Here is a 121,896-nt window from a genome sequence, read left to right on the forward strand (position 1 = left end):
AAACTTCCAAAATTTGATGAAAAACATGAATCTACAAATGCAAGAACCTTAACAAATTTCAAGTAGGATAAATTCAAAAGAAATATCAAACTGTTGAAAGCCAAAGACAGAGGGAATCTTGAAAGCATCAAGATAGCAGCTATTCATTATGAACAGATAAAGGTTTCTTAGTGAAAATTAATAATGAATTTTCATCAGACATCATTAAAGCCAGAAAACAGTGAACGATATATTTAAAGTGCTGAAAGAAAAACATCTGTCAACCAGGAATTCCAAATCTAACAAAACTTGCCTCCAAAATAATGACAGAAAAAGTAGTCTTCTCTGTGCCGGGCGCTGATGCCCCGCTATTTCCCTCACCCTGCAGGCCTGCTAGTGCCGCTCCGGTCCCCAGGCTGGCCCCCACGTCACCTACCTGCCCGCCTGCTGTTCAGCACCCCTGGCCTGGTTTCCGTGGCCTCCTCCAGACCACTTGGTCTCAACCGGGGTTTCCACTACTAGAAGCAACACCCAATGAACTGAGGATTCTCAGAGAATCTTTCATTCAGTATGTTATGAGAAAGTGTGTTTTTGTGGAGTTGAAGAAAAGAAATCATTAGAAATTCTCCTAAAAGATGACTGTGTGGATATTGAGAAACTTTGTACTTTTAGTCAAAGGTTTCCTCTCCCCTCCATGTACCGTGCACTTGCATGGAAGGTGCTTCTAGGGATCCTGCCTCCACACCATGAGTCCCATGCCAGGGGATGATGTATCATAAGGGGCAGTACTCGGATCTCCTTCACGCCCTGAAAGCCGTTCGCTTTGTCAGCGATGCCACACCTCAGGTTGAAGTCTATCTCCGCATGTATCAGCTGGAGTCTGGAAAGTTGCCTCGAAGTCCCTCCTTCCCACTGAAGCCAGGAAATGAAGTGTTTCTTGCCATTGCTAAGGCCATGGGAGAGATGGTGGAAGATAGTGTGGACCAGGGGTGGGCAAACTTTTTGACTGGAGGGCCACAATGGGTTCTTAAATTGGACCAGAGGGCCAGAACAAAAGCATGGGTGGAGTCTTTGTGTGAACTAATATAAATTCAAAGTAAACATAATTACATAAAAGGGTACGGTCTTTTGTTTTTAGTTTTATTCATTTCAAATGGGCCGGATCCGGCCCGCGGGCCGTAGTTTGCCCACGGCTGGTGTGGACTGTTCCTGGCTCCCCCGATGCTTGGTGAACCAGTTAAACAACAAGACTCCTTACTCCAACTGCCAAAGGCTTTTGAACAGTACTTGAATCTGGAGGACAGCAGGCTGTGAGTCACCTGAAGGTGAGTTCTGCAGTGTCCAGACTGCCTTATAATCTCTGGTTCAAGAGGTGCTTCGCAGGGTGCTTGCCCGAATCCAGTGTACAGAGGGTTTGGGATAAACTTGTAAGTGGATCCTGTAAGATCTTAGTTTTTGTAGCAGTGGAAATTTTATTAACCATTGAACTAAAAGTAATGACACTGAACAATTCAGAGAAAATAACAAAGTTTCTGGAAAAAATTCCCCAGGACAGCTCAGATGCAATTGTGAGCAAGGCCATCGACTTGTGGCACAAACACCGTGGGACCCCAGTGCATTCAGCCCGAACACCGTGGACAGTCCGCCGGCCCGGGCTGATCTAAGCCGATGGAAACAGGATTCTTGCTTTGGTGCTCAGAGTAATTGCTTTTCCTAAATTATGTAATTGAGACGCCTGGGGTTGCTGTGCTGTGGAGCAGCAGCTTTTGCTTACAGAGATGTACAAAGTTCCACTTTGAATACAATTGAGAGGGTTGTTGGAGTTCCTAAAGCAGTTCACTGGAGGGGATGGCGTGGGGGGGAGAGGGGGAGGTGCTTTAACAAGCAGTGCATGACCACACCCTGCCCTGCTTCTCTCCAATTAGCACCAAGCCAGTGACTTGCTAAGGCAGGGGTGGGCAACCCCTGGCACGCGGGCCAAACATGGCACACCAGTAACTTTTGCTGGCACGCGAAACCCTCTCTTATAATCTTCCATTTACAATTTTTTTCTTAATATCGACTTTTTTATTTTTCAGATAAATTCAGTGTAGGTGCATCTTAGATAAATAAATAATTTTACATAACAAGTTACCTTAAAGACCATAGTCATGGATTGATGAGAGAGGGGACGAGCAATTTCTATGCCTCGGCCTTAACTCTTCCTGCCTTCCTAGATCCAACCAGTGTTTTGGTTTTAGCCTCAGATTCAATGGGTTTTCATTGACAAGACAACAAGACAACTGCCTCACCCACTTATTCAAAATTTCACTCTATAAAAATGAAACCTTCTCTCTCGCTTTGCCCACCTGTACTAATGAAAGGGAATAAATTTCTACGTTTCTCTCAGCAGCAAAAGTCCCACTGATAATATCAAACGGCGTCATAAAGTTTTCTGTTGGACTATCAGTGTACATGTATACATTAAAAATAAAAGTATTTTTCATCATCATATACTGTGTTTTTGTCGCACGAATGAACTTTATTATTTCTTCAAGGTTCTTCACATACGTACACCTTAAGAGATATCAAGTAGGCATAACATGTTCTCAAAAAATTAGGGTTGGCACGCAGAAGAACTTTGAGTCAGAGATTTTACTGGTTTTGGCAGGCACTCACAAAAAGGTTGCCCACCCCTGTGCTAAGGTCTATTTCTGGAATAAAGAATAACTTCCCTTTGTTCACACACACACAAAAAGTAGTCTCTGATAAACAGAAGCTGAAGGAGTTTGTTACCACTAGATTTTCCTATAAGAAATGCTAAAAGAAATCATTCACATTGAAATAAAAGGATACTACACAGTAACTCAAAGCTATATGAAGAAATAAAAATCTCTGGTAAAGGTATATACGCAAATATAAAAGTCAGTATTATTGTATTTTTGTTTGTAACTCTACTTGTTATTCCAGTAGGATTTGAAAAACAAATGCATACAAATAATTATGTCTCCATTATTGGGCACACACTGTAGAAGATGTAATGTGTGTCAATTATATAAAGAGGACAAAGACAAATAACATAGGAGCAAATTTTATATGCCATTAAAGTTTTTTTTTTTTTAAATTAAATCTTTATTGTTCAGATTATTACATTTGTTCCTCTTTTTTTCCCCCCCATAACTCCCCTCCTCCCAGTTCCCGCCCCACCCTCCGCCCTCACTCCCCACCCACTGTCCTCATCCATAGGTGCACGATTTTTGTCCAGTCTCTTCCCACATCTCCCACACCCCTTTCCCCCCCAAGAATAGTCAGTCCATTCCCTTTCTATGTCCCTGATTCTATTATAATCAACAGTTCATTCTGTTCATCAGATTATTTATTCACTTGATTCTTAGATTCACTTGTTGATAGATGCATATTTGTTGTTCATAATTTGTATCTTTACCTTTTTCTTCCTCTTCCTCTTCTTAAAGGATACCTTTCAGCATTTCATATAATCCTGGTTTGGTGGCGATGAACTCCTTTAGCTTTTCCTTATCTGTGAAGCTCTTTATCTGACCTTCAATTCTGAATGATAGCTTTGCTGGATAAAGTAATCTTGGTTGTAGGTTCTTGGCATTCATCACTTTGAATATTTCTTGCCACTCACTTCTGGCCTGCAAAGTTTCTGTTGAGAGTGAAAAGCTGACAGTCGTATGGGTATTCCCTTGTAGGTAACTGAGTTTCTTTCTCTTGCTGTTTTTAAGATTCTCTCTTTATCTTTTGCTCTTGGCATTTTAATTATGATGTGTCTTGGTGTGGTCCTCTTTGGATTCCTTTTGTTTGGGGTTCGCCGCGCTTCTTGGACCTGTAAGTCCATTTCTTTCACCAGGTGGGGGAAGTTTTCTGTCATTATTTCTTCAAATAGGTTTTCAATATCTTGCTCTCTCTCATCTTCTGGCACCCCTATAATTCTGATGTTGGTACGCTTGAAGCTGTCCCAGAGGCTCCTTACACTATCCTCGCATTTTTGGATTCTTTTTTCATTTTGCTTTTCCGGTTGGATGTTTTTTGCTTCCTCGCATTTCAAATCATTGACTTGATTCTTGCGCTCCTCTGGTCTGCTGTCGGGAGTCTGTATAATATTCATTATTTCAGTCCGTGTATGCTTAATTTCTGGTTGGTTCCCCAATATAAGATCGAGGGTCTTATTAGTTTTCGTGTAGATCTCATTAAGTTTATCGGCAGCTTCTAAACAGTTCTTGAGAGACCTTAAAAGTGTGGTTCTGAACTCTATATCTTCCTTTGACAATTTTGTCCTGTTTCTTTGTCTCCGCATTTTGTTATGCTTCCTTGGTGCACCCCCTAGTGGTCTTTGTTCGCAGTCTTATAGTTAAACCTTGATTGTTGTAGCTAATCCCAGGGAGAGTTTGACCTCCAGGCCAAGTGGCTCTGAGAATCAGCTGTGTCAGCAGTGAGAGAACTTCTGTCCTCTAGGGAGGTGCTAATCTAGCCTTTGCCTGAGGCTATCCGGCAAATGCCTCTGTGCAGGGCTTGGGCAGGGCGGGTCGCACAGGATCAACAGGGTGGGCCTGAGAGAGCAGTTATGGTGGCTCTCAGTCCGGTCCCCAGGGGCTCTGCCTCTCTGAGTCCCAGCACCCGCTGCAAAGCTCGGAGAGAAAGCTGCACTCGCTCTGACCGAAGCCAGACAGTCCCGATTCTCCCGTTTGAGTCTGGGTCCCTAAAGACTCGCCTGTATCTGGAGCTAAGAGTCTGCGACTCCCTCCCGACCGAAAACAACAACCGCGCCCTCCGCCGCCAGCCCGCTCTGCGCACTCCGCACCTCAGAATTTGACTTCAGCACTGCGCCTCCTCTGAGTGTCCTTATGCATTTCTCTTTCCTCCTAGTTGTAGGACTTCCACTCAGCCAGCGTTCCTGTGGTTCTGGGTGATGTCCCTTCCGTTTTTTGGTTTCACTTTTGAAGTAGTTGTTCAAAGCCGCAAACTCCGGCGTTAACCTATGCCGCCATCTTGGTTCTCCTATATGCCATTAAAGTTAAGTTAGAATTAAGTGAAACTAGGTTATTATAAACTTAGGATTTTAAATGTAATCCTTATGGTAACCAGAAAGAAAATATCTTTTAAAATATGCACAAAAGCCCTAGTGGTTTGGCTCAGTGGATGGAGCGTCGGCCTGCAGACTGAAAGGTCCCAGGTTCGATTCCGGTCAAGGGCATGTACCTTGGTTGCGGGCACAGCCCCAGTGGGAAGTGTGCAAGAGGCAGCTGATCAGTGTTTCTCTTTCATCGATGTTTCTAACTCTCTATCCCTCTCCCTTCCTCTCTGTAAAAAATCAATAAAATATATATTTAAAATATGCACAAAAGAAAATGAGAACAGAGTCAAAATTATTTATTACAAAAAAATCAACTGAACATAAAAGTAAGCAATAATAAAGGTGAAGTAGAAAAGTGGTATAAGACATATGGAAAACAAATAGCAAAATGGCAGAAGAAAGTCCTTCAATATCAGTAAGTACTTTAAATATAAACAGATTAAACTCTACAATCAAATGGCAGAAATTGACAATCAATAAAAGCATAATCCAACTACATGCTATATACAGGATACAAAGGCACAAATAGATTAAAAGTAAAAGAATGGGAAATGATAGTCCATGCAAAGAGTAGCAAGAAGACACAGAGAACTAAGAGGGCAGCATAGGCAAACACTGGCACACCACCTCTCCAAAACACATCAAAATTACAACTAAAACACAGAAAAACCATCGTTCAGAACTGCCTGAAATCTGACTTAATGGAAGTCCTACAACTAGAGAAGTAAAGAAGAAAGCACATGGAGAATGGTAGGAGGGGCAGAGGCACAGAATGAGCTGGTGTGACACCCACGTGTGGTTTTTGTTTTTGTTTTTATCAGGAGGGATATCTCCATTGTGGAGGCTTCCGATGAGAAGGAAGTGGTCCCAGCCCACATCATACCCCCTGCCCAGGGTTCCAGAGCTGTAAAAACCAATGGAAATTGTGCTGAGTGACACAGAGGCTGCTGGAGACCCAAGCAGTTCCTCTTAAAGTGCTGGCACACAAACTTATTTGAACTAACTCCCACTGGGCTCCAGTGCTGGGTGGCGGCTTTGGGGGATCCAGGGACATATGGGGAAATAGTTAATCATCTGACATTGCGGCAGGAACTTGTGGGAAGCTTTCTTCCAGATGAGGGTGCTCGAAGGGGTCATTGTTCCTGTGCTGGGACCTCCTCCATGGCAGAGCTGATTAGCAGCCATATCTGAGTTTTCATCAGAGTGCCTCACACTGTTCTCACTGCCCCAGTGATTTTCTGAGACCCTGCCCCATCCAATTTGCAGCCTCACCCAAGTTGTTTTCAGCAGCTTATCCATATAAATAGCCTGTACTGGCTCAGGCTTCAGACTTTCCTAAAATTTCTCAGACAAGCAGCAGTTGGCATCAGCATGCCCCATACCTATCAATAAGAGGCCCAAGCACCAGCCTGACTTGCTTCACAGCTGAACCTCACCTGTGCACTTCTAAGCCCAGTATAAGTAGCAGCCATCTGCAGATCACTCTGTAGTTGCTGCCAGGTGGCCCCAGGCAGTGGCTGACTTTGCACCCCCCAGGAGGCCCCAGAGCCAGTGCACCTGGTGGACAGTTTCAGACCCCACCAGATTACAACTCTCCTCATCCCCAAGCAGCACACTCAAGGGACAGATTCAGTGAGCACCAAAGTCCCACTGAAACAAGTCCTACTCCATAAGGTCATCTCCTGAACCACAGCTCTTCCACTATAGTCCTCACAGCCAATTGGCCTGGAGGTCAATTCCTCCCAATGATGCCATCAGCAACCAAGTCTCAACTACTGCAAGACTGTGCACACAACCCACACAGGAGCACACCGAGAGTGCCCAGCTCAGGTGACTGGGGAGGCTGAGCCACTGGGCCCTAAGGACACCTACTGCACAAGCCACTCTACCAACTCCAGGAGACATAGCAGCTCTACCTGATACATAGAAACAAACAGGGAAGCAGCCAAAATGCAGAGACAAAGAAATATGTCACAAATGAAAGGACAGAAGAAATCTCTAAAAAAATAACTAAATGAAAGAAAAGCAAGCTAACTACTAGATACAGAGTTCAAAACAATGGTTAAATGTTGCTCAAGTATCTTTTTTAAAATATATTTATTGATTTCAGAGAGGAAGGGAGAGGGAGATAGAATTATCAATGATGAGAGAGAATCAATGGTTGGCTGCCTCCTGCACACCCCTACTGGGGATTGAGCCCACAACCTGGGAATGTGCCCTGACTTGGAATTGAACCGTGACCTCCTCATTCATAGGTCAATGTTCAACCACTGGGCCACACTGGCTGGGCATGACTGGGCCTTTGCATCCTCACCTAGCTTAATCACAGGATGGGGGCTACTTGAAAAAGTTGTGATTCAGGAGAGGTAGTTATTTAATAGAATGGTTAAAAGGCTGTCTACTGACTTCCTTTCCCAGAGTTGGACAGCAAGTTCTTCACTGAAGTGGGAGATAAGCAGCTCATTTTTGTGTCTACCACACACTCAAGCACCTGTTAAGAGTATGTGTCAATAGTATTCCAGTTAGCCACTCAATGTCTAGACTCAGTGATGGCAATTAATAAGATCAAAACCTCAGAATTTGATCGGTTTTGCTCAGTGGTTAAGCATCGGCTCACTGACTGAAGGGTCGCAGGTTCAATTCTGGTCAAGGGCATGTAATTCAGTTGCAGGCTCAATCCCTGGCCCCAGTCAGGTGCATGAAGGAGGCAACCAACCAATGTATCTCTCTCACATCGATGTTTCTCTCTGTGTGACTTTCCCCCTCCCTTCTAAAAATCAATGGAAAAAATATTTTTGGGTGAGGATTAACAACAAGAACAAAAAAAAAAAAATCTCAGAATGCTCCATGTATTCCATACAGAAGAAAGATTGTAGAGTTAAGAAAATGGGTATGTCGCCGAGACCAGTTTGGCTCAGTGGATAGAGCGTCGGCCTGCGGACTGAAAGGTCCCGGGTTCGATTCCGGTCAAGGGCATGTACCTGGGTTGTGGGCATATCCCCAGTGGGAGATGTGCAGGAGGCAGCTGATCGATGTTTCTCTCTCATCGATGTTTCTAACTCTCTATCTCTCTCCCTTCCTCTCTGTAAAAAATCAATAAAATATATTTAAAAAAAAAAAGAAAATGGGTATGTCAAGATGGATAGATTATGTGTGATCTGCACACCTTCCTTTTCAGCACACTCCCTGGGAGGGTCTAAAGGACAGTCCCCTCACCAAGGCATTAGGGCAGTGATGGCGAACCTATGACATGCATGTCAGAGGTGACACGCGAACTCATTTTTTGGTTGATTTTTCCTTGTTAAATGGCATCCTATCTAATAAAAGAGAAACATGGTAATTAGCGTACGACTGCTACCCTTCCCAGGGCGATATGCAAATTAACTGCCAGCCAAGATGGCGGCCGGCAGCCAGGCAGCTTGAAGCTAACAGGAGGCTTGCTTGTTTCAGTGACAGAGGAAACCAACGTTCCCCGCCTGCCTTGCCGGCCTCTAAACCTACAGTTTGAAACATTGTAACAAATATAGAAGCTAAACAAAACCCCAGAAACCTGCTTTCAGTGAGCCGGGATCTCAGAGCTGGAGTTATACATTGTTTCGATTATAGAACCCAAACAAACCAGATACCTGCTTTCAGCAGCAGAGGCCTCAGAGCTGGAGCCAGAGCTAAAGCTGGCACAGAAGAAAAAAAGAAAAAAAGGATCAGTTGGGAGCTTCAGTCACCCTCCAGCCTAAAAACAGCCCTCAGCCCCTCACCCAGGCTGGCCAGGCACCCCAGTGGGGACCCCCACCCTGAAGAGTGTGTGACCAGCTGCAAACAGCCATCATCCCCTCACCCAGGCTGGCCAGGCACCCCAGTGGGGATCCCCACCCTGATCCAGGACACCCTTCAGGGCAAACCAGCCAGCCCCACCCATGCACCAGGCCTCTATCCTATATAGTAAAAGGGTAATATGCCTCCCGGCACCGGGATCAGCATGACAGGGGGCAGCGCCCAAACCCCCTGATTGCCCTGCGGTTCTGTGTGTGACAGGGGGCAGGGCCACAACCTCCCTATCCGCCCTGCTCTCTTCGTGACAAGGGAAGGTGCCCCAACCTCCTGATCAGCCCTGCTCTGTGCCTGATACGGGGGAGCTCCCCAACCCCCTGATCGCCCTGCAGCTCTGTGTGTGACAGGGTGCGGCGCCCCAACCCCCTGATCGGCCCTGCTCTGTGTGTGACAGGGTGCGGTGCCCTAACCCCCCCCCCCCCCCGCCACGGGCCCTTCTCTGTGTTTGACAGGGTAGAGCCATAACCTCCCCATCGGCCCTGCCCTGAGTGTGACAGTGGTGGCGCCCCAACCCCCTGATCGGCCCTGCTCTGTGGGTAATAGAGGGCGGCGCCCCAAACCCCTGATCCGCCCTGCTCTGTGTCTGACAGGGGGCGATGCCCCAACTCCCCTATTGGCCCTACTCTGTGAGTGACGGGGGAAGCTCCTCAACCCCCTGATGGGCCCTGTTCTGTGCATGACAGGGGGCAGCGCCCCAACCCCCTGATTGGCCCTGCTCTGTGCGTGACAGGGGGTGGCGCCGCAACCTCCCCATCGACCCTGCCTTGAGTGTAACAGGGGGCGGTGCCCCAACCCCCCAATCGACCCTACCCTGAGCGTGACTGAGGGTGGCATCACAACCTCCAGATCCGCCCTGCTCTGTGCATGACAGGGGGCGGCGCCCCAACTCCCCAATCGGCACTGCTCTGAGCCCGACCAGGGACTGTACCTAGGAATTGGGCCTGCCCTCTGCCACCCGGGAGCAGGCCTAAACCAGCAGGTCGTTATCTCCCGAGGGGTCCCAGACTGCGAGAGGGCACAGGCCAGGCTGAGGGACCCCCCCTTCCCCCCGAGTGCGCAAATTTTTGTGCACCAGGCCTCTAGTATATATATATTTTTAAAAAGAAAGAAATTGAGGAAGATACAAATAAGTGTAAGTATAAACCATATTCCTGGAAGGAAATAATTAACATAATTAAAATGTCCATAATACCCAAAACAATCTACAGAGTCAACATAATTCCTATCAAGATACCAATGATGTATTTCACAGAACTAGAACAAATATTTTAAGAATTTATATGGAACCACAAGAGATCCCAAATAGCAACAATGATCATGAGAAAGACTAACAAAGTTGGAGGAATCATACTACCTGATATCAGACTATACTACAAGGTCATAGTAATCAAAACAGCATGGTACTGGCATAAAAATAGACATAAATCAATGGAACAGAATGGAGAGCTGAGAAATAAACCCAGGCCTTTATAGACAATTTATATTTGACATAGGAGACAAAAACATACAATGGGAAAAGAGAGTCTAGTCAATAAATGTTGTTGAGAAAAATGGACAGATACATGCAAAAAAAAAAAAAAAAAAAAAGAAAGATCACCTCACACCTTACACAAGAATAAACTCAAATGGATTAAAGATTTAAATGTTAGACTTAAAACCATAAAAATCCTAGAAGAAAACATAGGCAGTAAAATCTCAGGCATTTCTCATAGCAATATTTTTTTCTGATATATCTCATCAGGCAAGGGAAACAAAAGAAAAAATAAACAAATGGGACTACATCAAACTAAAAAGGTTTTGCTAAGCAAAGGAAACCATCAACAAAATGAAAAGACAATCCAGTGAATGGGAGAACATATTCGCTTATACATCTTATAAAGGGTTAATATAAAAAAATGTATAAAGAATTTATAAAACTCAACACCAAAAAAAAAATCCAATAAAATTATGGTCAAAGACCTGCATAGGCACTTTCCAAAGAGGACATACAGTAGGCCAATAGACATATGAAAGGATGCTCAACATCACTGATCATCAGAGAAATGAAATTAAAACCACAATGAGATATCATCTCACACCTGCCAGAATGGCTATCATCAATAAATCAACACACAACAAGTGTTGACAAAGATGTGGAGAAAGGGAAACCCTAGTTCACTGCTGGTGGGAATACAGATTGGTGCAGCTACTATAGAAAACAGTATAGAGGTTCCTCAAAAATTAAAAATGGAACTGCTTAATGACCCAGCAAATCCACTTCTGAAAATTTATCCAAAGGTACTTACAACACTAATTTGAAAGAATATATGCACCCCTATGTTCATTGCAGCATTATTTACAATAGCCGAACTGTCCATCAGTAGATGAGTGGATGAAACAGCTTTGGCCCATTTACATAATGGAATACTATTCAGCCATAAAAAGGAAGAAAATTTTACCCTTTGCTACAGCATGGAGAATATTATGCTAAGTGAAATAAGCCAGTCAGAAAAAGACAAGCACCATGTGATTTCACTCATGTGGACTTTAATGAACAAACTGAACTAACGCGGACAATAGAGACAGACTCAGAGAGAGCAGGCAGACAGCTCTGTTGGGGTGGTGATGGGGAGGGGGAACGATTGAGCAAAAAAAGAAACAAAGAGAAAGAACTCATGGACACAAACAACAGTGTGGTGGTTTTGGAGGTGGGGGGGTAGAGGTAGAAGAGGGTGTGGGAGAATAAATAGTGATGGAAAAATATAAAATAAAATTGTAAAAAATTATATTGATGATGAATCAGTACCTACCATGAAAGAAAAACAAGTGAATTATTGCTATACAATGTGGTGAACCAAGTGATTCCTGGGGCTACAGTCTCTTAGTACTTCCTTTCCCACAGTTTTTACCCACAAAAAAACTGCAGTAAAATCAAGGCCACCGCGGACTCCAGCCTTCAGGAATGAAGGTTTGTGTCACCATCATAGAACAAAGAATTGCCTCACCCAGCAAAGCCCTGGCAGCAATGAAAGGGGACACAGCGTGGGAGGAGGAGAAATTGGCTGAGTAATGCCAGTTTATGCCTCATCACCAGCCACAGGGGAGAATGAGGAGCAGAAATGTTTATATAAATTGCTTTCTCCCTCCGTCTGTCCCACAGCCTACATTACAGTACATGAAGAGCACCGGTAGGGCTAAAATTTTATGTGGGCTGAACTGACGTCACCCATAATATCTGATGAGATTTTGATGTCCCCCAGGTGGAGATCATGAATTTTTTACTTGAACTAAAGACAAGAGGGGCTCGGCTGTGCTGGACGCTTTCTTTCGGCCACTCTCACCCACTCTCTAACCTTCTCCACCCTGGCCGGTGGGTGAGAGGCACCTGCTAGAGGTCCCTGTGCTCTGGTTTCTGGGTGGGATCAGTCAATGGGCGGCACCAGAAAGATGTTGGGGGCGGGGCTGTGTGTCCCCCCACTTCCCCCACTGCTGGGCCCTGCTTTTCACAGACCTGCTCCTCCGGAGCCTGTGACCGCCCTCTCCCACAGCTCCTTTAGCCCTGACAGTGGTAATGACTTCTGTCTACTGCTAGTCAGGGCACTGGACGAGCCTGTTTCTTTCTCTAACCCTTGGCATCACCTCTGTAATATCTGCTCCCTTACACTGCCCTCAATTACTCGGTTTGAGGTTGTCCTTTATTTCCTGCTAGATATTTTCAAATAAGAAAAGTCACTACAGCTACTGTTTAAATTGTGAAATATAACTTACATGAAGAAGAGTGCACATAGCATGCACCTGCCCTTGAACGTGTAGCTAGAAACTGAACACCCATGTTACCATCACCTACATCAAGACAAAACCTGCCCAGCACTCCCATTCACCTGATCACCTGTGTATTCCCCAGGACCAGCCCCTTCCTCCACTCAGAGATTAGGTTTTATTGCTGCCATAACAAATTGCCACAACTTAGTGGATTAAAACAACACAAATTTATTAGCTGACAGTTCTGGCGATCAAAAGTCTAAAAGTGAGCCCTGGCCAGGTAGCACAGTTGGTTGGAGCATCATCCCGATATGCCAAGGTTGTGGGTTTGATCCCTGGTCAGGGCACATACAAGAAGCAACCAATGAATGCATGAATAAGTGGAACAGCAAATCAATGTTGCTCTCTCTCCCTTCCTCTCTCTCTCTCTAAAATCAATAACATTTTTTAAGTCTATAAATGGATTCTACATGCTAGTATGGAGGTGTTGGCAGGGCTGCTTCTTTTCGGGGGGCCTCTGAGGAATATCACTTTTTTTACCGTTTCCAGCTACTGGAGGCTGCCTGCAGTCCTTGGCTCATGGCCCCGCATCACTCTCACCTCTGTTTTCTCAGATCTTCTTCTCTGAGTCTGACCCTCCTGCCTCCCTCCCTGTCATAAGAAGCCTAGTGGTTACAGGGGACCCACCCAGATAATACAGCATAATCTCCCCATATCAAGACCCTTCATTTAATTGCACCCACAAAGCCCTTTTTGCCAATGTAACATAACACATGAGCATATGCTGGGGATTTGGACATGGACACCTTTGGTTGCTATTATTCTAAGGTTTTGGGAGTTACCGTTTAAAAATAAAGCTATTTTTAAAAATTAAATTGGTTACCCATTCATCACTATCTCATGGCTTTCTAGTGGCCACAGCATGACTCCTGGCCAGCCTGTACCACGCTGCTTTTCACTTGGCCATCAGTTCTTGGCCTTTCCATTTTGGTCGGGAAGCCAGAATGCCATGGTACATGACATGCATCACTCACAGGAACAAGAACTGGCTTCTGACCACTCCATGCCGCGTGAACTTTTCTCTAGGACCATGCCCCTGAGAGACATATTATCCCCATTTTATAGATGAAGGAACTGAGGCTCAAAGAGCTAACACAAGGGGCCTCCAGTGGCTCAGTGGCTGAGTGGTGGAGCTGCCATTCAGCACTCTGGTCTGTGTGGCACCAGAGCCCACCTCTTTCTTCATCTTACCTTCTTGAGGGGAAGGTAATTTCCTTTATCTGTAGATAAAATGGAATTACGACAGGACACCCTGTGCACATACAATCACATGCTCTTGGTACAGCGGCCCAAGAGTTGACAAAAATGTTTTGCACTATGAGCCAAAGGCAGTGCCTCTGAAGGGTCAATAGCTCTAATTTGCATTTTTCTGAAATTACCACTTGCCTGTTTTATTGATTATCATCAGGTTCAGGTTCTGCAAAAGAAAAGGAAGAGAAAGGAAAAGAAAAGAAAAGGAAAGGAAAGGAAAGGAGAGGAGAGGAGAGGAGAGGAGAGGAGAGGAGAGGAGAGGAGAGGAGAGGAGAGGAGAGGAGAGGAGAGAAGAGAAGAGAAGAGAAGAGAAGAGAAGAGAAGAGAAGAGAAGAGAAGAGAAGAGAAGAGAAGAGAAGAGAAAAGAAAAGAAAAGAAAAGAAAAGAAAAGAAAAGAAAAGAAAAGAAAAGAAAAGAAAAGAAAAGGAGAGACAAGACAGAAAAAAACTATCCAGTGAAGTGTTTCGGTGAGCAGGACTGTGCTTGGCTAATGGCTCTGGTAACAAAGCGCATGCTAGGCTCGTTATTTATAACGGCATCAACAACAGGCAGCGCACATGTTAATTGTGAGGCTCTTGCTGGAGCCTGGTTTGAAACACCCTGTGGTTATGAAGTGAAAACAGCTTTCAAAACAGGCAGGCATTGTGAGCGGGTGAGGATGTAGAACTGCTGCAAGTGTGCTCAGGCTCCCAGAATGCAGAGGCGAGTCGAACCTCTCCCACCGGCACTCACATGGCATCGTTATCAATAACAACATCGCGCTATAAGTCATCTGAGGACTAAGTGCTTAGCACACATAAAACACGAGCAGAAAAACAGAGTCATTATCCTTGTTCTAAAATCAATGCAAACACCTCAGTCTGGCATCTGGCCAGTGCCAGCACAGCGCTGGACCTGTGGGGGCAGCAAGAGTGCACTCGAGGGGGAGTTAGACGAAAAAAGGAAAAAGCAGTAACAAGTGTAGGACAAGGAAATCATACAAAGATTATTATTTAAGCACAGATTTGGCCCATTTTGTAGGTTATGAAATCAACTTAGTGGGTTTTGAAAATTTAAATAGAACAAAAATAGAAATGATCAGAGTGCATTACACATAGTAAGGGCAAATACTGTTTCATTAAATGTTTTTTATCTTAGAGAGAGGAAGGGAGCGAGGGAGGGAGGAAAAAAGGAAGGGAGATAGAGAAAGAGAGAAACATCACTCTCAGCTGCCTCCCACATGTGCCCTGACCAGGACTGAACCCACAGCGGGATATGTGCCCTGACTGGGAATCAAACCCGCCACCCGCTTTGGTGTACGGGGCGATGCTCCAACCAGCTGAGCCACACCGGCCAGGGCTCATTAAACATTTAATGTGGCTTTATAGAGGTAGATGCTGTGTGTAGCAGGTCACAAGAAGGAAGGTGTTCCTTACTGTGGGTCATAGTCCAAAAGGATTGTAAAACTCTGATTCAAAGGAGGCTGTTGTGAACCAATTGTAAAACCGCAGAGCCTGCTAAGCACTCCATACCATGCATCCACAGCTCTTGAAACAGAAATCGCCGGTAACGTGAGGCGGCGAGGAGCCCTGTCTCCTGCGTGGTGGCCCCGGGCTGTCAGCTTACGCAGTCACGGCGAGCTGACCACGCTCAAAGCGCTGCACGCGTGTTCACTCTCTACAGCCGCCTACAAAGCAGGTATCTCATTATTCTCATTTGTAGATGAGGACACCAGGCGAGGGCCTTCCCGGGGCGACGCCGCGAGGAGGGGCAGAGGACAGCGTGGAGGTCAGCAAGCCCAGCCTCCTCGCTCACTGCATCCTGCTGACCCTCCTGAGGCTGCAGGGCAAACTGTGTCACTGCATCCGGGCAGCCACCTGCTTTGGCTCATTATTTGGTATTCCTGTTGTCTATTGCTTCACAATGACTCAGGCTTCGTGGCGTTAAGCAGCCATTGTATTATGCTCACCGATGATTTGGTCGGGGATTTGGACAGGGCACCAAGGGGACCACTAGTTTCTTCTCCATGATGTCTGCAGTCTCTGCTGGAGAGACTCCCAGCTGGAGGAAACCTCATTCACACACCTGGGGCCCGGGCTGAGGGGACTGGAAGGCTCACCTCCCACGACCTCTGCCTGAGCCGGGCCTGTGGATGGAGCCCTCCATGACCTCTGCCTGAGCCGGGCCTGTGGATGGAGCCCTCCATGACCTCTGCCTGAGGCCGGGCCTGTGGATGGAGCCCTCCATGACCTCTGCCTGAGCCGGGCCTGTGGATGGAGCCCTCCATGACCTTTGCCTGAGCCAGGCCTGTGGATGGAGCCCTCCATGACCTCTGCCTGAGCCGGGCCTGTGGATGGAGCCCTCCATGACCTCTGCCTGAGCCGGGCCTGTGGATGGAGCCCTCCATGACCTCTGTCTGAGCCAGGCCTGTGGATGGAGCCCTCCATGACCTCTGCCTGAGCCGGGACTGTGGATGGAGCCCTCCATGACCTCTGCCTGAGCCGGGCCTGTGGATGGAGCCCTCCACGACCTCTGCCTGAGCCAGGCCTGTGGATGGAGCCCTCCACGACCTCTGCCTGAGCCGGGCCTGTGGATGGAGCCCTCCATGACCTCTGCCTGAGCCGGGACTGTGGATGGAGCCCTCCATGACCTCTGTCTGAGCCAGGCCTGTGGATGGAGCCCTCCATGACCTCTGCCTGAGGCCAGGCCTATGGATGGAGCCCTCCATGACCTCTGCCTGAACCTGGCCTCTCCCAGCCTGGTGGCTAGGTTCTGGTGGGCTGACCCCAAGAAAGAGCACTGGGGTAAGCACTCCAGACAAGCCAGCTGGAAGCCGCAGACCTTTTCTGATGGAGCCCCGGGGGATGACTGCTGACACTCTCTGCTGCTTGAAGCAGCCACAAGCCCATCCAGACTTCGGGAAGGGATAGAGACCCACCTGTGATGTTGTAAAGCCATCCCAAAGGACATTCTCGATTTTCTTGGTTTCCAACTAGTGTGTGGAAGCATCCTTGTCAGGACAACTGGCTTTTCTTTGATGCGGAGAAGTGAATAGCTCAAATTTCTTTGATGCATAGGGCACTTTGTGGTTAATAATCTTCTGTTCATTACAATGATCTGTAGTCTCTATAATAGTAAATGGGCTGGAACCACAGATTTCTTTACTGCCTTAATTTAGTTGGGAGCATTAGGCTTATTTTAAAGTATTTTCTCTCCATTTGGACTGACTGCCTTTTATCTCAGCTTATCTTCAGTGTCAATAAGTTTAACGTTCTTCAACAGCTGGAAGCCCCGATATTATACATCTCCCCTTCTATCAATCTTCTGCAAGTTGATCTCTATAGCCTTTGAATCCATTCATCACCACAAGCTGTCCTTTCACATTTGTATGGATTTCTATTTAGCAAACCCAAACTTTATTTCTTTATCACAACTGAAGGTCTTTGTCATGCTAATAGTTTGAAGTTCTTTCTTAATTCAAGCATACTGGCCACAAAGAACAATGGATGCTAATTATGTTCTTTGTCTTTTTCCTCTTAACCCTGGGGCTCTTTGGTAAATTTATTCCCATGAAGACCCATAAGGTCAGAGTACTCTAGAATACTCTACATTCTGCAAGAAAACCTACAGCTTGGCAGTTCTCCCGAGTGGAGCTAGTCACTATATTGCATCTGTTCATCTCATTCTACAGAAGTGTTAGTCTTGATTTTATTCACCTACATCATCCCCAATTGATACAGGTAGAGTACATCAAATGGTCTTTTATAAATCAATAAAATTCATATTTTGAGATAGTAAAGGAAAAGGGTTGTGAGAGAGAAGGGAGCCAGAAAGAGGTGAGAGAGAAAGGGAAAGATGTAGAGGAAGAGAAAGGTTGATTCTCTTTAGAAGAATGTCTCTGAAATCCAGTCACCCAGGGGAAGGAACAAAGGAGGTGAAGACTCAGTGTCATAATCAGGGCGAAGAGTCTGGTTGCGGGGAGACAAAAGGAGGTGGTGTGTCTAAGCTTCCCTGGCTGGACAAAGGGGCACTGGGTACCACTTGAGGCACATATGCAGGTGGTGGCTTCCTCAGAGAGTTCCTGCAGAATAGGAGGCTTATTCTCCTTCTCCTTCTGAGGGGCCTGGCCTTTTTCCTCACATAAACAAAACCAGATCCAAAGTGGCTTACGCTCTGCTATTTCTAGCCACTGGTCAATATAAGGGAACTGGTCGGGATGACCTGGGTCTCCTGTGATAATTCTGTGAACATTCCTGATTGTGGGGACATCCAATAGGCCCTCTGGTGGCCATCCTTCTCCAAAAGATGTCCAGTCTGCTTCACGCATCCTTTTTAACTCCCAGGGGACTAGTGTTACCCTGTAGTCCCCAGTAAACCCTTTTTTGAAATTCCTTAACATACGTTCCAAGACATTCAGTAGAGTTTGTGGAGGAGCTGTTTCTCATGTTGCAGGGAGGGACCAGACTGCCTCCCTTCAAAACAAACAAACAAACAAACAAAAACTTGAATAAAAGAGCTAATCAAAATAAGGCTGTTTAACCTCTGTTTAGGGAGGCCAAATGCAAATCATTTATTCCTAAGTGTCATTGGTTTAGGGAAGATAAGATCTACATGATGAGTCCAATGTCCTTGATTTAGGGAAGACAGGATTTCCTTGATTTAGGGAAGACAGGATTTACCGTATTAAGACAGGATTTAAGACAGGATTAAATAATGAACATTCCTCAGACTAGCAATGCATTCGTATTTTTTTGTTTGTTTGTTTTGTGGGTTTTTTTATTGTCTAAAGTTTTACATATGTCTCCTTTTCTGCCAATTGACACCTCCCCCACCCCCAGCTATTCCCACCTGGGCAAGCCCCTTATCACCCCAGTGTCTGTGTCCATTGGTTATGCTAATATGCATGCATACAAGTCCTTTGGTTGCTCTCCAATGCCCCTCTCCCCTACCATTTGTCTCTGGATCTATTCTTGTTCATCAAGATACGTTGATCATTATATCCCACATATGAGTGAGATCATGTGATATTAATCTTTCTCCGACTGGCTTATTTCACTTAGCATAATGCTCTCCAGTTCCACCCATGCTGTTGCAAATGGTAAAAGTTCCTTCTTTTTTATAGCAGCATAGTATTCAATTGTGTAGATGTACCACAGTTTTTTAATCCACTCATCTGTTGATGGGCACTTAGGCAGTTTCCAAATCTTAGCTATGGTAAATTGTGCTGCTATGATCATAGGGATGCATATATCCTTTCTGATTGGTGTTTCTGGTTTCTTGGGGTATATTCCTAGAAGTGGGATCACTGGGTCAAATGGGAGTTCCATTTTTAACTTTTTGAGGAAGCTCCATACTGTTATCCACAGTGGCTGCACCAGTCTGCATTCCCACCAGCAGTGCAGGAGGGTTCCTTTTTCTCCACATCCTCGCCAGCACTTGTCATTTGTTGATCTGTTGATGATAGCCATTCTGACAGGTATGAGCTGGTACCTCGTTGTTTTGATTTGTACCTCTCAGATGATTAGTGATTTTGAGCACGTTTTCATATTGTCTCCGGGCCTTCTGTATGTCCTCTTTCAAAAAGTGTCTATTTAGGTCCTTTGCCCATTTTTTGATTGGTTCATTTATCTCCCTTTTGTTAAGTTGTACGAGTTCTCATTAAATTTTTTAGATTAAACCCTTACCGGAAATATCATTGGCAAATATGTTCTCCCGTTCATATTTTTTAAGAGACACAAACAGAAATTTCACTATCTAAACAATTTAAACAAACAACAAAGAGACATGTTTAAACAATAAAGACAGATAGCATTCCCCACTTTGAGTCACCACAGAAACACAGGAGATGTTTAGTAGGTTTTTTAAAAACAAACAAACAAACAAAAACAAAACAGAAACAAACAAACATAAAAACACTTCACACCAGTGCGCCACATTTACACCATAGAATACCCTGCATTCACAAAATCAGTTTCAATTGCTCAGAGATACAGAACAAGCCCCTGAACAAAGGCAGTAGAAAACTGCCTAGGAAAGCTTCTCTTCTACCTTTTTCAAAGGCAGGCCAAACTTGGACCCTTAGCCAGTCCGAGTTTTGCTTTCCTTCCCGGGAAGTCCCAGAGATGCTGAACACCATCTAGAACAGTGATGGCGAACCTATGACACGCGTGTCAGAGGTGACACGCGAACTCATTTTTTTGGTTGATTTTTCTTTGTTAAATGGCATTTAAATATATAAAATAAATATCAAAAATATAAGTCTTTGTTTTACTATGGTTGCAAATATCAAAAAATTTCTATATGTGACACGGCACCAGAGTTACGTTAGGGTTTTTCAAAATGCTGACACACTGAGCTCAAAAGGTTCACCATCACTGATCTAGAAGCTGTTCATCTGCAGCGGTTCTCAACCTGTGGGTCGCGACCTCTTTGCGGGTCGAACAACCCTTTCACAGGGGTCGCCTAAGACCATCGGAAAACACATGTATAATTACATATTGTTTTTGTGATTAATCACTATGCTTTAATTATGTTCAATTTGTAACAATGAAATTGGGGGTCACCACAACATGAGGAACTGTATTAAAGGGTCGCAGCATTAGGAAGGTTGAGAACCACTGCCTTAGGGGATGTCGGAGAGCCGGTTTCAGCCCGATCTCCACACGCCAGGCTGAGGGACCCCACTGGTGCACGAATCCATGTACGGGGCTTCTAGTATCCATATAAGTTTTTTGGTTGATCTCTTTCCACCCATTCCCACCCCCTTTCCCTCTGAGAATCATAAGTCTGTTCCATTTCCATGCCTGTTTCTATTTTGTTCAGCAGTTTATTCTGTTCATTAGATTTCTTATTTATTTTGAGTTTTAGATTCAATTGTTGATAGATATGTATTTATTGCCATTTTATTGTTTACTAGAGGCCCGGTGCACAAAATTTGTGCACAGGTGCAGTCCCTAGGCCTGGCCAGCAATTAACGTGTGAGCATCTGGTGTGAAAGGGCAGGCCACAGCTGACCCCTGGGCCCGGGGCAGCACCTGGGCCCCCGGGCCTCCGAGCACGCCCCTCTGCCTGAGTCACTGTGCCCGAGTCCCCATGTGGAGATGTAGTGAACACGGCCGGATGCCACAGGCCAGGGTGCAGCATGGGCCTCTGGGCCGCGCAGCGGAGCCGCATGGAAGCTGGGCAGAAAGCACACTCTATCCTGGCCAGCCTTGCAGACCAGCTCCTGCTCAAACCCACAGGAAGCCCAACCAGTCCCTGCAGTCCCAGTGGCTGTGGCCCAGCTCACCCAGAAGACTCTGCGTGGGTGCAGGGCAGGCTCCTCGTGGGCACCTGGCACCTGAGTGTGGGGGCTTCCCTGGTGTGAGAGCCCTAGTGTCCCAGGGAAAGTTAGCAGGGGGAGTGAGAGTGAGCTTGGTGGACACCCTGCATTCCCACCACACCTCTGTCCCCATCACCCCCACCCCCAGGTAGCTGGTGAGAGGTCGCAGCGTGTTGCTGACACCTGCCATATTCCGCACTGCCCCCCGATGGTCAGCGCATATCATAGCAAGCAGTCAAACTCCTGGTCAAACTCCGGGTTGAACAACTGCCCGAGGGGACAATTTGCATATTAGGCTTTTATTATATAGGATATTTTTACTTCTTCTTCTTCTTCTTCTTCTTCTTCTTCTTCTTCTTCTTCTTCTTCTCCTCCTCCTCCTCCTCCTCCTCCTCCTCCTCCTCCTTCTTCTTCTTCTCCTACTTCTTCCTCTCCTTAAAGAATACCCTTCCACATTTCATGTAACACTGGTTTGGTTGTGATGAACTCTTTTAGCTTTTTCTTATCTGACCTTCAATTCTAAATGATAGCTTTGCTGGGTAGAGTAATCTTGGTTGTAGGTTCTTGCTATTCATTACTTTCAATATTTCTTACAATCCCTTCTGGCCTGCATAGTTTCTATTGAGAAATCAGATAGCAGTCTTATGGGCATTCCCTTCCAGGTAACTAACTCCTTTTCTCTTGCTGCTTTTAAGATTCTCACTTTGTCTTTAACCTTTGGCATTTTAATTATGATGTGTCTTGGTGTGGTCCTCTTTGGGTTCCTCTTGTTTGGGACTCTCTGTGCTTCCTAGACTTGTAAGTTTATTTCTTTCACCAGGTAGAGAAAGTTTTCTGTCATTATTTCTTTTTTTATTTATTTTTATTTTTTTACAATTCTCATTAGAGGATATTTTTCCATTGATTTTTAGAGAGAGTGGAAGGGTGAGGGAGACACAGAGAAAAACATCGATGTGAGAGAGACACATCAATTGGTTTCCTCTCATATGCACCCCACCAGGGCCAGAAGCCTGCAACTGAGGTACATGCCCTTGACTGGAATCAAACCTGGGTCCCTTTAGTCCACAAGCTGATGCTCTATCCACTGAGCAAAACCAGCTAGGGCTGTCATGATTTCTTCAAATCAGTTTTCAATATTTTGCTCTCTCTCTTCTCTTTCTGACACCCCCATAATGAGAATGTTGTTACACTTGAAGTTGTCCCAGAGGGTCCTTACACTATCTTCATATTTTTGGATTCTTTTTTCTTTTTGCTCTTCTGATTGGGAGGGGTTTTTTTGTTTTTGTTTGTGTGTGTGTGTTGTTTTTTTTCTTCTCCATATTTCAAGTTGTTGGTTTGATTCTCGGAATCCTTTACTCTATTGTTGAATCCCTGTAAATTATTTTTTACTTCAGTGAGTGTATGTTTAATTTATGACTGATCCTTTTTCATGTATTTGGCATTCTCACTAAATTCCTTGAAAGTCTTACTAAGTCCCTTGAAGGTCTCATGAAGATCTTTGAGTAACCTTATAATAGTGGCTTTCAATTCTGTATCCAGTAGTTTGCTTTCTTCCATTTCTTTCATTTGTGATATGTTTCTTTGTCTCTGCATTTTGGCTGATTCCCTGAGTTTGTTTCGATGTATTAGGTAGGGCTGCTATGTCTCCTGGAGTTGGTAGAGTGGCCTTGTACAGTAGGTGTCCTATAGGGCCCAGTGGCTCAGCCTCCCCAGTCACCTGAGCTGGGCATTCTAGGTGTGTCCCTGTGTGGCCTGTGTGCACAGTCTTGTTGTAGTTGAGACTTGACTGCTGTTGGTGCCACTGGAAGGAATTGACATCTAGGCCAATTGGCTGTGAAGACCAACTGTGACTTCAATGAGAGAGCTGCTGTGCAGGAGACACTCCTATAGAGCAGGACTTACTTCAGTGGGGCTTTGGTGCTCACTGAGTCTGCCCCTTGTGGATGTATAGAGTTGTAATCTGGTATGGTCTGAAGCTTTCCACTGGGTACACCAGCTCTTGGGTTTCCAGGAGGTCCAAAGTCAGCCACTGCCTGAGGGCACCCATCAGGAACTACAGAGAGATCTTCAGATTCCTCCTATTTGTATTGGGTTTGAAGAGCCCAGGCAAGGCCCAGCTGTGAGTCAAAGCAGGCTGGTGCAGGTGCATTTCTGGTCCTGGGCCTTTTATTGATAGATTTGGGGCATGCTGATATCAGCTGCAGTTTGTTTGAGAGAGTTTAGCAAAGTCTGAAGCCTGAGCCAGGACAGGCTATTTGTATGGAAAAGCTGCTGAAAACTGCTTGGATGGGCTGAAAATTAGATGGGGCGGGGTGTCAGGGAATCACCAGAGTATAGCAAACAGTGTGATCCAGACTGATGGGTCCTCAGATATGGTTGCCAGTCAGCCCTGGGACAGGGGAGGTCTTGGCACAGGAACAATGACCCCTGCAAACACCTCTGTCTGTTATAAAGCCACCCTGAGTTCCTGCCCCAATGCCAGACAATCCAGTTCCTCCCCATATGTCTGGGTCCTCCAATGCCTTCTGGTGCTGGAGCTCAGAGGAAGCGAGTCCAAGTAAGTTCATTCCTGGCCCTTATAGAGGGACACCTGGATCTCCAGAAGCCTCCGTGTCCCTCAGCCACAATCCCTGCTTGTTTTTACAGGGACTTCTCTTCCCAGCTCTGGAACCCTGGGTAGGGGGTCTGGTATGGGACTGGGACACCTTGCTCCTCATGGCAGCCTCTGCAGGGACAATCTCCCTCTGGGTTAAAGAAACAGCCCACATGGGTGCTGGATGAGACCACTCCAAACCTCTGCCCCTCCTACCAGTCTCAATATAATTCTTATAATTATAACTGGTCCCCAATATTCTCTTTCTGCCCCTAACATAGCTATAGTTATAAGAAATATTAATCATGCTCTGTTAACTGTGAATGTTCTGTTCTGATTAAAGAAAGTACATTCTAACCTGGCTGAGAGTTACACGCAGGACCTGGGAGCTCACCTGGAAATGTGGCCCATCCTCCACATCAAGGAGCTGCCTATTATCATGGAAAGATTAACAACCTTGTTGCAGAAACCAGAGGCACCAGCCCTTTGAAAACCCAGCCCTTTGCAACCCCTCAGCCTGCATTACCTGTAAACTGCCCATTTTGCATTCCCATTCTTATCCCTTTTGCCTACTTTCCCATGTAATCTTCGTCCTCCTACCCAATATACTTAACTGGCTTATGGGGGCGGGGGTGGGGGGTGGAGGGGTGGGGGGGGTCTGAGCAATTTTTGTGGCTGATCTGCTGCTCTTCCATACTGCTGGCATTATTGGAATAAACACTCAACAAGATTCAACCCTGTCTCTGCTGAATTAGCTCAAGTAGTGACAGGCAGCCCAGACCCATTGATGGTTTAGTCTCTACAATTCTATTTCTGCCCCTAGCAAATGAAGTACAGACACTAAGGAAGACAGTCTGGAGTTTCCTTTTAATTCTCACCTGAGGATTTTTTCCCCCATTGATTATATTAGAGAGAGTGGAGGGGAGGGAAGAGAAGAGAGAGAAACATCAATGCGTGAGAGACACATGGATTATTTGCCTCCTGCACACGCTCTGACAGGGGCTGGGGATCAAGCCTGTAACTGAGGTTATATTCCCTTGACTGGGAATTGAACAGAAAACCCTTTGGTCCATGGTCTGATACTCTAACCACTGAGAAAAACTGGCTGGGGCTGGAGTTTCCTTTTAGAATTAATAATAGATATGGTTATTATGAGGAGACAGAAGGAAGCTAGGTAGATAAGGGTGGGGCCACTGGAAAAGAAGAACCTGGAACCCAACTAGGCAGAGTTACTGAGGCACCCCAACTAGGTGGGGAAGGAAGGGCACTCATGAGAGAGGCCTGAACTTTAAAATGTGTGGATATTGCTAGGACAGGTACCATGCAGTTAACCAATCACAAGGCACTAAGGCGTATAAATCAATCCAAAGGATATTGCTATGGCAGAATTATGTGACGAGATCAATTAGGAGATAGCAAGACTACCCCCACCCCTAAATTAGAAGTCACACACTTCCTTTCTCTCTCTCTCTTCTCCCTGACAGGCAATGGGTTCCTAACGTTTGTTCCCGTGGCGGGACCACGTCCCTGCGCCCGCGGGTCTCCACACAGGGGCAACTAGACTTTAATTAGCTTGGATACAAGCTACTCCCGACTGCAACATGGCAAGGAAACTCCGGACACTGGCCTGCTCTTGGAGCCCCATCGGCACCTGTTCCAGGACTGGCTTCTCCCAATAAACTTTGGCTCCATTAATCATTTTTGTCCGCAATTTTATTCTTCAACTTCGTGAGACACAATCCCGGGAAGAACTTCGGCTCGTCCTTGGGGTGTCAATATGACCCAGCAATTTCTCTTCATGTTTTACCTGAAAAAACATGGAAGCACTTATTTGTAAAGATATTCGCACCCCTATGTTCATTGCAGCATTCTTTACAATAGCCCAGATATAGAAACACCCCCTGTCCATTGATGGATGAATGGATAAGATGTGTGTGGGGTGTGTGTGTGTGTGTGTGTGTGTGTGTGTGTGTGTGTTTAATGGAATACCACACAGCTATAAAAGGATGAAATATTGCCACATGGGTGGATCTGGACAGTATTATGCTAAGTGAAATAAGTCAGATGAAAATAAAAACCATATGATTTCACTCCTGTAGAATATACTAGTAAAACAAAAAAGTAACACATGAACTAATAAAACAGACAAATTCATAGAGACAGTCAACAGAATGGTGGTTACCAGAGGGGAGCAGGGTGGGAGGAGGGCCAAGCGCAGAACAGGTGACTAGACTGCAGGTGGTGAGCACACAGTACAGTAAACAGATAGCGAACTGCCATAATGTCCACCTGAAATGTTCATAATGTCATGAGCCAATGTTGCCTCCATAAATATACGTTTTAAAAAGAAAGGAGGGAGGGAAGAAAAAGTTTGAAGCTGGAGCTGAGCACTTGTGGGTTCATTCTACTATACTTTCTACTTCTGATTTTTTTAAAATTCCATAATAAAAAAAAGTTTTTAAAATAAAAACAAATGAATGCGCCAGGCAGCAGTGTTACTTCTCCCAAAAAGGGAAGCCTACCGGACGGCCCACGCCCCGGGCCTGCGGAGGGTAGCCTGGCTGGTCCCCTCCCTCCAACCTGACCCATCCCACCAGGAGGGGAGGCGAACAGACCTGGCCCCTCTCCAGGGCGCAGGCCACCAGCATCCTCTCCGTTGGCGCAGACTGCTCTCCCTCTGCCGGCGGGACCACGCGGAGGAGAGGGGTCCGTGATGGAGAGGCAGCGGGAGCGCCCGGGTCGCACAGGTGAGGCAGGCCCCCATCTCCTAAGATGGCCCAGGGACACGGGGGTGGGTGGAGGATCGTGATTAGGTAGAAGGAACACACACACACACACACACACACACACACACACACACACACGCCTCCCTCCTTTTTCTCTTCCTCCCACTCGGGCGGCCGAGGTACCCTGGTCCCTTAGGTAGGTTTTCGGTTGCGGACCTGGAGCTTGGTGGCCAGAGGAGGCGACTTGAATCTGGACCGGGGCCTGCAGCGGCCCCTCCCTGCGCCCTCCCACTGGTCCTTTCCTCCATCTCCTCCTCTCCTCCTCCTCTTCCTCCTCCTCCTCCTCCTCCTCCTCCTCCTCCTCCTCCTGCAGGTACCCCTCCTCTTCCACCTCCTCCTCCTCCTCCATCTCCTACTCCTCCATCTCCTCCTCCTCCTCCATCACCTCCTCCTCCTCCATCACCTCCTCCTCTCCCTCATCCTCCTCTTCCTCCTCCTCCATCTCCTCCTCTTCCTCCTCCTCCATCTCCTCCTCCCCGTCCTTCTCTCCCTCCTCCTCCTCTTCCTCCTCCTCCATCTCCTCCTCCCACTCCTCTTCCATCTCCTCCTCCTCCATCACCTCCTCCTCCATCTCCTCCTCCTCTTCCTCTTCCTCCTCCTCCATCAACTCCTCCTGCATCTCCTCCTCCTCCTCCTCTATCTCCTCCTCCATCTCCTCCTCCCCCCCTCCTCCATCTCCTCCTCCCCTCCTCCTCTTCCTCCTCCTCCATCTCCTCCTCCTCCTCTTCCTCCTCCTCCATCAACTCCTCCTCCTCCTCTTCCTCCTCCTCCTCCTCTATCTCCTCCTCCATCTCTTCCTCCTCCTCCTCTATCTCCTCCTCCTCCTCTATCTCCTCCTCCATCTCCTCCTCCCCCTCCTCCTCCATCTCCTCCTCCCCCTCCTCCTCCATCTCTTCCTCCTCCTCCTCTATCTCCTCCTCCTCCTTCTCCTCTCCCTCTTCCTCCTCCTCTTCCATCTCCATCTCCTCCTCCCCCTCCTCCTCCATCTCCTCCTCCTCCTCCTCCTCCTCCTCCTCCTCCTCCTCCTCCTCCTCCTCCTCGCCTCCACCCCGCCCCCATCCTCTGGTCCTGCAGCCAGGGCTCCCAGAGTGGCGGCGCAGCGCCGGGTCGCCTTTGTCTCGGGCAGCGGGCGGCGGGCCCAGCGCAGGCGTCAGCGGGTAAGTGGCGGCCGGGCCGCGGGGCTGGGCGGGGAGCCGGTGGGCTGGGGGCTCGGGGTGAAGCGGTGCCCTCCTGGGGACGAGGGGAAAACGGAGCTACTGGGCGCGGGGCTGCGGGGCGCGGGCGGGGCTGGGGGCTCTTGGGGCGCCGCCGCTTGGCTCCCGCAGACGGGCGGCGCGGGTGCAGGTCCTATCGGCTGTGTTTCTTCGGGCAGAGGCGCGGGACCGAAGCGGCAGAGATGGAGAAGGGAGAGGAGCTGGCCGCCGTCACCACCATCATCATCATCATCCCCATCCCCATCCCCATCCCCATCCCCATCGCTGACTGCGCCCGCCCCGGCCCCAAGCTTCCTCCCCGCTCATCCCCAACTTTACCGGATTATCGTCTGTTTCCGGGGAATACTCCGAGAAAGCGACGGTCTTTCCCATTAGGAACGAGTACATCTGCTGCGGGGTATCCTGTCATCTTGCGTTGCCAGTTCCCTCAGTTTTCCCATCCGGAAAAGGGGCACAGTGATGGCACTGCGCTCCTGTCAGGCCGAGATGGCGCCTGCTTTCCTCCTCCATCCCGGCCACCGCACGGGTTTCATGTTTACATTTCCTCTTTCACCTGCTGCTGCTGCTGCAGTCATGCCTGCACTAAACTCGATAATCAGGAGTTTTACAATCTTCTCTCCTGTGATTTTTGAGTGTCAAAATGCCGGTAGCAAATAGAGACTCGAGAAAAATGAAACTTTGACTAAAATAATACCAAGAATAGAAGCAAAACGAGTAATTTTGTAGAACAACCACCGAAGGGCTGGAGACTACCACGAAGTGCCATTCTCGTGGCCAGTGGCTCTGAGCCTCATAGCTTTGGATGCGGACGGTTTCCCGGCTTCTCACCAGCCCGCAGCCTGTTTCAGTGGCTGGGGGTCAGACATCAGCAAGCCTGCGGACTGCCTGCGGGCCAGAGCAGGGACCCATGGAAAGGAACTCAGAGAGCAAGCTCGCAAGGCCTCTGCCTTTGCCTGCTGGTTAGGAAATGAGCCTTGAACGTCTGTACTCGATTACAAATCCTAAATTTCATGGCACTTTCTGGGAAGTTTTCTTCCCCCAAAGTCAGGATAGCAGGGCTTCCCACCCCGCACAGCCCATGGTCCCTCTGCCGGGAGGAGGAAAGCGATCACACTGGCCAGCAGAGAGGCACAGCACGGCCGCAGCTGCCCTCTCGGTCCCGTACCTCCAGTGCTGTAATGTAGACTGTCCTTCGTCAACTCCAACCTCTCTAAGTAGTGAAATGGGGTTTTTAAACAGTATTTGCCGTTCTGTGGAGATTGACTTTGAAATCATTTCTTTCCCTAACAATATTTTAGCGTCTCAGATTTAAGTAAGGTGGAGTGGATCTAAAACAATCACATTTTCAGAACAAGGACTTAAAGAATTACTTCAGAGTATTTATAATTCCGGATCTTTGGGGGAATACTTCGCATCTTAAGGAACTTTGCCCCATCGCTTCTCGGCCTTTTGGCTAAGATCAAGTGTAGGAACTTTGCCTTTGGTTGTTTTTGAATTTTATTGTTAGAGCCCACATGAACTGTCTTAGCCCATATGAATATTTATATCCCCATATGAGTTATATTTTAAAATAATTAATTATTGAGGAATGATTTACATACATAAATTTCTTCAGTGTACGGTTTGATGAAATTTTTACCTGTGTGTGCCCCATATAACCAGCACCCAGAACACGGTGCCGAGTATCCCATCGCCCCAGTGTCCCTTCCCAGACATCACTGCTACTGTGATTGTGTGAACACAGAAACAACATTTCCTTTAAAATAGTTTTTGAATAACTTATTTTACCCACTCCCCCTCACCCCTAAATCTGGTTGGCCTGTTTCTGTAGCAAATATGACAGTCGGAGCTCTGGGCCCAGCACTGTGAAGATAGGAGCCTCACCCTGAAAAGGCAGATTAAGCAGGAATTAAACAAGTGGTGCCACCTCGTGTGCAGGTTCCGTGTTAGGGGGGGCCAGGCAGACCCTATCCTAATTTAAGGGGGGAGGGTTGTTTTGATTTGGTGGGGGGGGGGAGGGGGAGGCTGCCTGGAGGATGTGAATTTTTAAGTTAGGAACTGAAAATTGAGTAGAAAGTAGCCAGCTAAAACATGCAGTAGGAGGGAAAAGAGCATTCCAGCTGGAAGGAACACCATGAGTCATGCCTCATGTTGACGTAAGAAACGTCAAACCTGTAGAGAACTTCGATGAGTTTATTTGAGCCAAACTGACAACAGTTACCAGGAAGCAAAATCTTAACGGATTGAGAAAATGCTCCAGAGAATGGCAGTTCTACACCTTATTTTATACATTAAAATCAAAGTCGGAGGCGGAAGGGGTTCCATGAAATTCATTGGTGATAGATTAGGGAGGCGGGAGAAAGCGATCTCTGGGACTGGATAAAACAAAAAGACACACTCCTTTACACAGGTGGGTGCCGGTAGGTAGTGAACAGCTAACAATGAACGTGATCACAATGGGGATTCGTGGTCTCTGTTCCAGGGAAGTGAGAGGCCTGGAAAAAAGGAATTACTCTGACATTCCAAAGGCAGAAAGACAATACACAGGCTCAGTTAAGGTAAAGATTGACCTTTGTCAGGGAAGATACTGGGCGGGACATGACTGCCTGCCTTGACTCCCTTTTAGTTAGGAAGTTGTATGTTCAGACTGTCCTGTGTAGTTATTTTCAGTCTCTGACTTTGTGAGGCCACGCTGTGGGCCTCCCCTGACCTTGTGGGGTTTAGTATATAGTCCCCTTTTCATCCACACTCAGAAGCAAGAGCATGGAGTGTTCGAGGAACAAACTTAAGTTGGAAATCGTTGAGTACAGGGCTGGTGGAGAAGAACGTGAAATGTAGCTGAGAGTCAGTAGGGTCCCAATCAGACTAAATTTGTGTGGAGGGCTGTTCGCTCCGAGGACGAAGCGAGTGGTCAGGCTTCAGTGCGCGTGTGGCAGGATGGAATCTGATTTCCCAGCTGACTGCTGGGTGGTGGGGAGATTGTATGAAGGACTGGGTGGGAGGCTGCACTGGGCATCAGGTGAGAGAGGGGCAGCCTAGACTAGACAGTGGCAGTGGGAATGGGGAAATGGATGGAGTGGAAAGAAATCTAGAAGGTGAAAACACAACTAGATGTTTGACAGGTGAGGACTCAAGGATGACCCTTTGGGTTATTAGATCTTACAGAATGGTTGCATGACGGTGCTATTACCAGTGGAAGTGCAGTTCTTGGGGTGCTGTGGGGAAAGGAAATTCCTGAGGCCCTCACGGGAGGATGGCTCTGCATGGAAAGCGTGACTGATGATGTAAAATTAAGGGGACTTCCCTTTAAGGCCCCACCTCTGTCCAGCTCACCCTGAAAGAAGTCTAATCTTGTCGTCAGTGGGGGTAGAATTGAGGCCACTGCCCAGAGTCTCTGCTCCCTATTAAAGTCCAGTCCAGCATCTGGCCAGCTTAGCTTGTGTTCCCAGCTACAGCCTATTGTGTGTGGGGTCCCCATGGCCATGGGCCTTGTGGGTGCTTATGGCCACATGGCTGGCGAGTGTGAGTCACAGAGCAAGAAACTGAAAGGGAGCAAGGAGCAAGAGAGAAAGCAAGCAAGTGGGCAAGAGAGGGAACTCTGTCTGGGGATTATAATCAGGAGCTGAACCAATTAACCTTTCAGGATTTTGCACACTTGCAGCGGCTTCACTCCTCTAGCCAATCCATTGTTCCCCCGGCTAGACTGAAGGCAGGCACCTTCCCTACATCACCCTGACTTCACTGCGCATGCGCCCATCTCCCCCTTTTTTGGACCCCTTCCCCAGTGACCTGCAGGGAAGGGACGGGTGGTTTCCTCGGGCGTGTGACGCTGTAGCTTCCTGGTGACGCTGCCCAGGTGGCCATGTTTATAACGTCTGGCCTCCCCTTTGCTCCCTTCCTATCTACACTAATAAAAGAGAAAAATGGTAATTGGCGTACGACGATACCCTTTTCATTGGCTAATCTGGGCTATATGCAAATTAACTGCCAACTAAGATTGCAGTTAACTGCCAACTAAGATTGGCAGTTAACTGCCAACAAGATGGCGGTTAATTTGCATATGTAGGCACAATGCAGGGAGGCGAAAGGGAAAGCAGGAAGAAGCCCCCTGCCACTGACAGTGATCGGAAACCCAGGGGGGAGCTAAGAGCTGGGGGGCAGGGCAAAGGCGGCCCTGGGGCCGCCTTTGCCCTGCCCCCCAGCCATGATCGGAGAATCAGGCGCCTTTTCCGCCCTGGCCAGTGATAGCAGGAAGTAGGGGTGGAGCCAGTGATGGAAGCTGGGCATGGTCGAAGCTGGCAGTCCGGGGAGCTAGGGGTCCCTTGCCTGGGCCTAAAGCGGAGCCCACGATCGCAGGGCCGCTGCAGCTGCTGGTCCCCGCTGCCCGAGCTGGACGCCTAGGCCAGAGGCGTTAGGCCTGGGCAGGGGCGGAGCCTGCAACCGCAGGGAGCTGGGGGTCCCCTGCCCAGGCCTGACACCTCTGCCGGAGGCCTCAAGCCTGGTCAAGGGGCCGATCCGGTGATTGGTGATCGGAGGGTGATGAGGGTCAACTCCTCTGGCCGAGGCATCAGGCCTGGGTGGGGGGCTGAGCCGGGGATTGGGGGGATATGATGGTCCCCTTGCCCAGGCCTGAAGCCTGGGTCAGAGGCGTCAGGCTTGGGTGGGGGGTGGAGCAAGCGATCAGAGGGAGATGGGGGTCCCCTGCCCAGGCATGATTCCTGGGCCAGAGGCCTCAGGCCTGGGCGGGGGCCAGAGCCAGTGATCGGGGGGAGATGGGGGTCCCCTGTCCAAGCCTGACACCTCTGGCAGAGGCGTCAGGCCTGAGCAAGGGGCCGATCAGGTGATCGGAGGGTGATGGGGGTCTATGCCTCTGGCTGAGGCATCAGGCCTGGGCAAGGCGCAGAGCCAGCAATCGGAGGGGTCTGGGGGTCCCCTGCCAAGGCCTGATGCCTGGGCCAGAGGCATCAGGCCTGAGCTGGGGGAAGAACCAGTGATGGGGGGAAATGAGGGTCCCCTGCCCAGGCCTGACGCCTCTGTCAGAGGCGTCAGGCCTGGGCAAGGGGCCGATCCTGCGATTGGAGGGTGATGGGGGTCAACGCCTGAGGGCTCCCAGTATGTGAGAGGGGGCAGGCTGGGCTGAGGGACACTCCCCTCCCCCCATACCCAGTGCACGAATTTCGTGCACTGGGCCCCTAGTTATTAATATTAATAACTAGCTAATTTTGACGATAACAGTACCATTGAAAATGTGGGCAAAGAATCTAGTTTATGTCATATACTTTGATATATTTCTTTCTGAACACATTTCATTTCGGTTGGAAGCTAGCTTGTGGAACATTTAGATAGAAATGTCTACGAGGAAGTTGTAACGAATACTTATTAGGCACATTCCATATGCCAGGCATACACTGTCCCTTGCGGTGCAGTTGTGAACGATGGGCCCGTCCTCGGCAGTCACATTTTGTCAGGCTGGCTTTGCAGCCTGGGGGCTCCCAGATGTACGTGGTGACTAGAGGCTTCAGCGGGGATGAGGCTGCTCAGAAATTGCCATGAAGGAACAGAAGCCTGGAATCAAACCCTGAGGAACGTTAGGGTGAATGCAAATGGAGAAAAGGAGAGCTGGCAGGGACAGCAAGAGAAGAGTGGCCTTCAGAAGCCTAGGGAGTGGTCCCCAGTGTCACTGCTTCTGAGAAGTTACGTAAGATGAGGACAAGAGGTGGTCTACTGTTATGCTTCTCAAAGTGGGTGCCCGACCAGCAGCAGCAGCGGTACCCTGGAAGGAGGAATACAGATCGCTGGGCTCCACCCCAGGCCTACAGAACCTGCCTTTGAAGGCCTGAGAGCGGGAGCCAGCAGTGGTTTTAACCAGCGGTCCGGTGACACTGATGCGCACTGACGTGGGAGAGCCACCGACCTCGGCGTGGATTGATGAGGAAGTCTTGAGTGACTGGGAGACTTGGTGACAGTCATTTCATTGTGTTATATCCTGTTTGGGCCAATTTTAAACGTTTTTAATAGGAGTGTTTAAGTTTTGTTTTATTTTTTACTTAGAAGTTTCAAAATTTTTCTGCATGTTTGAGTTTTTCTCTTATAGTAGTTGCTGGAACAGTATATTCATATTTTGTTTCACTCTGTTCTGTATGATTTTTGAAGTTTTGTTTTTCTTTACTGGGAAACACATCCCTTTTCGAGGTCTCAGTATGTTAGGCCACCTGCCTCATTGATGCTTGGTTCACTGCCCTCAACCCGGAAATTGGGGAATTAAAATTCCCAGACAGAGTGCAATCCTGAAGGCAAGGGGATCTGAACGGGAGCCTGAGAAACACCTGGATGCTTACATGGGATCTTGCCAAAAGTTCCAAGACTCCATCAGGGACACATTTCTAATGATGTGAATTTGGTATTTATGGGAAGTAATTGGAAGTGTGCCCTTTGAACTGATCCAGCAACATAACCAGCATTATTGTACTTCTAATGTACTTAGGAAGGAGAGGATTCCTACTAACCAGGTCTTTTCCTGGTTCCTCTGTCGTCAGACTCCCAGGCATTTTATTTCAGTTTCCAGGAGGAATTAGAGCATTTCTATTTTGCTGTCATCAGGGAAAATCTATGGTAGATTTTTCAAATGAGAAGTAACCGACGCAGATATTGCCATTCCTGTTCAAAATGAAAACTTCATTTTCTATGAATAAAACCTGGTAGGTGGTTTCAATGCTTTATAAAGTGAGTGACAACCACAAAGAAGGCTCTCAAAAGTTGAGTGGATGGACGGATGGATGGATGGATCGATCAATGGGTGGATGGGTAAATGAATGGAGGGGTATGGACACATGTCTGGAAGGGCAGATAAAAGAAAAGAGGTGTATGCGTAGATGGTTGGGTGGATGGATTAGTGGATGCATGGTTAAGTGGATGGATGAATCAGTGGATAATGGGTAGGTAGATGGATAGGTGGGTAGAAGAGCAGATGGATAAAAAGGTGGATTGAGAGAATTGTTACGTCTAAAAAGGGAAAAACAAATACCCCTGAGGATGTACAGTGAAATGATCTGAAGGCACAGGCCCCTTATTTCTAATGTGATTTTGTACAAATCCTTTAACATTGTGTATCGGCCACCCCACCTGCTGCCAGGTTTGTGGTCAGGGCCAGATTGTATAATTACCATGAATGTGTTAAAACTGTAAAGTGTGACAGGAATGTAAATAATTCCTACATGTGATTAGATAACAGGTTGTAGTTGGATGTTGCTTTTAAATATGTTAAGACTGCACTCTTGCTCAGCTTTGGGGACATCCAAGTCATTCCTTGTGCCAGCCCACACAGCGTTTTGGCAGGCTCTCTTTAGTCCTACATAGATTAGGACCTTTGGCTTAATACAAAGTTTCCCCACGTACGGGATGCAGCATAGAAGCACGTGTTACCGGCAGGTCAAATCTGTGATATCGATGAAAACAAGATGAAAATGTACAGAAGTAAAGTTTACTTAAATTTGAAGTAAGGGAAAATATATGATAAATTATAACAGTTGAGATTCAACTGCATGGCAAAAATTGCGAAGGCGGCACGCATACAAAGCACTAACTTTGGGGCAACTCTAGCTTCATGATCAGAGTAGTTGCGTAAAGGAATCTGCTGTTACTGGCTGTTGAGAATCAGCATGAGCTATTTTCCAGGCCAGTGGCACACAGTGAGCTAGTTCTCTGGCCCCTTTCCGACAGGCCAACTCATCTCCTTGTTGTTCACAAAATGCTTTCACAAACATTTTTGTGCACACGATTCTGTTGAATGAGTATTGCCGTTGCCATTTTCATCGATAAGGAGGGCGGAGGAGCATCCCCTGCTGAGACCACAGAGCCAAGACTCCAACCCGGGTGTCCTGAGGAGTCCCGGTCTGTTTTTGCTGGAGCACTTCTCAGTAACGGAGCTCCCAGCAGAGGGTGTCATACCTCAGAGGTCAACCTGAGGATCTTGTTTACTGTTGATTCTTTTGAAGAATCCTCACGTGTGTGCAAAGGGAATCAGCATAGGCCAGTCCCCAGCAACGGCACATAATGAACACAACACCCAAAGGAAGGGGTGCTCACTGTGGGTCCTGGTGTAAGTGTGGGAGCCTCCTAGTCAAGTTCACGTTGAATACTTGCAGAGCTGGTGTGGGCTGTGGCTGTGCTGGCACACCCCATGAGTCTCTGTTGGGGTTTGTGGGGGACACCCTTGCATCAGGGGCAGGCATCTAAAATGTAAGGACAGGGGGCCTTGTAGCAAAGCACTATTGGACACTTGCGACCTCTGGGGGATGCAGTTTTTAGTTGGTGCCTGCAAAACTGGCCTTTGAGCCGACTCACAAGAGGAAAAGAGATGTGTTTATTCATAATCAATTTATTCATACATTTTACAGGCATTTAGGGAATGCCTACTACGTGCAGGAAGCCACAGAAATAATGTATTTTTTTCCAATTATCTTTCTTTGTATCCACTTAAATATATATATATGTATATATATATATATATGTATATATATATATGTGTGTATATATATATGTGTGTGTATATATATATATATATATATATATATAGAGAGAGAGAGAGAGAGAGAGAGAGAGAGAGAGAGAGAACTGAGACGTAAATTATCAAAAGTCGAAAGGATGTTTGAAATCGTAGGAAGACTGATGAGAACATCCTTTGACTTTCATGTTAGTTGTTGGCCACACACACTCGGCTCTGCTTCAGACCTGCTTCCAGCTCCAGGGACTCGCCGAGGTCTCCCTTGTTGACGTCATCAAGGACAGTGCGCACAACGCGGCGGCAGGCACCGGAGCTCGGCGTAAACATGTTCTTGAGGAAAGAGCAGGTTTGCATCCACTCGGGTCTGCATTGGGGGGCTGACAAGGCCACTGCACGTGCTGGCTGGCCGAGTCCTTTTCATTCCTGAGCCTCAGTCTCCTTATTTGTAGGAGGGAGGGTTCCGTGGACACTGTGAGGACACTGTGAGGATGAGCTAACACTTAAATGGCTGCTTCCTCTGCACCAGGCGCCCTGCTAACTGCCTCCCACGTTAACGCAGTCCTCAGGGTGCGCTGTGGGACAAGGGAGCGTAGGTGAGGCACAGGCTGCGTTGGAAACCCAAGGCCTTCAGCACATGAAGCACACGCAGTCTGGTCTTCTCTCTTCTCTGCCGCCCTGAGCTGCAGTCTCCTCAGGAGTCACGGAGGATGACAGGGCCTGCCCCCTAAGGGGCAGTTGACCTGCGGGATGTTCCAATACAACTGTGACTGAGAAAGCACTTTGTGATGCACAGCGCACGGTGCGGCAGGGTGGGCCCTGACAGCGCCCCCTCGCCAGGCTGCCTGCCCACGGGCCCTTCCTCCCAAGGCCCCAACAAGAAGGCAGAGCCGCCCACCAAAGGGGTCTTCCCGTCTCTCTGCCCCTGGTCTCAGCTGCCGTCTCAGCATTCTATTCCCATCTTAAAACCTAACTTTGACTCTGTTAAGCAAGCATTTCACCCCAGCTGAGGGAGGGCTGGTCCCAGAACAAGAGAGAACGGAAAGGATATGCCTTTGATGAGAAACATGCTTTTAGTGGCACCTGCATCTCTGTGCACAGGCCATGGTCTGAGTCTCACTCCCGTGGAAGGAGAGCGCTTCCAACTGCATTGCAGCTTCCTCCCGGGGTCCCCTCTGACCAGGGAGGACACTTCATCCCAGAGAGGCCCGTGTTTCCGTCATCACAGAGCAGGGCTTCCCGTGCACCTCACTCAGGTTGGGCTTGGTCCCTGCTGGTGGCAGGGTGCCTTTCAGTTGGGTAGTTACTGGCCAGGACCCCCAGCCCCGGCCGCGAGGGCTGCTTGCCTGGGGTGAGGAACAGATGACAGTCGGGGATTCCTGGAGGAGAAGAGCTCACCCTCTCCCTCCAGTGGCCCCAGCCTCTCCTTTTCTGCAGGAAGAGGCGCAGCGGGAGGGCATGTGAATGACTGGCTGGGACTGTGTTTATGTTCAGCCCCCTGGGGGGAAACAGGGCACGTTTGTGTCATGCTGAGTGGGAGTTACACGCCCGCGGCTGCAGCCCGTGTCCTGCCGGTTTCGTGAGAATTCAGCTTATTTCCTAGGAAACTGCTGTGCCTTCTTTACAAAAAGCGTTGACTCTGCTGAGGTTCCTGCCTGTAGTGCAGGCCTGAGGAATGTCCACCTTCGTGTAAGAGCGTTCATTTACCTGGTGCCCACAACGCAATCATAGGAATAAAAATATAACTAAAAAGAAACCATTAGGAGGAGAAACCAAGATGGCGGCGTAGGTTAACGCCGGAGATCGCTGCCTCGAACAACCACTTCAGAGATATAACTGAAGGACAGAACGGACATCATCCAAAACCACAGGAAGGCTGGCTGAGTGGAAATTCTACAACTAGGAGGAAAGTGAATATCATACCCAGACTCAGAGGAGGCGCAGTGCTGAAGTGAAATACTCAGGTGCGGAGTGCGCACGCGGAGCGGGCTGGTGGCGGAGGGCGTGGTTGTTGTTTTCAATCGGGAGGGAGTTTCAGACTCTGAGCTCCAGATCCGGGCGAGTCTCTGGGGAGCAAGACTCAAACGGGAGAAGCGGGACTGTCTGGCTTCGGTCGGAACTCGAAGGCAGCTTTCTCTCAGAGGTTTGCAGCCATTGCTGGGACTCTGAGAGGCAGAGCCCCTGGGGAAGGAACTGAGAGCAGCCATAACTGCTCGCTCCTGCCCGCCCTGTAGATCCCCTGGGACCCGCCCCGCCCAAGCCCTGCGCAGAACCATTTGCCGGATAGCCTCAGGCAAAGGCTAGATTAGCACCGCCTTAGAGATCCAGCACAGAAGCCCTCCCACTGCAGACCCAGCGGACTCTCATAGCCAGTTAGCCTGGAGGTCAAATCACCCCCGGTATTGCCGACATCAATCAAGGCTTAAAGGCAACAAGACTGCACACAAAGACCACTAGGGGGTGTACCAAGAAAGCATAAAAAATGCGGAGACAAAGAAACAGGACAAAACTGTCAATGGAGGATATTGAGTTCAGAACCACACTTTTAAGGTCTCTTGAGAACTGTCTAGAAGCTGCCGATAAACTTAGTAAGGCCCTCGAAAAGACTGGTGAGACCGCCGATAAATGTAGTGAGATCCTCAAGAAATCTAATGAGACCCTCGATCTTATACTGGGGAACCAACTAGAAATTAAGCATACACGGACTGAAATAACGAATATTATACAGACTCCCGACAGCAGACCAGAGGAGCGCAAGAATCAAGTCAATGATTTGAAATGCGAGGAAGCAAAAAACACCCAACCGGAAAAGCAAAATGAAAAAAGAATCCAAAAATGCGAGGATAGTGTAAGGAGCCTCTGGGACAGCTTCAAGCGTACCAACATCAGAATTATAGGGGTGCCAGAAGATGAGAGAGACCAAGATATTGAAAACCTATTTGAAGAAATAATGACAGAAAACTTCCCCCACCTGGTGAAAGAAATGGACTTACAGGTCCAAGAAGCGCGGAGAACCCCAAACAAAAGGAATCCAAAGAGGACCACACCAAGACACATCATAATTAAAATGCCAAGAGCAAAAGACAAAGAGAGAATCTTAAAAGCAGCAAGAGAAAGAAACCGAGTTACCTACAAGGGAATACCCATACGACTGTCAGCTGATTTCTCAACAGAAACTTTGCAGGCCAGAAGGGAATGGCAAGAAATATTCAAAGTGATGAATACCAAGAATCTACAACCACGATTACTTTATCCAGCAAAGCTATCATTCAGAATTGAAGGTCAGATAAAGAGCTTCACAGATAAGGAAAAGCTAAAGGAGTTCATCACCACCAAACCAGGATTATATGAAATGCTGAAAGGTATCCTTTAAGAAGAGGAAGAGGAAGAAAAAGGTAAAGATACAAATTATGAACGACAAATATGCATCTATCAACAAGTGAATCTAAGAATCAAGTGAATAAATAATCTGATGAACAGAATGAACTGGTGATTATAATAGAATCAGGAACATAGAAAGGGAATGGACTGACTATTCTTGGGGGGGGAAAGGGGTGTGGTAGATTCGGGAAGAGACTGGACAAAAATCGTGCACCTATGGAAGAGGACAGTGGGTGGGGAGTGAGGGCGGAGGGTGGGGCGGGAACTGAGAGGAGGGGAGTTATGGGGGGGGGGGGGGAAAGAGGAACAAATGTAATAATCTGAACAATAAAGATTAAAAAAAAATAAAAAAAATAAAATAAAATAAAATAAAAAAAAAAAAGAAACCATTAGCCTTATCAACAGCAAGTTAAAATCCTAATTTATGCACTTGCTAATTTTTTCTCTCTGCTACAGCAAAGGAACAAAATGGATAAAACAAGAAAAACTTTCAGAAGTTCATTGCTGATTACTGTTGATATTCAACGGCCATGACTTTCCGAGTCCACAGGCAATGAATGGACAAGCAACCGTGTAAGTCACAAGAGCAGTGTTCTCCATCGCAGCAGGTTTTGTTAACTAAGTCTACTTGCCATGCGGAAAACTTTCTAGAATGTTCTGCCTCATGCAGTTTCCCAGAGCCAGCATGTGAGTTGAAAAGAGCATTAAATAGGAGAGGGGAACCTGGGTTTTATTTCTGACTCCACCTCTGTCTAAACGTCTGACACTTGCAGGTCATTGACCCCCTCTGAGTCTCAGTGTTATCTTTTGTAAAAGGGGATGTGGAGAGCACAGTCGCCAGGGTCCCCCAACTCTGCAATGCTGTGACCCCATGGTCCTTCAGGTGCCTTTCCCCGTCACTTTCTCTTAATCCTGAACTCGACATCCATGAACCGTGTGCTGTTGCCATAATTACCCACTCATTGAACACCACATGATGAAGGATGAAGTCACTACTTTGTATGTTAAACTGTTTCGTTACTTTGGAGGGAGGGCAGGAGAGAGCTCAATGCATGAAGCTCTAATCACAGTATTATAGCACATTGTTTTATAGCTCTCTTTTGCCCTATTGTATTGATGACCATAGCCCAGATTTTTATTTCCACGCTTGCATTTCCCATATTCCACACGTGCAGTAAGAGGCCAGCCCTCCCAAGTGAGAAATGATGGACTGAGGTTGTGAACCTGTTAGGAAGGGTCAGTGGGTGGGGTGATGGGCTGCCTCAGCCCCACCCAGCTCTCATCAGTGAGAACCACTTGCTGGCTGGCCTGGGCTCCAGTCCTCCGCATCTTTGGCTCAAGGGCCACTGCAACTCTGCCCCTCAAACTGTAGGAGTGTGCAACTAGGAGGTGCCACCCTATGCCAAGCGGACAACATAGAAGGAAGCATCTTTTAGAGTATATACTTTCCTTAAATATTTTTCTCAGAAGAAATATTAGCCAGACATTAAAAGAAACTCAACTTATCTTGGAATAGAAAGCAAAACTTACATATAATAATAAAAGTGTAATATGCTAATTAGACCAGAAAACCAAAGGACCTTCCAGATGTCATTCCAGAAGTCCTTCCAGATGAAGCTGCAGTGACAGGGGCCGAGGCAGAGGCAGTTAGGCAGGCAAGCAAATGGTTAGGAGGGATCAGGCAGGCAGGCAGAGTGGTTAGGGGCTATGAGGCAGGCAGGGGGTTGGGGTGATCAGACAGGCAGATGAGTGGTTAGGGGTGATGAGGCAGTCAGGCAGGCTAGCAGTTAGGAGCCAGTGGTCCCAGATTTGTGAGAGGGTGCAGGCTGGGCTGAGGGGACCTCCTGCCCCTCGTGCACGAATTTCGTCCACCAGGCCTCTAGTTTATAATAATAAAAGCGTAATATGCTAATTAGACCAGACGTCCTTCCGGACATCCTTCCAGATGACCTTCCAGATGAAGCAGGGGCTGCGAAGGAAGTCCAGGTTCTGGGTGCCTGCTGGCAGCTGGAGGGAAGCCCAGGTTCCAAAGGGAAGCCCAGGTCCCAGGTGCCAGAAGGAAGTCAGTGCCAGCAGCCTGGGGGAAGGAAGGCCTACTCTTGCATGAATTTCGTGTATCGGGCCTCTAGTTTAATATCAAATAGAACTAGAGGCCTGGTGCACAAAATTTGTGCATGGGGAGGAGGTCCCCTCAGCACAGCTTGCACCCTCTCCAATCCAGGACCCCTTGGGGGATGTCCGGCTGCCGGTTTAGGCTCCCGGGGATTGGGCCTATGCCAGCACCCGGACATCCCTCTCACAATCCTGGATCTCTGGCTCCTAATCGCTCACCTGCTTGCCTGCCTGGTCACCCCTAACTGCCTCCTTCTGCCGGCCTGATCACCTCTCACTGCCTCTGCATGCAGACCTGATCACCCCTAACTACCCCCCTCCCCCGCCTGCCTGGTCACCCCTAACTGGCCCCCGCTGCTGGCCAGACCCCCCCCAACTGCCCCATCCCTGCCAGCCTGGTTGCTCCTAACTGCCTCCCCCACCAGCCTAGTCACCCCTCACTGCCCCCCTTACCAGCCAAAGTGCCCCCAACTGCCTCCCTTGCTGTCCTGGTCACCTCTTACTGCCTCCCCTGCCGGCCTGGTCACCCCCAACTGTCCCCCCTGCTGGCCTGGTCACCCCCAACTGCCTCCCTACTGCCGGCCTGGTCACCCCTCATGGCCCCCCCTCCCGCTGGTCTGGTCACCCCATGCAGCCTGCTGTTCAGTTGTTTGGTCATCCCTCACTAACCACCCCCCCCCCCCCAGCACCACCAGCCTGGTTGCTCCATGCAGCCTGCTTGTTCAGTCGTTTGGTCATCCCTCACTAACCCCCCTGCTGGCCTGGTCATAGGCAGCCATCTTGTGAGGGCGTGAGGGTTAATTTGCATATCACCTCTTTATTATATAGGATGCTTCAAAGAAATTTCAAGCAAATAGAGGCTAATTTGGGGTATTCACCAGGCCTCATAAATGTTCTACTATTCAGGGCACTTTGGTGGAAAACATTGAAAATTAACATTTACTGAGTGCCACAGACAATTCCAAGCATTAAAAAAATAACATGTAACACCTAAATATCATCAAATACACAACACTACTTAAATGTCCCCAGTTGTATCATTAATGTCTTTTTTGGGGTTTTTTTCTCATTAATGTCTTTTTAATTTGATTTCTTTGAGTCAGGATACAAATAAGACTCATACATTACATTATTTTGAATATATGTGTATGTATGTATGCATATTCGTGTGTGTATATAATGTACATAGAAGTTTAGTTCTAGAACCTAATCTTGTCTTCTTTACTACTTTTTAATTTTTATTCCTCTCCCTTCACCCCTCTCCCCTCTGGCATCCATCAGCTTGTTCTCTATATCTCAGGGTCTGTTTCTGTTTTGTGTTGTTTATTCCTCTGTTTGTTTTGTTTTTAGATTCCAAATAGGTGAAATAATATGGTGTTTGTCTTTGTCTGACTAATTTCCCTTAGCTTAATACCTTCTAGGTCCATCCATGCTGTCACAAAGGGTAAGATTTCCTTCTTTTTCATTGCTGAATAACAAATTATTGTATATTTATATATACCACATCTTTATCATCCATTTATTGGTGGGCACTTGGGCTGCTTCTACATTTTGGCTATTGGAAATAATGCTGCAATGAACATAGCGGTGCATATATCTTTCTGAATTAGTGTTTTTGTTTTCCTCGGATAAATACCCACAAATGAATTTGCTGGATGGTATGGCAGCTCTATTTTTAATTTTTTGAGGAAGCTCCATACTGTTTCTATAGTAGCTTCACCGATTTACAGTCCCACCAATAGTGCACATCCTCACCAACACTTGTTATTGCTGATTTGTTGATGATAGCCATTCTGACAGGTGTGAGGTGATATCTCATTATTTTAATTTGCATTTCCCCAATAATTAGTGATGTTGAGCCTCTTTCTATATGTCTGTTGGCCAACTGTATGTCTTTTGTCAAGAAATATTTGTTCAGGTACTCTGACGTTTTTTTTTATTGGATTATTTATATTTTTGGTGTTAAGTTGTATGAGTTCCTTATATAGTGTAGATATTAACCCCTTATAAGATGTATCATTTGCAAATATCTTCTATTCATTAGGTTTTCTTTTTGTTTTGTTGATGGTTTCCTTCACTGTGCAAAAAATATTTAGTTTGTTGTAGTCCCATTTTTTTATTTTTCCTTTTATTTCTCTGGCCTGATGAGACCTATCCAAAAAGATATTACAAAGAGCAATGTCAAAGAGTTTACTGCCTATGGTTTCTTCTAAAAGTTTTATGGTTCAGTTCTTACATTTAAGTCTTTAATGCACTTGAGTTTTATTTTTGTATATGGTGTAAGAAAGTGCCCCAATGTACCTTTTTTTATGTATCTGCCCAGTTTTCCCAAGGCTACTTATTGAAGAGACTGTCTTTACCAATTGCATATCCTTGCCTCCTTTTTCATAGACTAATTGATCATATAAGTAAGGATTTAATTCTGGCTCTCTATTATCTTCCATTCTATGCATCTGCTTCTGTATATCTGTTTTTATGCCAGAACCATACTGCTTTGATTATTGTAGCTTTATAGTGTACTTTGATTAATTTGATACCTCCCACTATATTCTTTCTCAAGATTGCATTGGCTATTTGGAATATTTTGTAGTTCTCTATAAACTTTAGGATTAGTTGCTCTAATTATGAGAAGAAAGCTATTTGTATTTTGTTAGGGATTGCACTGAATCTGTAATTGCTTTAGGTAATAAGGACAATTTGACAATATTAATCCTTCCAATCCATGAGCAAGGTATAGCCTTTTATTTATTTTGTATTTTCTTCAATGTTTTATAGTTTTCAGAGTAAAGGTCTTTTATCTCTTTGGTTAAAATTATTTCTATGTATTTTATGCTTTTTTGGTGCAATTATAAATGAGATTGTTTTCTTATCATTTGTTATTGGTGTATAGAAATGCAACATATTTCTGTATATTGCTTCCGTGTCTTGAAACTTTACTGAATTCATTTATTAGTTCTAATAGTTTTTTGGTGTAGTCCTTAGGGTTTTCTATAAATAATATTATGCCATCTGCAAATAATGAGAGTTCTACTTGTTCCTTTCCAATTTAGATGCCTTTTCTTTCTTTTATTGTCTGGTTGCTATGGCTAGGTCTTCCAATATTGTGTTGAATAGAAGTGGTGGTAGTGAGCATCCTTGGCTTGTTCCTAATTTTGGAGGAAAAGCTTTCAGCTTTTAAGCATTAAGTATGATATTAGCTGTGGGTTTGTTATATATAGCCTCTATTATGTTGAGATATGTTCCTTCTATATCTATTTGGTTGAGAGTTTTTACCATAAAAGGATGTTGAACTTGGTCGAATGCTTTTTCTGCATCTATTGAGATGATTATATTGTTTCTAGTCTTTATTTATTTACTTATTTAATCATTTTTTAATTTTTCAATTACAATTGACATACAATATTCTATTAGTTTCAGGCATACGCTCTCATGATTAGACATTATAAAACTTACTAAGTGATCATCCCAATAAATCTCATACCCATCTGACACCATACATAGTAATTAGAATATTAGCGGCCTGGTGCACAGATTCATGCACCAGTAGGGTCCCCTGGCCTGGCCTGTGAGGATCGGGCCAAAACCAGCTCTCCGACATCCCCCGAGGGATCCCAGATTGTGAGAGGACAGTTCTCGGGTGATGCCCCCTGGAATCAGGCTCCCTCCTCTTTGGTTCCAGGTGCCAAGTGACCACGGTTTGGCAGTTCCTGCATTGAGTGTCTGCCCTCTAGTGGTCAGTGCACATCATAGCTACTGGCCGGTCACTTAGGCTTTTATATATGTAGATTATTAATTATAAATCCTATGCTGTACTTTACATCCCCATGACTGTTCTATAACAACCAATTTTTACTTTTTAATCACTTACCCTTTCACCCATCTCCCCAACACCCTCCTATGTAGCAACTGTCAAAATGTTCTCTGTACCTATAAATCTATTTATGCTTTGCTTATTAATTTATTTTGTTTTTTAGATTTAATTGTTGATAGATATGTGTTTCTTGCCATTTTATTTTTCATTTTTTGATCTTTTTTCCTTCTTCTTAAAGAAGACCCTTTGACATTTCATGTAATACTTATTTGGTGATGATGAACTAACTCCTTTAACTTTTTCTTATGTGAGAAGCTCTTTATATGTCCTTCAATTCTAAACGATAGCTTTGTTGGATTGAGTAATTTTGGTTGTAGGTCCTTGCTTTTCATCACTTTGAATATTTCTTGCCACTCTCTTCCAGTCTGCAAAGTTTCTGTTGAGAAATCACCTGACACTCTTATGAGAGCTCCCTTGTAGGTAACTAACTGCTTTTCTCTTGCTTCTTTTTAAGAGTCTCTCTTTGTCTTTAACCTTTTGCATTTTAACACATTGTATGCGGGAAACATATTTATACGTTTTACTTATACGTTTTACGTTGACTGGCAGTAGAGTGTGGGACACGTATTAATACGTTTTTTATAGACTAGCAGTAGAATGCAGGTAACGTATAAATACGTAAACTAAAGTTATCGTAATTTTACTGAACGTTGCCACTTGCACAAAAAATTAGCAAAAATGGCCCGCGCCACCTGTTAGCGCGCGATAAAAACTACCCGCAAACAATGTGTTAATTATGATATGTCTTGGAGTGGGCCTCTTTGAGTTCATTTTGTTTGGGACTCTGTGCTTCCTGGACTTGTATGTCTATTTCCTTCACCAGTTTAGGGAAATTTCCTGACATTATTCTTTTCAAAAAGGTTTTCAATTTCTTTCCCCATCTCTTCTCCTTCCAGTACCCCCATGATGCAAATGTTGATATGCCTGAAGTTGCCCCAGTGGCTCCTTATACTGTCTTCATTTTTTTAATTCTTTTTTCTTTTTGCTGTTCTGATTGGGTGTTTTTTGCTTTTTTTATATTCCAAATTGCTGATTTAATTCTTGGCTTCATCTACTCTACTGTTGGTTTCCTCTAAATTATTCTTCATTTCAATACGTGTATCCTTTATTTCTGACTGATTCTTGTTTATGGTTTCTACTAGAGGCCTGATGCATGAAATTTGTGCAAGGGACTTGGCCCCTGCTGCTGCAACAGCCACCTTGGCCCCTGCCGCCACGGCTTTGTCTGGAAGGTTGTTCAGAAGAACATCCTGTCTAATTAGCACATTACACTTTTATTATTATAGATATCATTTTTCATGCTGTTGAAATTCTCACTAAGTTCCTTAAAGTTACCACTAAGTTCCTTGTGCATCCTTATGACCATTGTTTTGAACTCTGTATCTGGTAGTTTGCTTGGCTCCATTTAATTTAGCTCTTTTTCTGAAGATTTCTGTTCTTTCTTTTGGGACCTGTTTCTTTGTCTCTGCATTGTGGTTGCTTCCGTGTGTTTGTTTCTATGTATTAGGTAGAGCTGCTATATCTCCTAGACTTGGTAGAGTGACCTTGCGTAGGGCCCAGTAGTGCAGCCTCCTTTGTCACCTGAGCTCAGTGCTCCAGGTGTGCCTCTGTGTGGGCTGTGTGCACTGTCTTGTTATAGTTGAGTCTTGATTGCTGTTGGTGTCACTGGGAGGAATTGAACCCCAGGCCAACTGGCTGTGGGAACTGGCCACAACTATAGCAGAAGAGTTGCTGTGTAGGAGTAGACCCCATGAAGCAGGACTTGCTTCATTTTGGCTTTGGTGCTCACCAAGTCCACGCCCTGAGTGTGCCACTCATGGAGGTGGTGGGGTTGTAATCCAGCCTGGGCTGAAGCTATCCACCAATGCACTGGCTCTGGGGCCCCTCAGGAGATGCAAGGTCAGCCACCACATGTGCCTTGCCTCAGGCCACCCAACACTAGCTACAGAATGATCTTCAGATGGCTGCTATTTGTGTTGGGCTTGGAGTGCCCAGGAGAGGTCAAGCTATGAACCAAGGTGGACTGCTGCTGGTGTTGAGTCTGGGGTCACTTAGCAAGAAGTACAGTGTACATAGAGGCCAGATGCTGCTTGTTTGAGAAATTTTAGAAAAGTCCATAGCATGATGCAAAAGAGGCCATTTGTATGGAAAAGACACCAGAAACAGTTTGGGTAGGGAAGTTGGGAAGGGAATCACCAGGGTTGGGTGAACATTGTGAGTCAGATTGATGGAGATTTAGATATGGCATCCAACTGCTGGCTCTGTTGAGAGGTTCTCAGAAAAGGAACAATGGCCTCTGCTAGCATTTCTGTCTGGCAGAAAGCTGCCCACCAGCTCTCAACCTGATGCCAGACAATTCAATTCCTATCTGTATGCCCCTGGCTCCTTTCAAGCTGCTGCTCCAGTGCTGGAGCTCAGAGGAAGAAAGTCTGAGTAAATCTTTGTGTGGGCTCTTGAAAGGGAACTGCCTGTGACTCTAGCAGCCCTCCATCTCAGCCACAATGCCCGTCTGTTTTTACAGACAGAAGTTATGGGGACTTCTCTTCCTGTCTCTGGAACCCTGGGCTTGGGGGCCTCGCATGGGCTGGGACCCCTCACTTCTCAGGAGAGATCTTTGCAGCCGATCCCTCCTGATTGTTATCTACAACTTGTGGGTGTGGAACCAGCCTGTCCCATGTATCCGCCCCTCCTACCAGTCTCAATGTGGCTTCTTTAAATCCCTAGTTGTAGGACTTCCATTCAGCTAAATTCCAGGTGGTTCTGAGTGATGCTTGTTCTGTAGTTGAGGTGTATTTTGTTGTGTTGTGGGAAGATCTGAGTACCACATTTATTTACTGCCATCTTGACCAGAAGTTTCAATCCTTTATTTTGTTAACATGATGTATGTCATGTTGATTCATTTACAGACATTGAACCATACTTGCATCCCTGTGATAAATCCCACTTGATCATGGTGTAAAATGCTTTTAATGTTTGTTGAATCAGTTTGCTAACATTTTTTTGATAATTTTTGTATATGTTCATCAAGGATATTGACTTGTAATTTTTTTGTAATGTTTTTGTCTGTATCAAGGTAATGTTGGCTTCATAGAATGAGTTTGGAAGAACTCCTTTCTCTTCACTTTTTTGAAATAATTTAAGAAGAAAAGGCATTCTTTCTTCTTTAAATTTTTGGTAGAATTGAGCTGTGAAGTTGTCTGGCCCTAGATTCTTATTTGTTGGGAGTCTTTTTAAAAAATTATTACTGTTTCAATTTCATTGCTGGTAAATGGTCTGTTTAGATTTTGTATTTCTCCATGGTTCATTCTTGGAAGGTTATATACTTCCAGAACGTATCCATTTCTTCTAGGTTAACAAATTGGTTGCCATATAATTGTTTGTAGTATTTTTTAGTATTCTTTGTATTTCTGTGGTGTCGTTTGTAACTTCTCTTTTATTTATGATTTTATTTATTTGGACTCTTTTTTCTTGATGAGTTTGGCTAAAGATTTGTTGATTCTGTTTGTCTTTTCAAAGAATCTTAATTGTATTGATTTTTTATGTTGTTTTTAAAATTTCTATATTTTGATTTCCACTTTGATCCTATTTCCTCCCTTACTTTTACTTTGGGTTTTGTTTGTTCTTCTTTTTATAATTCCTTTAGGTGAAAAGTAGATTGTTTACTTAGGATTTTTCTTGTTTCTTGAGGTAGGCCTGTATAACTATGAACTTCCTTTTTAGAACTGCTTTTGCTACATACCATAAATTTTGAAAAGTAGTGTTTTCATTTGTTTCAAGGTAGATTTTTATTTCCTATTTGATTTCCTCTTTGATTCATGGGTTGTTTAGTAGCATGTTGTTTTTATCTACACATATTTGTAGATTTTTTCCAGTTTTCTTCCTGTAGTTGATTTCTAGTTTCACGCATTATGGTCAGAAAACATGTTGGATATGATTTCAGTCTTCTTGATTGAAATTTAATTTATTGAGGCTTGTGATTTATGCTGTAGAATGTTTCATGTGCAGTTGAAAAAAGTATATTCTGCAGTTTTTAAGATGAAATGTGATATGGATATGCTAAGTTGATCTGATCTAATGTAATATTTAAAGCCATTATTTTTTATTAATTTTATGTCTCGATGATTTATCATTGATGTGAGTAGGGCATTAAGATCCCTTACTATTATTGTATTACTGTGGATTTCTTTCTTTATGTCCATTAATAACTGTTTCATATATTAGGTGCTCCTATGTTGGGTACATGGATACTTATGATAGTTATATCCTCTTCTTGAACTGACCATTTTATAATTATGTAGTCTTTCTTTGCCTTTTTACACATTTCTTTGTTTAAAAGTCTATTTTGTCTGATACGAGTATTGCTATCAGAGCGTTCCTTTCATTTCTGTTGCATAAAATATTTTTTCCATTCCTTCACTTTCAGTTTGTATGTGTCTTTTGATTTGAAGTGAGTCTTGCATGCAGCATACTAATAAATTATTTTAATGCATTCAACTACATTATATCTTTTTATTGGATAATTTAATCATTTACTTTTAAGATAATTATTGATAAGTATGTACTTTTTGCTATTTTTTTTTAATTCTGGGGAGTTGTTTTTATAGTTCTCTTTTTCTTTCTTCTTTTCTTGATCTCTTCCCTTGCTTGTGGTCTGATGGTTTTCTTTAGTGCTTTGTTTCCTTCCATTCTCTTTATTCTTTTTTAAAAAATGTATTTTATTGATTTCAGAGAGGAATAGAGCGGGGAGAGGCAGAGAGACATGTAACATCAATGATGAAAGAGAATTGTCGATCAGCTGCCTCCTGGATACCCCACAGTGGGGATTGAGCCCACAATCTAGGCATGTGGCCTGACCCGGAATCAAACCATGACCTCCTGGTTCACAGGTCGATGCTCAACCACTGAGCCACACCAGCTGGGCTCTCTTTAGTCTTTGTGCAGCTTTTGTAGGTTTTTGCTGTGTGCTAACCATGAGGTTTATGTATATAATTCTATATCTATTTTATGTTGTTAGGTTTTAAAGTTTGAATATATCCTATAAGGACAATTTTTTTACTCCACCTTCCATTCTTTATGTTATTGATGTAATATTTTAGATCTTTTTGTGTTTTATATCTCCTACTTATTATAGTTTCAGTTGAGTTTGATACATTTTTAACCTTCATAATAGCTTTTTAAATGTGTGATTTACTATATTTGTTCAATATTTGGCTTTACATGTGAGATTATTTTTCCTTCCTCATAATTTCTTGTTTCTGGTTGTGGCCAAGCATTTTTATGTGATTCTCTGTAGGTTCTATAATTACATGCATTTTGAAAATGAAGAATCTGAGGTACAAAAAAGTTAAATAATTTGTTCAGAGTTTACATAGCTAGTAGGCAGCAAAGCTAAGACTTAAAATCCAAGCAGTTTCTCTCTTCCCTAACTTTTTTTTAAATTATGTTTTTATTGATTTTATAGAGAGGAAGGGAGAGGGAGAGAGAGAAATATCAATGATAAGAGAGAATCATTGATCAATTACCTCCAGCACGCCCCCTACTGGGGATTGAGCCCGCAACATGGCATGTGCCCTGACTGGGAATTGAACTGTGAACTCCTGGTTCATAGGTTGATGCTCAACTACTGAGCCACAACAGCGGGGCTTCCCTCACTTCTCATGCTTTCACTACCTCGCCCACTCTTTACCGCAAACATGTCAAACTCACGGCTGGTGGGCTGTATGCCTCATCCTCTGGCCGCGAGTTTGACATGCTTGCCTTATAGAGAAAGTACCTACATCCCAAAGTATGAACTGTCCATATTAGATATGACAGGTAGATCTGATGAAAGGCAGGGGAGCTTTGCTTAGAGGGTCTCCAAAATTAACTTAAAGGCAAGCATGATAGATGTAAAATTTCCTTCGCTGGACTTTGAGGGGAGCCAAGAACAGAACAGAATCTCTTGAAACTGTTACATTTTCTACAAGTAAACAAATGTTCCACTGCCATACTTCCTGGTTCCTGATGAAGCGAGTTCCAGTTTCGCCCATCACTGATGAGCCTGCTCGCCTTCCTGGGCCACAGAGCCAAGAAATCTTTTTTTTTTAATAAGAAGTTTATTTAAACAACAAGACAAGCGACCTGAAGGGAAAACTATCTAGGATTCATAATTTTAGAGTAATTTATCCCTACTTTAATTCAGATTGCCCTACATGTAACAGCTATGTACAAAAAAGTTATAAAATTGTCCTTGGTTTTTCAATGATAAATGAAAACCATTAAAATTTTCCAATCAAACAAGGTATGCAAGAATTTTTATATTGTTATTTTTTTGTTAAACAGTGAGAGCAAAATAACTTACTGGAATATAAAGATCGGAGCTGGGTGAGCATGCCACTAATGGAGAAAGGGGGTGTTTTTATAGAACCAGTATTTTTTCCCCATCCCATCTCCATTTGATGTAGATCAAAACATACCATTGGCCATTTAGTTTTAAAAAATGCAAATGCTTGTGCACATACATCGGTCACTTTATGTACAATAAAGGAATGAGGAAGAGGAAAGTGAAAGAATAGAGAAAATTATACTGTAGTCGTCAGATGTGTTGAAACCAAATTGTAGTTTTCTAATTGAGAATGTCTTCTTGGTCTGGAGGAACAGAGTTCTGGAGTAAAGTAGCAGGCTCCCTTTTTAGTAGACACCTCCCGTCTGCTGCTGGAACACATCAGTTGTATCCTCATCCTCCATTTCCAACTGTGCAGGTGTGTCTGTTTCATCGATTGGTTGCCCTTCAAATCGGAATCTGACCTGCCTCCTTGACAAACTCTGTCGTTCACAATAGGCTTTCATTAGTTTACTAAGGGGCGTGCGCCTCTGAATCTTAAACTGCACCACATAACCATCCTGCCCCGCCACCTTCAAATTAATATGATTGTTGTTCTCAGTCTTGAGTTCTTCCCTGGGCTTTTCATTGTCCAGGACGAGCGCCAGAGTCTCCTCAGCTGCCGCTTCACAAAAGAGGTACCAGATCCAACAAAAAGATATAACTCTGATAAACATATATGCACCCAATACAGGAGCACCCAAATACATAAAACAGCTTCTGAAAGATATCAAGGGAGAGATTGATAGCAATACAATCATAGTAGGGGGCTTTAATACCCCACTGACACCACTGGATAAATCCTCTAAACAAAAAATCAACAAGGAAACAGCAATCCTAAATGACTCACTAGATCAGATGGACTTAATTGACATCCTAGCTAATAAAAGAGAAACATGGTAATTGGCATATGACCGCTACCCTTCCCATTGGCTAATCAGGGGAATATGCAAATTAACTGCCAGCCAAGATGGTGGCCGGCAGCCAGGCAGCTTGAAACTAACATGAGGCTTGCTTGCTTCAGTGACGGAGGACTCCAACGTTCCCTGCCTGCCGCTGCAAGCCTCTGAGCTGCAACTCTAAGCAACTATGTAACAAATATAGAAGCTAAACAAAACCCCAGAAACCTGCTTTAGTCCTCCGGGCTTCAGCCAGCAGGATCGCAACATTGTAAGCATAGGCCAGAAACCTACTTTCAGCAGCAGAGGCCTAAGAGCTGGAGCCAAACCTCAAAGCTAAAGCAGGCCCAGAATAAAAAAAAAAAGAAGAAAAAAAGGAGCGGTTGGGAGCTTCAGTCACCCCCAGCCTGAAAACAGCCCTCAGCCCCTCACCCAGACTGGCCAGGGACCCCAGTGGGGACCCCCACCCTGAAGGGTGTGTGACCAGCTGCAAACAGCCATCATCCCCTCACCCAGGCTGGCCAGGCACCCCAGTGGGGACCCACACCCTGATCCAGGACACCCTTCAGGGCAAACCAGCCGGCACCCACCCGTGCACCAGGCCTCTACCCTATATAGTAAAAGGGTAATAAGCCTCCCAGCACAGGGATCAGCAGAGCCGCGAGGCCTCCTGGCACCGGGATCAGTGTGACAAGGGGCAGCGCCCAAACCCCCTGATCGCCCTGCGGCTCTGTGTGTGACAGGGTGCGGCGCCCCAACCCCCCCCCCCCCACGGGCCCTTCTCTGTGTGTGACAGGGTAGAGCCTAACCTCCCCATCGGCCCTGCCCTGAGTGTGAGAGTGGCGGCACCCCAACCCCCTGATTGGCCCTGCTTTGTGGGTGATAGAGGACAGCGCCCCAACCCCCTGATCTGCCCTGCTCTGTGTGTGACAGGGGGCGGTGCCCCAACTCCCCTATCGGCCCTACTCTGTGAGTGACAGGGGGGAGCTCCTCAACCCCCTGATGGGCCCTGCTCTGTGCTGAAGGGGGGAGCTCCCCAACCCCTTGATCGACCCTGCTCTGTGCGTGACAGGGGGGAGCTCCCCAACCCCCTGATCGACCCTGCTCTGTGTGTGACAGGGTTCGGAGCCCCAACACCCCTGATGGGCCCTGCTCTGTGCGTGAAAGGGGGTGGCGCCGCAACCTCCCCATCGACCCTGCCTTAAGTGTGACAGGGGACAGTGCCCCAACCCCCCAATTGGCCCTACCCTGAGCGTGACTGAGGGTGGCATCACAACCTCCCGATCGCCCTGCTCTGTGCATGGCAGGGGGCGGCGCCCCAACTCCGCAATCGGCCCTGCTCTGAGCCCGACCAGGGGCTGCACCTAGGGATTGTGCCTGCCCTCTGTCACCTGGGAGCAGGCCTAAGCCAGCAAGGCGTTAGCTCCTGAGGGGTCCCAGACTGTGAGAGGGCACAGGCCAGGCTGAGGGACCCCCCTTCCCCCCGAGTGCACAAATTTTTGTGCACTGGGCCTCTAGTCTTCAGAATATTTCACCCCAAAGCCACAGAATATACATTCTTCTCCAGTGCACATGGGACATTTTCAAAGATAGACCACATATTAGCACATAGGCAAAGTCTCTTCAAATTCAAGAGGATAGAAATCATAACAAGCATCTTCTCAGATGACAGTGGCATCAAACTAGAAATCAACTACAATAAAAACAATGGGAAAAAAATCAAACACTTGGAGGCTAAATAGCATGCTATTAAACAATGATTGGGTTACCAAAGAGATCAAAGAAGAAATAAAAAGCACCTTGGAAACAAATTACAATGAAAACACAACAATCCAAAATCTATGGGACACAATGAAAGCAGTCCTGAGAGGGAAGTTCATAGATCTACAAGCATACCTCAAAAAAACAAGAAAAAATGGTAATAAATTACCTAACCCTGAAACTTAAAGAATTAGAAAGAGAGAAACAAGAAAAGCTCACAGTATCCAGAAGGAAGGAGATAATAAAGATCAGAGAAGAAATAAATGACATAGAGAACAACAAAAAAAATACAAAAGATCAATGAAACCAAGAGCTGGTTCTTCTAAGGATAAACAAGATTGATGAACCTCTAGCCAGGCTCACCAAGAAGCAAAGAGAGAGGACTCAAATAAACAAAATCAGAAATGAAAGAGGTGAAGTAACAATTGATCCCACGAATATACAAAGGATTGTAAAAAAATACTATGAACAACTCTATTCCAACAAAGTGGACAACTTCAACAAAATGGACACATTCCTAGAAAAATACAAGCTTCCAAAACTCAATCAGGAAGAATCAAAAAACCTGAGTAGGCCGATAACTACTGATGAAGTTGAAACAGTAATCAAAATGCTTCCAGCAAACAAAAACCCTGGACCAGATGGCTTCACAGGGGAGTTTTACTGAACATTCAAAGAAGAACTAAAACCAATCCTTCTCAGACTATTCCAAAAAATGCAAGAGGAAAGCACAATTCCAAGCTTTTTCTATGAAGCCAGCATTACCCTAATCCTAAAACCAGATAAAGACACCACAAAGAAAGAGAATTACAGCCCTAACCGGTTTGGCTCAGTGGATAGAGCTTCGGCCTGCGGACTCAGGGATCCTGGGTTCGATTCCGGTCAAAGGCATGTGCCTCGGTTGTGAGCACATCCCCAGTGGGGGACGGGCGGGGGGTGCAGGAGGCAATTGATCAATGTTTCTCTCTCATCGATGTTTCTAACTCTCTATCCCTCTCCCTTCCTCTCTGTAAAAAAAAAAATCAATAAAAATAGAAAGAGAATTACAGGCCAATATCCCTGATGAACATAGATACTAAAATCCTCAACAAAATTCTAGCAAACTGGATCCAGCATTACATTAGAAAGATCATACACCATGACAAGTGGGATTTATTTCAGGGATGCAAGGCTGGAACAATATCCACAAATCAATAAATGTGTTACACCATATAAACAAATTGAGAGACAAAAATCACATAATTGTATCGATTGATGCAGAAAAGGCATTTGACAAAGTCCAACACCCCTTTCGGATAAAAATGCTCAGCAAAGTGGGAATAGAAGGATCATATTTCAACATAATAAAAGCCTTATGTGAAAAACCAACAACATACTCAATGGGCAAAAACTAAAACCATTTCCCTGAAGAACAGGAACAAAATAGGGATGCCCACTTTCACCACTCCTGTTCAACATAGTACTGGAAGTGCTAGCCAATGCAATCAGACAAGAAGAAGAAATAAAAGGTATCCAAATTGGAAAAGAAGAAGTAAAATTGTTAGTATTCACCGATGACATGATACTGTACATAGAAAACTCTAAAGACTCCATCAAAAATTATTAGGATTAATAAATGAATTCAGCAACATAGCAGGATACAAAATTAATGCCAAGAAATTGATGGCATTTTTATACACCAACAGTGAACTTACAGAAAGAGAGATTAAAAAAACAATCCCACTTATCATTGCACAAAAAAATTAAGATACCTAAGAATAAACTTAACTAAGGAGGTAAAAGACATCTACTCAGAAAACTACAGGATGTTGAAAAAAGAGATAGAGGAAGACATAAACAGATGGAAGAACATACCATGTTCATGGATTGGTAGAATCAACATCATTAAAATGTCCATACTAACCATAGCAATCTATAAATTCAATGCACTCCCCTTTAAAATAGCAACAGCTTATTTCACAGACCTAGAATGAACTCCCCAAAAATTCATCTGGAATGAAAAACGACCCTGAATAGCTGCAGCGATCCTGAGAAAGAAGAACAAAGTAGGAGGGAATCTCAATACCAGATATCAAGCTGTATTACAAAGCCACTGTATGGCACAAGAACAGTCATATAGATCAATGGAATAGAATAGAGAACCCAGAAATTGACCTGAACCACTATGCTCAATTAATATTTGACAAAGGAGGCAATAACATACAATGGAGTCAAGACAGTCTCTTCAATAAATGGTGTTTGGGAAATTGGACAGATACATGCAAAAAATGAAACTAGACCACCTACTTACACTACACACAAAAATAAACTCAAAATGGATAAAGGACTTAAATGTAAGATGGGAAACCATAAAAATACTAGAGGAATCCAAAGGCAACAAAATTTTAGACATATGCTGAAGCAATTTCTTCATGGATACAGCTCCTAGGGCATTGGAAACTAAAGAGAAAATAAACAAATGGTACTATATCAAAATAAAAAAGCTTTTGTACAGCAAAAGAAACCATCAACAAAACAACAAGAAAGTCCACTGCATGGAAGAATATATTTTCCAATGTTATCACCAATAAAGGTTTAATCTTCAACATTTATAGGGAACTCGTACAACTTAACAAAAGGAAGATAAACAATCCAATCAAAAAATGGGCAAAGGACCTAAATAGACACGTTTTGAAAGAGGACAGTCAGAAAGCCAAGAAACATATGAAAACATGCTCAAAGTCATTAATCATCCAAGAGATGTGAATCAAAACAACAATGAGGGTACTAGCTCACACCTGTCAGAATGGCTATCATTAACAAATCAACAAACGACAAGTGCTGGAGAGGATGTGGAGAAAAAGGAACCCTCCTGCACTGCTGGTGGGAATGCAGACTGGTGGAGTTTCCTCAAAGACAGTATGGAGTTTCCTCAAAAAGTTAAAAATGGAACTTCCATTTGACCCAGTGATCCCACTTCTAGGAATATATCCCAAGAAACCAGAAACACCAATCAGAAAGGATATATGCACCCCTATGTTCATAGCAGCACAATTTACCATAGCTAAGATTTGGAAACAGCCTAAATGCTCATCAACAGATTAATGGATTAGAAAACTGGTACATCTACACAATGGAATACGTACCCATTTGCCACAGCATGGATTGAACTGAAGAGCATTTTGCTAAGTGAAATAAGCCAGTCAATGAAAGAAAAATACCACAGGATCTCACTCATTTATGGATAATAAAGACCATTATAAACTAATGAACAAAAATAGATACAGAGGCAGAGCAGCATTGAACAGACTGTCAAACTACAGCGGGAAGGCTGGGGAGGAATGGGGGGAGGGAGGTAAGAGATCAACCAAAGGACTTGTATGCATGCATATAAGCATAACTAATGGACACAAGATACTGGGGGGTAGTGGAGGCCGGGGGAAGGTCAAGGGGGAAAAAAGGAGACATACGTACTACTCTTTGTAATACTTTAAGCAATAAAACAAAATAAAAAAATAAAGACTAATTAAGAAGCCATTTAAATAATTCAAGCAAGGGATAGTGATATTCTGAACATGTCAAAAGCATGGAACATGGAAAGAATCATTCTTTTCATTCCAGGTGTACTAAGAGGTAAAATCTTCATATATTGCTTCAATATTGACAATGGAAGGAAGTGGGGAAGCCAGATATGAAAGATAATTCCATTTAAAAAATATGGGGGTCCACTGTATGGGAAAACATATTCTCCAGTGATGCATCTGATAAGGAGTTAATTTCCAGAAAATATAAAGAACTCATATAACTCAACACCAGGAAGACAAAAAATCCAATTTTAAAATGGGCAAAAGACCTGAATAGACACTTCTCCAAAGAGGACATACAGATCTCCAATAGACATATGAAAAAATGGTCAACATCGCTAATCATCAGAGAGATGCAAATAAAATCTATATTGAGGTATCACCTCACATCTGCCAAAATGGCTACCATCAGTAAGTCAACAATCAACAAGTGCTGGTGAGGATGTGGAGAAAAAGAAACTCTACTTCACTGCTGGTGGGAATGCAGACTGGTGTAGCCACTAGGTAAAATAATATTGAAATTCCACCAAAAAATTAAAAATTGATGATTCCAAAATGGCGGCAGAGTAAGTGTAAGCTGCACTGACACACTCCCAAGACAAAACTGGAATTAAAACTGAAATATAGAGAAACCATCCTGAATAATCAACTGAAGACTAGCTGGAGAGAACCCTGATAACCAAGAATGGAAAGTAGAGACTACAAAGAGACTGGTAGGAAGTGCAGAGGCATTAAAGGACTTGCCAGACTCCCACAGACAGCATTTGAAGTTCCAAAAGGATATTATAGATGTGGGGGGGTTCCCATGGAGAACTCTGGGGTTTAAACCCTAAGCTGAGCTCCCCAGCCCAGAGCACCAGAACTGAGAAAGATACCCATAGAACATCAGGGTGTGAAAAGCAGCAGGGTTGCTGTCTGCCAAGGAGAGACAGCTGGAAAGGCAGGCACCCTCTTAAAGGGCCAATGCACAAAATTTCCTATGCAGCCATTCACCTTGGGCTCCAGAAGAGGTAGGGCAGAGTGGACTGGAGTTGTGTTAGCAGAAGCCAGGGTTGGGGGCTCTGGGGTTAGAGCTTAGAAGGCACACACCCTGGTTTCCCGTGCTGGTCATTCCCTCATACTGCAGAAGACATCTTTCTCAGACAAACTTTTGCTATTCCACGTGCTTTTTGCCTGGGGGAAGGGAGGTGTCCCACCCTACTGTAAAACACCTTGCTCCACCCTGTGGCATTTCTGAGGCCCATTAAGAGATTGAGAATAACAGTCAGCCTGCAGGCAATAGCAATTGTCCCATTCTATTGGAAAATGTCTCACCCCACCCTGCGATCAATAGCCTAAGGCTAATCGAGACTGAATAGCAATCAGACTACAGGCAGAGGCACATCTTTGGAGGCTTTGAGTCCTTCTCTGATCTAATTCTGGGCTCAAGGGTAGGAAAAGCATACCTTGTGCACATCTTGGTCCTTCCAAAAGGCACCCAGCCCCAGCAGAGGGAGCCACACACTGTGGATTGCCGATAGCTCCAAACAGGGTACTCGAGTCAGTCAGAAACATCTGACACTGTCCTGCACTAAAGATCGGGAGGTGTAGTAGATGTACCTAATACAAAGCCACAAACCCAAACAGGAGCCAAACATGGGAGACAAAATAACAAGCTGCAAATGAAAGAACAAGAGAATTCCTCCAGAAGAAGAGCTAAATGAAATGGAGATAAGAAATTTATCAGACATAGAGTTCGGAATAATGACAAAAATACTCAACAACATGAGAAGAGGTATAGTAACTATGAAGAATGGCATAGCACTAACAAAGAACACGGTGGAAGGAATACACAGCAGATTAGGGGAAGCTGAGGATCGGATCAGTGAATTAGAAGTCATGGTAGAAAAAAATCATTCATACATAAAGGTCACTACATAATACTAAAGGGATTGATCCAACAAGAGGGTATAACCCTGGTAAACATATATGCAACCAATATTGGGACACCTAAATATATATAAAAAAAAAACTTCTGAAGGATGTAAGGGAGAGGTTAACAGCAATACAGTTATAGAAGGGGACTTTAACACTCCATTGACTTCACTGGATAGATCTTCCAGACAAAAAAATTAACAAGGAAACAGTGACTGTAAAGGACACACTGGATCAGATGGATTTAATTGGCATGTATAGAGCATTTCACCTCATAGCTGTAGAAAATACATTCTTCTCAAGTACACATGGCCATTCTCAAACATAGACCATGTGTTAGGACATAAAACAAGTCTCTACAAATTCAAGAATTTTGAAATCATATTAAGCATCTTCTCAGATCATGATGGAATGAAATTAAATGAACTAGTAAAAACACTCAAAAACATCCAAACATATGGAGGCTAAATAGCATAGTATTAAAAAAATGAATGGTTTACCAATGAGATCAAGAAAGAAATAAAAAACTTCCTGGAAACCAATTAAAATGAACACACAACAAAATCACTGGACATAGCAAAAGCAATCCCAAGAAGGAGGTTCATAGAATTATAGGCCTACTTCAAAAAAAACCAGAAAAAACTAATAATAAACCATTTAAAGAACTTGAAAGAGAACAAGAAAAGCCAAGTAAGTAGAAGGAAGGAAATAATAATAATTAGAGCAGAAATAAATGACACAGAGACTAAAAAACAATATAAAAAAATCACTGAAACCAAGGGCTGTTACGACTCAGCAATTAAAGGAAATGAACTGATGATGTAGGGGCCGCTGGGCTACGGTTGTCAAGGGGCAGACGCGATGTTCACATGGTGAAGCTTCCCGGAGTCCTTTCATTGACCTGAGAAAGCAAGTGTTTCTAAAATATGGACTGCACTTCAAAACAACTGGATTCTACCAGATCGGCAATTAATTAGCTAGCTAGGCTACCTAAGATGAGTCACTTAATTTTTGAGTCTCATTTCCTTAGCAGAACCTTGTAAAAGCAATATTCCTAATAGGTGGGTTGGGGTTCCGTTGGGAACCCAGGCTGAGGGCCACAGCTCCCCGGGCACGTCCTCTGGGCCTGTTTCAGGCCTCTGCTGGCTCCTGGGCATGGCTAGCATTCCCAGGGTGGGTGGGGCTAGGAAGTGACTATTTGCTGAATAATCAAACTTTGATGTGGTTCAGGTCTGGGGTTAGGCCAGACTTTGGTTTAGGATACTTGGACCCATTGAACCCCACCCGCTGAGACTGAGCCTGACTTACCTTGGTCTCCTCATCAGCTCTCAGGCTGGGAATGGCTGAGCGTGGCTCCCTGGGTGGCTTGAAGATAGAAAAATTCCCAGATTCCCCTTGGACTGCTATTGTCTACAGACTGCCTGGCCTTGAGTCAGCTGCCTGGAGCCGAGGCCCAGGGTGGCAGCCCACTCATTCTTTCTTCCCGGTGCCCAACGTCTTCTGTTTGCCCCTCCAGGAACCGCCCCCCAACCCCCCATGTCTACTGCCCAGTGCTCGGCCTTTGCAGCCAAGGGCTCTTTTGCATTGTCATTTGCTTCAGTTTGGTTACCAAGGCACTCCCAGGGGTCCAGTGGGGAGGAGAGTGAGGTTAGCTGTTTATTGCCTGTGGGATTCTTGGGTGACTGTGGGGGAGCCTGGGGTGACTGTGGGGAGCCTGGGGTGACTGTGGGAGCAGCCTGGGGTGACTGTGGGGAGCCTGGGGTGACTGTGGGAGCAGCCTGGGGTGACTGTGGGGAGCCTGGGGTGACTGTGGGAGCAGCCTGGGGTGACTGTGGGGACAGCCTGGGGTGACTGTGGGGGCAGCCTGGGGTGACTGTGGGCGCAGCCTGGGGTGACTGTGGGCGCAGCCTGGGGTGACTGTGGGGAGCCTGGGGTGACTGTGGGGACAGCCTGGGGTGACTGTGGGGGCAGCCTGGGGTGACTGTGGGCGCAGCCTGGGGTGACTGTGGGGGAGCCTGGGGTGACTGTGGGGACAGCCTGGGGTGACTGTGGGGACAGCCTGGGGTGAGTGTGGGCGCAGCCTGGGGTGACTGTGGGAGCAGCCTGGGGTGACTGTGGGGGCAGCCTGGGGTGACTGTGGGGACAGCCTGGGGTGACTGTGGGCGCAGCCTGGGGTGACTGTGGGGGAGCCTGGGGTGACTGTGGGGACAGCCTGGGGTGACTGTGGGGACAGCCTGGGGTGAGTGTGGGCGCAGCCTGGGGTGACTGTGGGAGCAGCCTGGGGTGACTGTGGGGGCAGCCTGGGGTGACTGTGGGGACAGCCTGGGGTGAGTGTGGGCGCAGCCTGGGGTGACTGTGGGAGCAGCCTGGGGTGACTGTGGGGAGCCTGGGGTGACTGTGGGGAGCCTGGGGTGACTGTGGGGAGCCTGGGGTGACTGTGGGAGCAGCCTGGGGTGACTGTGGGGAGCCTGGGGTGAGTGTGGGCGCAGCCTGGGGTGACTGTGGGAGCAGCCTGGGGTGACTGTGGGGAGCCTGGGGTGACTGTGGGGAGCCTGGGGTGACTGTGGGAGCAGCCTGGGGTGACTGTGGGGGAGCCTGGGGTGACTGTGGGGAGCCTGGGGTGACTGTGGGCGCAGCCTGGGGTGACTGTGGGGAGCCTGGGGTGACTGTGGGGGCAGCCTGGGGTGAGTGTGGAATAGCCTGGGGTGACTGTGGGGGCAGCCTGGGGTGACTGTGGAATAGCCTGGGGTGACTGTGGGGAGCCTGGGGTGACTGTGGGGACAGCCTGGGGTGACTGTGGGGAGCCTGGGGTGACTGTGGAATAGCCTGGGGTGAGTGTGGGGGTGCTTACATCCCTCCATCAAATTCAGGGTTTCTCTCATGACAGCCTTTCTTACCATTTTCTTCTCTTGGGTTCCCTTCCCTCAGCCATCCACCCTGTAGGTGGTAGCAGCCCTATTGTTACCCTGGTTTTCTGAGCTGTCCCATGTGGTTTTCCTGATCTGTCCCTATCTTCATTAGTTCTCCCACGGTACCCTAATGTGAGGTGCCCTCTCCTTGCTGCTGGGACCCTCACTGGTCTCTCCTTGGATGTCAGACAGGTCCACAGGGGGCAAGGATTTCTGCCAGCTTTTGTTCACCTCCCTGCTGTGGCCCCAGCGTCAGAAAAGCACAGGCGCAGGGAGGTGCTCACCAAGTAATTAAATGGCCGAGTGGATGGAAATAAGTGAGCACTCCCTGAGCAGCGTGTGGGCCTTTGCTCACGAAGGGGAGGGCACAGGTGCTCTTCACGGTGGGAGAGGCTGAGGACTGAGAGGGACCTCTGACTGGGAGAGCTGTTTTTTCCTTTTTCAAATTGTGGTAAAATATACATAACAAAATGTGCCAGTCTAATCCTTTTTAAGTCTACAGTCCAGCACAGGGAGGGCCACAATGGGTTCTTAAACTGGACCGGAGGGCCGGAACAAAAGCATGGATGGAGTGTTTGTGTGAACTAATATAAATTCAAAGTAAACATCATTCCATAAAAGGGTACGGTCTTTTTTTTTTTTTTAGTTTTATTCATTTCAAACGGGCGGATCTGGCCCGTGGGCCGGAGTTTGCCCACGGCTGGTCCAGCAGCATGAAGTGCATTTGCATTGCTGTACACCATCAGCTCCATAACCTCTTCATCTTCTCAGACTGAAACTCAATACTCACTAAACAGCGTCTCCCCCTTCTCCAGCCTTTGGCAACCACCGTTCTACTTTTTGTCTCAGTAAATTTGACTACTTGAGGTACCTCCCACAAGTGGAATTAAACAGCATTTGTCCCTTTGTAACTGGCTTGTTTTGCTGAGCATGTCATGTTGGAGCATCCATGTGGGAGCCTGCGTCAGAAGGTCCTTCTTTCTTAATGGCCGAATAACATTCCACTGCATGTATGAGCGCATTTGGTGTAGCCGCCCATCCACTGACGGACACATGGGTTGCTTCCGCCTTGTGGTTATTGCTAACGATGCTGCGATGAACATGGGTGTGCAAATATCTATGAGTTTCTGCTTTCAGTCATTTGGGGTACACGCCCACAAGTGGACTTGCTGGATCACACAGTAATTCTTGTTTTAACTTTTTGAGGAACCACCATATTGCTTCCTACAGTGGCTACACCATTTTACATCCCTGCCGCAGTGCACAGTGTTCCAGCTTCCCCACAGCCTCCCCAACCTTGCTACCTTCTGGGTTGTTGTTGTTTGTAGCAGCCGTCCTAATGGGTGCAACATGGGACTTCATTGTGGTTTTGATTTGCATTTTCTAATAATCAGTGATGATAAGCATCTTTCCATATGCTTTGCGGTCATTTGTGTGTCTTCTTCAGAGAAATGTCTGTTCAAGTCCGTGCGTTTTAAAGTGAGCTTGTTGGGTTTTCTTGTGGTGACTTGTAGGAGTTCGTCACATGGTCCACAGAGCAACTGTTTGTTGGGTAAATGCTGTGCACCGATTTCCCATTGGCGACCTTTTTATTCTGCTGAAAGTGTCCTTTGACACAAAAAAGTTTGTAATTTTGATAAAGCCCAATCTACCTGTTTATTCCTTTTGTTGCTTGTGCCACATCTGGAGAATCTTTGGGGCGTCACTGCAATTAGGAGGTACATCTTTCCACCATGGACCTGCCCAGCGCCCTTTACCCGCGAGCAGAGCCTGGGGACCCAGAGCGATCAATTCTCCTTACCAGACGGTGGGCGAGCTTCCTGCTGCAGGAAACGTCTGCTCATCTGGGGCCTCGCAGAGTCCTCACAGCACAGATGGGGGCTGGAACATGCCGGATGAGTAAATAAAGGGGTAACTGAATAAATGGCTCTCGGTGGAGCAACACTGGCCTCTCCACAGGGCTGTAGAGCCTCAGCTCTGACTGTTCTCAAAAGCTCTTTCTCTCTTTCTCTCCTTCCCTCCGGTCCCAGCAGGTTGCTGCTCAGTGGGCCCCGGCTTTTCTGATGGTTTGCAGTATGACAATACTGCTCTATGGCTCCCAGCCGTGGCCTCATTTCCCTGCTTCTTTAACGAAAGGGACGTGTCTTCTGTGGGAAATTGTTGATTTATTGAGTGACCAGAACCGTTCCTGTTCCTAATAGAAACCAGCATAGACAAGCTACTCGCTGAAGGCGAGCAAGGGGCAGGACCGGCTGCTTCTGCGTAGGAAATTAATGTCATCGCCCCTGGGGCGTCCCTGCCAATTTGGAGCTGAGCTTCACCTGGATGTTCCCCCTCGCACGGACAGCCCTCCTCAGGACATCCAGTCCAAACACCTTCTTAATGACCTTGTGCACAGAACTCTCCCATGAGCCCCAAGTCTCATGGAACACAAATTCAATATAAAGTCAAAATCAGGAGCATTCATCCCACAATAAAAGAAAATCTACTGAATGAAGCATGAATGCTTGTTAATTATCTCTTTCTATTTTTTCATTCTTTTTAGAGCTGCTGGTATCACTATCAAACAAGGAGTGGGTGGCACCAAAATTAAGGAAAAAGTAATAAGAGAAAAACATGAAATTAAGACAATTCTGTCAATTAACTTTTTGAGCAAACTGGGAAAAAGCTGTCATTACAAGTCATTATGTGATTTTAGCAGCAGAACATTCCAGTATGGTTTAGGTCTTTCTTGTCCTGTTGGGGGGAGTTTGAAAAGTCATGGCATTCTAGAAAGAAGGGAGTCTGGGTTTGAATCCTTGGGGCGCCTCTCCCTTCTCTCGTATGACCCTGCACAAGAAATAACAGCAGTTTTAATCTCTGTTGGCTCATCTGTAAAAGAGGGATGCAATGAAAAATGCTGAAGGGAGCTGCTATGGGATGAAATGAAACTGCGTTTGTGAAGCATGTATCATGTGCTCAATAAATCACCCCTTACCTCCTCCTCCCACTGGGGTGGCATTTGGCGTGGGGTGGAGTTGTTGTTAGGCGATTACTAACTTAAATAACAGACTAGTGGCAGGCCAGATCACCAAGGCCCTGTGGACACAAAAATGCTTTTTGTTTTAAAAAAACAAAAAACAAAAACAAGACATTGTCTCCTTTGTCCGCTCACTCTTCCGTCAAACGTTTGTGCGCCTTGAGAAAGGGCTGATGGCAGCGCAGGGTTCACCTGCTTGGCCCGGGGAGCTCAGCCTGATTTGCAGTTTGCTTCTTCCATGACTTTTTGTTCCAAGATCTTTGGGTCAGTCTGGGTGACGCATCAGTCAACGTGTGAATTTCCCACGTGCCTGTAAGCCCCAAAGCTGAGCTCCAGGCGGTTCATTCGTGGCTGCCCACACACCGCCAAGAGAGAGCCTGCGAGAGCCACAGGGACCGCTGGCCTGCGTTTAGGAAATGTTTGCCTCATCTCATTCCATTTCATTTCCTCTTTCTCAAGGCCCAAACAAGGGGAGAGACTGAGGCCCTAGCCCATTTGGCTCACTGGATGGAGCATCGCCCCGTGGACTGAAGGGTCCCAGGCTCGATTCCGGTCAAGGGCATGTACCTCAGTTGCAGGCTCATTCCTGGCCCTGGGCAGGGTGCGTACAGGAGGCAACTAATCGATGTGTCTCTCTTACATCGATGTTTCTCTCTCTGCCTCCCCTCCCACCCTTCCACTCTCTCTAAAAATCAATGGAAAAGTATCCATTGTTTGGTAGCTTATATCCATTGTTTAGATATTTGGTAGCTTGGGGTTTTTTTCTTTCACTTTTTTTTTATTTTTTTGGAATCTGGCAGATGAATCACATCTTGCCACTTTAAAAAAATCTTTATTGTTGAGAGTATTACAGAGGTCCCCCTTTTGTCTCCTCATTCCACCCCCCCCCACTCTTTCACTTTATTGGGGCTGTGTGTGAAGGTAGTGGCCACCCCATGGAAGAGCCAAAGGAAATGGCAACCCACCTGGGGAGAAACTTGCAGAGTTAAAGGATTTGTACGAAACTGTAGAGAGACTGCACTGTAAAGCCACAGGCCGGTGGGAATAATTGGAAGCCTGTTCACGAAGAGATAGGAGGCTCTTCCTTGCTTTCCAATCACAGTTCTCTCCATTTTTATTGCCAGTGGAGAAATCTGTTCCCATAGCTATTTAGAGTTCAGAATCCCAGGGGCAGGAGGCCCCCATCCTTGCTGCTGACAGAACAGCGCAGAGGTGCTGCCTGCCGGAGGTGAAGGAAGGGGTGCGGGGAGGCCACAGCCCCATGGGGCTTCCAGGAGAGGCAGCGTTTCTGGTCTTCATTTTGGAAAAACAAGTTCTCAGCACGGACATGTCCATGATCTGTCCTCCTCACTTTCAGAGATGCTTGGCAGCCAAGATTAGGGTCTTAAAAAAAAAAAAAAAAAAAAAGGCACCCTGGCCGGGTGGCTCAGTGAGTTGGAGTGTGGTCCCATGAACCAAAGGGTGGCGGGTTCGATCCCCGGCCAGGGCACATGGCCAGGTTGCAGGTTTGATCGCCAGTCGGGGCACATGTGGGAGGCAACTGATCTCTCTCTCTCTCCCCCTCTCTCTTTCTCTCTCAGTCGCTCTCTCTCCCTCTTCTTTCCCCTTTCTCTAAAATCAGTAAAAAACATATCCTAGTGTGAGGATTAAAAAAATGTTTCGAGGCATGTTTTACGGCAGAATATAGTCTAGGCTGCGAACAGTCCATGTGAGCTTGCGAAGGGTGCTTATCCTACTGCTCTCGAATGAAGTGTCCTACAGGTGTCACCTAGGATCGCTGATGGATGTGCTGTTCAGTTGAACCACATCCTTCCTGATTCTCTGCCTGTTGGGCTCCTAATTCCCGATGCAGGCTCCCAGGACAATGGTGGGTTTTCTAGTCCTCCCATCCCAGCAGCTTAGCCTACATGTTTTGATACTTTCTTGTTGGGTTGTGTACATTAAGAATTGTTATGCCTTCTTGGGTTTTTGCTGCTTTAATAACATGAAAGCCCCTCTTTATCCCCAATTATCTTCCTTGCTCTGAAGTTGGCTTTGTCTGAAATTAATATATCTACTCCAGTGTCCCTTTAATTATTGTTAGTACAATATACTTTCTTCATTTCTTACCTTTAGTCTGTCTCAAAAAAAAGTCACTCTATAGAGTTTCTATTTGAAAATATCTATAAAGTCAACTTATTTTTTTAATTTTTTATTTAAATATTTTTTTTATTGATTTCAGAGAGGAAGAGGGAGGGAGAGAGAGAGAGAGAGACATTAATGATGAGAGAGAATCATCTATCAGTTGCCTCCTGCACATCCCACACTGGGGATCAAGCCTATAACTCGGGCATGTGCCCCAACCGGGAATCAAACCATGACCTCCTGGTTCATAGGTTGACGCTCAACCACTGAGCCATGCTGACCAGGCCAAAAGTCAATTTCTTGTAGATAACATATCATTGGGTCTTATTTCTTTTCTTTTTTAAAAAAATATAGTTGTTTTATTGATTTCAGAGAGGAAGGGAGAGGGAGAGAGAGATAGAAACATCAATGAAGAGAGAATCATTGATTGGCTGCCTCCTGCACGCCCCCTTTTGGGAATCGAGCCCGCAACCTGGGCATGTGCCCTTGACCAGAATCGAACCCAGGACCCTTGAGTCCACAAGCCAATACTCTATCCACTGAGCCAAACCGGCTAGGTCAAGTGTCTTATTTCTTAAAAATGCGCCCTAGTTGGTTTGGCTCAATGGATAGAGCGTCTGCCTGAGGACAGAAAGGTCCTGGGTTCAATTCCAGTCAAGGGCACTTGCATGGGTTGCAGGCTCATCCCCTGTTGGGGGCATGCAGGAGGCAGACAAACCATGATTCTCTCTCATCATTGATGTTCCTATCTCTCCCTCCCTCTCCCTTCCTCTCTGAAATCAATAAAAATATTTTTAAAAATTGCATTCTGACAATCTCTGTTTTTAATCACTGTATTTAGACCCTTCAAATGTAAAGTTATTGATATAGTTGAATTAGTTGCCACTTTGTAACTTTTTTTTTTCAATGGAATTTATTGGAGTCACATTGGTTTGCAACACAATACATGTTTCAAGTGTACAATTCAGGGAAACATCATCTGCTCGCTGCATCGTGTGTTCCGTGCCCTGAGCAGGATCTTTCTGTCCCCTTTGCCCCACCTCTGCCCACCTCCACCTACCCCCATGCCCTTTCCCTCCCGCTATCTCCACATCCTTTCCCACGCCCTTTCCCTCTGCCTACCACCACACTGTTGCTTGTGTGTATGTGAGACATATATGTAGATATATAGATATTTGCTTAATTCTTCCCCTTCTTTCATCCAGCCCCCATCCCCACCCTTCTGACAGCTGTCAATCTGTTCCATGCCTCTGTTTCTATTTTGTTCATCGGTTTATTTTGTTCATTAGATCATATGGTGTTTGTCTTTCTATGACTGGCTTATTTAGTTAGCATAATAACCTCCAGCTCCATCCATGCTGTCCTTAAACCTAAGATTTCCCTCCCTTTTTGCAGCTGAGTAGTATTTCATTGTGTAAATGTACCACTCCTTTTTTAAATCTTTATTGTTAAAAGTATTACATAAATCCCCCTTTCCCCCAATCGAACCCCTACAACCCACTCTCACCCCCCACCCCAAGCCCTCACCGCCCCATTGTCTGTATATGCTGTGCCCCAGCATAAATGCATACAAGGTCTTTCCTTGATCACCGCCCTCCCCGCTTTCCCTCCAAGATTCCCCACCCTGCGCCATGCTCCAGGTCTCTGGGTCCATTCCGTTCAACCGTTTATTTTGTTAATTAAATTCCACATATGAGTGCGATCATGTGATACTTGCCTTTCTCTGACTGGTTTATTTCACTTAGCATGGTACTCTCCAGGTCCCTCCATGCTGTCTCAAAGGGTAAGAGATTCTTCTTTTTTACTGCTACATAGTATTCCATAGTGTAAATGTACCACAGCTTTTTTATCCACTCATCCACTGATGGGCACTTGGGCTGTTTCCAGATCTTGGCTATTATAAATTGTGCTACTAAGAACATAGGAGTGCATACATTCTTTCTGATTGGTATTTTGGGTTTTTATGATATTTTCCTAGAATTGGGATCACTGGGTCAAATGGCAGTTCCACATTTAATTTTTTGTGGAAACTCCATACTGTTTTCCATAATGGTTGTACCAGTCTACATTCCCACCAGCAGTGCACTAGGGTTCCCTTTTCTCCACATCCTCGCCAGCACTTGTCATTTGTTGACTTATTGATGGTAGCCATTCTGACAGGTGTGAGGTGATATCTCATTGTCCTTTTAATTTGTATCTCTCTGATGATTAGTAACTTCCAGCATTTTTTCATATGTCTCCTGGCCATCTGTATGTCCACTTTGGAGAAGTGTCCTTTTAGGTCCTTTGACCATTTAATTGTATTGTTTGTCTTCCTTTTGTTAAGTCGTATGAGTTCCTTATATATTTTGGATACTAACCCTTTATCAGACGTGTCATTGCCAAATATGTTCTCCCACACAGTGGGCTCACTTTTAGTTTTGTTGGTGGTTTCTTTTGCTGTGCAGAAGCTTTTTATTTTGATGCAGTCCCATTTGTTTATTTTCTCCTTAGTTTCCTTTGTCCTAGGAGGTGTATCGTAAACACATTGCTACAAGAGATGTCTGAGATTTTGCTGTCTATGACTTCTTCTAGGACTTTCATGGTTTCTGATTTACATTTAAGTTTTTTTATCCATTTTGTTTATTCTTGTGTATAGTGTAAGTTGGTGGTCTAGTTTCATTTTTTTGCATGTATCTGTCCAATTTTCCCAACACCACTTATTTAAGACACTGCCTTGACTCCATTGTATGCTCTTCACTCATTTGTCAAATATTAATTGAGCTAATGGCTTGGGTCGATTTCTGGGGTCTCTGTTCTGTTCCATTGATCTATATGCCTGTTCTTGTGCCAGTACTAGGCTATTTTGATTACAGTGGTTTTGTAATATAACTTGAAATCTGGTATTGTGATTTCTCCAACTTTGTTCTTCTTTTTCAAGATTGCTAAAGCTATTCAGGGTCTTTGTTGGCTCTATATCAATTTTTAGGGTATTTGTTCGAGATCTGTGAAATATGCTGTTGGTATTGCATTGAATCTGTAGATTGCCTTGGGTAGTATGGACATTTCAATAATGTTGATTCTACCAATCCATGAACATGGAATATTCTTCCACTTGTTTATAACTTCTATCTCTTTTTTCAATGTCCTATAGGTTTCCAAGTACAAGTCTTTTACCTACTTGGTTAGGTTTATTCCTAAGTATCTTAATTTTTTTTGTTACAATGGTAAATGAGATTGTTTCTTTAGTTTCTCTTTCTGAGAATTCATTATTAGTGTATAAAAAAGCCAGAGATTTTTAGGTGTTGATGTTGTATCCTGCTACATTGCCCAATTCATTTATTAAATCTAGTAGTTTTGGGGGGGAGGTGGAGTTTTTAGGGTTTTCTATGTACAATATAATGTCATCTGCGAATAATGAGAATTTTACTTCCTCCTTTCCAATTTGGATGTCTTTTATTTCTTCTTCTTGTCTGATTACTGTGGCTAGGACTTCCAGTACTATGTTAGAAAAGAGTGGTGGAAGTGGACATTCCTGTCTAGTTCCTGTTCTTAGGGGAAATGGTCTTAGTTTTTGCCCATTGAGTATGATATTTCTTGTAGGTTTGTCATATATGGCCTTTATCGTGTTGAGATATGCTCCCTCTATTTTGCTGGATTTTTTATCAAAAATGGGTGTTGGATTTTGTCAAATACCTTTTCTACATCTATTGAGATAATCATGTGATTTTTGTCTTTCAATTTGTGTATGTGATGTAGCATGTTTACTGATTTGCAAAAATTGTACCAGCTTTGCATCCCTGGAATAAATCCCACTTGGTCATGGTGTATGATCTTTTTAATATATTGCCAATGTTTTGTTGAGGAGTTCAGCCTCTATGTTCATCAGGGATATTGGCCTGTAATTCTTTTTCTTTGTAGTGTCTTTATCTGGTTTTGGAATTTAAGTAATGCTGGCCTCATAAAAAGAGCTTGGAAGTGTTCTTTCCTCTTGAATTTTTTGAAATAGTTTGAGGAGGATAGGTGTTAGTTTTTCTTTGAATGTTTGGTAAAACTCCCCTGTGAAGCCATCTGGACCTGGGCTTTTGTTTGCTGGGAGTTTTTTTAATTATTACTGCTTCTATTTCATGAGTTGTTATTGGCCTATTTAGGTTTTCTGATTCCTCCTGATTCAGTTTTGGGAGGTCGTATTTTTCTAGGAATTTGTCAATTTCATCTACATTGTGCAGCTTGTTGGCATATAGTTGTTCATAGTATTCTCTTACAATCCTTTGTATTTCTGTGGTATCAGTGGTTATTTCTCTGTTTTCATTTCTGATTTTATTTTTTGGGTCCTCGCTCTGATTCTTGATGAGTCTGGCTAATGGTTCATCGATCTTATTAATCCTTTCAAAGAACCAGCTCTTGGTTTCATTGATTTTTTTTGTACTGCATTTTTAGTCTCTATGTCATTTTTTTTTTAACTCTAATCTTTAGTATTTCCTTCCATCTACTCACTCTGGGCTCTTCTTGTTGTTCTTTTTCTAATTCCTTAAGTTGTAGGGTTAAATGGCTTATTATTTTTTCTTGTTTTTTGAGGTAGGCCTGTAGTGCTATGAACTTCCCTCTCAGGACTGCCAGGCACCCCAGGGGGAACTCCTACCCTGAAGGGGCTGTGGCCAGCCTACAAACAGCCATCAGCCCCTCACTGAGGCTGGCCAGGCACCCCTTTACATTTGAAGGGTCTAATGGCTGTTTGCAGGCTGGCCACAGCCCCTTCAGGGTAGGAGTTCCCCCTGGGGTGCCTGGCCAGCCTGGGTGAGGGGCTGAGGGCCATTTGCAGGCTGGCCACAGCTCCTTCAGGGTGGGGGGTCCTGCTGGGGTAACTGGCCCATCTGGGTGAGGGGCTGAGGGCCTTTTTCAGGCTGGCTAAGCCCCCCAGCGGCGACCCTCACCCCATGAGGGTGTGGCCAGCCTGGGTGAGTGGCTGATGGCTGTTTGCAGGCTGGCCATGGGCCCCAGCCACCCAAGCTCCCAGTGGAGGCTGGCTGGAAGCAGGTATCTGGGATTTATTTGTCTTCTATAATTGAAACTTTGTTGTCATGAGCGGTGGCCTCAGCCGGCTCAGGGCTGACGGGAAGCTTGGCTTCCTCCATCGCCCAGGCAACCAGCTTCCTGCTTGCTCTAGCTCCGTGGTTGCCGGTCTCCATCTTGGTTGGGTTAATTTGCATATAGTCGCTCTGATTGTCTGGTGGGCGTGGCTTAGGGTGTAGCAAAGGTACGGTCAATTAGCATCTTTGTCTTTTATTAGTGTAGATTACCAAGGCCTCCCACCCATTCTTTATAATAATCGTGTCATTCATTTAACTTATCCATAAGCTTTAATACCAAGTACACTGTTGCCTGTTGCCATTGTTATTTTGAACATACTGTTATATTTTAGGTAATTACAAATAATAAAAAAAAATATTTTATTTTACCTTTATTTATTATTTCTCAAACACTTTTCTTTCTGTGGATCTGAGTATGAAGATAGCCAATTGATGTTTCTCTCTCACATTGATGTTTCTCTCTCTAAAAAATTCAATTTTTTAAAAAGGGGGTCCCTAATACTGAAAAACAAAATTCAACAAGTAAATTTCAAAGATCTTATTGGATTTATTCAGTGTTTCATGAACGGGCAGCATCCAATCTAAATGGATAGAGAGAAGCTCGGAGGAGCTGTGCAAAGTGACAGACTTACAGGCAGAGGGTGTGGGACAAGGAAGTTATACCAGCAAAAAGCAGATGGGCTGTGGCTAGGTCACTTCCCTTCAGGGGCCCGCACGGGTCCATCAGGTAAATGACTGCACAGGTGCTGGTCAGGGGATTCCTGGCTGGAGGTTTAAGATTCCATTTCTGGAGAGGCTGAAACTGTAATTATGTCTGTTTGGTGACGTGGGGCTTCGCATAAGGACTCCATTTGGGGCCTGTTATCTTATTTTTAACACTGTGATTGCCAGAGGTGACATGCTTACTACCAGGAAGCTTGCTCCAGCTCATTGTCCCACGTTTCTTCAGAGTGAGGGATCCTGCACACTTTCACCTGATCCAGGGTCCAAGCGACTGCTTACTCGGCCTAGCCTGTTCCTCCTGGCCTCATTCTGTTCATGTACTGACCACCCATTGTGGACCAAGACGGTGCTAGTTCCTCAGGTCAGTGTTCAGCAGTCATACTTGCCATCTCCAAGGAGCTCGGTCTAGATGGGGAGAAAAGAAGGCAAGTAGACTCAGACGGTTTGCAGGGAGTTGTTGTTGAGAACAGGGGCACTCTGGGAGGAGAGGAGAGAGCCCCGAACACTGTGGGGCTAATGGGGTGGGGAGTCAGAGAAAGTGCTACCTTAAAAATAAAAGGGCTTTTTAGTGAGAGGCAACAAGCACTTATTGAGATAAATAAGAATAGCTATTGCAGCATACTGATTCAGGCAGAAGCCCTCATAGTGTTCTGATTAGGAGACCAAGGCAGTGGTCATTTATGAGAAGAAGGAGGGGAGCAGTTGCATCAGTAGCAGGAAGATACTTCTGTTGGTGCAGGTAACACAACATAATAGTGACGGCAATTCAAAACAGTGTCTTTCATTTTCAGTCTTATAGTCCTCAGTTCAGTACTCATAATAACTGATTTCTTGTTAGTTTTGCAAACAGTTCTTTGAGACGCAGTGTTGCTTTAGGTCCCATCCAAAGATTATTTTGCCCTTTAAAATAATTTTTTTAAATTGATTTCAGAGAGGAAAGGAGAGGGAGAGAGAGAGAGAGAGAGAGAGAGAGAGAGAGAGAGAGAAACATCAATAATGACAGAGAATCATTGATTGGCTGCCTCCTGCCTGCCCCACACTGGGGACTGAGCCCGCAACCCAACCTGGAATCGAACCATGATCTCCTGGTTCATAGGTCGACGCTCCACCATTGAGCCACGCTTACTGGGCTATTCTGTTCTTTCTAACATTCCAATGGTTTGAGGCATGAGACTTGTACAGCAGTTCCTCTGGGATGGAAGCTCTGGCTCCATGTTAAAGTAGCTCCATTTATGTTGTTTGCAAAAGGCACACAGAGCCCAACAGAGCTACCAAGTAAGCTGAAGGACAGCAGGCAGGGGAAGAGTATTTCAAGCAGCTATGGGAGTCCTTGCAAAGCTTGGGGTTGGGACTGCATGCCCTGGGAGCAGCAATGGCCTTGGAAAGGCTACCGGCCCACATAAGTAGGGGGAGTGACCGGAGTGCAGATGGGAGAAATCAGGGTGAGGCATGGCAGCCTGTGGTGCCTCATTTGTAGGTGCCCAGCACTTGACCATGAAGGCAATAGGGTTCATTGCACACTTGGTGGTTTTTCTTTCATTTTGAAAGGTATTTGACTATGGAAATGATAAAACATGTAGAGTAGTATAATGACCTTCCTCATGCCCATCACCCATGGTTTGAGAGTTCTCAATATGCAGCAAATCTGGTATCATTTATATTTTTCTACTGCTCCCTTCACCCCCTGACGTCATGTCATTTTAGTCAGTAGTTCATCATGTATCTCTAAGAGAAAAGACTTCTTAAACACATCATAATATCTTTATGCAATTTAAAAGTTAACAATACCTCCAAATATTATCTAATATACAGCCAGTTTTCAAATTTCTTAATTAGCACAGGGACTTCTTTTATTAGTGGTGCTAGATCCAGACACGATCTACACATGCAGGCGGTTGGTAAGTTCTTAAGTCTTGATAAATCAGCAGCAGTCGCTCCTCTTGCTCCCGGGCACTTATAGAAGAAAACAGGTGATTGGTCGTACATTCTAGGTTTGACCATTGCGGGGCCTGGCATACTGGCTAGAACAGCATGGCAGCCTGGGAGGGTGGGCTGAAGGGAACCGGGCCATGGCGGGTACAGCAGCCATCTGACTGGGAAAGGAGGAGTGTGCTCAGGCTGAGGCAGGGGAGATAGGAAAGAGGGGCATGGAGCTGTGGGACAACGTAAAACATAGCAATATTAGAATAGCAGGTGAGCCAGAAGAGACAGAAAGGGATAGAAAACATGTTTGAAGAAATAATGGCAGAAAACTTCCCTAACCTGGTAAAGGAAAAAGTCACACAAGCTCAGAAGGCACAGAGAACCCCAAGTAATAAGAACCCAAACAGGCCCAAGCCCAGACATATCATAATTAAAATGCCAAAAATTAAAGACAAAGAGAGAATCCTAAAGGCAGCAAGAGAACAGGAAACTCTTACTTACAAAGGAGCTCCCATAAGGCTGACACCTGATTTCTCATCAGCAACTCTACAGGCCAGGAAGGAATGGCATTACTATATCCAGCAAGGCTATCATTCAAAATACATGGTCAAATAAAGAGCTTCCCAGACAAAAAAAGGATAAAGGAGTATATCACCACCAAGCCAGCATTACAAGGAATGCTAAAGAACTGCTGTAATGAGAAGAAACAGAGAGAGAAACCTAGGAATACAGAATTAAAACAGCAATCAACAAGTACTTATCAATTATAATCCTAAACATAAATGGATTAAATGTTCCAATCAGAAGGCATAGGGTAGCTGAATGGATACAAAAACATGACCCAACTATATGCTGTCTGCAAGAGACCCACCTCAGAACAGAAAACACACACAGGATGAGAGCAAAGGGATGGAAAATAAAAATTTTCCATGTAAATGGAAAAGAAAAAAAGCTGGAGTAGCAATACTCATATTCAACAAACTAGACTTTAAAATGCAGGCCAGGCCACCACAAGAGACAACAAAGGTCACTACATAATACTAAAGGGATCGATCCAACAAGAGGATATAATCCTGGTAAACATATATGCACCCAATACTGGAGCACCTAAATATATATTTAAAAAAACAACTTCTGAAGTACTTAATGGATAGATCAATAACAATACCGTCATAGTAGGAAACTTTAACCCCCCACTGACCTCCCTGGATAGATCTTCCAGATAAAAACTTAACAAGGACATAGTGACTCTAAATGACATAGTGGATCAGATGGATTTAATTAACATTTATAGAACTTTTCACCCCAAAGCTGAATAATATATATTCCTCTCAAGTGCACATGGATCATTCACAAAGATAGACCATATGTTAGGGCACAAAACAAGTCGTTACAAATTCAAGAAGATTGAAAGCATCTTCTCAGATCACAGTGGAATAAAATTAGAAATCAACTACAGTAAAAACACCCAAAAACATTTAAACACATGGAGACTAAATAACATGTTACTAAACAATGAATAAGTTACCAACAAGATCAAGAAAGAAATGAAAAAACTTCCTGGAAACCAATAAAATGAACACAGAACAACCCAAAATCTCTGGGAACCAGCAAAAGCAGTCCTGAGAGGGAAGTTCACAGGCCTACCTCAAAAACACACACAAAAAAAAAAAAACAAGAAAAATCAACAGTAAGCTATTTAACCCTACAACTTAAAGAACTAGAAAGACAACAACAAGAAAAGCCTAGAGTGAGTAGAAGGAAGTAAATAATAAAGATTAGAGCAGACATAAATAGCATAGAGACTTAAAACAAACAAACAAACAAAAAACAGTACAACAAATCAATGAAATCAAGAGCTGGTTCTTTGAAAGGATAAACAAAATTGATGAACCATTAGCCAGACTCATCAAGAAACAGAGAGAGAGTACCCAAATAAATAAAATAAGAAACAGAAGTGGAGAAGTAACCACTGACACCACAGAAATACAAAGGATTGTAAGAAAATACTATGAACAACTATATGCCAACAAGCTGCACAATGTGGATGAAATTGACAAATTCCTAGAAAAATACAACCTCCCAAAACTGAATCAGGAGGAATCAGAAAACCTAAATAGGCCAATAACAACTGATGAAATAGAAACAATAGTAAAAAAACAAAAAACAAAAAAACTCCCAGCAAACAAAAGCCCAGCTGTGGATGGCTTCAAACAGGAGTTTTACCAACATTCAAAGAAGAACTAACACCTATCCTCCTCAAAATATTTCAAAAAATCCAAAAGGAAGGAACACTTCCAAGCTCTTTTTATGAGACCAGCATTACTTAAATTCCAAAACCAGATAAAGACACTACAAAGAGCCCTGACCGGTTTGGCTCAGTGGATAGAGCCTTGGCCTGTGGACTGAAGGGTCCCAGGTTCAATTCCAGTCAAGGGCATGTACTTTGGTTGCAGGCACACCCCCAGTAGGAGGTGTGCAGGAGGCAGCTGATCAATGTTTCTCTCTCAACGATGTTTCTAATTCTCTCTCCCTCTCCCTTCCTCTCTGTAAAAAAATCAATAAAATATATTTAAAAATAAAAGACACTACAAAGAAAGAGAATTACAGGCCAATATCCCTGATGAACATAAAGCCTAAAATCCTCAACAAAACATTAGCAATATATTAAAAAGATCATACACCATGACAAGTGGAATTTATTCCAGGAATGCAAAGCTAGCACAATATTTGCAAATCAATAAACATGCTACATCACATACACAAATTGAAAGACAAAAATCACATAATTCTATCAATAGATGCAGAAAAGGTATTTAACAAAATCCAACACCTATTTTTGATAAAAAGTCCAGCAAAATAGAGGGAGCATATCTCAACATAATAAAGGCCATATATGACAAACCTACAAGAAACTGCATACTCAATGGGCAAAAACTAAGACCATTTCCCCTAAGAACAGAAACTAGACAGGAATGCCCACTTTTACCACTCTTATTCAACATAGTACTGGAAGTCCAAGCCACAGTGATCAGACAAGAAGAAGAAATAAAAAGCATACAAATTGGAAAAGAGGAAGTAAAACTCTCATTATTCACTGATAGCATGAAATTGTACATAGAAAACCCTAAAAACTCCACCAAAAAAAAAAAACTACTGGATTTAATAAATGAATTTGGCAATATAGCAGAAAAAATAACACCCAAAAATCTCTGACATTTTTATACAACAATAGTGAATTCTCAGAAAGAGAAACAATCCCATTTACCATTGCAACAAAAATAAATTTTAAGACACTTAAGGATAAACTTAATCAAGGAGGCAAAAGACCTGTACTCAGAAAGCTACAGGACAATGAAAAAAGAGATAGAGGAAGATATACAAGTGGTAGAATATACCATGCTCATAGATTGGTAGAATCAACATCATTAAAATGTCCATACTACCCTAGGCAATCTACAGATTCAATGCAACCCCTATTAAAATATCAATGGTATATTTCACAGAGCAAGAACAAAATCTCCAAAAATTTATATAGAATTAAAAAAAAAAAACACCACCTGAATAGCTGCAGAAATCTTGAGAAAGATTAACAAAGTTGGAGGAATCACCAATACCTGATTTCAAGTTATACTACAAAGCCACCATAATCAAAACAGCCTGGTACTGGCACAAGAACAGGCATATAGATTAATGGAACAGAACAGAGACCCCAGAAATGGACCCAAGCCATTATGCTCAATTAATATTTGTCAAAGGAGGCAAGAGCATACAATGGAGTCAAGACAGTCTCTTCGACTGGACAAAAATCGTGCACCTATGGATGAGGACAGTGGGTGAGGAGTGAGGGAGGAGGGTGGGGTGGGAACTGGGTGGAGGGGACTTATGGGGGAAAAAAGATGAACAAATGTAATAATCTGAACAATAAAGATTTAACTAATAAAAAAAATAAACCGAAAAAATAAAAGACAGTCTCTTCTATAAATGGTGTTGGGAAAATTGGACAGATAATGCAAAAAAAAAAAAAAAGTGAAACTAGATCACCAACTTACAGTATACACAAAAATAAACTCAAAATGGATAAAAGACTTAAATGTAAGTCGTCAAACCATAAATATCCTAGAAGAAACCATAGGTAGCAAAATCTCAGACATCTCTTGTAGCAATATGTTTATATATATGTCTCCTAGGGCAAAGGAAACTAAGGAGAAAATAAACAAATGGGACTACATCAAAATAAAAGGCTTCTGCAAAGCAAAAGAAACCATCAACAGAACAAAAAGTGAGCCCACTGTATGGGAGAACATAATTGGCAATGATACATCTGATAAAGGGTTAATATCCAAAATATGTAAGGAACTCATATAATTTAACAAAAGGAAGACAAACAATACAATTAAAAAATGGGCAAAGGACCTAAATAGACACTTTTCCAAAATGGGCAAATGACATTTGAAAAAATGTTGAAAGTCACTGATTATTGGAGAGATGCAAATTAAAACGACAATGAGACATCACCTCACACCTGTCAGAATGGCTACCATCAACAAATCAACAAATGACAAGTGCTAGTGAGGTTATGGAGGAAAGGGAACCCTAGTACACTGCTGGTGGGAATGCAGACTGGGTGCAGCCATTATGGAAAACTGTGGAGTTTCCACAAAAAAAATAAATATGGAACTACCATTTGACCCAGCAATCTCACTTCTAGGAATATATGCTAAGAAACTCAAAGCACCAATTAGAAAGAATTACCCCTGTGTTCATAGCAGCACAATTTACAATAGCTAAGATCTGGAAATAGCCCAAGTGCCCTTCAGTAGATGAGTGGATAAAAAAGTTGTGGTACATTTATACCATGGAATACTATGCAGCAGTAAAAAAAAGAAGAATCTCTTACCCTTTGAGACAGCATGAAGGGACCTGTAGAGTATCACGCTAAGTGTAATACGCCAGTCAGAGAAAGACAAGTATCACATGATTGTACACATATGAGGAATCTACATAACAAAATAAACTGATGAACAGAGTGGATCCAGAGACATGGGAGCATGGAACAGAGTGGGGAATCTCAGAGAGAAGGCAGGGGAGGGTGGGTGGGTGGGAGGTAATCAACCAAAGCCCTTGTATACATGTATGCATAACCCGTGGACACAGACCATAGGTTGCTGAAGGTCTGGGGCTGAGGGCGCAGCGGGCTGGATGGGGTCAATGGGGGGAAAAGGGGGACATATGTATTACTTTCAACAATAAATAATTATGTTTTTAAAAAAATCTCATAGCTGTTAGAGTGGCCATTATCAACAAGACAAACAATAACAAGTATTGAAGAGGTTGTGGAAAAAGGGAACCCTCATTCACTGCTAGTGGGAATGTAGACTGATAAAGCACTATGGAAAGCAGTCTGACGATTCCTCAAAAAATTGAAAATAGAGCTACCATAAGACCCAGCAATTCCTCTCCTGGGTATATACTACTCAAAAGTCAAAGTCATGTATTCGCAAAGAAATATGCATCCCTGTATTCATTGAAGCATTATGTTCATTGTTTTCATGCCTTGCCACCCATGGAAACAACCAAAGTGTCCTGAGATAGAGGACTGGATAAAGAACATGTGGTACATATTCACTATGGAATACTACTCAGCCATAAGAAAGGATGGAATAGCCCTGGCTGGTTTGGCTCAGTGGATAGAGCGTCAACCTGCGGACTGAAGGGTCCTGGGTTCAATTCCAGTCAAGGGCACATGCCCGGGTTGTGGGCTCCATCCTCCATAGGGAGCGTGCAGGAGACAGCCAATCAATGATTCTCTCTCATCATTGGTGTTTCTATCTCTCTCTCCCTCTCCCTTCCTCTCTCTGAAATTAATAAAAATATTTTTTTAAAAAAAGGAAGAAAGGACGAAATAGTGTCATTTGCAACATGGATGGACCTTGAGAACATTATGCTAAGTGAAATAAGTCAGTCAGAAAAAGCTAAGAACCATATGATTTCACTCGTATGTGGGATATAAAACTGAAACTCGTGAACACAAACAGAGGAGTGGTGGTTGCCAGAGGGAAGCGGGTGGGGGAGGAAGGGAGTTCTAATATATGGTAACAGAAAAAGATTTGACTTTGGATGGTGAGCACACAGTGCAATATACAATGGGGCCTTGACTTATGAGTTTAATTCATTCCGTGACGGAGCTCTTAACTCAAATTACTCATATGTCAAATAAAAAAGTGAACGAATGAGACACATGATGTTGTGGCATTCACTGTGATGTTCGCTGCGCCAACTAGCCGTGGGGTATCTGAAGCTGGCTCGTAACCCGAATTTTAGCTCGCAACTCAAAGCAAAAAATTGGCCGAGAGACGGCTCGTACCTCAAAAAACTCGTTAGTCGGGACACTCATAAGTCAAGGCCCCACTGTACAGATCTTGAAACGTAGAAACATATATGAACATGTTGATCAATGTCACCCCAATACATTTAATTTTTTAAAAAAGAAATGAGCTCTCTCTCCAGGGAGTGAGGAGTCATCGCCCTCCCACTATATCAATGTGTTCAGCAACCAGGAAAACTGGGTGTCCAGTTGTTATCAGTCTTTCATTAGGTAGGCATGGTCACGTTATTGAGCTCAACCTTCAGCCCCATTTCCTCCCTAGAAGGCTGATAACTGGAAGTCTCAACCCTCTAATCATATGGTTGGTCCTCCTGATGACCAGCCCCCATCCTGACAATATCCAGGGCCACCATAAGTGGTGCCATTAGCAGAACAATTTCTATCAGAAATTCTAAGAGGTTGTAAAGAGCTGTGTCAGAAGCATGTGAATGAAAACAGTAATAACTGAAACTCCTGGACAGATTAAATAGCAACATAAACTCAGCAAAAGAAAGACTTTGTATACCAGAAGGAAAACATGAAGAAGTTACCCAGAATGCACAGCTGAGAGACGGAACATTGGAGGGGTTAGGAGACCAGCGAATAATGTGAGAACTCCTCTCAGAGAAAGGAGAAGGAAGAAAATGAAAGAATGAGAGAGAAGGAAAATTTGATGACTTAACGGTTGAGAATTTCTAGAAATTGTGGGAAAACTAGCTTCCTCTGCTCCAGAAAGCCGAACTAATGCCAAGTAGGATGTTTAAAAAGACATCTATATCTCAGCATCACATAGAGAAATTCCAAATCACCATCTAGAGAGGGAGGTAAAAAAAAGGAAAGATGACACACAAAGGAATTCCATAGATGCATTGCTGATTTCTAAATTACAATCAAGCCAGGAGACAGTGTACTGATATCTTCAAAGTGCTACAACTGTTGGCCTAGAAAGGACTAGAATGAAGAAGAGAATGGTGACTGAGGCCATCGAAATACAGTGGCAATGGGAATGAAACTATGGATTTTTAAAAAGAAACTTAGAAGTGCCATCAGTTGGATTGTGTGTTAAGGAATGGATAACTTTCACTCACAGTTCTAAGGTTTTCATGCTGATTGCCTGAATTACAGTATTGACATTGTCAGAAATTGTAAGTCAAGAGGATGGATTGGAGGAAATGAGGATGAATTTGGGGATTTTGTGGTTGTCACTACTGTTGTTTCTGATTATAAATGTAAAACACGATCTGGATAATGTATGAGTACTCATTTTAATGATCTCTGTAAGTTTCTGTAGGTTGAAATAGTTCATAATAGTTCTCACAGCCCTGGCTGGTTTGCTCAGTGGATAGAGCATTGACCCTTGGACTGACTGTAGGGGCCCCAGGTTGGATTCCGATTGTGGGCCCGATCCCCAGTAGGGGGTGTGCGAGAGGCAGCCAATTGATGTTTTTCTCTCATCAATGTTTCTAACTCTCTATTCCTCTCTTTTCCTCTCTTAAACATCAGTAAAATATATTTTTTTAAAAAATAGTTCTCACAAATAAAGTGACACACTGGGATGTAGAATACAGCAGAGGGACTATAGTCAACAATATTGTAATTACTCTGCAGTTGTCATGGGTACTAGACTTACCAGGGCAATCACTCCCTAAGTTATATAAATGTCTAATCACTATGTTGTACACCTAAGACTAATATAATATTGTGTGTCAACTAATTGAAAAATAAAAATTATTAAAAAATAAGGACAATGCTGCAATGAAAACGTAAAATAAAATAGTAACACATGTCCATGTAAAAAAAAAATTAAGAAATTATCAAAATACATCAAAGAAAATTTTAACCTCTCATGACTAAAGGGTTAACTACTGTTGAAACTGCGGTTTGGGATTTCAAGCGCCTCTGTGTTTTGATGCCAGCAGAGCACGCAGGCAGTGTGAGGCAAGCGAAATGCTGGATAATCTTTGATGGTTGGCTGAGCCCTTCTTTAATCGTTGATTGAGATGTTTGCACCTCGTGCAGGAGTGGAAAAGCGTGCGATGATGTTTGGGGCACGCGCCCCCGTGCCGTGAGCCTACTGCAGGGAACTGGGAGGCGCAGGCAAATGTTAGTCCTGAGCGCGCGAACCTCGTTTCCTTGGGAACCACCGGTGGAGGGGGAAGCCTGCTACCTGCCAGGCAATTAGTCCGGGGATCTGTGAGATGACAGTTTATTTTGTAGCGCTTCCTTATCAGTCAGGAGGGAAATGTGTGACATGCAGAGATTTCTCAGCAGTTTGGGTTGTGAGTTAGTTCATAAGCAACAGGAAGGCAAGTTCAAACTGCCTCGCACAAAAGCCATAATGATTTGCTCTCCCAGCGGAGGGTCTTGATGTTAGGACACTGGCGGGAGGAAGAGGCTGGCCTCCAGCCTGGCTCCCGCGAAGGAGAGCCGACTGTGGCTGCGTCTGCTCATCCTCAAGGGGCACCCACCGTTCCTCCGCATTCTGCCCTGGAAATTCATGTCCGTGGTACAGGGTGGGAAGTAGATCTTTCATGGTAACCGGACGGGTTTGGGAAAGCTTTGAACAAGAACAATAAAAATAATCACAGCATCATGTGATTAACGTGTTAAGTAAACAAGGCACGTGGCCCGCCAGCCTCGAGTTTGACATGCTTGCCTATCGGCCTGCGGACTGAAGGGTCCCAGGTTCGATTCTAGTCAAGGGCACATGCCTGGGTTTCGGGCTCTATCCCCAGTGTGGGGCTTACAGGAGGCAGCTGATCAATGATTCTCTCTCATCATTGATATTTCTATCTCTCTCTCTCCCTCTCCCTTCCTCTCTGAAATCAATGAAAATATATTTTAAAATAATAATAATAATCCCAACAACTGCGGCCACTTATGGAGTCCTGTGTGCCAGGCAGTGTGCTACACACACCACCACCTCATTCAGTCATCGCACAGGCCAGACAGTGGCACTGCCTCCAGCACCAGCACCTAACAGGAAGCAGGGAGGGTCATCAACAAAACGAAAAGACAACCCACCGAATGGGAGAAGATATTCACCAATGACACATTCAATAAGGAGTTACTATCCAAAGTGCATTAAGTTGAACTCATACAACTTAACACCAACACACACACACACACACACACACACACACACACACACACACACACATCCAATTAAAAAATGGGCAGCCCTGGCCAGTTTGGCTCAGTGGATACAGTGTCGGCCTGTGGACCAAAGGATCCCAGGTTTGATTCCAGTCAAGGGCACATACCCTGATTGTAGGCTTCTCCCCAGCTTGAGCCTCATCAGGGCTTGTGCAGGAGGCAACCGATCTATGTGTTTCTCTCACATCGATGTTTATCTCATCTCTCCCTCTCTCTTCCACTCTGCCTAAAAACCAATGAAAAAATACCCTCTCCTGAGGATTAACTACCAAAAAACAAACAAAAAGGGCAGAGGAACTAAATATACATTTCTCTCAAGAGCACATACAGACGGTCAATAAACATGTGAAAAGATGCTCAACATCACTGATCATCAGAGAAATGCAAATTAAAACCACAGAGATACCACCTCAACCCGTCAGAATGGCTACCATCAACAAATCAACAAACAAGTGCTGGTGAGGATGTAGAGAAAGGGACCCCTAGTGCACTGTTGGTGGCAATGCAAACCAGTGCAGCCACTATGGCAAACAGTATGGAGGTCGCTCTAAAAATTAGAAATGGGACCGCCTTGCCCTAGCCAGGGTGGGGAACGTCCAGCCTGCAGGCCGCTTGAGGCCCACAAAATAATTTGGCCTGGCCCTGACAAGACATTAGGGGTGAGTTAATTAAATGTCTGACCAAATATAGCAGGCTAATTTTTAAATCGATCATTTTTTATGGCCCCTGAATGATGTTATAAATATTCAAATGGCCTAGACCCTAAAAAAGTTCCTCACCCCCGCCGGTTTTCTCAGTGGTTAGAGTGTCAGCCCTTGGACTGAAGGGTCTTGGGTTCAATTCTGGTTGAGGGCATGTACTTCAGTTGCAGGTTTGATCCCCTATCTCAGCCAGGTCGCTTGCAAGAGGCAACCAGTCAATGTGTTTCTCTCACATCAATGTTTCTCTCTGTCTCTCCCTGTTTCTTCCACTTTCTTTAAAAACCAATGGGGGAACTATATCTTTGGGTAAGGATTAACATAAATAAATAAATAAATAAATAAATAAATAAATAAATAAATAAATAAATAAATAAAAATGGAACCGCTTTGTAACCCAGTGATTCCACATCTGGGTAGTTATCTGAAGAAACTCAAAACACCAATTCAAAAAACTATATGCACCCCTATGTTCATTGCAGCGTTATTTACAATAGCCAAGATATGGAAGGAACCCAAGTGCCCATCAATAGAGTAGTGGATAAAAAAGCTTTGGTACATTTACACAATGGAATACTACCCAGCCATAAAAATGAAGGAAATCTTTACAACAGCATGGATGAACATAGACAATATTATGCTAGTGAAATAAATCAGACAGCGACAAATGCTGTATGATTTCACCTCCATGTGGAATCTTAAAAAAGACAAAAAACAGACCATAGATATGGAGAATAAGCTGATGGTTGCCAGAGAGGTGAGATGTGTGTGTGTGTGTGTTGGGGGGGGGGGGGAGGGAGGTAAAAATAAATACATACATACATAAATATATTTTTAATGGAAGCTTTGAAGAATATGTAACCTAGAAGTTCTATTTATGAGCATATCATATATATTCTACTTTATGTATATTACTAGAGGCCCAGTGCACAAAAATTTGTGCACTCGGGGGCGGGGGCTCCCTCAACCCTGCCTGTGCCCTCTCGCAGTCTGGGACCCCTCAGGTGATGACCACCTGCTGGCTTAGGCCCACTCCCTGGGGGATTGGGCCTAATCTGGCAGTCAGACATCCTCTGGCAGCCCGGGAGCCCTCGGGGGATGTCCACTTGCCAGCGGGGAGCAGGCCTAAGCTGCAGTCAGACATCCTTAGCACTGCTGAGGAGGTGGGAGAGGCTCCCACCACCACCGCTGTACTGGAGGCTGTCAGCCTGGCTTGTGGCTGAGCAGAGCTCCCCCTGTGGGAGCGCACTGACCACCAAGGGGCAGCTCTTGCATTGAGCATCTGCCCCCTGGTGGTCAATGTGTGTCATAGTGACCAGTCATTCCCAGTCGTTCTGCTGTTAGGATCAATTTGCATATTACACTTTTATTATATAGGAGTGCCTGGCCAGCCTGGATGAGGGGCTGATGGCTGTTTACAGGCTGGCCACAGCCCCTTCAGTGTGGGGGTCCCCACTGGGGTGCCTGGCCAGCCTGGGTGAGGGGCTGAGGGCCATTTGCAGACTGGTCACAGCCCACCTGGCCAGTCTGGTTGAGGGGCTGAGTCACGTTTTCAGGCTGGCTAAGCCCTCCCAGTGGGGAATCTCACCCCATGAGGGTGTAGCCAGCCTGGGTGAGGGGTTGATGGCTGTTTGCAGACTGGCCACAACCCCTAGCCACCCAAGCTCCCAGTGAAGGCTGGCTGGAAGCCGGTATCTGGGATTTATTTGTCTTCTATAATTGAAACTTTGTTGCCATGAGTGGAGTCCTCAGCTGGCTCAGGGCTGGCAGGAAGCTTGGCTTCCTCCATCGCCCAGGCAACCAAGCCTCCTGCTTGCTCCAGCTCTGTGGCTGCCGACCGCCATCTTGGTTGGGTTAACACAACTAAATTAACCCAATTTGCATATAGTTTCTCTGATTGTCAGGTGGGCGTGGCTTAGGGCATAGCGAAGGTATGGTCAATTAGCATCTTTGTCTTTTGTTAGTGTAGATGATGTTTTTTCATCTTTAGAGACCTTTTTGGCTGGGGAGAGACTGCCAATTCTTAGAGGCAGCAAAGAGCCCAGCCAGGAGCTGCCCCTCATGTGCAGAATAACAGGCCCAAGCCAGACCCCCTCTCTCTGACCTTACACCCCAGCCGGCAACATCCCTGTGCCTCGTCCATCCCAGGGCCAGGTTCCAGGCAACCGGAGACCATCCCTTGAGCACAGAGCCATTACAGACAGGAGCAAGGGGAAGGCTGGAGCTGCCCAGGGAGGACCAGACGGGGCAGGGTGAACATCGCAAGGTTGGCTACTTTGAATAATTCCACCTACGCTCAAATTCTGCTCTGCCCTCAACTAACTGAGCCTGTCCTATATAATAAAACCCTAATATGCAAATTGACTGAACAGCAGAGCAACTGGTGGAATGACCAGTCACTATGATGCACATTGACCACCATGGGGCAGTTGCTCAATGCAGGAGCTGCCCCCAGCCCACAGGTCCCAACCTGCAGCAGTGGCAGGGGCAGGGCCAGTGAGTGGGTGGCACCAGGCCAGCCAAGGCGGGTGCCAGTGGGTGCTGGGGTCCTACCCCAGCAGGTCCAGGGATCCCCAAAGGTGTGGACGGAGTCGGCGAAGAAGGAATGACATGGAGACAGCGTTCAGTTGATCAGCAGCCTAGCCAGGATCTCTAGCCAAGTTCTGGTCATGATCTCCAGCAAAGTTCTGGTCAGGATCTCCAGCGAAGTTCTGGTTAGGATCTCCAGCCAGGTTCTGTGTCCATGTTCTCTTGCTAGGTTCTCCAGCCAGGTTCTCCAGGTTCTCCAGCCAGGTTCTGTAGCCATGTCCCCTCGCTAGGTTCTCCAGCCAGGTTCTGTCTGAGATCTCTAGCCAGATTCGGTCACCAGGTTCTAGTCAGGTTCTCTTGCCATATTTCTGTAGTCAGGTTCAGTCCAGGATCTTTTGCCATGTTCTCTCCAGCGAAGTTCTTCTGTCTGTAGGTTCTGTGTAGGTTCTGTCTTCTGAATTCTGTCTGTTGTTGTCTTGTTGCATCTGTATTTATACCAGTTGATTCCAATCCTATCAATCTCTATTCCAAAGGTTAGGGCGTTTCTTATCTCCATTCCAGGGAGTAAAGATTATGTAGCTTAAGCATGATTGTTCGTAGTTAAAATGATTAATTACCCGCCTGGCACTTAGTTAAGAGGTTTTATTCCCTCCCTAACTTCAGGGGAAAATCCCTACCTGGGGATTCAACCTTTCTCGGAGAGGTGACCTTGGTTAAAACACAGCGCCAAGAAGGTGAGCAAACATATTAAGAACAGTATGCTATATATGCCAGGTCCCTTGAGACAGCAAGGATGGACCGGCTCCCGGCAAGTGGGGGCTCCCCGATCACCCCTGATCACCGGCCAGGCCTAGGGACCCTACCCATGCACGAATTTCATGCACTGGGCCTCTAGTCAGATATATTTTTTTCTTTATGTATATTATGATGTTTTCATAACTTAAAATGGCCTTAAGTACATGATAAGCTAGTGGATAATGACTATTATCCACAGTGCTTTGTGTTCTGTGATGAGATGATAAGTCAGGGGTGGCCTCCAGAGGAGACAGAGGAGCAGTTCAGGAAAACAAAGTTTATTGTTCTCACAGCTTCCAGGGACAGGAGGCGGGGCACACATGAAGGGCCCCTGGGGGACACAGCAGGGTGGTCAGGAAGACAGGAGCAGGGGGAGTCCTGGGCTGCCCGGAAGGACCAGGGGGGGCAGGGTGAACATCCCAAGGTTGTTAGTTTGAATAAAAAAAAAAATATATATATATATATATATATATATATATATATATTTTTTAAAAATGTATACATTGAATGTTTTTATTTTATTGATTGATTGATTTTATTTTTATTATATTTTTATTGATTTCAGAGAGGAAGGGAGAGGGAGAGCGAGATAGAAACATCACTGATGAGAGAGAATCATTGATTGGCTGCCTTTTGCACTCGCCCTACTGGGGACTGAGCCTGAGGCCCAGAAATCAAACCATGGCCTCCTGGTTCATAGGTCAATGCTCAACCACTGAGCCATGCCGGTCGAGCTATTTATTGATTGGAGAGAGAGAAGAGAGAGAGAGAGAGAGAGAGAGAGAGAGAGAGAGAGAGAGAGAGAGAGAGATGTTGCTTTGTTGTTCCACTTGTTTATCCACTCATTGGTTGATTGTTGTATGTGTCCTGACTGGGATCAAACCTGCAACCTTGGTGTATGGGGACAGCACTCTAGCCAACTGGGTTACCCAGCCAGGGCTTGAACATTTTAAAAGTAAAGATGGCAAAATAAATGTCATTCCACATGCCAACTCTATGAATTAACAGTGGCTGGTGAGTCACGGAGACTGAATGATAATGTCTGCCAAGGTCTCTGAAGGGGAGGGTGGGAAAAATTGATGCCATAAATGCGCCATCCTTGGCCTAAGCCTAGTCGGAGGCCTCCAGCCACGCAGGTGGGTACAGTGCCTGTGTGCCGGAGTCTTTGTTGCTTTTAATGGGTGACTTTTGCAGCGGCTCTAGAAGCTGTCCCTGAGCTCAGAGAATGGCAGAGAGATTGTCAAACAGATCTTTGTGGACTTAGAAATGTACACTTTTAAAAACAGAACTTGAGTTACTTCAGTTCCGTCATTTTTGTGTGACTGACTGACGTTTTTATTTGTGTTTAAAATTTAAACAGCAGAGTGCAAGCTGAAAGGTGCAATATTTTGGTTTGATAAGTGAAAATTTTAGTCATGAAATATTCTGAATTTGAATAGCTTTGCCATGGAAATTTATTCTTGTTTTAATTGTTAGTTGTTTTTAAAACTAGACAGTGAATCAAGAAAACAATGGTTATTACTGAGCAACTCGTGTTGTTTAGGGGAGGAACAGTGAAAAAACGACCCGCTTGGATGTAAAACACGCTAGACACGACCCACAAAAGAAAAGCATTCCGCTGAGGTGGGAATGGTCCGGCCGGGAAGGAAGGCGACCGCGGACCCTGTGGGAGACCGTAGACCCTGCGGGAGACCGAGGACCCTGCGGGAGACCGAGGACCCTGCGGGAGACCGAGGACCCTGTGGGAGACCGTAGACCCTGCGGGAGACCGAGGACCCTGCGGGAGACCAGAGGAGACTTGCAGGATGGGGAAGGGTTGCTTGGCGTCAGGACCAAGGACAGGTCAGCCACGGCCAGAGGGAGGCGGGGAGGAGGAGGGGGAGTGTCTGCACAGATGCAGTTCGCGGTGGGTTGGGGGGCAGCCTGGGAGGCTCTGTTTCTTCCAGTTAAGCAGGAAGCCAGACGCCGGCGCAGGGAGGAGAGGGAGTGAAGGGGGTTTGGGAAGAGAGGAACCGGATCCAGGAGAGTGTGGCCGCGCGCCCCCTGGAGGCTGCGTCCGGCGCTTACAGTGAAGCCGCCGCTTTCCAGTTCTGGGGGAGGGGGGGTTGGGGGGGGTGGTCCCGTGCTTCCCTGGGCAAGTTCCTGATTCGCTGTGTTCACCTGTTGGATGGCGATGAGAACCCTGACTCCTGACTCTTTGCTGAGGATTAAATAATGTCAGTGAGCACCAACACAGGACCGGGCGCTTAGCTCACTCACATGAAGGCAGCCTTCCTTTTCCTCTGGGTGCCCACTGTGCTGCTCTGATGCTGCCTGGGAAACTAACCTTAGATTCGTTGCCTCTGGAAACAAAACCCGTCACTCATCCCTAGTTCCAAACTAAGGAGCCTTGTAGCCTGCTCCCTTCCCCAGCTCACCCCCCTCCGCACACACACACACACACACACACACACACACACACACACACACACACTGTGCCAGAGGCTGAGGCCCACGTCTGGGGAGAAAGGTCACCCCAGCCCAGCCTCTAATGCCCCACAGTGTCATGTGGTGGTTCCGGGAATGAGCTTGGGGCAGCTCTCCGCCCAGCTCAGCCACTTCCTAGCTGCATCCCTCAGGCACAGTGCTCACCAGGCTGGGCGGCACACTGCCCTCGCAGCGTTGATCACACCGTCTGCACAACGGGCTGACGAACAGGCCCCCTCAGCAGGATGGCTTGCAATGATCCCATGAAAAAACATTTGTGAGGAGCTTAGTTAGGGCTCAATAAGCAGTTTTCTAAACTTTAATTTTAAACGTGCCTTCACCCTCCATGCAGCAGGTCTCCGAGCTCTGCTCATCTGTGCCCACTGAACACTTATTTCCCCTCCCCGAGCCCCTGGCCATTCTACTTTGTGTTTCTTTGAGTTCGATTACTTTCGATTCTTCATATAAATGAAATCATATGGCCCTGGCCAGTGTGGCTGGGTTGGTTGGAGCATCACCCCATACAACAAAAGGTAGCGGGTTTGATTCCCAGTCAGGGAACATACCCAGGCTGCAGGTTCGATCCCCTGCCTGTGGGAGGCAACCGATAGATCTGTTTCTCACATTAATGTTTCTCTCTCTCTGTCTCTCCCTTCCTCTCTCTAAAATCAGTAATAAATAAATAAATAAATAACACTGTATGGTATTTGTTTTATTTGATTGGCTTATTTCACTTAACATAATGTCCTCTAGTTTCATCTATGCTACAGTATATGAGTAGCAGGATACAAAATTAATATCCAGAAATGGATGGCATTTTTATACACCAATAATAAATTCTCAGAAAGAGAAACTTAAAAAAGCAATCCCATTTACCATTGCAACAACAAAAAATCAGATACCTTGGAATAAATTTAACCAAGGAGGTAAAAGATCTGTACTTGGAAAACAATAGGGTATTGAAAAAAGAAATAGAGGAAGATAAAACAAAATGGAAGAATATACCATGTTCATGGATTAGTAGAATCAACATCATTAAAATGCCCATACTACCCAAAGCAATCTATAGATTCAATGCACTCCCCATTAAAATACCAATGGTATATTTCACAGATCTAGAACAAATACCCCCAAAATTTATATGGAACCAAAAAAGACCTTGAATAACCACAACAATCTTGAGAAAGAAGAACAAAGTTCTAGGAATCACAATACCAGATTTCAAGTTATACTACAAAGTCACTGTAATAAAAACAGCCTGGTGCTGACAAAAACAGGCATATAGACCAGTGGAACAGAACAGAGGAATCAGAAATAGGCCCAAGCCAACATGCTCAGTTAATATTTGACAAGGGGGCAAGAACATACAATGGAGTCAAGACAGTCTCTTCTACAAATCGTGTTGGGAAAATTGGACAGATACATGCAAAAACATGAAACTAGACCACCAACTTACACAAGAATAAACTGAAAATGGGTAAAAGATTTAAATGTAAGTCATGAAACCATAAAAATCCTAGAAGAAACCATAGGCAGCAAAATCTCAGACATCTCTTGTAGCAATATTTTTTCCAATTCATCTCCTAGGCAAAGGAAACAAAGGAAAATATAAACAAATGGGACTACATCAAAATAAAAAGCTTCTGCACAGCAAAAAACAAACAAACAAACGAAACCATCAACAAAATGAAAGAGAGCCCACTGCATGGAAGAATATATTTGCCAATGATACATCTGATAAGAGGTTAATTTCCAAAATATATAAAGAACTCATACAACTTAACAAAAGGAAGACAAACAATCCAATTATAAATGAGCAAGGGACCTAAATAGACACTTCTCCAAAGAAGGTATGCAAATGGCCAAGAGACACATGAAAAAAATGCTTAAAATCACTAATCATCAGAGAGATGCAAATAAAGATGACAATGATGTATCACCTCACACCTGTCAGAATGGGCACCATCAACAAATCAACAAATGACAAGTGCTGGCGAGGATGTGGAGAAAGGTAACCCTCATGCACTGCTGGTGGGAATGCAGACTGGTACAGACATTATGGAAAACTGTATGGAGTTTCCTCTAAAAGCTAAAAATGGAACTGCCATTTGATCTAGTGACCTCACTTCTTGGAATATATCCTAAGAATCCCAAAACACCAATCAGAAAGAATGTATGCATCCCTATGTTCATAGCAGCACTATTTACAAGAGCTAAGATCTGGAAACAGCCCAAGTGCCCATCAGTAGATGAGTGAATAAAAAAGCTGTGGTACATTTACACAATGGAACACTATGCAGCAGTAAAAAGAAGGATCTCTTACACTTTGAGACAGCATGGAGGGACCTGGAGAGTATCATGATAAGTGAAATAAGCCATTCACATATATGTGGAATCTAATGAACAAAATAAACTGACGAACAAAATAGATCCAGATACATGGAAGCAGGGAACAGACTGACAATTCTCAGAGGGAAGAGGGGAGTTGGGTGGAAAGAGAGTAACCAAATAACTTTATATGCATTCTAGAGGCCTGGTGCATGGATTTGTACACCGGTGGGGTCCCTTGGCCTGGCCTGCGGTGGTCAGTGGACCTCCGTGATGCCACAGCCCAGCCTTAGAGCCCGCTGTCAGTGTCGATCCTGCACAGCACAAAGTAGTGCATGAAGCAGCAGGTGGCCAGGGAGGAGCCTGAGCCCGGGCTGGGTGCCATGCTGCTCCTGCTCATCCTGGCCCTGCTGCGCCTGCCACCGCCACCCCCCGCTCTGCTGCAGCCTCGGTGCCCATGACTGCGCAGCTGCCGCTCATCATCGCAGCCTCGCTCCTCACAAGGTGCTGGAGAAGCGGTGGGGCTTGCGCCGTCAGCCCCAATGCTGGGACTGGGAGCCATGAGCCAGGCGCCCATTGGCCAGCTGAGGGGAGCTCCTGCTGTGGGAGCGCACTGACCACCAGGGGGCAGCTCCTGCATTGAGCCTCTGCCCCCTGGTGGTCAGTGCACATCATAGCTACTGAACAACTGGTAGACGGGTCACTTAGGCTGTTATATAGAGAGATATGCATAGCCCATGGGCACAGACAGTAGTGGGGTAGACCTGGGGGGTGCGGGTGTGGGATAGAGGGGGTTAATGGGTGGAGGGGACATCTGTAATACTTTCAACAATAAAGATAAATTTTTAAAAAGAATTCCTTTTTTTAAGGTCGAATGATGTCCCATTGTATGTAGATCACACATTTTGTTTATCCGTTCACCTATGGATGAACCTGGGGTGCTGCCACCCTTGACTATTGTGGATACTTCTCTGATGCACGGGGTGGGCAAATATCTCTGTGAGATCGTGCTTTCAATTCATTGGCTGTACACCTAGACGTGGACCAGCTGGAGCATGTGCAGTTCTGTCTGTAATGTTTTAAGGAAACGCCATCTTGCCTTCCACAGTGACCACACCATTTTCATTCCCACCAGCAGTGCCCAGTGTCCCAGTTTCCCCACGTCCACACGCAGGCTCCTGCTTTTTGTAGCCATCCTAATGGGGTGAGGGGATATCTCATCGTGGTGTGGTTTGCATTTCCCTGATGGTTAGTGATTCTGAGCCTGTTTTCAGAAGCTTGGGGGCCATTTGTGTCTCTTCTTTGGAGAAATGTCTATTCAAGTATTTTGCCCACTTTTCAATCTGGTTGTTTTTGTTGTTGCTGTTGTTGAGTTGTAGGAGTTCTTTATATATTCTGCATTTTAAACTCTTAACACATATATGATTTGCCAATGTTTTCTCCCACCCATAGGTTGCCTTTTCACTCTGTTGATTGTTTCCTTTGCTGTGCAAAAGGATTTAAGTTTGATGTTGTTCTAGTTGTCTGTCTTTGCTTTTGTTGCCTGTGCTGTTGGTGTCAGATCCAGGGAATCATCGCCAAATCTAAATCTAATATAATGCTTTCTCCTAAGCTTTTTTTTTTTTTTTTTAGAAGTTTTATGGTTTTGGGTCTTATGGTTAGGTGTTTAGGTAGTAGTAGTTGCTGTTATTATTACCACTATTTTATTAATGCTAGTCACCAAAGATTCCAGCCATTAATGTGGAAAGTTAAGAGCTTGCTGTCATGCATTTTAATCTAATAAATACCATGCTCACTCACATATAATTGTCTCTACTAACCTCAGTAGCAGGAACATAAAACACATAGAAAGGTGTGATCCCGTCTCCCATGTAAGGCCTAGCCCACAAGATAAAATGTTAGTCTTGTGTATTCACACCTCCATCTCGTTGCTCACGTGCAGGCTCCGCTCCTGCTGGGGTACAGCCGTCAGTTCCATGTGCAGCTGTGACTGATGCTCAACTTGCCTCGAGCTGGTTCCCTCCCTGGTCTGTCTGTGTGAAATGCAGGGGTGCCTCTCAGCACTGCAGCTCCAGGCCTCTCAGCACTGCAGCTCCAGGCTGAAATGCCAGGGCTCCGAAGAAGACATGCCAATTGCACACGTTACCAGTGCCGACCAAGCCTTGCCATCAGGACCGTTAACGGGCGAGAGGGCCGTCACTTCCGCTCAGTGTGTGAGGCTTTGTTTCTGTGAAGTCCTCAGATGGAAAACATTTCCTTTGCAGCTCAGAAGTCCCACTGCAAAGCCAGCCCTAGGCCCTTCCCTCTGCTGATTCCTGGAGCCTGTGAAGACCAGAGAGACCAGGGCAGCTTGGCTCCTGATTTTTGCAGGTGGAAATCTGGCCTGGTTCCCTCCCTGCCAGGCCCCAGTTTTAGGCTCACCCCTCCCTGTCCCCTTCATGGGCCTGGGCTCTTCTTTATCTGATGGAGATGCTCCTTACATCCTAGACGTGAATGCGTCTCAGGAAGGAGGCAGCCTTCTATCTGGATTAACTCCGCAGGCAAAGACTTCAGGAAGCTGTGCCTGGAGCGGGTGCTGAGGCGAGGCGGAGCCCCTGAGGCCCCACCTGGGCCTTCACACTGCCCAGTCTCCCCTGAATGCAGAGCCTGAGGGGGGCTAGCTTCTGGGAGCTTAGAGGCACTTCCTCCAGCAACAGTTCCTATGGGCCCGCGGGCGCTCGGTGTCCTCACAGGAGGCTGCCTGGCCCCTGGACAGAGCTGTGCCTTAACTGCCCATGAACTAGTTGGCCTCCGGCAGGAAACTGGGCAGGGCTTGCATTTATCGCAGGTGCCGGCAATCTGCTACACAGAAGACCCACAAGCCATCCATCAAACTCCGTCCTCTTATTTTACTTCTCTTCTCCTAGTTTATCTGTGTATTGTCTCTTTTTGAGTTAGGAAGGCAGGCCCTGCGTTGCTCACCGCTGAACCCCCAGTGTCTAGAGCAGTGGTTCTCAACCTTCTGGCCCTTGAAATACAGTTCCTCATGTTGTGACCCAACCATAAAATTATTGTTGTTGCTACTTCATAACTGTAATGTTGCTACTGTTATGAATCGTAATGTAAATATCTGATATGCAGGATGGTCTTAGGCGACCCCTGTGAAAGGGTCGTTCGACCGCCAAAGGGGTCGCGACCCACAGGTTGAGAACCTCTGGTCTAGAGAGTGTCTGGTAGTCAGGATTGTCACGTGAATGAATGGGTGAACACAGAGATGTGTGATCCAAATCTTTCAGTGCCAGCTTGCCATCTCCTAGCCTGGTGAGGGCACAAACATCTTTTTAGACTCTCACTACCCAGATGTTAGGCTAACTCCACCCCTCATTCTTCCCCACCACCCCATCAGCAAATACTCTAGTACAGCAGTTCTCAACCTGTGGGTCGCGACCCCTTTGGGGGTCGAACGACCCTTTCACAGGGGTCGCCTACGACCGTCGGAAAACACATATATAATTACATATTGTTTTTGTGATGAATCACTATGCTTTAATTATGTTCAATTTGTAACAATGAAATTGGGGGTCACCACAACATGAGGAACTGTATTAAAGGGTCGCGGCATTAGGAAGGTTGAGGACCACTGCTCTAGTAGATCTGAAATTATCAGACCTTATCTCACCTTAACCACCTTCTTCATACCTGGGTCAGGGGCGTGTCCTCACACCTACCCCGTATTAATTAGAGTTCTCCGAAGAAACAGAACCAATGGGATGGATAGATAGATGGTAGGTAGGTAGGTAGGTAGGTAGATAGATAGATAGATAGATAGATAGATAGAAAGATAGATGGTAGATAGATAGATAGATTTTAAGAAATCACCTCACAGCAGAGTGGCTGCTGGGAAGTCTGATGGTGGCAGGCTGAAGACCCAGAGAAGAGGTGCTGTTGCAGCTCCAGTCTGGAGGCAATCTGAAGGCAAATTGTTTCTTGCTCAGTCCTTTACTCTGAAGGCCTTCAGCTGATTGGATGAGGCTCACCAACATGACGGAGGGAGATCTGCTTCACTCAACATCCACTGAGTTAAATATTCATCTCATCTGGTAACACCTCCACAGAGACATGCGGAAGGACGGTTAACCGATATTTTGACAGTGTGGCCTAGTCAAGTTGGCACATAAAATTCACCGTCACCCACTGTGATGCGCTGGAGGGAAGGCCTTTTCGTTTATTTGACTCCCCTTGATGACATGCGCACCTTTCTCCAACCCTCACCCCAAAGTGCAAAGGCCAAGCCAGCCCCTCACTCTCCTGCTTTCACAAATGGCTTATAGAGGCTCTGGGGATCTGACCACCAGACTGTCTCTGAGCAAAGCAAGCCCCTCCTTTCACAGCCCCACGACTGTTCTGCACTGTTTTACACTGAGCGCTGGGCGAGACGCAGGGCCCCCTCGCTGGTTCATATGAGCGTTCTCAGGGGTGTCGGCTGGAATTGTTCCCACAGGCGGCGGGCGGCCCGGGCCCCCTGGGTCCAGCTGGCCGGCCTCCCCTCTGGCTTCCTCCAGGGCTCCCATCAGGCGAGGAAATGGGGAACGCCGTGCCCTGGGGCCTGGCATCAGAGGAGCCGAAGGCCTCGGCCACAGGGAGTCATAAGCAGTCACTGGCTTCCTTCCTCCCTCACCTCCCCACGCCGACTATCCCTGAAGAAAACTTTTCATTGCTGCGGGGATGCTTGCCGGGCACGGAGGCTCACAATAGACATAAAGGAAAAGGAAGAGCAGTGCATCCGGTGGTTTCCTGGCTGTAAAAGTCCCCTTTATCTCCTGAATGCTGGGCAGCCTCACTTTTCATGCTGCTGCGATGCTCTGACCCCCCGGAGCGGGGTTTGCGACAGTGGCTGATCCTGGTCCCTGCCTGCCGAGGGCTGAGAGGGCCCGCCTCTTCCCGAGAGGCCACTTGCAGACCTCTTCCTGTGAAGGGAACCGCTGCCCTCGTGTCCGTGGGCACCTGTACAGAGGGCCTCCACCGAGTCAGCCTTCATCCTTCCAGCACGCTGGGGCGCAGGTCCCACTGCCCCGCGCTGCAGGAGGGCGACGTGATGTGGGAAGACGGAGGGCCTTGACCAGGGCACCTAGGCCGCAGGCAGGCAGGACTCGGGACTGCGCTGGCCCCAAGCCCCGCTCTCCCCACAATGAGCAGGAGTGGAGACTGTCCCTCCGGCACCACGTGCTCCTCGTCCCTCTCTCTCAGACTCCTCGTCTCAGGGGCTCGAATGCTCTCCCCGCTGCCCAGCGCCATTTATATTGCAGAACGGAATGAGGAGTTAGTGTGAAGGGATGAACTGCCGAGGTATAAATAGCTGATGCTTACATGGATTCTTTCTCCTCTTGGGTAGGTGTGTTTGGAGCTTGGCTTAGGGAACTATACCATTGTCCCAAAATATTAAAGTCCTGCTTAAACCACACATGGAATTTTATGTGATATATAAAAATTTTATATAAAATGTAAGATTTTGCCCAACCGGCGTGGCTCAGTGGTTGAGCAACGCCCTATGAACCAGGAGGTCACAGTTTGATTCCCAGTCAGGGCACATGCCCGGGTTGCAGGCTCAATCCCTTGTGTGGGGTGTGCAGAAGGCACCCAATCAATTAATCTCTCTCATCATTGATATTTCTATCTCGCTTCCTCTCTGAAATCAATAAAACTATATTAAAAAATAAATAAATAAAATGTAAGATTTGCATGCTGGGAGTCACCTGCTGAAATCTAACATGGCAGCTGGAGGAGGTTTTGTTGACTTTTACTTGGGGCACAGGAGACTCTTCCTTCAGCCCAGCCTCACTCGGCAGCATGCTTCGCTCCTGAACTTGCTTGTGCGCCATTTTGGGGGAGATGCATCTTGCTGCAGGGATCAGGGAAATGTTATCGTTAAATTCAAGGCAATAATGTTGCCCTGTTTGTTTCTGTATGTCCACAGGCTCTCCCACATCAGAGGTGCTCAAGCAGCCCTTAAATCACCCTTAATGAATGGGCTCACTTGTTTGTTCATTCAACACATAGTCATTAAATACCTACAATATGTTGGACCTCTCCTATATGCTGGGGATACCGAGGTGAAAAGATGGATGTAATTCCCGCCACAATGGAGACAGGAGCAGGAAAGCAGACGCTGCACTGCAGTGTTGTGTGTGCTGCGATGGGGAAATCAGGATGTTGTGGGACACCTGTGGCAGGTGACCTATCCCTGCCTAGGGGTCAACGAAGGCTTCCATGAGGGAGGGACGTGCAAGCTGAGATCTGAAGAGTAAGAACTAGCCACGCAAGGCCGGGGGTGGGGCGGGCAGGACTGTGTGTGCGGGGCAAGCACAGAGCTCCAAGGAAGAGGAACAGCTTGTGCAAAGGGCTGGAGGGAGTGGAGAGCTGAGTGATTGAGATTCCACGTTACTGGAGAATGTTGAAGGTACGGGGAGGTCTGGAGTATTGGTCCAGGGCCAGGTCACAAAAGTTCTTGTCTATAGTTTTTTCAAACTTATCTTCACTACAACACACAGTAAGAAATACATCTTATGTCGTAAGTCAGGACAAGCCTACGTGTGTGATACAACAGCCACAAACAACACGCACCCTTACCGTGCACAAAGTACTCTAGTTCTAGTTTATTCTATTTTTTCCAGTGCTGGTTAAGACAACCTTTTACTGAGTCTCCACACACCCTTGTCGATCATTTTATGGAGCTGGGACTTTCCCCCCAAGATCAGTACAAAGCCATTGGTGGGCTTTAAGCTAACAGTGACCTGGTCCAGCTTCGTTCATGGAGCAACACTCGTGCTCCAGCAGAAGGTGGACATGGTGGGCGTGAGGAAGGGCACCTTAGGGCTGGTTGGCTGCTGTGACCTCGTGGAAAGATAAGGGCACCCCAAATATGGCATTGGCAGTATGGACAGAGAGCGGATTGCTTTTTGAGATTATTAAGACAGAAAATAGGTGATTGGTTGGCAGCATTGAGTGAGCAGGAGGGAGAAGGCAAGGGTGACTCCAGGATTGTGCTTTGGTAACTGGAAGGATGGTGGTGCTGAGTGCTGAGAAACAGAACAATGGAGGGAGACCCCACTGGGTGGAAGGTGCTGAGTTCCATCTGGGTGGCTGCATGTGAGACATTCAAAAATTGATGGTCTTCTGCGTATCATCTTTATCCCTTCATCCTGCTCCACAGGTGTATCCTCTCCTCTCTTGCATATGCCTTTGACCACTATCCTCAGGTCCTCCTTTGCTATTGGCTCTTCCCTATCAGTGTAGTCACATGCTCATTTCCTCACCAAAATACCCTCCCTTGGTATTTCCCCACCCAAATCTTCATGTGCCTTCCCTTCTCAATGCCATATCCTGCAGCCTCTACTCAGTCTTCTATTCACTCAATGTTTCATTCTGGTTTTAATTTTTAAGTTGCTCTTAAGTCCATGTACATAAGCATAATGAAAATGTTCTCATTATAAACATATTAAACATTCTAGATATAGTCAAAAGTCAAAGCTTCCTTATCTAGGTAGTAGGTTGATGATAGTTATCTGTCTTGAAACCATAGGCAATGTCTGTACCGATCAATGTGCTGTTGATGTCTGGAATTGGAGTATTCCATCTCCTCAAGTGAATTTCCCCCGTTTTAGTTCCCTTGTGTGTGTATGCATAGATATAGGGAAGTTGGAGAGGCTGCTATTGAAATATTTTGTCCCTAGGCTTGAAGTAGCAATAAATGAAAAGCTTATATAAATTTTAAAAATAAATAAATAGCTCAGCTGGTGTGGCTCAGTGGTTGAATGTCGATCCATGTACCAAGAGATCGCTGGTTCCATCCTCAGTCGAGGCACATGCCAAGTTGGGGGCTCCATTCCCAGTAGGGGGCAAGCAAGAGCCAGACAATCGATGTTTCTCTCTCTTTGATGTTTCTATCTCTCCCTTCCCCCCTCCCTTCCTCTCTCTCTAAAAGTCAATAAAAACATATTCTAGGCCGCTCCCTCGCCCTTCACGCAACGCACGCTTGTGGGGAACCTGGCGCTGAACCATTCGGAGAGACCTGCTTCTGGGTCGGGCTTCGTACGCAGCAGAGCAGCTCCCTCGCTGCGATCTGTTGACAGTCAGCCCCCAGCACATGGGTTTGTAAAATAAGAAAAGAAGAAAAAAGAAAAAGAAAAACATAGTCTATATATATAAAATCCCAGTGACCGTTAAGGCCGAATGACCAGGACGACCGGTCACTATGATGCGCACTGACCACCAGGGGGCAGACGCTCCACGCAGGAGCTGCCCCCTGGTGGTCAGTGCGCTCCCACAGCAGGAGGGCCGCTCAGCCAGAAGCCGAGCTCACTGCTGGCAAGAGCAGTGGCGGTGGCAGGAGCCTCTCCCACCTCCGCAGCAGCGCTAAGGAGTGGTGAGCCAAGTGGTAAGGAGTGAGCAGGCGGGTGGTTAGGAGCGAGGGGTCCCCGATTGTGAGAGGGCGCAGGCTGGGCTGAGGGACACTCAGGAAAGGTGGGCCAGATTGGGTTTGTGGAATTGGGGCTGGTCAGCATCTTGGGGGTGTTTGGAGCCTTGGATGAGAATAGATCGCTTAGGGAGGACGCGTGAGAAAAGTAGAGACGGACCCTGAGACAGCCACAGTCTCTAGAAGGACCTCTGTCTCCAAGTACGAGCCAAGTCATCATCTTCTGTGCATTCCCGACGTTGGGATGACATCACTCAGAGGAGGGTCCCACAGAACCGGTCTGTTGCTCTGGCTGCTAAACATCACCTAGGAAACCTGAGCTGGGCCTCCTCCCCCGGCTGCACGTGGGGCCCACGTGGAAGTGCTCCCAGGGCTGCGTCACCGGGGCTTGGCCATGCACCTCACATGGTTTCGGTGTTGGCGGCTTCCGAACTAAATGTGTTCCTCGTGCTGGGTAAGTCTTGTGCGGATGTTAGAAACCTGAACAGTGGAAGTATGTTGAAAATTATTAGAAGTTGGAAGGGCTGGTATTGAAATATTTTGTCCCAGGGTTTAAATTAGAAAGTTGGCTTTCTTGATAAGGAGCAGCATTAAATCCCAGCCCCTGGATTTAGCAGGGGGTTTGACGGCTGCCTGGGAAATGGCCTGAGAGAGCCGTTTCTGCCTGCCTCCCTCCCCTCCACCAGCTCAGCCTCTGTTTTCCCTTCCTGCCTATCATATCGATATATCTTGAGCTCAAAACAGAAATGGTATAAAATTGAGACCTACAGATAAAAGGGAAGTAATGACTTAAATTGACAATTTTTCTTATTAGAAAAAATAAATATATTACCTGCAGAATACTTAGAACACATAGATTAACAATAGGGGGGAAGGCAATAATTCGTCTATTCAATAACTGTTTACTGAGCATCTACTAAGTTCCAGAATCCATTGCAGGTGCTGTAGGTGAAACAGTGACCAAAGCCACCAGGGCCTCTGCTCTCTGGTTTGCTGGTGGTAAGAAAGGGGGTGATTAGACGCTCTCAGCCACATGGTTGTTAATATGGTAGATGTGATGGATGGGAAGGGCCCGCTGAGAAGGTGACTTTTGAAGAAAGACTCTCGGGAAGTAAGGAAAGGAGGCAAGAGGATAGATCGGAAAAATATTCTGGACAGAGAAAAAGGCAGGTGCATAGGCCCGAGTCAGGAGCATGGCCCATTTTCTGGCGGCACAACTAGAGAATCAGTGTGGAGAACAGTGAGAGGGAGGAGGCAGTAAGGGGGAGATGGTGACATAGAGGGACAAACCATGTTGGTCTTTCTAGATTAAATATCAAGTTTGGCTTCCACTCTCATTTCTGAGTGAGCTTGGAGCCAGGGAGAAACCGAAGCACAAGAGTGACTTGATCTGGCTTGCATTTTTCCAGGAGGCCCCTAGCTGCTGCACAGAGAGCGGGAGGAGGGGGGGCGGGGGGGGGGCGGAAGGGAAGATTAGAGGCAGGGAGATGAGCGGAGATTGCCAAAGAGCACCCTTGCGAACGGCCTTGTTTTTAATGTATGCATTAACAGGAAGGACGGACTCTCCAGACTTCTCCTCCACCTGCATTTGTCACTGACAGATTCTTGCTGAAGGTGGGTGGGGTGATCAGATACCACTTGGGTGCTGGTGGAGAATGAGGGGCTCGGCCAGATATGAAGGGTGCTCAGACATCGAGGGAGGGTTCCAGTTAAACTGACTTAGCAGGGCTCTTGCTACAGCTGGAGTTTACAAGGAAGTGCACGGTAACCGAGGGGAAGGCTGGGAGCCTGGCTGCGGTTCGGGCAAGCAGAGCATCTTGGTCAGAACTAAGACACATGTGCTTTTATGTGCTCACGTCTCTGAAATAGGATGCATCTTACAGCCACGGCTGTCGCCTGGTGGTTGCCATGTACATGCCATTACATGTGTATGTGTGGAGGGGCGAGTGGGGTCGGTCACAGTGGTTCATGCTGTCATCACTGCGATTTACAGTTAAGTAATGAGCTCGCTGTTACTACACTGTTTAAATTGTTTTCAAAAGGATGACAGCCTAATTCTGCACCGAATTAGAAAGTTGCTGGTGTGCACACGAAGACGGACAAAAACAGCACAGTGGGGTGCCCATTTCATATTGGAAAAGCACAAATTTGGCATTCAGGAATAACTTCAATCCACATTTTCTTGCAACAGAAACTAAATGAGTCACGGGAGTTAGGAAAGGAAGAATCCCACACACTGTTTTGTGTTTTCCTGGAAAAAAAAAAAGTTTATTGTTCTTACAGCTCCTAGGACAGGGGGCGGGCACACATGAAGGGCCCCTGGGGGACACAGCAGGTGGTCAGGGAGACAGGAGCAGCGAGAGGCCTGGGCTGCCCGGAAGGACCAGGGGGGGAGGGGGGGGTGAACATTGCAAGGTTGCTAGTTTGAATAATTCCAATGGCTCTGTGCTCAAGGGCTGGTCTCTGGTCACCTGGAACCTGGTCGAGGCACAGGGATGTGCCGGCCGGGGTGTAAGGCCAGAGAGAGGGGGTCTGGCTAGGGCCTGTTAATCTGCACGTGGTGAGCGGCTCCTGGCTGGGCCCTTTGCTGCCTCTAAGAATCGGCAGTCTCTCCCTGGCCAGGAAGGTATATATATATATATATATATATTCAGAGAGGAAGGGAGAGGGAGAGATAGAAACATCAATGATGAGTGAGAATCATTGATTGGCTGCCTCCTGCATGCCCCCTACTGGGGATCGAGGCCGCAACCCGGGCATGTGCCCTGACCAGGAATTGAACCCATGATCTTCTGGTTCACAGGTCGATGTTCAACCACTGAGCTAAGCTGGCCGGGCCAGGAAGCTTTTTTTAATACGTCAGAACATCATAATAGATAGCAAATTAACAATACAGAGGTGGGCAAAAGTAGGTTTACAGTTGTAATACAATAAGTAATACAATAAATAATAATATAGCCCTGGCCAGTGTGGCTCAGTGGGTTGGAGCATCATCCCATACACCAAAAGGTCTTGAGTTTGATTCCCAGTCAGGGCGCATACTTAGGTTGCAGGTTGGATCCCTGGTTGGGGCAAGTATAGGATCAATATTTCTCTCTCTCTTTCTATCTCTCTCTCTCTCTCTCTCTCTCTCTCCTCTCTCTCTCCCCCTTCCCCTTCCTTTAATATCAATGAGCATGTCCTAGGGTGAGGATTAAATAATAATAATAATACAAGAATAAACTCTGTTTCATGTACTCACACTGCGCACCTACTTTTGCCAACCCCTGTATTTACAGTACACAGATGATGCTGTGTTGTGTTTTGTTACCAAGAAACATGCAAAAAAAATTCCCCCCATACATCAACGTATAAAAGTGTACAATTGCCTGCTACCTCCGAATGCATGGCCGCCTGGGAGAAGTCACGGGCATGTGCTGCTGCCAGGACGCCGTGTTGGGCTGACTGGGAGCATGCTTTCCTGGGTAGCGGGTGTAAAGTAATGAAGCATCTTAAAATCAGTGGCCCTTGGAGTCCATGAAAGACAAAATGTGTATGTTTCACATCTTGTTCTCATTTAGTTTTTAAGCCTAAAGAGACAATATTAGTATTGTATGCCCATTTCACAGACAACATAGCTGAGGCTCATCAATATAAATACTGTGAGCAACTGACAGAGGGCCAAGCAGGGAGACCAATGCGGAGTCTGCCCGACCCTGAGGGCCACCCCGTAGACGCCCACCCTGCCACCGTGTCCCCCCCCCCGCCCCCCGACGTGGACCCCAGAGGCTTTGCATATCTATCCAACACGTCACGCAAGCAGGAACATGTTCAGTTAGGTGTTTGCTGTTACAGGCAGTCAATCCGTGAGGAATAAATGTCACCGTAGTCACTGTATTTGTGCACAAACTCGTTTGCTGTATAGGCGGCTTGTGTCTGCGTAACAGTGAAGACAGCTGTGTGCAGACTGGCCGTTCGGGATCGGCCGAGACAGTGCTCGATCCAGAGCGCACAAGTTGACAAACACTATTTTGATGTTTTAATAACTTTTTAAAAAGTCACCAAGAATTCAATGAGCACTTCTCTCATCTGAAGACTAAGACACTAGTTTCACTTTGATATACAACTCAAAGAAGTTACTTGACAGGAACTTACTTCCCTCTTAGATTTTGTTTTTCATTTTACGGACCAAAGTAAACTCTCCCATGGTCGTTTCTCTTCTGGAAGACCCTCTTACTCCCTGTGGACGGGCAAGGTCATTGACCAACTGGCTCATTTCCGTTTGTGGCTTGAATGCCATGGCTGTGCCAGAGAGCGGTGGGCCCCAACACTGCTAAAAGGTCTTCTCGCCTTCAAATTCTGAAGGTGTGCTTCCTGCCAGCTGGAGCGCTCCACGCTCTGTCTAGAAGAATCCCAAAAGTCCGACTTGAGGGAACTTAAAAGGATGAGCCAGGTGCCAACTTCCAGCTTTTCTATGCACATACTCTGTTGCCTCATGGGAGCTGAAAGGCACAGATCATGAAATGTTTTGCAAAGCCTTAAACTGCCATGCATGTAAAATTAAATTTGCTCAGAAGCAAAACCCTTAAGACAGCAGCCCCAGGGACCCACCTTCCCACAGTTGGCTCAGACTGCTCCCCAAACCTAACACATGGGGTGATCAGGACTCGCCCACCCCTCCCCTTGCCTGGTGCCTTGTGCTCTGCAAGGTGCTTTTCTAAATTTTCATCCTCTCAACAACCTTGTGAGGTGGGTACTAAAGAATCTGAGGCTAAACAGTGGGGACCTCCCCGGGTTACAGGCTATAAACAGAGCCCGGACCATGGTTAGATCTCAACCCAAGCCTTGGAGTTTGCCTTATGGCTCAAGTCCCCATGGCCTCCCATATGTCCTGGGGCCATGATGACTTCATGTCAGCTGGTGGGCATGTGGTGGCGGCATGTGAGTACATTAAGCTGTGCTCTCTCTGCTCAACAGTACTCACTGACCCCGACTCACGAGTCTCAGCACGGGCCTGGCCGGAGGACTGAAAGATTTTCACCTGTAATAGGAAAGAGCCCTTTCAACGCCACTTTCTGCTTGTTCCATGGACCAGGGGCTGCCAGCCCTCAGGCCCCCCCTTAGAGGTGGCGCATTCTTGGGGAGTATTGAGAACTCTTTTCTGGAAAATGAACTAAAACCGCTATTAAAAATTCAATCAGTTGCCTACAAACAGAAATGAGGGTCTTCCTTGGATGACAGAAATGTTCTGTGAATTGTGGTGACAGTTGCACAACATTGTAAATTGACTAAAAAATCATTGAATTGTAACCTTACGATGGGAAAATCTTATGATATGTAAATTATGTCCCAATAAAGCTGTTAAAAACATTAAAACATCCAAAATAATTATAACTGAATGCATAGCTATGCCTGTCTTCCTTCTATTACAAATGAAAATGCTGACTTTTACCAGACGTGGGTGTTCGTTGTGTTTTGTTTGTTTTCAGACTAGGGACACAAAATGTTAGAAAAATTGCAGAAGGTACAAAGAAGTTTACAGTGGTTTTTAGAAAGCCGAGCAGAGCGGGGAGCCTGCGCGTGATTTGGAGAAGGAAGGGGTTCTGAGCAGCCGCCCTGCTGCGCCCGAGGGTGGTGCCGCTGGATGAGCCGCGCCTGGGCCTGAGCGGGGTGTGGGCCGCCACAGGTCCCCCCAGCGAGTCCACGTGGGCGGGGCTCATCTTTGCATCTTGGGAAAGAGAAGTGACTCAGATTTCATTAAATATCAAGCTATATCCATTTAAACAACACCACGTGCTTTGTGCCTCTAGCAAAAGCTCCATGCTTGGTGCAGAGCCTTAAAAATGCCACCTCAGGGAGAAACCAAGATGGCGGCATAGGTTAATGCCGGAGATTGCTGCCCTCGAACAACCACTTCAGAGATATAACTAAAGGACAGAACAGACAGCATCCAGAACCACAGGAAGGCTGGCTGAGTGGAAATTCTACAACTAGGAGGAAAGAGAATATCATGCCCAGACTCAGAGGAGGCGCAGTGCTGAAGTGAAATACTGAGGTGCGGAGTGCGCGCGCGGAGCGGGCTGGCAGCGGAGGGCGCGGTTGTTGTTTTCAATGGGGGCGGGGGGGGGGCGGGGGGGAGTTTCAGACTCTGAGCTCCAGATCCGGGCGAGTCTCTGGGGACCAAGACTCAAACAGGAGAGGCGGGACTGTCTGGCTTCGGTCGGAACTCGAAGGCAGCTTTCTCTCCGAGGTTTGCAGCCATTGCTGGGACTCTGAGAGGCAGAGCCCCTGGGGAAGGAACTGAGAGCAGCCATAACTGCTCCCTCCGCCCACCCTGTAGATCCTGGGGACCCGCCCCGCCCAAGCCCTGCACAGAACCATTTGCGGGATAGCCTCAGGCAAACGCTAGATTAGCACCGCCTTAGAGATCCAGCACAGAAGCCCTCCCACTGCAGACACAGCGGACTCTCATAGCCAGTTAGCCTGGAGGTCAAATCACCCCCGGTATTGCCGACATCAATCAAGGCTTAAAGGCAACAAGACTGCGCACAAAGACCACTGGGGGGTGTACCAAGAAAGCATAAAAAATGCGGAGACAAAGAAACAGGACAAAACTGTCAATGGAGGATATTGAGTTCAGAACCACACTTTTAAGGTCTCTTAAGAACTGTCTAGAAACTGCCAATAAACTTAGTAAGGCCCTCAAAAAGACTGGTGAGACCGCCGATAAATGTAGTGAGATCCTCAAGAAATCTAATGAGACCCTCGATGTTGTGATAAAGAACCAACTAGAAATTAAGCATACACTGACTGAAATAAAGAATATTATACAGACACCCAACAGCAGACCAGAGGAGCGCAAGAATCAAGTCAAAGATTCGAAATGCGAAGAAGCAAAAAACATCCAACTGGAAAAGCAAAATGAAAAAAGAATCCGAAAATATGAAGATAGTGTAAGGAGCCTCTGGGACAGCTTCAAGCGCACCAACATCAGAATTATAGGGGTGCCAGAAGGAGAGAGAGGGCAAGATATTGAAAACCTTTTTGAAGAAATAATGACAGAAAACTTCCCCCACCTGGTGAAAGAAATAGACCTACAGGTCCAGGAAGCGCAGAGAACCCCAAACAAAAGGAATCCAAAGAGGACCACACCAAGACACATCATAATTAAAATGCCAAGAGCAAAAGACAAAGAGAGAATCTTAAAAGCAGCAAGAGAAAGAAACCCAGTTACCTAGAAGGGAATACCCATATGACTGTCAGCTGATTTCTCAATGGAAACTTTGCAGGCCAGAAGGGAGTGGCAAGAAATATTCAAAGTGATGAATACCAAGAACCTACAACCAAGATTACTTTATCCAGCAAAGCTATCATTCAGAATGGAAGGTCAGATAAAGAGCTTCACAGATAAGGAAAACCTAAAGGAGTTCATCACCACCAAACCAGGATTATATGAAATGCTTAAAGGTATCCTTTAAGAAGAGGAAGAAGAAAAAAAAGGTAAAGATACAAATTATGAACAACAAATATGCATCTATCAACAAGTGAATCTAAGAATCAAGTGAATAAATAATCTGGTGATCATAATAGAATCAGGGACATAGAAAGGGAATGGACTGACTATTCTTGGGGGGGAAAGGGGTGTGGGAGATGCGGAAAGAGACTGGACAAAGATTGTGCACCTATGGATGAGGACAGTGGGTGGGGAGTGAGGGCGGAGGGTGGGGCGGGAGCTGGGAGGAGGGGAGTTATGGGGGGGCGGGGAAGAGGAACAAATGTAATAATCTGAACAATAAAGATTTAATTTAAAAAAAAATGCCACCTCAGGTGCAGCACCGAGAAACTAGTTCATAAAGGGGCCAAGGCTGGCTTTCCACAGTCAGAGGCACAAATACAGCTCCCAAGGACCCCGGGGGCCTGGCCCCTGAGGAGCTGGGTGCTTCCCTCTCCTAGGGAAGGTACGTGAAAGACACATGAAAATAGGCCTTCATGAAGGGCGGCAGGCTATTGTGGGCGTTCAGGAAGCATGTCAAATGCCCGTTGTTCCTTCTCGACACGAGCGCGAGGGTAGGCAGCGGCCAGCCTGACGGTCCTCTGAGTCTGTGGAGAGGCCTCTGTCCACACCGTGGCCCGCGGCACCACCCGGCCCAGGACCGGGTACGGGAGTCAGAGCGCAGGCAGCACTGGGGCCCCTTCATCCACGGGTATCATCTCAGCAAACCACTGACTCCTGCGGGTTGTCTCCTCGTCTGTCACTGAAACAGTAATAGTACATCACTGGGAAAAGGAAGTAAGAGCAGTTTTGGAACATTTTGTTTAATGTTTTATCCAAATATTATTACTGTTTCTTTGGTCAGAGCAAAAATTATGTCTGGATTAGACCTCGTATATGCAGAGCGCTGAACTTGGGCAACTTGGTTTTGCACCTGGGCACCTGGCCTTGGAGCAGGGAGGGGCTGCAGGGGAGCAGGGAGGGGCTGCTGGGGAGCAGGGAGGGCTGCTGGGGAGCAGGGAGGGAGGGCTGCAGGGGAGCAGGGAGGGCTGCTGGGGAGCAGGGAGGGCTGCTGGGGAGCAGGAAGGGGCTGCTGGGGAGCAGGGAGGGCTGCAGGGGAGCAGGGAGGGGCTGCAGGAGAGCAGGGAGGGCTGCAGGGGAGCAGGGAGGGGCTGCTGGGGAGCAGGGAGGGCTGCTGGGGAGCAGGGAGGGGCTTCAGGGGAGCAGGGAGGGCTGCTGGAGTGCCCAGGGCATCACCCCTCCGCCCTCTGACTCTGTCATCCGGCATGTCATCTGAATATTTCCTAAATGTGTCCCTGAACACCAAGGATTGGCCAGAAGCTGCACAGTGGCCAGTCTCCGTGTAGCCCGTGCCTCCCATCGCTGCAGCAGGCAATCCTGCATCCTCTACACGCAGCAGGTTTTAGATTTGAGGGAACGTAGGTCTCATCCACGTCTGCTCCAGAGCACTTGTGGCAGCACAGCCGTCGGGCACAGAGTGTAACAGGCCATGGACAGCGGTGTCCGGCTCTGTCCCGGCCCGACTGTCCGCAGCCTGCTGGTCTCCAGCGTCGCGGTCCCACGGACGCCCTGCAGCCCTCTCTTGCTGCATCTCTGTTCCCACTGGACGACAACATTGCTCTTGCTCCGAAACGCTAACTCACTGCCAACACTAAAGCCTGACGTGAACTCCCACCGTCGGGTCCGGAAGTGGCAAGCGGAGCTAATGCAGGGCCCGGGGCTAACGCAGGCTACGTGCTGCCTTCCATCAGCGCTGCTCACCAGGTCATCACCACGGACCACTGCGAGGGACAGAGAGCTCAGCTCGTAGTTAGCTCCCACCACTGGGACTCTCTGACCCCTGGCAGTTAGCACACAGAGGGCTGGTGTCAGTTCCTCAGTCAGTAGGTCTGGGTGGTCTGGCACTGCGTGTGTGACAGATCCTGGGTCATGCTGGCACTGCATGTGTGACAGGTCTTGTGTCATGCTGACGCTGTGTGTGTGACAGGTCCTGTGTCGTGCTGACGCTGTGTGTGTGTGACAGGTCCTGTGTCGTGCAGATGCTGTGTGTGTGACAGGTCCTATGTCATGCTGGCACTGCATATATGACAGATCCTGTGTCATGCTGGCACTGCATGTGTGACAGAACCTGTGTCATACTGGCACTGCATGTGTGACAGGCCTTGTGTCATACTGGCACTGCATGTGTGACAGATCCTGTGTCATGCTAGCACTGCATGTGTGACAGGTCCTGTGTCATACTGGCACTGCATGAATGACAGGTCCTGTGTCATGCTGACGCTGTGTGTGTGACAGGTCCTGTGTCATGCTGACGCTGTGTGTGTGACAGGTCCTGTGTCATGCTGACGCTGTGTATGACAGGTCCTGTGTCGTGCTGACGCTGTGTGTGTGACAGGTCCTGTGTCGTGCTGACGCTGTGTGTGTGACAGGTCCTGTGTCATGCTGACGCTGTGTATGACAGGTCCTGTGTCGTGCTGACGCTGTGTGTGTGACAGGTCCTGTGTCGTGCTGATGCTGTGTGTGTGACAGGTCCTATGTCATGCTGGCACTGCATATATGACAGATCCTGTGTCATGCTGGCACTGCATGTGTGACAGAACCTGTGTCATACTGGCACTGCATGTGTGACAGGCCTTGTGTCATACTGGCACTGCATGTGTGACAGATCCTGTGTCATGCTAGCACTGCATGTGTGACAGGTCCTGTGTCATACTGGCACTGCATGAGTGACAGGTCCTGTGTCATGCTGACGCTGTGTGTGTGACAGGTCCTGTGTCATGCTGACGCTGTGTGTGTGACAGGTCCTGTGTCATGCTGACGCTGTGTATGACAGGTCCTGTGTCGTGCTGACGCTGTGTGTGTGACAGGTCCTGTGTCGTGCTGACGCTGTGTGTGTGACAGGTCCTGTGTCATGCTGACGCTGTGTATGACAGGTCCTGTGTCGTGCTGACGCTGTGTGTATGACAGGTCCTGTGTCATGCTGACGCTGTGTATGACAGGTCCTGTGTCGTGCTGACGCTATGTGTGTGACGGGTCCTGTGTCGTGCTGATGGTGTGTGTGTGACAGGTCCTGTGTCGTGCTGATGGTGTGTGTGTGACAGGTCCTGTGTCATGCTGACGCTGTGTGTGTGACGGGTCCTGTGTCATGCTGACGCTGTGTGTGTGACGGGTCCTGTGTCGTGCTGACGCTGTGTGTGTGACAGATCCTATGTCGTGCTGACGCTGTGTGTGTGACAGGTCCTGTGTCATGCTGACGCTGTGTGTGTGACGGGTCCTGTGTCGTGCTGACGCTGTGTATGACAGGTCCTGTGTCGTGCTGACGCTTTTTGTGTGACAGGTCCTGTGTCATGCTGACGCTGTGTATGACAGGTCCTGTGTCGTGCTGACGTTGTGTGTGTGATGGGTCCTGGGTCGTGCTGACGCTGTGTGTGTGACAGGTCCTGTGTCATGCTGACGCTGTGTATGACAGGTCCTGTGTCGTGCTGACGTTGTGTGTGTGATGGGTCCTGGGTCGTGCTGACGCTGTGTGTGTGACGGGTCCTGTGTCATGATGACGCTGTGTGTGTGACGGGTCCTGTGTCATGCTGACTCTGTGTGTGTGACGGGTCCTGTGTCATGCTGACTCTGTGTGTGTGACAGGTCCTGGGTCGTGCTGACGCTGTGTGTGTGACGGGTCCTGTGTCATGCTGACGCAGGTCCAGGGAAGCACTGGTCTCTAAAGGGCTTAGCTGTATGTAATAAGCACACAATAAGCGTCAGGCGTTGCTCAGGATAGTCAATAGGGATTTGCTTCCTTAAAAGGCTTCCCAATTCAGTTCTGTTTGAAAATTCTCTCTCCTCCTCCCCCCGCAAGGGCCTGTCTGAATTGAGAAATAAAAAATCTGTCTCCTTCAGCTTACTTTTCTTAGAAGTTGAGACATATGGCATCACACCTGCTTCTAAACACAGCTACTTGATGTCTAACTTCTGGCAGTCCCTGCATATTTCCTCCTTGCCAATAAAGTTATTGAAATTGAAATATACCATCTGTTTGAGAGTTTGTATCAAAAAGACAGATGACACTGTTGCAGGCAGTGGCAGAGTCACCCTGCTCCCAGCAATCCGTGCACCAGGATGTCCTTCTGCGCCAGGATAGAAAAGTCCAGGTCAGAGCCCCTCATTCCCTGAAGCAACAGTAACAGCTACAGAGTCCGCCAAACGCCCTGCCACTGGGCTGGAAAAGAAACAGCAAGTTCTGTTGGCGTCATATGTGTGCACATGTTTGTACATGTGTGTGTACGTATGTGCATGTGTGCATGTGTATGCATATATGAGCATGTGTGTGCCCGCGTATGTACGCCAGTTTATGTATGTATGTATATACTCCCACTTTTCAAAAGTTCATGCTACACCACTTCACTTCTACAAAAGACCTACATTAGTACCTGTTTTCACAAACAGAAAGAAATCCGAAGAGGACTTTGACTTTTAAGAAAACAAGGAGAAAAGTGAAAATAGTGTCAGCATTTGTTTTGCTCGAGTGGTTAGAGGCAGGCCCCCCACACCCTCAGGACCTCAGTGCTCTCAGTGTCTGGGCCTTGTCTCCATGGATTTTGTGCATCCTGGCAAGACAGGTGCCGGGAGCCGGTCCATCCTTGCTGTTTCAAGGGACCTGGCGTATATAGCATACTGTTCTTAATATGTTTGCTCCCCTTAGCGCTGTGTGTTTTAACCAAGATCACCTCTCCAAGAAAGGTTGTTTCCCCAGGTAGGGATTTTCCCCTGAAGTTAGGGAGGGAATAAAACCTCTTAACTAAGTGCCAGGCGGGTAATTAATCACTTTAACTACGAACAATCATGCTTAAGCTACATAATCTTTACTCCCTGGAATGGAGATAAGAAACGCCCTAACCTTTGGAATAGAGATTGATAGGACTGGAATCAACTGGTATAAATACAGATGTAACAAGACAGAACTTAAAAGACAGAACCTACACAGAACCTAGACACAGAACCTAGAGACAAAACCTAGGGAGAGAACATGGCAAAAGATCCTGGACAGAAACTGGCAACAGCCTAGAGACAGAACCTAGCGAGAGAACCTGGCTGAAGATCCTAGAGACAGAACCTGGCTACAGAACCTGGATAGAACATGGCAAGAGAACCTGACTAGAACCTGGTGACTGAACCTGGCTGAAGAACCTAGAGACAGAACCTGGCTACAGAACCTGGATAGAACATGGCAAGAGAACCTGACTAGAACCTGGTGACTGAACCTGGCTGAAGAACCTAGAGACAGAACCTGGCTACAGAACCTGGATAGAACATGGCAAGAGAACCTGACTAGAACCTGGCAACTGAACCTGGCTGGAGATCCTAGACAGAACTTGGCTGGAGAACTGGCTACAGAACCTGTCTGGAGACCCTGACAAGAGAACCTGGCTATGATGATCACCTGAATGCTGCCTCTACAGAACCTGGACAGAACCTGGCTGGAGAACCTAGCGAGGGAACATGGCTACAGAACCTGGCTGGAGAACCTAGCAAGAGAACATAGACACAGAACCTGGCTGGAGATCCTAACCAGAACTTGGCTGGAGATCCTGGCTAGAGTTCCTGGCTAGGCTGCTGATCAACTGAATGCTGTCTCCGTGTCATTCCTTCTTCACCGACTCCGTCCACACCTTTGGGGACCCCTGGACCTGCTGGGGTTGGACCCCAGCAGACAGGTCCTTGGGTGTCAGAAAAGCATAGGAGAGTGTGTAAGGGTGTTGCACTAGCGTGGAACGGGTTCCACATGAAGTTGTCACACTTAGATAGCAGGAAGAGAGAGTCCTTCCCTCCCCCTCAGATTTCCAACCTCCGAAGCTGTCTTCTAAGCGTCCATTCCCACCGACTGGAGAGAAGGGCAGGTGTTATCCTCAGGTTCCTGTGCCTCGGCTCGGGGGGGTGTGGAGTGTGGGGACCGTTTTTCTTACTCTGTGCCTGTCAGTATAGTACATCCATAAGGAATAAGTGCTATGCAAAAAGCACAGAAAATAAGAATGCTCTCAGATTTAAACAATATGAATGCCAAAATTAGAAATTAAATAGGACTAAACATAAAGTTAAAAATCCCCCAGAGCATAGCATAAAAAGGGACTAAGAACAGAGACAAAATATGTCCAGAAAAAGAAAAGCAAAATTGAGGCCCAATGGGTGAGGTCCAGCACCTACCCAGATGATCAGGAGGGAGAAAACGAATACAGGTGTGAATCAGAGACTTTTCCAGTCGAGATGTACGTGGCTCTAGATTTAAAAGACCCACCGAGTATCCAGCCAATAAAGGAGAAAAGACCCAAATCTAGCTACACCCTTACAAAGACATTTTCAGAGAGAAAATATCAAACCGTCAATAGACAAAAGGTTGTCACCTACGAAGGAAAAGAATCCAATCTACTTGCAACCTCATTCCAGCAATGCAGAATGCCAGAAGGGGGCGCCTCCCAGCTCCTGGGAAATCATTCCAGCCTACGCGCCAGCCTGCAAGCCAGCAGCCAGCAGAAGGGCAGAAGATTCCAGATGAGCAAGGACTCAGAAAGCCCTTTCTTAGCAAATGATTTAAGGATATTGTCCAGAAAAATAAAGGAAACCAAGAAAGAAGATGACAAAGGTTAGGAACACGAGATGAAGAGATACTATCCATACTTGATAGAAGGCCATCCGGACACATAAGGATATTTTTATAGTCACTACGGTCATTCAATTAAATTATTTTAAAAATAGTGAATCGCGGAGCAGGCGCAAAGGCTCCAGGAGGGGATCCTTGGGAAGAAAGGATCATCTTCTGAAAGAAAGCGATTGAGAAACCAGGGGAAGGCTCATTGCGCCAGGGAAGAAATGAGAAAGGCAACAAGAACCTTCCAGGAAAGCACCGAGAGCGGCACAGGAAATCCACGGGCAGCACGTGAAACAGCTGTAACATGGCATGTGATTAGCATCAGAGCTGACGAGCTGTCAGACAATAGATGCCATCTGACCATGACGCTGGCATGTGCCCCTCACACACGGGACCCCTCTAGGATCAAGTCACACCAGGCGGGAGGATGGAATTCCAGCAGACAATCCGACTCAACCCTGAGCAATGCGACGTAGACATAAAAATCTAAACACTTTTCATGGTAGTTAACTTCTCAACGTCACCTGATAAAAAGGCATAGGAAGCCTGGCTGTGGATTCAGGAAAGGATGTAAATATTACTGACAGGCGTAGTTAATGACAGTATGAACATGAAAGGGGAGAGAGGATGTGGGGGATGGGAAGGTACCAAGTCCATATTTTATAGAGATGAAGAGATACTGTCCATATTTGATAGGCCATACAGACATGTAAGTATATTTTTATAGTTACAATGGTCACTCAATTAAATTATTTTAAAAATAGTGAATCGAAATCATTAGGAAGAGAGTGAGGTCAAGTAGACTGAGCTAAACCTCATCTTTCAGCTGGTGAGGCCAGCAGATAGCATCTCTAATGAGTAAATCAGGAAATTAGACATAAGTGATCATCTGGTTATGGGGTAACTGTCAGCAAAACCCCAACCACAGAATGGCAGAAAGAGCCTGCCTCTGAGAGGTGATGGCAAAGATTAGTGTAAGAGACTAGACAAAAACAAGAAGCTAATATTTTAATTGAAAACAAAGAAAGGAATAAATATTATAAATATGCATGTGGGAATGCAACTTTAATTGGAAACCTGTCAGGAATTGAGGCAGATTTCCCGTGTTTCTGTTTCCATGCAGGCACACACATGTGCATGTACACACACACACACATGCACCCCTTTTCTTCTTCCTTCTGATACCTACTTACTCTTGGTTTCTGCTCCAGTTTGCCAGGACCCCTTTATCATTCAGGGTGCAGGCCAGAAAGAGTCCAGACCCAATTAGGAAGAGACTCCTGTCAAAGGTGGGGCCAGGCTAAGGGAACCGGATGAAGGCTGGGAGCACGCTGGGCGTCACCAGACGCCACGGGCTGAGGCAGGGAGTCAGGGAACGGGAGAGGGCTTGGCTTTCCTGGGGAGTTGCCCTGCGGGGCTGAGCCCTTCTGAGAAGAATGAACCACTGCCAGTCACAGCCAGATGGGCGGGAGCCAGGGCAAAAAAAGACCTCATCTCTCTCCCAAGCAAGGTGCCCAAGGCGGAGAGTGGCCAGGATTTGGAGGGGCAAAGGACAAACAGCAGCACCCCCTCCTGGCCTGGACTGAACTGGGCTTTTTTCCCGTGAAGCCCTTTGTCACATCCCTCCGTGTAGGTGCTTTAGTTACTTTATTTCCGAGTTCAGATTTCTGCTGAGTGAATGCGAGCCCTCAGAGTCCTCATGGCCGGGCCGTGGACCAGCTGCCCTTGGGGCCGCTGCCTGGTCCCAGCAGCTGTATGGGAAGTGGGGGCGTGGGGGAGAGGGACGGGGAAAAGTATGACAGCCTCCCTCCGGGTGGAGCCACTTCACCTGCTGGCAGGTCTAAAACAGATGCAGGTATGGCGCACGTATCACATACAAACTAAGAGACACTCATTGTAACATTGTGATGACTTGCCTCAGGGCTCACGTGTTAAGGTTTATAGAGTCCTCTGTGACCCAGGCATGGTGAGGTGCTTCACGGGATACCATGTGATCTGCATGACGAGGCCACACCTGGTGGCAGAGGTCAGGCAGCCTGCTAGAGGGAGCCCAGTGATGGATGCGCCGTGGGGGCTGCCTTTCACCCAGCCCGGGCAAGACTCTGGACTCAGGCTACTGATCGCTGAACACCATGCTGCCCACATCTGTGAGAAACAAAAGGAAAGCTAGCATCATCTTTTTTCTTTCTTTGTTTATTTTTTTTTGGAGAGAGTGGAAGCGAGTGGGAGGGGGAGAGAGAGGGAGAAAGAGAGAGAGAGAGAGAGAGAGAGAGAGAGAGAGAGAGAGAGAGAGATGAGAGAGACACAGTGATTGGTTGCCTCCAGCACACACCTAGGCTGGGAATCCAACCTGCAACCCAGGTAAGTGCCCTTGACTTTGAATGGAACCCGAGACCCTCCAGTCGGCCAGCTGACACTCTAACCACTGAGCGCACCAGCCAGGGCAGCAGCATCTTTTAAAAGAGCTTATCTTTGGGGAGAGTTTCCTTCTTTCCAGCACACTGGCTACCCCAGATGCCTCTGAGGTAAAGTGCATACAGGATCTGCCCGATTATGTCTTACAACTGCACGTGACTCCACCTACGTGTATCTCAGAACAAAGCTAAATAAATGTCATAGGACTCACCTACTCAGTGAACAGACCTGCTGGCAGCCCCTGTTCCGGGTGCTGGGAGGGAGCAGAGAAGGGCAGACATGCGCCCTGACCTCCCATGAAAGCGGCTTCTCCAGACTTCACTCTGCCAGGTTGCTTGTAGTTCAAGTCATTAAATCCATGCTTATTCCGTAAATGGTGATTAGAAAGTATTCACTTACTAACCTCTTGCAAAGTAGGTCTGATGGGTTTCTCTGGGTTACTTAGCAAGAGTTACAGTGCTTGTGAACAGCAAACCTGTCCCTGGTGGTAGCTGAGTGGTCCCCTCTTCTCCCCACCCAGTCTAGAACGCCCGGGATTAAATGCGCTACTCGGCAGCTTGCAAGCTCTAACTCCGTCTTCCCGCTCCTTGCCCAGGTGGGAGAGCGCCCCCAGGAAGCCGTGACACAGGCCGCGGTCTGAGCCGGTGGCTGTCCCTGATGAGTCACAGACCCTGGCGAATGCTCCCGGAAGAAGGCGCTTCTCCCGACCCTTCCACCGCCCTGGAGAGCCCAGCCGGCCGGGGGGATGCAGGCAGCCCAGGGAGCCCCGCGGCCCCCGCAGCGCTGAGGGGCGCCCCTCCGGCGGCGTTTCCGTCCAGACTCCCAGCTTCTCCCCAGGATGTCCTGCAACCGCACGTCCGCGGAGACGTTTGAATCCCTGCCGTCCAACGGGAGCCACGCGTGGGAGGCGGCGGCGGCGCCGCTCCGGGGGTGCCTGGCCGGCCTCCTGGTGCTGATGATCGCGGTGGGCTTCCTCGGCAACTCCGTGGTCTGCGTCATCGTGTACCAGCGGCCGGCCATGCGCTCCGCCATCAACCTGCTGCTGGCCACGCTGGCCTTCTCGGACATCATGCTGTCGCTGTGCTGCATGCCCTTCGCGGCCGCCACGCTGGTCACCGTGCGCTGGCGCTTCGGCGACTCCTTCTGCCGGCTCTCGGCCGCGCTCTACTGGCTCTTCGTCCTGGAGGGCGTGGCCGCCCTGCTCATCATCAGCGTGGACCGCTTCCTCATCATCGCCCAGCGCCAGGACCGGCTGACCCCGCGGCGGGCCAAGGCGATCATCGCCGCGTCCTGGGCGCTGTCCTTCTGCGTGTCGGCGCCCTCGCTGGCCGGCTGGACCCTGGTGGAGGTGCCCGCGCGGGCCCCCCAGTGCGTGCTGGGCTACACCGAGCTCCCGGCCGGCCGCGCCTACGTGGTGACGCTGGTGGTGGCCGCCTTCTTCGCGCCCTTCGGCGTCATGCTGGGCTCCTACCTGGGCATTCTGCACGCCGTGCGCAAGAACGCGGTCCGCGTGCGCAACCAGTCCGACACCCTGGACCTGCGGCAGCTCGCCAGGGCCGGCCTGCGGCGGCGCCAGCGGCAGCAGCAGATCAGCTTGGACTTGAGTTTCAAAACCAAGGCCTTCACCACCATCCTCATCCTCTTCGTGGGCTTCTCCCTGTGCTGGCTGCCGCACGCCGTCTACAGCCTCCTGTCCGTGTTCAGCAGGCGGTTCTACTGCAGCCCCTCCTTCTACACCACCAGCTCCTGCGTCCTGTGGCTCGGCTACATCAAGTCTGTCTTCAACCCCATCGTCTACTGCTGGAGGATCAAAAAGTTCCGCGAGGCCTGCATAGAGCTGCTGCCCCAGACCTTCCAGATCCTCCCCAGAGTGCCTGAGCGCATCCGAAGGCGCGTCCAGCCCAGCACCATCTACACCTGCAACGAAAACCAGTCCGCTGTCTAGGGAGAGGCGGGCGGGTGGAGGGGGCACAGGGCCTGGCTGACCTGCTCTGCCCCCTGGCATCTGAGCCCCAGTGGGCATCCTGTGGCCGCCAATGAAGCACAAAGGTACTCATTTGTGAGCAGAGGAGCCCGGCTCCCTTGCAGGGTGAATGATTTCCGTGTTCTGCTGCAGGAGAGCAGGGTGGGTCTGATGGAGACTTCGGGAGGAAGGCGCTGGGAACTGGAGGGAGCAGGGAGTGGGCAGAAAGTCAGGGAAGAGGAGGGAGCAGGGGGTGGGTGGGCTGAGTGTGGGCAGGAGGAAGTCTCTGCTTAAGAGAAACCCTGTGATTTCTTTACATTGATCACATGAGCGTTTCCAACCAGGCCACATCGTCCTTTCTGTAAACCAAGATCACGCTGGGAGCAGAGGGAGCCGGTGCCTCTCAGCTCCCGGGAGGGCACGTGGGAGACCCCGGGGCAGCTCAGCTGAGAGAAGCCCAGGGAGGGCTGGGTGTGTACCCCGCCTCTCCTGCCGCCCAGCACACCCTGTCTCTGGGCCTGGGGCCTCCATCCTCCCTGTCTGCCAGGACTGTCCCTCTGCCCGTCTCTTTCCCTTGCTGCTCCCCAAGCCTCCCTTTGTTCTCTCTGCTTCTCTCTCCAGGGGGCAGAAAAGGCACAGTCCT

The 121,896-nt window shown here is 46.5% G+C and overlaps 2 protein-coding genes and 2 pseudogenes across 2 annotated transcripts; 3 read left to right on the forward strand and 1 right to left on the reverse strand.

Moving 5' to 3' along the window:
- Positions 1-1,643, forward strand: part of LOC132213893 (TBC1 domain family member 7-like) — a 10,738-nt pseudogene extending 9,095 nt beyond the window's left edge.
- Positions 1,644-27,649: 26,006 nt separating this feature from the next.
- On the forward strand, positions 27,650-121,501 carry GPR45 (G protein-coupled receptor 45). Its single transcript, XM_059658936.1, has 3 exons — positions 27,650-27,769; positions 40,164-40,280; positions 119,886-121,501. Exon 3 carries the CDS (start codon positions 120,129-120,131, stop codon positions 121,233-121,235), a length of 1,107 nt encoding a protein of 368 aa, XP_059514919.1. The 5' UTR covers positions 27,650-27,769; positions 40,164-40,280; positions 119,886-120,128; the 3' UTR covers positions 121,236-121,501.
- LOC132214129 (U2 spliceosomal RNA) lies at positions 29,260-29,420 on the forward strand (annotated as a pseudogene).
- Positions 51,859-84,855, reverse strand: LOC132213853 (small ubiquitin-related modifier 2-like). Its single transcript, XM_059660756.1, has 2 exons — positions 84,791-84,855; positions 51,859-52,717 (listed from the first exon to the last, which is right to left on the reverse strand). Exons 1-2 carry the CDS (start codon positions 84,853-84,855, stop codon positions 52,360-52,362), a joined length of 423 nt encoding a protein of 140 aa, XP_059516739.1. The 3' UTR covers positions 51,859-52,359.
- Positions 121,502-121,896: the final 395 nt, after the last annotated feature.

Source organism: Myotis daubentonii, chromosome 12 (assembly GCF_963259705.1).
Source record: "Myotis daubentonii chromosome 12, mMyoDau2.1, whole genome shotgun sequence".
Classification (NCBI taxonomy): Eukaryota; Metazoa; Chordata; class Mammalia; order Chiroptera; family Vespertilionidae; genus Myotis; species Myotis daubentonii.

Bases quoted from the DNA above. Each gene is read 5' to 3' on its own strand.
- LOC132213853 (XM_059660756.1), bottom strand. From the start codon at position 84,855: ATGAAAGATCTACTTCCCACCCTGTACCACGGACATGAATTTCCAGGG. The intron at 52,718-84,790 runs GTGGGTGCCCCT...TATGTTTATCAG, and splicing joins GGGCAGAATGCGGAGGAACG to AGTTATATCTTTTTGTTGGA.
- GPR45 (XM_059658936.1), top strand. From the start codon at position 120,129: ATGTCCTGCAACCGCACGTCCGCGGAGACGTTTGAATCCCTGCCGTCC.